At 43.0% G+C, this 124,664-nt stretch overlaps 7 protein-coding genes and 1 long non-coding RNA gene across 9 annotated transcripts; 4 read left to right on the top strand and 4 right to left on the bottom strand.

Moving 5' to 3' along the window:
* The first annotated feature begins 3,781 nt into the window (after window positions 1-3,781).
* On the top strand, window positions 3,782-31,259 carry LOC106610466 (uncharacterized). The gene is made up of 5 exons (XM_014209844.3): window positions 3,782-4,473; window positions 7,745-7,881; window positions 8,060-8,156; window positions 8,359-9,589; window positions 28,957-31,259. The coding sequence occupies exons 1-5, from the start codon at window positions 4,200-4,202 to the stop codon at window positions 31,013-31,015; spliced, it is 3,798 nt and encodes a 1,265-aa protein (XP_014065319.2). The 5' UTR covers window positions 3,782-4,199; the 3' UTR covers window positions 31,016-31,259.
* On the top strand, window positions 26,923-28,956 carry LOC106610465 (uncharacterized). Its single transcript, XM_014209843.3, has 4 exons — window positions 26,923-27,229; window positions 27,704-27,846; window positions 28,080-28,191; window positions 28,391-28,956. The coding sequence occupies exons 1-4, from the start codon at window positions 26,935-26,937 to the stop codon at window positions 28,954-28,956; spliced, it is 1,116 nt and encodes a 371-aa protein (XP_014065318.3). The 5' UTR covers window positions 26,923-26,934.
* Window positions 31,260-32,303: 1,044 nt separating the features above from the next.
* Window positions 32,304-41,327, bottom strand: LOC106610374 (uncharacterized). 2 transcript variants are annotated; one of them, XM_014209702.3, is made up of 5 exons: window positions 41,257-41,327; window positions 40,664-40,918; window positions 38,811-38,941; window positions 38,359-38,455; window positions 32,304-37,937 (listed from the first exon to the last, which is right to left on the bottom strand). In XM_014209702.3, the coding sequence occupies exons 2-5, from the start codon at window positions 40,881-40,883 to the stop codon at window positions 36,724-36,726; spliced, it is 1,662 nt and encodes a 553-aa protein (XP_014065177.2). In that variant the 5' UTR covers window positions 40,884-40,918; window positions 41,257-41,327; the 3' UTR covers window positions 32,304-36,723. The 2 variants fall into 2 exon arrangements, with proteins under 2 accessions (XP_014065177.2, XP_014065176.2); XM_014209701.3 differs by having other exon boundaries at window positions 40,664-41,316.
* A 7,345-nt stretch (window positions 41,328-48,672) lies between these two features.
* LOC145881534 (uncharacterized) lies at window positions 48,673-55,949 on the bottom strand. The gene is made up of 2 exons (XR_014393082.1): window positions 54,699-55,949; window positions 48,673-49,461 (listed from the first exon to the last, which is right to left on the bottom strand). It is a non-coding gene; the product is annotated as an uncharacterized LOC145881534 (long non-coding RNA).
* A 5,911-nt stretch (window positions 55,950-61,860) lies between these two features.
* On the bottom strand, window positions 61,861-65,712 carry LOC106610547 (uncharacterized). Its single transcript, XM_014209934.3, has 4 exons — window positions 64,703-65,712; window positions 64,323-64,456; window positions 63,858-63,954; window positions 61,861-63,617 (listed from the first exon to the last, which is right to left on the bottom strand). Exons 1-4 carry the CDS (start codon window positions 64,977-64,979, stop codon window positions 62,383-62,385), a joined length of 1,743 nt encoding a protein of 580 aa, XP_014065409.1. The 5' UTR covers window positions 64,980-65,712; the 3' UTR covers window positions 61,861-62,382.
* On the top strand, window positions 65,700-83,526 carry LOC106591649 (uncharacterized). The gene is made up of 4 exons (XM_045722984.2): window positions 65,700-66,341; window positions 79,656-79,786; window positions 80,762-80,858; window positions 81,107-83,526. Exons 1-4 carry the CDS (start codon window positions 66,059-66,061, stop codon window positions 82,315-82,317), a joined length of 1,722 nt encoding a protein of 573 aa, XP_045578940.1. The 5' UTR covers window positions 65,700-66,058; the 3' UTR covers window positions 82,318-83,526.
* Window positions 83,527-84,085: 559 nt separating this feature from the next.
* Window positions 84,086-87,266, top strand: LOC106610480 (uncharacterized). The gene is made up of 2 exons (XM_014209859.3): window positions 84,086-85,045; window positions 85,347-87,266. The coding sequence occupies exons 1-2, from the start codon at window positions 84,769-84,771 to the stop codon at window positions 86,417-86,419; spliced, it is 1,350 nt and encodes a 449-aa protein (XP_014065334.1). The 5' UTR covers window positions 84,086-84,768; the 3' UTR covers window positions 86,420-87,266.
* Window positions 87,267-101,140: 13,874 nt separating this feature from the next.
* Window positions 101,141-114,309, bottom strand: LOC106610479 (sodium/potassium-transporting ATPase subunit alpha-1). The gene is made up of 21 exons (XM_045722983.2): window positions 114,145-114,309; window positions 113,770-113,895; window positions 111,699-111,758; window positions 111,106-111,309; window positions 110,870-110,983; window positions 110,646-110,780; window positions 110,436-110,553; window positions 108,213-108,481; window positions 107,621-108,064; window positions 106,518-106,710; window positions 106,228-106,403; window positions 105,998-106,134; window positions 105,691-105,841; window positions 104,977-105,145; window positions 104,725-104,879; window positions 104,419-104,542; window positions 103,911-104,056; window positions 103,378-103,511; window positions 103,136-103,237; window positions 101,487-101,578; window positions 101,141-101,280 (listed from the first exon to the last, which is right to left on the bottom strand). The coding sequence occupies exons 1-21, from the start codon at window positions 114,154-114,156 to the stop codon at window positions 101,252-101,254; spliced, it is 3,090 nt and encodes a 1,029-aa protein (XP_045578939.2). The 5' UTR covers window positions 114,157-114,309; the 3' UTR covers window positions 101,141-101,251.
* Window positions 114,310-124,664: the final 10,355 nt, after the last annotated feature.

Here is a 124,664-nt window from a genome sequence, read left to right as displayed (position 1 = left end):
AACAAGATGTTATTTAACCATAAATGGTTCTCGAAAAACATTGTTCTTGTCAGCCAATTAGTTGATAATAGTGGGAATCTATTTACACGGAGAGAATTTATGGAAAGATACAACTTTGAGGTTTCAAGCAAGGAATATGACACTGTTATTAAAGCTATACCTAGTGGGATAAAAACTTTACTTCAGAATAATACATATTTTGGAATATCTCCGATTGTAAGCAATGTTCAGGTGAATGGCATTGGTCTACTAGATACGAAATTCAACAATCGTTTATTAAGGGATATTTTCTACAGGAAGTCTATTCCATCTGCGATATTTTGTTGGGCTTCATCGTTTGATGTAAACTTGCGCGGTGCTTGGCTCACTCCACACAAATTTATGGTGACCAATAAAGTAAAGGAGATCTCCTTTAAGATAATCCATAGATTCTATCCGTGTAATAGTTTGATTTCTAAATACATACTTGATGTTTTACCAGTGAATGCAGTTTTTGTGAACTAGAAACTGAATCTATTGAACACTTATTCTGTAATTGTTTATATAGTGAAGTGTTCTGGACTGAAGTAAAACTATATCTTGGCCTCAAATTGCATACAACCATTGAAATTTCTAAGTTTGACATATTTTTTTACTACACTGATTCCACAATTGAACGTGAGTATGTCATAAATCTCTTTATTTTATTAGGAAAATGTTTCATACACAAATCAAAATTTATGAAGAAAAAGCCCCTTTTCTTAATTTTTTTATCTGATGTGGAAAACTATTTAGAGTCTTTAAAGCGTATACAAAACAAAATGTCAAAAAAAAATGTATTCGCTATATGTCTGTATTTGATTTGATATAATGTGGAATAGTTTTATTTAATTTTTTTTCTCATTTCTTTGGAATCACTCTGGCTGTTATGTTTATGTTTTGCATGTTACTGTTAATAATAATTTTTTAAAAAAAGTTTTAAAAAGGAGGCTTTCACAGAGGGTAAGGATAGAGATGAGTCTGTGACAGTAGGAGTGAAGTTTTGGGGAAAGGTGGACCCTTGCCCCTTTGTCTGATCCATTTGTGGTTTCAGGGTGGGTGAAAACAGAGTTGGATACTGTGGAATCGGTGAGGGTGACCAGAAGTGGTCTTGTGATAATTGTTTGTGTTTATGTTGGTCAGAGGGAGAAGGCGGTCGGCATTAAACGAATGGGGGCAAGACATTTGAATTGTTTTGCTCTCAAGAAAAGGGGGCCATTGAAAGGAGTGATTACTGGGGTAGCAGTAAATGTAAAAGTTGACCAACTGAAGGGGAAGATTCCCGGTGTTTGTGATGCTCGTTGTTTGGTGCGACACAGACAGGGTGGCGATAGTGGCTAAACAGAAGCGTCATTGTCTGTTCTTTTGAGTTTTGATGTTAAGTCTTTGCCCGACAAAATGATGTTAGGATATACAAGTTATCCTGTACGAGCTTTTTACCGAATACCTTACGTTGTTACAGGTTTCAAGCTTATGGCCATGTGGCAGCAGTGTGTAGGAGGGAGGTTCCTAGGTGTGAGAAGTGTGCAGAAGGGCATGAAATAAAGGAATGTGTAGCATTGGGGAAAGTAGTGGTAGGTGTTAATTGTAGTGGTGCCCATGGGGCTGGGAATCAGAAATGTCCCGTGCGAGAGAGGCAGGTTGAGGTTTCCAGGGTTAGAGTAGTGCAGAAGTTGTCGTATGCTGAGGCAGTGAAGAAAGTAGAGGAAGATGGGTCAAGAGGGAGGGATCCTGAGAGGAGTGGTGTAGTAGTAGATCTGTACCAGTACAGAGGGAGGGATCCTGAGAGGAGTGGTGTAGTAGTAGATTGTACCAGTACAGAGGGAGGGATCCTGAGAGGAGTGGTGTAGTAGTAGATCTGTACCGGTACAGAGGGAGGGATCCTGAGAGGAGTGGTGTGAGTAGTAGATCTGTACCAGTTCAGAGGGAGGGATCCTGAGAGGAGTGGTGTAGTAGTAGATCTGTACCAGTACAGAGGGAGGGATCCTGAGAGGAGTGGTGTGAGTAGTAGATCTGTACCAGTACAGAGGGAGGGATCCTGAGAGGAGTGGTGTGAGTAGTAGATCTGTACCAGTACAGAGGGAGGGATCCTGAGAGGAGTGGTGTGAGTAGTAGATCTGTACCAGTACAGAGGGAGGGATCCTGAGAGGAGTGGTGTGAGTAGTAGATCTGTACCAGTACAGAGGGAGGGATCCTGAGAGGAGTGGTGGTAGTAGTAGATCTGTACCAGTACAGAGGGAGGGATCCTGAGAGGAGTGGTGTGAGTAGTAGATCTGTACCAGTACAGAGGGACGGATCATGAGAGGAGTGGTGTAGTAGTAGATCTGTACCGGTACAGAGGGAGGGATCCTGAGAGGAGTGGTGTGAGCAGTAGATCCGTACCAGTTCAGTGGGAGGGATCCTGAGAGGAGTGGTGTGAGTAGTAGATCTGTACCAGTACAGAGGGAGGGATCCTGAGAGGAGTGATGTGAGTAGTAGATCTGTACCAGTACAGAGGGAGGGATCCTGAGAGGAGTGGTGTGAGTAGTAGATCTGTACCAGTACAGAGGGAGGGATCCTGAGAGGAGTGGTGTAGCAGTAGATCTGTACCAGTACAGAGGGAGGGATCCTGAGAGGAGTGGTGGTGTAGTAGATCTGTACCAGTACAGAGGGATAAACCAACAAGTGATTATATGTTTCAGTAAGATTGGATATTTAGCATTTATAGCAATGGTTATCAACTGTACTGCAGGGATGGAACGTAAGTCGCAGAAAATTGAGTTTGTGGTGGCAGCTGCAGAGAAGCATTTGGGTGTGCGAGACTTGACATCAGAAGAGTTACAGTCTGTGTTAAGTGGTGATGTCCCTTTCAGGTTGTTGGCGTGAGGTAGGACTAAATAGATTTAAATAGTGGAGTAGGGTTGTTGTTTTTTATTGTTATTTTCAAGCTAAGTATAAAGGAGTTGTACTCCAGTCTAGTAAGTGGCGGTAATGCAACATATTGGATGCCAACCGCCGTTAAACCTCATCGAAGAAGAAATAAAAAACGAGCTCCGACTTTGAAAAATTGATTTGAATGGTCATTCAACTCGGAATTCCAACTCGGGCCTCTTTATAGAGCTCTGACCTGAAGATCACTGACGGCATGAATTGACGTCGTATTTTTCAGAGTTCCCATTTCACATAATCCACATACTTTATTAGTTATCAAATAACTAAGAGACGTTTCTTACAAGATTCTTCACAGATGTTACCATTGTGATAGTCTTATGTAGCTTTTGTGAATTGTAAAATTAGACAATAGGGCATTTATTTTGTGATTGTTTGCATAGCGAAATATGTTGGGCAGATATGAATATATACATTAGCGATAAAATGGGTAAACCTTTAAACATTACCTTATTTGATCTTTTATATTTTACATACATGAATTTGAATTTTTTCATTTTATTGGGAAAATGTTTCATCCATAAAAAGAAGTTCATGGGTAAAAAGAACGTTCAATATTTTTCCAATTTATTTAGAATATTATTTATCATCCTTGAAAGGTATAAATAGCAATTTGTCAAAGAACTGTTCACAGTATTTGTCAAAATGACTTGTGATATGTGTATATTGTTTGGTTTTGTACAATGTTCGTGTGATGTAATAACTATATATATAACAATGTACACAATAAATACTGTAAGTGTCTGTATCCTAATGTATAATAATATCTGAATTATAATTTTAACGTCAACAGTAAACGTGTAACATACAAAGCTATTGCTTAAAGATAGGTCTTTTTACTCCAGTAAGGAGCGACCCGATGTAGATTGTCCCACTACCCAACCCGTTGGTTTGTTTCCGGAAGTTCGACTGTTTTTATGGAAGCTTTTTGTGTTGCCTGTCTAGCTAAGTAGCATGCCAACTACCATAGCCTTACTTTCTCTCAATACATCTGGTATTTATATTTATTAGAATAGCCTCATATACAGTAAGTGCTACAGCTTATATCTCAAAATGATAAAACAATTGCAATAGGACAGTTATTGGTGGAGGCAAAAGAGGTTTAGTTACCAGTATCTTTTCTGCTAAGGTTAGCTAATTAGCTGGCTTCATATCATTTTGATAGACTGGATCGTAACACTGACCAACCTGAACAAAAGTAGGTAAACTTTACGATCTCATAACTGTAGCTAGCTACACGTAGACAGTTTGCCATGATGTCTGAAGCCATCGTAACCTTCCAGTCTCAGCTCTCCGGGGTCATGGAGACGGTCCTGAAGTCAGCCATATACGAGATCACCAGGCTGGTGGAGGATAGCTTCCTGGAAGAGGTGTTCCGGAGCCGGGAGCAGGTCGAGTCGCTGAAGAAGCGGCTGCAGTGGTCGGAGAACAGTCGCAAGGAGAGGGATAGAGAGGGAGGCCAGAGGGGGAAGTGTGCGGACTGTGGCAGAGCTGAGGTGGAGACAAGCTCTGGAACCTCACAGACAGGTGAGGAGTGAGAGACTTTTAAAGACAATATATCTACTCAACAAAAATATAAAGGCAACCTGCAACAATTTCAAAGATATTGTTGAGTTGCAGTAAATATAAGGAAATCAGTCAATTTAAATCAATTCATTAGGCACTAATCTATGGATTTCACATGACTGGGAATACAGATATGCATCTGTTGGTTACAGATACCATTAAAAATGGTGTGACCACCATTTGCCTCATGCAGTGCGATACACCTCCTTCACATAGAGTTAATCAGGCTGTTGATTGTGGCCTGTGGAATGTTGTCCCACTCCTCAGAAAATGGCTGTGTGAATTCTCTGGATATTGGCGGGAAATGGAACACAATGTCGTACAAACGCCGATCCAGAGCATCCCAAACATGCTCAATGGGTGGCATATCTGAGTATGCAGGTCATGAAAGAACTGGCACGTTTTCAGCTTTCAGTAATTGTGTACAGATCCTTGCGACATGGGGCCGAGCATTATCATGCTGAAACTTGAAGTGACGGCAGCGGATGAATGGCACAACAAAGGATCTCAGAATCTCATCACGGTATCTCTGCATTCAAATTGCCATCGATAAAATGCAATTGTGTTCGTTGTCCGTAGCTTATGCCTGCCAATACCATAACCCCACCACCACCATGGTGAACTCTGTTCACAACGTTGACATCAGCAAAACACACAACGACATGCACGCTGTCTGCCATCTGCCCAGTACAGTTGAAAGAGGATGGTTCTCCAGTGTGCATCGAAGGTGAGCATTTTCCCACTGAAGTCGGTTACGATGCCGAACTGTAGTCAGGTCAAGACCCTGGTGAGGACGACGAGCATGCAGATGAGATTCCCTGAGATGGTTTCTGACAATTTGTTCAGAAATTCTTCGGTTGTGCATACTCAGTTTCATCAGCTGTCGTCAGGGTGCCTGGTCTGTGGTTGTGAGGCCGGTTGGACGTACTGCCAAATTCTCAAAAATGATTTATGGTAGAGAAATTAACATTACATTTATCTGGCAACAGCTCTGGTGGACATTCCTGGCATGCCAATCTGTGCCATTGTGTTGTGTGACAAAACTGCAGATTGTAGTGGCCTTTCATTGTCCCCAACACAATGTGCACTTATGTAATGATCATGCTGTTTAATCAGCTTCTTGATATGCCACACCTGTCAGGTGGAAATGCTCACTATCAGAGACCGTAAACACATTTGTTAACAAAATTTGAGAGAAATGTTTTTTTTGTAAGTATGGAATGTCACCTGGTCATAGAAGGATCAGGTGTTCCTAATGTTTTGTACTTTAAGTGTATATATGAAGGAATCACTCTCTAGTGGGGCTGCTGTAATGTGTAGCATCCATAATTTGGTGATCACTGACCAGACAGTTTAATTGGTGGTGGCATCTTAATAAACATGTTTCCTTTCCTTTATCTGATGTGAGGAGACTCCATTATCCACAATGTTGTTTTCCTTTCCTTTTACTACTACTTCTTTGTGTGTTTTTCCTGAAGACTAGATTGCTGCCGTTCGCAGGTCGGCGTGCAGATTTTGATCACAAAAAAAAAGGGAAAAGAGGAAGGGGAATATCTTAAATTGCACCACCATCTAACCCTGCACCTATACACTGTCTCCAGAAACCCATCACCCCATCCCACTACTTTGGCCCTAAAAGATCCTACACCTGGCTGTCGGCCTGGGAGGATGGGGGAGGGGGGGATCCTTGGGCTATCCTCTTCTCTCTTCACTGCCTCAGCATAGGAAATATTCTGTCCCTTTCGAACGCTGGCAATCTCAACCCGTCTCTCTCACAGGGCACTTGGGATCCCAAGCTGCATGGGCGTCCCCAGAGTTGACACGCAGTGTTTCTCTATCCCTTCGTTACACTCTGTCTGACTATACCTGCACACTTCTCACATCGTGGGATCTCCCTTCTACACACCGCTGCAATGTCCAAATCCTTGACACCTAAAGCACCATAGCGTGTTCGGAACATGGGCCCTCACAGAATATCAAATATAACCTAACCTGACCTTTATCAGGTAGAAACTCTGTTTCAAAGCTCAACAAGACAGACAGGGTATTCTCAGTCTCGCCATTGCCACCGGGTCTACAACTCACCAAACGGTGGGCGTCACAAACACTAGGAGTATTCCTTTTCATCTGATCCACCTCTGCACTCAACGCCACCCTACTGATCACTCCTTTGAGTGGTGTCCTGCTCCAGAGAGCAAAGCACGACACAAGTTCAAACGTGATGCGCAGCGCCCCCTGCCTTTGGGCCGAGGATGCACAAAAACACTGAACAATTCCACTTCTCGAAACTTTCACAGATGTAACCGCTCCCAGTTTGTCCTTTACCCAACCTGACACAGCGTACGGGTCGCCCAAAAAGCAGGAATCCACTTTTTCCAAAAATTGCGCTCCTACCGGTCCAAAATCATCTCTGAATGTCTACCACACCTGTAATCGCAGGTACTTCACCCTTGTCTGACTCAACTGCAGAGCGCTACTTCACCCTGGTCTGGCTCAACTTCAGAGCGCTACTTCACCCTGGTCTGGCTCAACTTCAGAGCGCTACTTCACCCTGGTCTGACTCAACTTCAGAGCGCTACTTCACCCTGGTCTGGCTCAACTTCAGAGCGCTACTTCACCCTGGTCTGGCTCAACTTCAGAGCGCTACTTCACCCTGGTCTGACTCAACTTCAGAGCGCTACTTCACCCTGGTCTGGCTCAACTTCAGAGCGCTAACTTCACCCTGGTCTGGCTCAACTTCTGAGCGCTAACTTCACCCTGGTCTGGCTCAACTTCTGAGCGCTAACTTCACCCTGGTCTGGCTCAACTTCTGAGCGCTAACTTCACCCTGGTCTGGCTCAACTTCTGAGCGCTACTTCACCCTGGTCTGGCTCAACTTCTGAGCGCTACTTCACCCTGGTCTGGCTCAACTTCTGAGCGCTACTTCACCCTGGTCTGGCTCAACTTCTGAGTGCTACTTCACCCTGGTCTGGCTCAACTTCTGAGCGCTACTTCACCCTGGTCTGGCTCAACTTCTGAGCGCTACTTCACCCTGGTCTGGCTCAACTTCAGAGTGCTCACTACTGCTGACTGACTCATGGTTCTCAAAATAAGTACTATTACTTGGTTTCTATTCAGTAGACATTTTTACACTTACCCGTCATCGCACTCTGATCTGCTCAGTCTGTTTTTTCAATCTAGGCCCTTTCCTTTTACTTGAAATGAAATGTTCTCTTTGTTTACCTGTGGCCAGGTGTGGAGAGGGGGCGTGGCCTGAAGCAGGAGAAGGTACTAGGGGAGGAGTGGAGCAGCTGTGGGGGCGTGGCCGGGGAGACAGCCTTCAATGATCTGGAGGAGGCTGAGGCCACCAGCCCTAGGAGAATCTCTGAGGTAGGTAGAGGACTGACTAAACACCAGTGCTACGGAATGTTCGTTTATAACTATATTGTATAGAACAGATTAGAACTGATTGTCAGGAAGAATGGAGGACCATCATGTCAGCTCTGTTCAGTCACTGTCAGTTTATCCATAATTTAGTCAGAATCGACTCATTCATTTCCTCTTTCAGTCCACAGAGGTCGGAGGTCAGAAGCTGGACAGCCTGCTGAAAGAGGAGCCTCTCCACAACACCGAGTTACGGGAGAGATGGGAGTTCTGCCTGGACGGTGAGTTGAGGAGTTTACAACAAACAAAACAGACAATAGCCTACCTTTTATGATGATGAGAATGATAAGGAGAGTAGCTTCTAATATGTTGTCATTGGTATTTTAACAAGTCAACTTGAAACTTTAAGTTCAAATTGAGCGTTAGTAGAAACTGTAGTAGAGTCAACTATTGCCAATGCCTCATGTCTCCTGTGTTCTTCAGGGGCCGACGGTTCGGATGTCTCGGGGCCCAGTAAAAGTTTCAGTGAGCAAGCACTGCAGCAGTGCCAAGCTGACTGGGGACCTGTTCTAGACCAGGGGCCTAAACCTCCGGGCCCGGAGGGAGACGCAGGGGACCCCACCGACCCTCTCTACCGCCCTCGTTACAGCATGAAGGAACTTGTGGGCGGCTTTGAGAAGTCTGGTTGCGACGGTAGTGGTGGTGGCAGCCATCTTGTAGACATAGAAGGGCTGGATAGGTTTCCTGGTTCTCCGTCTCGTCTGGGGGCACTGAGCTACGGAGCTGTGGGTCACTACCAGGTGGACCTGGGAGGGTCTGAGGGGGGAGACCATCACCATCGCTCCAACATGCCTCGCCCCCATCAGAGCCGGAGGGAGCAGGTGGGGTCGCCAACGCCATCCCCCCACCCGGAGGTGGTAGACCGGAACTGCCTGTTGATCAACGAGGAGGGGTACCTACAGGACTCCAGTGTCTTGTACCCTGAACACGGTGTCCCAGAGTCGGGTAACAGAGCTGGCCACAGGGTGCTAACCTCCATCCACTCTGGAAACTCAGTCCAAAACAACAACACCACAGAGAGCCTGTATGGTGCTGCTGACGACTTTGGACACTCTTTAAACCTCAGAGATCGTTCACAAGAGCACATAAAAGGAGGAGGAGGAGGGGGGAGGTGTCACGCCTGCAATCAATGCACCAAGACCTTCCCAGACTCTGTTTCCCTCAAGGCCCACAAGCAGAAACATGAAATGGGTAGAGGGTTGAGCACAGGGTCAGGGTCTGGACCTCCATACTCGCGCACCCAGTGCGGTAAGGTCTTCACCCAGGCCTGCAACCTCAAGGTCCACCAGCGGGTCCACCAGGCAGAGGGACTCCACCTCTGCAGCCAGTGTGGCAAGGGCTTCACCTCCTTCTCTGACCTGAAGAGGCACAAGTGCAGCCAGACGACAGACAAGCCCTACTGCTGCTCCATCTGTGGGAACAAGTTCAATCGGCTCTGGAACCTCAAGCTGCATCAGCGCATTCACACACAGGAGAAACCTCACCGCTGCACTATGTGTGACAAACGCTTCACACGGGCAGACAATTTGAAGGTGCACCAGCGTATCCACACTGGGGAGAGACCGTACTGCTGCGCTGTATGTGGACTCCGCTTCAAACAATTGGACCATCTGAAGTCGCACCAGCGCAAACACAGGCCAGATCTCCTGAAATGAATTTGTTTAAAAAATATTTACAGTACCAGTCAAAAGTTTGGACACGCCTACTCATTCAAGGGTTTTATTCATTTTTACTATTTTCTACATTGTAAAATTATAGTGAAGACATCAAAACTAGGAAATAACACATATGGAATAATTTGGTAACAAACCAGCTTTACCTGGAATGCTTTTCCAGCAGTCTTGAAGGAGATCCCACATATGCTGAGCACTTGTTGACTGCTTTTCCTTCACTCTGCTGTCCAACTCATCCCAAACCGTCTCAATTGCGTTGACGTCAGGTGATTGTGGAGACCAGGTCATCTGATGCAGCACTCCATCACTCCCCTTCTTGGTCAAATAGCCCTTACACAGACTGGAGGTGTGTTGGATCATTATCCTTTTGAAAAACAAATGATAGTCCCACTAAGCGTAAACCAGATGGGATGGCGTATCGCTGCAGAATGCTGTGGTAGCCATGCTGGTTAAGTGTGTGCCTTCAATTCAAAATAAATCACATACAGTGTCACCAGCAAAGCACCATCACACCTCCTCCATGCTTTACGTGGGGACCACTCATGCGGAGATCATCAGTTCACCTACTCTGTGTCTCACAAAGACGGACAGATTTCCACCGTTCTAATGTCCATTTTTTGTGTTTCTTGGCCCAAGCAAGTCTCTTGTTCTTATTGGTGTCCTTTCGTAGTGGTTTCTTTGCAGCAATTTGACCATGAAGGCCTGATTCACACAGTCTCTTCTGAACAGTTGATGTTGAGATGAGTCTGTAACTTGAACTGTGTGAAGCATTTATTTGGGCTGCAATTTCTGAGGCTGGTAACTCTAATGAACCTATCCTTTGAAGCAGATGTAACTCTGAGTCTTTTTTTCCTGTGGTGGTCCTCATGAGAGCCAGTTTCATCATAGGGCTTGATGGTTTTTGCGACTGCACTTGAAGAAACTTTCAAAGTTCTTGAAATGTGCCGGATTGACTGACCTTCATGTCTTAACGTAATGATAAAATGTCGTTTCTCTTTGCTTATTTGAGCTGTTCTTGCCATAATATGGACTTGGTCTTTTACCAAATAGGACTATCTTCTGTATACCCCCCACCTTGTCACAACACAGCTGATTGGTTTAAATGCATTAAGAAGGAAAGAAATTCCACAAATTAACTTTTAACAAGGCACACCTGTTAATTGAAATGCATTCCAGGTGACTACACCATGAAGCTGGTTGAGAGAATCCCAATAGTGTGCAAAGCTGTCCTCATTGCAAAGGGTGGCTACGTTGAATCTCAAAGATAAACAAATCTAAAGGTATGTTAACACTTTTTTGGTTACTCCATGATTCCATATGTGTCATTTCATAGTTTTGATGTCTTCATCATTATTCTACAATGTAGAAAATAGTCAAAATAAAGAAAAACCCTTAAATGAGTATGTCGTGTCGTTGACTATCATTAAATGTGAAGACTGTATATTATCAAATCAATTCTCTGTGTAATTTCATTTTGCGATTAAACTAAACATGTAACTTTAATTAACTAGGAAGTCGGGGCACCACAGGAACATGTTGTTTATAGAGTTTCATTTTCCCGAATATAACTCTTCAGATATTTTCATATCTTATCAAAACAGTTGCTTATTAATGAATTTTGACCTCATCAGTCTCAATACTGAACGTCGCAAACCCTTGGATATCTGCACAAACCCTAGCATAGAATCATGAATAAGCGATATACAAATTTGGCTTAATTATTTATTTACTAACTAACTTAATCAATCACAAAATTACATAAACACACCCAAATAGTTCACACATTGGTTACTAGATGATACAAAGAAAAAGTCTCTAGCTGACAAAACCGATATGACGGCTTGGTAGACAAAGGAAAGGGGTGGGGACCGCTCAAGAGCGGGGAAACTCATAGAGGATAACTACACTCATAGAAATTGCTAATACTTTGAACATGAACAACCGCTCATTCAAAAACAATTGTAATTTACATATTTCCGAGTGTATGTTTTGTTCTTTAGTTTGTAGATTTCGTTGCCATTTCAACGTGGGAATGATCTCCACGTTCTCTGGTCTTGTCCTTTGGGAGAGTTGTAGTTCTTAACCATTTCAACATGTAGATTCCGCTTCATGTTTTCTGATCTAATGTACATTTTGTCAGAAGTGGTTTTATACTCTGTAGAAAAGGGGGCGTTCCATGACACTGTGTCATGGCTGTGCTCACGGGGGCGTGGCCACTGACCAGTTAAACTTTATTTCACATTTCATCTTTTCACAAATAGATTAATATGTAATCATATACGTTTCACAACATTTAGATGTAAACACCATAATTGAGAAGTGTACGCAACCAAAGACACAGTAATGTGTGTTTCCTGTCCTTCATGAGATCACCAAATGAAACACACTCGACATGACTGTCCCTTAAGTGTCCACGGACCATTCACATATTCTCAAAAATATAAATATTGTTTAATTCTCCCACTTTGGGGATAGGAGTTTTGTCATGGATATTGTATTTGTTCTCTATAGGCTCTCCCTTCATACTGAGAGTTTCTACCAGGAATTTATGAACGTTGTAAAACCTGATGTGGGAGAGGGATAGGGGGAGCCCCGATATACACCCAAAAGGGCCACGTCGTGACAGTCCCCCTCTGGTGGGTTCAATCTTGTGATTATCCTGCAAGTTGCAAACCAACATAAAAATAACGACCACGTGATGTCCTGGTTCTGGATCATCGTTGCAGTTCCCCTCTGGTGTTTGAACTTGGTAGGCTCTCTGAGAGCGGAGCAGTCCACCACAAGGATGGGCAGTGGATGTCTGGTTGGTGATCGCTGTTGCAGTCCCCCTCTGGTGGTCGACCCGGGTAGGATTTCTGCAGCTGGAGCAGGCCACCACAAGGATGGGCAGTGGATGTCCAGTTGGTGATTGCCGTTGCAGTCCCCTTCGGGTTGTCGACCCGCGTAGGATTTCTGCAAATGGAGCAGGCCGCCACAAGGATGGGCAGCGGCTGTCCAGATTGGGGTCGCCGTTCCGGACCCGTCGTCTGGTCGTCCAGGCTGGTGGATCTAGGCAGTAACTTAGGCAGATGTTAACAACGCACACACTCATGAAATGCATAATTACATTTCTTGCCAAATGAGCGGCGTTGTGGCACTAAGCGATGGTTGTGTGGGGAACTTGTTTATAACTTCATAAGTGTCAACGGAAATAAAACTAAAAGAAATTAAAGCATAACCAAAAGATATACAAAATATAGTTATCACACCAAAATCATCTAATTGAACTGTATTCTATATATGTCTAAGGTCTTGGCAAAGTGACCCTATCATGGCATTGTCTAATGTCATATCTAGGGCGTTCCTAATTTGCGATGTGGTGCTTAGGGCGCTATCCTAAGTTGATAACTACATGATAAGTCTACAGCTGGAAGGCACCAGCTTCGGGCAGTCTACCTTGGATGACCTTTGGACCTCTGTGGAGAAACTGGTGAGTACTGTAGCTGTAGAGTCAAAAGGCCTAAGAGTAAATTTTCAACTTTACTAAGGCTGGTATTTTGTTCATACCCTTAAGCGATCCGAGCATAAATCCTCATTAAATGTTCCGTTGTACGTGTGCGTTTGTGCTTACACAAGCGTACATACCAAGGGAAAGAAACCAAGTATCTGGGTAGGCTGCAACCTGTTCAGAATTAGTCTGAAGTCATCAGATCATTTCCAGGTCAATGCATGGAGGTTAGTAAGAATTGATGTCGACCTCAAGACCGGTTTAGGTGGACCTGTAGTAGTTTTACTACACGTCAATGTGTCTTACACCATTGTAGTGGTGATAGATATGAAGGAGTCCATTTCATAGCTATGTTATCCACGGAGGAGCTAACATCATGACGGAAGTACTCTCTAAGCACTGAATCAGTCGTACGCGGTGTGATCATGGTTCATGACTTCTAATAACTTTCCTCCTGAATGGAGGGTTCTATTTTTTAGTGGCATGTGTGTTAAACATCAGAAGAGTGTTCCCATGAAGGGGCCTGTCCGCTCCTCTCTGTTCTCATGGGGAAGTTTACAACTAGATTTGTTTTCTGCTCTGGCGGCCTCATACAGTGTTGCACATAGTCTCAACCCCCCCCCCCACCCCACCGGCCTGAGGCTTATCATGGGTCTGGGCTAGCATTCCCCCCTTCATGTCTCGGGACCCCCCCACCAGCGGTTGGTATTGGTGTCCAAGGCACAATGGAAATGTTCGGACCCTTTGTACGAGTTGTCAGCTTCCCCGTTGTTATGAGAATGGCTGTAACCTTTCAACCAAATCTCCTGGTGTTTGTGCTTCAAAACTCTGTGGCTGTCAAGGCCTGTCAGTCACCACAGCGTCCGCGTGTGGTAACTTCTTCAGTACCTGCGGACTGAGACGAGGATATCTGATATGTATCATCGGAAGCAGAGTACACTCTGCGAGTCGATGTTTTACTTGCTGAGACAGCCGCAGTGCTTGCAGAAGTGTCCGAAGGGCCAGAGAAGTTTATCTCAACTACAGAATTGCACAACATCAAGGAGGAGGGAAGTTGCTCATTCACAGAGACTGCTGGCTCAAAACCATGAAAAGAATGGTAAATCAGGTTTGCTGATTGAATGTGTCGAGATATCGTAATATCTCCTTGGGTCGGATTCTACACCAAGAGATTTCTAAACGTCTTTTTACCAAGGTGTGCTTTTGACAGATACCCCTCGTGGATGACTGCATTGCAAGTTGTGTTAAGGGAAGACAGTGTTGTCACTGGAGAAGGCACTGTGACTTGTGACCATACAAGGTTGGTTTTCCAATCCATCAGTGGGAGTAACCGATCCATCAAATCTGCTCCGAGTAGCAGGGGTTCAGATTCGAAGCTGGTAACATACACAGCGTGAACAAGCGATACATCCTGGAAGTCTAGTTTCAGCATGATTCTCAATGTGAGAGGTGAGGTCGTCTGAGTGAAACCTAGAAGTGTAGTATCTCATCATTCCACTTTTAACCAATGTTTAGTTGGCTTCAAAGCCATTTTGAGATCATTGAACAATGTTTGAGAGGTGAGCGATATTGTCTCACCCAAATCCATTAGCACATGACAAGTTAAGCAGTCCTCCAGGACTTTCCAGGTAAGGTCGTTTAGAGTCACGTTTGATGGACACATTCCCCACAAAGTGGAGTGGTCATTCACAATGATGTGATGTGCCATTTCTGTTCAAGGTGAAAACAGATCGACTTCTGATTTTGAGTGGGCTTTGTTTTAGCAAAGCTTTTGACCTTTTTCTTCGCAACCTTTGTATCAGAGTCTATAGACAAAGCCTGTGGGCTTGTTTCTTGATCGAGCGGGCCCTGGATAGGGTCTCGAGTGAGAGCGGGAGAAATGTTTAACTTGCTAAGGGTGTTAATTCCTGCAGACCTGGTGTCCGGCAATTCCCTGTCTAGTCCTTGTGACCTATCTTTTACCCTTTTCTAAAAGAAATTCTCGCTTTAGTTCTTCACATAGTGGCGCTTCTAGAGAACATTGGTCTACTTTTTGATCGTCCTTTAACTCTTTGTTACCCTCGTGCTTTGACACTTTGTTTGGGTTGGGTGCAGGAACGTAGCGAACAGGTCGATTGTAGTCTTTTCGATGGCGACGTACTTTACAGTTATTTCGACCATGGTGGTTATTGGATTCGTGGTAGAAACCGTTGTTGTGCGTCATCTCTCAGTGCTCCAATACCTGATAATGCACCCTCTAACTGGAGTGAGTGCTCCTGGTCAAACTTCAAAACCGAGTTGTCAGGGCTCTTAGCCTGGTGAGCTTTTGATGCTTCAAAAGCTGTGCTTCAAGCTCTCTGAGTTGTAAGATAGGCAAGCCAACGTGGGCTGTAGGGCCCAAGTAGGTAATGAACGTGGGATAAATTTTCAACAGAAACATTTGTTTGAATGGTAACAGCTCTTCCATTCCTGTTTCAGTGAGTAGGCCAAAGTAAGCTGAACGAAGCCTATGACAGTAAGCTTGTGGGTGTTCTTTCCAAGCTTGATTGACAGTGTTAGCCAGTGAGCTATCGTGTTTGTGAGTCGCAGAACCACTGAATTCTAATTTCAAAGCTGTGGCAAGTTTAGCGTAGTCGTTTAGCACGTGTTGCTGTTGTAGACAAATTAACCTCGTCACGTGTCTATTCGACGTTTGCTTCAACAGGTAAACCCTGTCAGAACCCATAGCGTTTGGGTAGCCATCCAATGCGTCAGCTAGGAACGTCTCAGTATCGTTTGGCTGTCCTGGAATGGGGTCAAAGGTGGGGAAATTCTTGATGAGTTTGTCAAGGCGTTCCGCACCAAGTGGGCAGAGAGGGTTGGCTACATGAGGGAGGCAAAGTTTGAAACCTTCTATCGTCTTCACTCCTTTGAGTACCGGGCTACGGTTGCTTGGTTGAGTAGTGACATTGTAGCGTGTGACCATTCTGGAATTCCACCAGATTGTACCTACGGGTGGTATTCTACTGCATTGCAGAGTCCACTTGAGCACTTAGAGTACTAATATTGGACACATGAGTGTCGCGCTTGCTCCTTTCGGTCTCATACTTATCTGTCTTGGTTTGCAGATAGAGGTCTTGAGTACGGAGCGAGAGATTCATTGATGAGATTTCGTCCGCTAGTCTAGAAATCACTCTTTCGATCTTCATCACCTGAGTTCTCTCATCATTCATTAGGTCAGCAACTTCAATGAGTTCTGCTAATTTGTCACCCAACTTAGTCATTGTGTTCTTTAACTGATCATCTTTGGCCTGCAGCATTTGGAGTAGAACATTGTTACTTTGAGTAACGTTCAACCAAACTGCATGCATGTTATCAATTTGCTCGCTCTTGTTAACAGATAACTCGTCAGATTTATCTAGTTTGGCGTGGACATCGTCGTATTTAGTTTTGGCTAAATCGAGTTGTTCCTGTAGAAAACATTTTTTTTCCTGTAGAAGAACATTTTGTTGAAGAGTTTGCTCGTTCGTCGTCATAAGTTTTTTAGCAATTACATTTAATTGTTCAGTTTTCAAACGCAGTTCCATAGCTAGCAGAATTTTTGCGTTTTCTGCTTTTGCCATTAGTTTCCCAGTTCTCTCCACCTGTCCCTTTTTATGTCTATCATTTCCTGCTCGTGCTTCGGCTGAGCACTGCGGTATTGGACCGATGCCAATCTTGGATGGCAAGACATCAGGGCTAAACTGGAGAGAACTTTTACAAGGCCTGCGCCCGATGGTTGATTTTGGAGAGCGCTTGTAGCGATTTCTACTGTTTTTCCACTAATGGCATAGTTTGGGTTGGTATCGCTGCTGAGGTCAGAAGTCAATCCTTTGTGAGTGTTCACTAATTAGCGGGGGAGTGGTAGCTTGCACATTATTTGAAAAAATTGAGAGAATCTGTTTCTATTTTTTTCAAAGTTTGGGTTTGGAATTCGTTGGAAGCTGCAAAAACAATTTAATCTATTTGTAGACGTTAATGAACCATCACTACTGTATCCGTAATGTGGGAGTTGAACGTGAATGAATTTGCAAAAGCACATTTTATTGATTCATTGATGCTAATGATTAATCATACCTGGATAGGCTATCTGGGAATTAAACTTTGATTAACCTGAAAGTTTTGCTTCATATAGGTTAATATGAAAAGGTTAAAATGTCTAATTTACCTGGAAGAACCTGAAAAGGTATGTTAGACAATTTAACTTATTAAATTAAATGAGGCGACGATATCCAATCAATTGAGATTGTCTGGATTATCATAAGTGTAACCAGTAGTTCAAATGTTAGTGTACATTCACCACTAGGGCCACTTATCCCTAAGGCCAAAGCCACATGGGATTCCCGCGAAGGCGGGACTTCCATCACAATTTATAAAATTACAATCGATTTCATGCACGCTTATAAAAGATACTTACTCTGTAACTTCCTGTTGAACGCGGAATGAGGAAGAACTCGGTTTTGTTTGTTTGGAAAGTTTGTTGTTTGAAAGTATTTTGGAAAGTTCTAGCTAGCTTAATCGTTTGAATCCCACGAAGCAGTTGGCATCATCAGTTGCTGGCTTGTCTCTTTCCAGTGATCCTGCCGACCAAGGACGGGTCTGAGGAGCTATTTGGCGTCACCGCTAGCCTAGCTGCTAGCTAGCAGCATATCAAGCTAGCGAGGTGCTCTTGAATGCAGCCCGCGATGCGGTTAGCCATTGTGGCTGGGACTGCGGATTGTCCCGGGTTTGTGGCTGTCTAGATCCCTGCTGTTTGTTGTTTTCAATTTTCCCCGTGACCTGCCCTGTCTGAAACTGTGAGGAGTAACAGGGTAACAGACGTTGCTAGCTACCATGACAAAGACCAAAGCCGGCAGGAATACTGTTGAAGACAGTGGTGTCTCTCAATCACACGTGAAGGATATTTTAAACGAACAAAAAGAGACCTACAAGCAGTTGTTACAACAACAAGAAAATAGTTTCAAATGTTTTGTCCAAATACTCATGGATTCTACTAATAAAAGAATGGACGACCTGACCAGAAAGGTCCAGGACCTGAAGAACAGTTTACATTTCTCCCAGGGTCAGCTCGATGGGTTGAAACAGGAGAACAGCAAAATGACAGCAATCTGTAAGTCATTGAGAGAGGACATCAGTTCTGTTTGTGAATCCATGATAGCAATGACAGATAAATCAAGGCAGAACAACATGGTTGTGGACGGAATTGCAGAATCTCCACATGAGACTTGGACAGAGTCTGAGGACAAAGTGAGGGAAATGATCTCTGAGGAATTTAAGATGGACCACAGGAAGATTGAGGTGGAGTGCACCCACAGGACTGGAAAACCCACCACCGGCCCAGGTGATAGGCCCAGGCCGATAGTGGTCAAGTTCCTGAGGTTCAAGGACAAGGTAACTGTTCTGGAAAGAGCCAAGAACTTGAGAGGAATGTACATCTTCCTCAATGAGGACTATCCTGAAGCTGTGCGCCAGAAGAGGAAAGAACTGATCCCAGCCATGAAAGCGGCAAGAGCGCGTGGGGACATTGCTTACATCCGCTATGACAGGCTCATTGTCCACCCTCCCTCCCAGAAGACTGGAAGGGATGAGAGAGCCAAGCCTATGGTTCGTAGCCTCAACCCCGCGGCGCGCGAGCGCGCACACACACACACACACACACACACACACACACACACCAATTGATTTATGGACTGCTGATTGTATATTTTTTCTCTTGCTTTGTCTGCTCTTTTCGTTATTATGTCTATCTCTGATAAGCTACCCAGGAAAGGGCTGAAAATAGCCAATATTAATATATGTAGCCTTAGAAATAAGGTTCATGAAATCAATAACTTGCAAAACATCATAACATTCATATATTAGCCATTTCTGAGACTCACTTAGATCATTCATTTGATGATACATCAGTAGCAATACAAGGCTATAACATTTATAGAAGAGACAGAAATGCTTATGGGGGAGGTGTTGCTGTATATATTCAGAGCCATATCCCTGTAATGCTTAGAGAAGATCTTATGTGTTGTGGTTGCAGGTTCACTTGGCACATCTAAAGCCTTTTCTTTTGGGCTGTTGCTATAGGCCACCAAGTGCTAACAGTCAGTATCTAAATAATATGTGTGAAATGCTTGATAGTGTATGTGATGTAAACAGATAGGTCTACTTTCTTGGGGACCTGAATATTGACTGGTTTTCATCAAGCTGTCCGCTCAAAAGGAAGCTTCTTACTGTAACCAGTGCCTGTAATCTGGTTCAGGTTTTTAATCAACCTACCAGGGTGTTTACAAACACTACAGGAACAAGATCATCCACATGTATCGATCACATTTTTACTAATGTTATAGAGCTTTGTTCTAAAGCTATATCTGTACCCATTGGATGCCGTGATCACAATACAGTGCCTTGCAAAAGTATTCATCCCCCTTGGTGTATTTTTTTCCTATTTTGTTGCATTACAACCTGCAATTTAAATAGATTTTTATTTGAATTTCATGTAATGGACATACACAAAATAGTCCAAATTGGTGAAATGAAAAAAATTACTTGATTTAAAAAAAAAAAAGAATAATTAAACGGAAAAGTGGTACGTGCATATGTATTCACCCCCTTTTGCTATGAAAGCCCTAAATAAGATCTGGTGCAATCAATTACCTTCAAAGTCACATAATTAGTTAGATTGCACACCGGTGGACTTTATTTAAGTGTCACATGCTGTCAGTATATATAGACCTGTTCTGAAAGAGTCCCAGAGTCTGCAACACCACTAAGCAAGGGGCACCACCAAGCAAGCGGCACCATGAAGACCAAGGAGCTCTCCAAACAGGTTGGGGACAAAGTTGTGGAGAACTACAGATCAGGGTTGGGTTATAAAAAAATATCAGAAACGTTGAACATCCCACAGAGCACCATTTAAATCTATTATTAAAAAATTGAAAGAATAGGGCACCACAACAAACCAGCCAAGAGGGGGCCGCCGACCAAAACTCATGGACCAGGCAAGGAGGGCATTAATCAGAGAGGCAACAAAGAGATCATAGATAACCCTGAAGGAGCTGCAAAGCTCCACAGCGGAGTTTGGAGTATCTGTCCATAGGACCACTTTAAGTTGTACACTCCACAGAGCTGAGCTTTACGGAAGAGTGGCCAGAAAAAAAGCCATTGCTTAAAAAAAAAATAAGCAAACACGTTTGGTGTTTGCCAAAAGGCATGTGGGAGACTCCCCAAACATATGGAAGGAGGTACCCTGGTCAGATGAGACTAAAATGTATCTATTTGGCCATCAAGGAGAATGTTATGTCTGGCACAAACCCAACACCTCTCATCACCCTGAGAACACTATCCCCACAGTGAAGCATGGTGGTGGCAGCATCATGCTGTGGGTATGTTTTTTATTGACAGGGACTGTAAAACTGGTCGGAATTGAAGGAATGATGGATGGCGCTAAATACAAGGAAATTCTTGAGGGAAACCTGTTTCAGTCTTCCAGATATTTGAGACTGGGACGGAAGTTCACCTTCGAGCAGGACAATGACCCTATGCATATTGCTAAAGCAACGCTCGAGTGGTTTAAGGGGGAAACATTTAAATGTCTTGGAATGGCCTAGTCAAATCCCAGACCTCAATCCAATTGAGAATCTGTGGTATGACTTAAAGGTTGCTGTACACCAGTGGAACCCATACAACTCGAAGGAGCTGAAGCAGTTTTGCCTTGAAGAATGGGCAAATATCCCATTGGCTAGATGTGCCAAGCTTATAGAGACATACCCCAAGAGACTTGCATCTGTAATTGCTGCAAAAGGTGGCTCTACAAGGTATTGACCTTGGGAGGGGTGAATAGTTATGCACGCTCTAGTTTTGTTTTTTGTGTTATTTCTTGTTCGTTTCACAATAAACAATATTTTGCATCTTCAAAGTGGTAGGCATGTTGTGTAAATCAAATGATACAAACCCCCCAAAAATATTTTAATTCCAGGTTGTAAGGCAACAAAATAGGAAAAATGCCAAGGGGGTGAATACTTTTTCAATCCACTGTATAGTGGCTATATCCAGAAAAGCCAGGAAAGGAATGTTCCCACAGCTGGGCCTAAAATAGTGTATAAGAGATCATATAAAATATTTTGCTGTGACTCTTATGTGGATGATGTTAAAAATATTTGTCGGTCTGATGTGATTAATGAGGAGCATCCAGACGCTTTTATGAAATTGCTTCTTCCAATTATTGATAAACATGCACCTGTTAAGACTGTATTGATGAGGAATTGAAAAACTGTATGGTTGAAAGAGATGGGGCAAAAGGAGTGGCTAATAAGCCTGGCTACACATCTGACAGGCTTGCTTACTGCAAATTGAGAAATTATGTGACTAAACTCAACAAAAACAAAAATGTATTTAATTATGAAGCCAAGATCAATGATAAAAAGAATGATGGAAAAAAAACTTTGGAGTACTTTAAATGAAATTATGGGCAGAAAGACATTCAACTCCATCTTTCATCGAATCAGATGGTTTATTCATCACAAAACCATTTGATGTTGCCAATTATTTTTATGATTATTTCATTGGTAAAGTGGGCAAACGTAGGCAGGAAATGCCTACAACAAACAGTGAGCAATTGTATTCATGCATAAAAAAGAAGTGTGGTGTACCGCAGGGCAGCTCTCTAGGCCCTCTACTCTTTTCTATTTTTTCCAATGACCTGCCACTGGCATTAAACAAAGCATGTTTGTCCATGTATGTTGATGATTCAACCATATATGCATCAGCAACCACAGCTAATGAAGTCACTGAAACCCTTAACAAAGAGTTGCAGTCTGTTTTGGAATGGGTGGCCAGTAATAAACTGGTCCTGATCATCTCTAAAACTAAAAGCATTGTATTTGGTATAAATCATTCCTTAAGTGTGTGGTGGCTAATTTCTGCATTAACAAATGAGGAGAAACAAACTTCACACACCAGTCAGAGTTATACTTAAATTTTTAATAATAAGAGCTTTGCATTAGCAATGACTTTCAACGATTCGCCATTTCTAATGAACCGTTGAAAGTGACAACACAAAAGTACAAATATCTTTTATAGCCAAGATACACCCCTCTCAACCTACATGACGAACAACAGATCTTAGGAACAGTTCACAAAGAAAGACTTTATAATGAGAAAGGAGTATCCCTTAGCCAGATAGCATTCGCTGTAAATTATCGTTCAGTTTGGTCCCTAAGACGAGGTTCTAATCTCGTTCCTGGTACTTCATAGCACAAAAACATTACCTCGTTATCTGGAATGCTCTTTTAGGTTTTATCACCCAAAGACATCGTAAATCTCCTCTGTCAGTGCTATCTCATAGAGGCCCATCCTCAGTAGAACACACACACAATAGTTAACAGAATACTCTATTCTGTCGAATAAAACAAGCATTATAACAATCTTGCAATTTTCCACGACAAGTGCTAGACCTCAGCTGAATCTGGTAATGAATGTTGTGGCTTTTGAACAAGTTGAGAAGACTAAATTACTTGGTGTTATCTTAGATTGTAAACTGTCATGGTTAAAACATATAGATTCAATGGTTGTAAAGATGGGGAGAGGTCTAGCCGTAATAAAGAGATGCTCTGCTTTTTTGACACCAAACTCCAAAAAGCAAGTTCTGCAGGCTCTAGTTTTGTCTAATCTTGATTATTAGACGACTCATCCTGAATTCAGTTCTGCTGCTCTAATGATCGCTCCAGAAGAAACGTTAGTGGGCGTGTCTCTTGGACAGAGTGATGTGTATGGGTAGTCAGACTAAAGCCAACCAACCAAACTAGAATAAGTATATTTTCTGTTCATCAAGTATCATGCTTGCTTTCTCCCCCAATTACTCACCATATTATAACCATACATTTTCTTACTGTACGTAATACTTTATGTTAACTGAATGGAAAACCTTACCTGAATTGGCATAATTGTGTTTCATGGTTGGTATTTTTGTACAATAAGTATTATACTCCCCATGTTTTCAGTTAATATATAAATCATTAGTTCCATTTGTAAATAAATAGGTTTTTAACCATTTCTGTAGCTTACCTCTATATGTTTTACCTTAGATGAAGTGAAGTAATAATTCGCTTTCCCACACTTATGTAGAATTTGGCTCAAACAAAGGGTTTCATTTGTACCAGAACGCCAAGGTAACCTGTATAAATGACTATTGCCCCGTAGCACTCACATCTGTAGCCATGAAATGCTTTGAAAGGCTGGTCATGGCTCACATCAACACTATCGTCCCAGACACCCTGGACTACTCCAATTTGCATACCGCCCCAACAGATCCACAGATGACGCAATCTCAATTGCACTTCACACTACCCTCTCCCACCTGGACAAGAGGGACAACTATGTTAGAATGCTGTTCATTGACTCCAGTTCAGTGTTCAACACCATAGTGCCCTCCAAGGTCATCACTAAACTAAGGACCCTGGGACTGAACATCTCCCTCTGCAACTGGATCCTGGATTTCCTGACGGGACACCCCCAGGTGCCCAGGTAGGCAACATCTACCACACTGACCCTCAACACGGGGACCCCTCGGGGGGGGGGGGGGGGGGGCGTCAGACACCTTCGTCTAGGTGACTGTCTGCCACGGCTTGGTATAGAGATCCTGGATGGTAAAAAGCTTTGCCCCAGTTATGTACTGGGCCGTATGCACTATCCTCTGTAATGCCTTGCGGTCGGAGACGGAGCAGTTGCCATATCAGGCGGTGATGCAACCAGTCACAGGATGGTCTCGATGCTGCAGCTGTAGAACTTTTTGAGGATCTGAAGACCCATGCCAAATCTTTTCAGACTCCTGAGGGGGAATAGGCGTTGTCGTGCCCCGTCGATGAGAATGGGGGCGTGCTCGGTCCTCCTTTTTCTGTAGTCCACAATCATCTCCTTTGTCTTGATCATGTTGAGGGAGAGCTTGTTGTCCTGTGTGACGACCCTCCCACTCTGTAGTTGGGAGGGTCGTCAGCGACATGGGAAACACCTGGGCCCGGTGTCCCAGGATAAATGCCCCTCTTCTCTATTCATTGGAGAGACTCTCTCCATGCAGACACCTTTATAGATTTTGTTGTGGTATTTTTGTGGCCTTTTGGTTGTTTGCTTTGGCACCTTTCAACACCCTGCATTATGACATTTATGCATGCAAAACACTCACTTACACTACTGATTACACACACCATTGTTAATTGTACTTAGTTTACTTTAATAAATATATATTTTGGTATTCCTTGTCTCCATGTTGTCTCCCTTTTGTTACGAACTTTGAGCCGGTTCGTGACATCCTGGCACCACACTGCCAGGTCTCGAACCTCCTCCCTATAGGCTGTCTCATTTTTGTCAGTGATCAGGCCTACCTCTGTTGTGTCGTCGGCAAACTTAGTGATGGTGTTGGAGTCATGTCTTAACCCATAATAGGTTTACTCCAATATCGGCATTGTTTTTAAAATGGAATGTAGGCAAACGAATGAAAACCAACACGTAATCCACAAGTAAAATGTACACGGTTTCACAGAAATGCTCAGATGAAGGTAAATGTTTGAAGTTTGAAATTGGCAGATTTATGGCTGATTTAAGATAAACAATTAAACCATGTTACTTGGTCTTCAAGCTACAGAAGATGGCAAAACATTTATTAATAATAACAATTGATTGGGCTTACATAGCACTTTTCTAGACACCCAAAGCGCTTAACAGTTTAAGGGGGAACACATCATCCTAACCTTATTGTATTGTCCCATCCACCTCCCATCCACAAAATTAACTATTTTACATGAGTATTTGTTTATTTTTTTTACAGATATTTTGTTTAATATACATTATTCATACACTTGACATACATATTACTGATAGGAATACAGTTTGATTAACACAGTACACCTACAATGCTACTCATCATGACGTGCTCTGGTAAGTGCTGTTGGATCTTTAGCGACCACAGAGTTAGGCCACCCGTTTAAAGTCCCACCTTCAATTTTATTGAGTAACATTCTGTTAGTACAGTATTTAAAAAAATATGAGCTGGCGCACACCCAGAATAATAGTTTGTGTGGAGGTGCTGACTAATGGTGAATAAACTATCAAAATAAAGTTGCACACTCCCTGTAATCTCCCAGCAATTTAATGGGTATTTACCAACGTTTCGGCATCACTGTGCCTTCCTCAGGGTGAGGCATCACAGTGATACCGTAACGTTGGTAACACCCATTAAATTGCTGGGAGATTACACATGGAGTGTGCAACTTTCTTTATTTCGATAGTACAGTATTAAAATGAAATTCATGTAAAAGTGTATGGTATAAATGATAATGATCTGTCTTTGAATTTTCTGCCATTTCAGCAGCATTTTTCTCTTTGGCTTTTGTTTGTCTGTCTTTCCCCTGGTGCCATTCAGACGTCTTTGTGCCCACATCTTGAAATGGAACACCATTGAATGGGAGACTTCTACACTCCCAATTGAGGGTTTTTTTCCTGCCAAAGGTTGTGCATCTGTTTGTTCGGGTTTGAGTAGGTTGGCCTTCTGACTTTGTGTCTGTTGTAGCTATATTATTATTTTGAATATAATGGACAGGATTGATCAGAACATGGCTTCAGTTTTCACTAGTTATCACAGCCACAAATTCCAAATGATTATTTTTTGTTGTTGGGGGGGTTCGACTGGTGTTCTATTATTTCATTTTTTTAAATTGTATTCACAGGAATGTCCCTGTATTGATGTGTAATATTATTATTATTGCAATAAAAAATTAAAATAAGTAAGATGGCGGAAGTGGATGCTGAGTTCGAATCAAGCAGCACATCAATCAAAGTTGGTGAATATGAATGTTCCGAAATCGACGGGTGAAAGATAACAGTAGTGTCAAACTGAAACAAAAAGGAAATGGTCTAAAATTGGAGTGGAGGACACGTGTATGAATGATATTGAATCACTTCTAGTAAGGATGTATATGTGGGAGACCCGTTTGAGGTGTAACAAATTGTGAAGTAGGCCTATGAGTGACCAAGAGTGGTCTTATTATGATTAACTGTAATTATGAAGAACAGAGGAAGATTGCAGTGGGCCTCAAATGAATCCGGACAACACACATTTTGTGCTTTAAACTTCGGGTGACGACAGATGTTCAGGTTGAATACCTGAAGAGAATTCCTGGTGTGGTTGGTGCCCGGCGTCTGACCCGCTGGGTGAGTGGAGAAAAAGAAGAAAGTCTGTCAGTACTGTTGTTTTTTGATAAAGAACACCTACCTATGCATGTGAAGCTTGGTTATGTAAGAGCTTTCATCCCCAAACCACTGCAGTCTAAGAATGGTAAAGGATTTGGCCAATGTTTCAACGTGTGTAGGATGGTGTTGCACTTGTGGTGGGGATCATGATCTCGAGTGCCCTGTATACAGGGTGAAGGAGACTGAGGTTGCAAAAGTTATCAATCTCCTATGCGGAGGCAATTCATATAATTGAGAACAATTGATGCTAGTGGAGATATGATAGTGGAAGCACCACAGCCTGTAGTAAATGTGTGCTGCCAGTCAAAAGATGCTGTGTGTGGGAAAAAATGTGTTTTTTTGTGGCGTTCATTGCCACAGTTATAAACTGTGCTGCTCAAGTCTCAAAGAGGTCTAAGAAACTGGACATTATTGTGGCTGCTGCCGGAACGTTTTTCGGACTTAAGGATTTTACATCTTTATTATAATTTTTCATGTTTGGTAGTTTGTTACACTTTTTGGGAATCCTGTTTCCATCTCGCACAGTAGGTGGCGGGATGCAGATTCAATTGTGCGATCGCCAATATACCATAGAAGAAGATATTTTATATGCGTGTGTGTGGGTTGAAGATGGCCGCCGCTAACATGGCGAAAGAAGGTTTTCAAACCCAGTTCGCCTCTGTTATGGAGAAGGTGCTGAAGACGGCAGTCATGGAGACAACGCAACTTTTCGAAACAACTATTGAGGAGCTGCGATCTGAAATATCTAGAATAAAAGAAGAGAACGAGGACCTCAAATCGAGAATTCGATCTCCTGAAAAGGCGAAGATATCGACGGGTGAAAGTGAAAGACGAACCGCAGAGCCTGGACCGAGTCAAAGAACAACCTCACATATCGGCAAACGTGACATTGGTGTCCAATGTGGTGAGTAGAAAACGGGTTATTTGTTCCCTCCAAACAGTTTGTTTTGAGTTTAAAATGAGTAAATATTGTAGAAATTCAGGTAGGTCCCTCCCGTTTCGTTTGCTCCCTTTCAAGAAACGTTTTGCAACAGAATTGGTGGAATGAATACACCTTTGGACAAGCTAGCTAAGCTACGTTCAAGTGATCACACATCCTGATAGCTAGCTATATAGCTGAGCATATGAAGGCTCAAAGTTGAGAATATTTAACAAAACTGCTTCATGTACCTATGTTTAATAGACTACAATATTAAACAGAACATGTTTGAGAGGTGTAGCCTATATTATGCATTCGTAAATTACTGATAACCTTAATAATGCTAGTCACTTTGCAACACAGGATGTTGTCATGTCATCAGCTGGTTTGTAATCTTCACCTCTACATTTCTAGATTTCCTTATCTCCTAACCACTCTCTCCTAATCTGGTATTTCCAGTTCTGACAGTGCAAGCGTTGCCTCGGTCTGTGGAACAGCACCTGTGTGAGGAGGACCAGTGGACAGAGCTGCACCGTGGGGCCTACGACAAGGAGGACAACCCACAGATGGCCTTTGTACTGATCAAACAGGAGGTGGACTGGGTAAGACGGGGCTCCTAGCCTGAGTGCCAGATCTGTAGGTGCTGTCTTGCCAATTAATCTACCTCTAAACTCAACCTGTTATTGACGACCCCAGTGAAAAGAAAAACCTTAACACTGCTCTCCCTAGAATCAATTGTGTATTAAAGCGTACATATTTACCTCACAGCCTTCGTCAGAGTTTTTGTTGACCTTATTGTGGTTGACTTTCCCATTCACCCCCCCCCCCCCCCCAGGAGGCAGACTATTCTGATGACTACTCCCCCGGGTACATACTGCTGAAGCAGGAGGGGGGAGAGCCCCCAACTCTGGTCCGTAGACAACCTCTCAGAGAGTTACCAGGCAGAGGTAGGAACTAGGGAGACCTGCTTCTGAATCACACATCTTATTACAATGTATTAAACAGTATTGGGATGAGAACCAGGCTCTAATAATATCTATAATAATCTCTCCACTGTTATTCTCTCTGTCTTTTGTTCTTTCTGTCTCTCCCTTTCAACTTTCCCCTCTACCTTTCTCCTTCCTGTCAATCTCCCTCCCTCTGTAGCCCTGGTCCCACCTGGAGCCGCAAGGGCCCTGGTCAACCGTTACAGCCAGGAAAGGACTCCCACCACCCAGTCTACCTCAGCAGAGGCCCCCCTCCAGGGAGATCAAGACACCCAGGAGGTCCCCCAGGCTCTCAGCCCATCCCAGCCCAGGACCAGAGAGGTTAACAGTGGCAGTGCAGGCCAGGACCAGGCCCCTGGAGCAGAACAGCAGTCACTGGTAATACCAGCAGCAGAGTCTCCAACATCACACCTGACAGCATCTCCTCAATCAGCAGCCACTATCCATTCTACATCTGCTGTAATGGCCCAGTCCACGGTAACTACTCTGTCAAAAGAAACTGTCCAAACGACCACAGCGGTCCAGTCGACTGTCGCGGTGAAGTCTGACAGCAGCAGCGTCAGAGGGCCCGCCACCTGTCCTCTCCGGGTTACCCAGAACCCCTCTTCAGGATACACAGCCCAGCCCCGTTCCACCCCGATCTCCTCGACCATCATCAGCACAGTCTCACACAGACGTTCTACCTGTAGCTCGTCCAATAGCAGTGCCCTCAACACAACCAGCTAGGCCTACAGCTGTACCTGATGGACCACCGGCCGCACCACCAACACAACCGCAATCGCCTACAGTTTTGGCGCAGTCGGGTGTTGCCACGGCAACTCCGCCAACGCCGGTCCAGTCCACTCTGTTGCTGACTTTGTCTGAAGAACTTGCTGGCCCCCCTGAGAAGCAGGCGTTGTTGGTCACTGAGCATGTGCAACCCTCCCCCACTGTGCCACCTGCTGTCCCAGAGAGGACGTCTGATGAAGCCCCTGTACAGCTGTCAGCCCCTGCTGTAACCACACCCTCTGGCCCCTGTCAGATGTTTAAGACACCGTTTTTAGCTCAGTTGTCAGTAGTACCCCTAGGACGCTCTCCACCGAGGGTGGAGGAAAAAGGGTGGGAGGAAGATGAGGGGGAGAGGCTTTCCCCCCTCCCTGCCACATCTACGGAAGCTGTGATGACCAGGTCTGTTGCTACGGAGACGACCCCTGTCGGTGAGAAAAAGGAGGAGATTGTTGTCCAGGTAGGTGGTGGCAGAAAGTCGAGTCGACGCGAATCAATCCTCTCTGGTCTCCGCCTCCGCTTAAGGCCCCGCCCCCAGGACAGTACTCCATCTCCAGTGGTTGCTAAGAAACCCAGAGGAGAGAGAACCGCCCCTCTAGACCATGACTACTCAAAGGTGATGTGGAACAGAGGAGAAAAGTCCAGGGAATCTCACGTTGACCAGGATGTAGTAGAGGACACCGCTAACGGTGAGACGGCTGACGACAAGTCTAGTGGACAAGGAAGTAGTAACCACATCATCAGTGAGGAAGAGGGAGGAGCTAACACTGATGTGACCTCTCTGACCAGACAGTCACCTATTGGTGGAGGTGTTGGAGGTGTGTCCAAATCCAAGAAGAGAAGCATGACCTGGGTGCAGGCTCAGAGAGGTTTGGCCCTAGCCCAGGCTAAGAGGAGTAGGTCGAAGGTCACTAAGACCTCACAGCGAGGTCAGAGGTCAGAGCTTAGAGGTCTGGTCACACAGACACCGTTTCTGCCTTCCACCCCACAGCGCCACCGGTCGTACAGCCCCAGCCCTCATGCTGCGTCTACCTCAAGCCTCAGCCCACGCCGCACCAGCCCGCGTTGCACCAGCCCTCACGGTTCCCCCAGCCCACACCAGGCTACGGGGGCGAATGTGAACCCTTCTCCTACCACCCCTCCTCACCCACAGCCTCACCAGTTCAAGGTAATTTCCGCCACCCCTCGTCGCGGCAGACCTCGTTCGGCGGCCGCGGCGGTTTTGAATTTGAAACGTTCTCCCTCCACCCCTCAACCTATCCCCTTCATTGTCACCGTCAGCCCTCACTCCGGATTCAAAAAGTCCCCCCCATGCACGCTGACGTTCCAGCAGGCGCAGCGGTATCGCAAGTCACAACCGATGTGGTCGCCGCCAGGACCGTTCCAGCTCCAACAGTCTCCCAAGTCTCCACGGAAACGTTTTACCAAGAACCAGTGTGCAGACTGCGGTCGCGTCCTGAGCAGCGCCGCTGCTTTAGAGAGCCACGCATCCCTGCACACGGGGAAGCGCCCGTTCGCCTGCTCCACCTGTGGCAAGGACTTCCCCAACCTCAAAGGCCTCAACCGCCACGCCCGCGTCCATGGTGAACAGCGTGGCCACCAGTGTCCGAAGTGCGACAAGACCTTTGTCTACCGCTTTGGCCTGACTAAGCATGAGCAGATGGTCCACAGCGGCGTGCGCCCGTTCATCTGCCCAATCTGTGACAAACGCTTCGTCATCCGGCGCGACATGGAAACGCATCTCCGCGTTCACACTGGAGAGAAACCGTTTGCCTGCTCCCTCTGTGTGAAGCGGTTCAAGAGGCGTGTGGAGCTGAATGTTCACCTGAGGTGGCACAACGGGGAGAAGAGACACTGGTGCTCGTACTGCGGGAAGGGCTTTCTGGATTACAATAATCTGAAGAGGCACAAATTTGTCCACACTGGGGAGAAACCTTACACCTGCTCTGAGTGTGGCAAGCACTTCAAACAGACTGGCCATCTGAAGAAACACCTGAAGACAATACACAAAGACAGATAGAGAGGACAGGGGATGAGTCTGAAATGACAACCTATTCCCTATATAGTGCACTACTTTGGACTAGAAATATAGCACTATATAGGGAATAGGGTGTCAGATGGTGATGAGGGAATAGTTCTCTCTGTTTGCTGTGAATTCGCTTTTGTTTGGAAGAATCATGCAGCGAGAGAATGTAGCAAAATGTAAAAAAATATTTTTTTTGAATTGAGTTGATTAATTTAATTAAAACTAATTCTGGTTGTCATTTGTTTTTTATTTTATTTATTAGTAAAGTTAGATGCCTAAAACCAAGTTTAAATGTAGGTGTACTGTGTTCACGTCACACATCATGCTTTTTTATGTTCTGCGGGTTTGAAGTCGTTGCTTTAAAATGTGTTTATTCCATTTTATTTGTAAGTAAAAATCTGGTCTGGCATAGGAAGTTTCACTTGAACAACCGTCGAAGTCGTAATTGTACTTGTGGAGGAGGTTGTTACATTTCACCACTGACCCTATACATTTTCCTCCAAAACATGACGAATCAATTTGACAATTACAAACTTATCAATGCGCATAATGTCGCTAGTTTTATCATATAGTCAATGTTAAGCAAACTAGCTAATTCTATTATTAGTAAAGTTAGCTAGCAATCAAGCTAGCTAAAATCTTATTGGTTGAAGAATTGGTCAGACTTGAATATGGGGCATTCATGTGCTTGTGGGAAGTCGTAAATCTGCCATGATCGTGTTTAAGTGCTTTTGAAATGTTTGGTAGGTTGGCATGATCATTATGACAGACAATTCCTAGACAGTCTAATCTAAGGCAGGGTTTCCCAAACTGTTCCCTCTCAGCCTTAAAAGTGTCCTGCTTGCATCGCCTCATTAGCTAACTGTTGAGGTGGCGCGATCGGCTAAGGCGCTTGAGGGCGGTCACGTGTGTTTGGGAGGCAGAAGTCCCAAGTTCAAGACCGGTATGGGCCGAATCAGGAGGATGTGGTGCTCGCTTAGCAATAAGCATGATGTCCTTTACACTATGGCAAAAACCAAAACGTGGGCGAGTTTGGGAAATCCTGATATAAAAGCCATACATACTTATTCAAAACATGGTCAGGTTTCCAACAGTTTATATTTTCAATGTCCTTATTAATAAACAATTGATCACAAAAAAATAGTTCTCAATGTCAAATAAAAATGAGACCAAGGGATCCCAAATCTTTTCACGCAGGGGGCCCCCCCCCTTCCAGCATTGCGGAACGCGTACCACATGTTAGGTTCTAATTCTTTGAGTTAATGACTCCACGGACACTAGGAAAGCTTAACCATGTTTAATTCTTCCCAAAGGGTCCATAGAGCTGCATTCAGACAAACAACATTTCACACAAGCACTGATATTTAACCCTTTCTCCTAGGCTGAGTCTTCTCAACTCAAGGCTGTCTTTAGTGATTGATATCAGATGGTGTCTCTTCTCCCAGAGGATCCCTTCCATAGGATCCCTGATGGCTAACAATAACATATCCTGACATAATGTAAACGTTATACATTACCCTCTCTCCCTCAGTGACATGGTTAGGTTCTAAGATCTCCACCCGTCTCCCCTACACATACCAAAGACATCTGGCTCCTACAGATAACCATTAACTTCTGATGTAAAAACCAGTCCCACACTGTTAGATACTATCCTTCTGAGTATAACAATGTTCCAAGTTTAACCCAGAATCTAACACGTCTATTTCTATTGGCACTAGCACTGTTCATGACACTATGTTCACACCGCTCTTGTTGGTGGAGAGAATGTTGCCGTTTTAAAGCTAATTTTCTTGCAATTCTATACATTTGGCCATGTCTAATGTGTATTCATGTGTTATTTGACTGACAAACTTGTCAAGATCTTTGTGCTAAATAACCTATACTGAAAAAAAATGTAAATACATGTAGAGTTGATCTCGTGTTTCTTGAGCTGAAATAAAAGATCCCAGAAATGTTCCATTCACACAAAAAGCTTACTTCTCTCAAATGTTGTATACAAATTAGTTTACATCCCTGTTAGTGAGCATTTCTCTTTAGCCAAGATAATCCATCCACCTGGCAGGTGTTGCATATCAAGAAGCTGATTAAACGGCATGATCATTACACAGGTGCACCTTGAGCTGGGGACAATAAAATGACTCTAAAATGTGCAGTTTTGTCACAATGCTACATATGTCTCCGATTTTGAGGGAGCGTGTAATTGGCATGCTGACTGCAGGAATGTCCACCAGAGCTGTTGCCAGATAATTGACTGTTAATTTCTCTACCATAAGCCACCTCCAACATCATTTTCAAGAGTTTGGCAGTACATCCAACTAGCTTCACAACCGCAAGTGTAACCATGCCAGCCCAAGACCTCAACATCCGGCTTCTTCACCTGCGGGATTGTCTGAGACCAGCCACCCAGACAGCTGTTGAAACTGAGGAGTATTTATGTCTGTAATAAAGCTCTTTTGTGGGGAGAAGCTCATTCTGTTTGGCTGGGCCTGGCTCCCAGTGGGTGGGCCTCTTCCCTCCCAGGCCAACCCATGGCTGCTCCCCTGCCCAGTCATGTGAAGTCCATAGATTAGGGCTTAATGAATTTATTTCAATTGACTGATTTCCTTATATGAACTGTAACTCAGTAAAATTGTTGCATGTTGTTTATATTTTTGTAAGGTATAAATGGAAAAACATGTTAGTTGACATGGGCTAGTTGATCTGGACATTTCTGACAAGTTATAAATAGCTCTCTGAGGTATGTAATGACTGACATGACAAGAGGAACTGATGATGCACTACCCAATTTCCAAATTGCACCTTGTGCATTCTACTGTTTCAACTTTCAGAGCTGGACTGAGTATATACAGTGCCTTTGGAAAGGATTCACACCCCTTGATTTTTCCAAATTTGTTACGTTACAGCCTTGATTAAGTAAATACAAATCCACAGCAATCTACACAGAATACCCCATAATGACAAACCGAAAATACGTTTTTTGAAATTTGTGCAAATGTATAAAATAATTGTATTCAGACAATTTGCTATGAGACTCGAAATTGAGCTCAGATGCATCCTGTTTCCATTGATCATCCTTGAGATGTTTATACAACTTGATTGGAGTCCACCTGTGGTAAATTCAATTGATTGGACATGATTTGGAAAAGGCACACACCTGTCTATATAAGGTCCGACAGTTGACAGTGCATGTCAGAGCAAAAACCAAGCCATGGAGGTCGAAGGAATTGTCCGTAGAGCTCCGAGACAGGATTGTGTCGAGACTCAGATCTGGGAAAGGGTACCAAAACATTTCTGCAGCATTGAAGGTCCACATGAGCACAGTGGCATACATCATTCTTCCTAGAGCTGGCCGCCCGGCCAAACTGAGCAATCGGGTGAGAAGGGCCTTGGTCAGGGAGATGACCAAGAACCCGATGGTCACTCTGACAGAGCTCCAGAGTTCCTCTGTGGAGATGGGAGAACATTCCAGAAGGGAAGCCATCTTTGCAGCACTCCACCAATAGGCCTTTATGGTAGTGGCCATACAGAAGCCATTCCTCAGTAAAAGGCACGACAGCCCGCTTGAAATTTGCCAAAAGGCACCTAAAGACTCTCAGAGTCAATATTATCCAATGAAACCAAGATTGAACTCTGGCCTGAATGCCAGATCACTGTAGCTGTACACAGCCAATCTGTAAATAGCACACCCAACTACCTCATCCCCATATTATTTATCCTCTTGCTCTTTTGCACCCCAGTATCTCTACTTGCACATCATCATCTGCACATCTATCACTCCAGTGTTAATGCTAAATTGTAATAATTTCACCAATATGGCCTATTTATTGCCTTATTGCCCTACTCTTCTAAATTTGCACACGCTGTATACAGATTTTTGTATTGTGTTGTTGACTGTACGTCTGTTTATGTGTAACTTTGTGTTGTTGTTTTTGTCGCACTGCTTTGTTTTATCTTGGCCAGGTCGCAGTTGTAAATGACAACTTCTTCTCAACTGGCCTGCCTGGTTAAATAAAGGTGAAATAAAAAAAATAAAAAGCCAAGCTTCACATCTAGAAAAACCTGCCACCATCCATACGGTGAAGCATTGTGGTGGAAGCATCATGCTGTGGGGATGTTTTTCAGGATCGAGGGAAATATGAACGGAGCAAAGTACATAGCAATCCTTAATGTAAACCTGCTCCCGAGCGCTCAGGACCTCAGACTGGGATGAAGTTTCACCTTCCAACAGGACAACGACCCGAAGCACACAGCCAAGACAAGACTTGAACCTGATCAAACATCTCTGGAGAGACCTGAAAATAGCTGTGCAGCAACACTCCCCATCATTATGGGGTATTGTGTGTAGATTGATAAGGAAAAAAAACAATAATCAATTTTATAAGGCTGTAAGTAACAAAATGTGGAAAAAGTCAATAGGTCTGAATACTTTCCGAAGGCACTTTATGTATGTATGTATGTATGTATGTATGTATGTACATACACACACTACCAGTCAAAAGTTTTAGAACACCTACACATCAAGGGTTTTTCTTTATTTTTACTCTTTTTCTACATTGTGGAATAATAGTGAAGACATAATTAGGAAATAACACATATGGAATCATGTAGTGACCAAAAAAAGTGTTAAACAAATCAAATAATATTTGAGATTTTTCAAATAGCCAGCCTTTGCCTTGATTACAGCTTTGCATATTCTTGGCATTCTCTGAACCAGTGTCACCTGGCTTGCTTTTCCAACAGTCTTGGTGTTCCCACATATGCTGAGCACTTGTTGGCTTCTTTTCCTTCACTCTGCGGTCCAACTCATCCCAAATCATCTCAATTGGGTTCAGGTCGCGTGTTTGTGGAGGCCAGGTCATCTGATGCAACACTCCATTACTCTCCTTATTGGTCAAATAGCCCTTACACAGCCTGGAGGTGTGTTGGGTCATTGTCCTGTTGAAAAACAAATGATAGTCCCACTAAGCGCAAACCAGATGGGATGGCATATCACTGCAGAATGCGGTGGTAGCCATGCTGGTTAAATGTGCCTTGAATACAAAATAAATCACATAGTGTCACCAGCAAAGCACCACCACACCATCACACCACTTCCTCCATGCTTCACGGTGGGACCCACACATGCGGTTGGAACCAAAAACCTCAAATTTGGACTCATCAGACTAAAAGACAGATTTCCACCGGTCTAATGTCCAATCCATCTAATGTCATCGACCATGACGGCCTGATTCACGCAGTCTCCTCTGAACAGTTGATGTTGAGATGGGTCTGTTACTTGATTTATTTGGGCTGCAATGTCTGAGGCAGGTAACTCTTATGAACTTATTCTCTGCAGCAGAGGAAACTCTGGGTCTTCCTTTTCTGTGGCGCTCCTCATGAGATTCAGTTTCATCATAGCGATTGATAGTTTTGCAACTGCACTTGAAGAAACTTTCAAAATATATATTGAAAAAATAAATCATTATACTTTTATATGTTTAATACTTTGTTGGTTACAAAATGATTCCATATGTGTTATTTCATAGTTTTGATGTCTTCACTATTATTCTACAATGTAGAAAATTGTAAAAATAAAGAAAAATCCTTGAATGAATAGGTGTGTCAAAACTTTTGAATGGTAGTATATATATTATATATTAAAAAAATAATAATTGGGGGACCCCATGCCTCACAATATGAAAACCACTGTTCTAGACCACCGCTCAGGCCAGGAAATCCGGCCTGTGTTTGTGCTGGTGTAACTTTAGATGGGCCAGTCGTTTGAAGCAGAGTCCACACACAGCACAGCAGTACGGTCTCTCCCCAGTGTGTGTGCGCTGGTGTACCTTCAAAATGTCCACCCGCGTGAAGCTCTTGTCACACATATTGCAGCGGTGTGGTTTCTCCTGCGTGTGAATGCGCTGATGCAGCTTGAGGTTCCAGAGCCGGCTAAATTTGTTCCCACAGACGGAGCAGCAGTAGGGCTTGTCTGTCGTCTGGCTGCACTTGTGCCTCTTCAGGTCGGAGAAGGAGGTGAAGCCCTTGGAGCAGTGGCTGCAAAGGTGGAGTCCCTCTGCCTGGTGGACCCGCTGGTGGACCTTAAGGTTACAGGCCTGGGTGAAGGTCTTACCGCACTGGGTGCAGGAATACGGAGGACCAGACCCTGAACTCAACCCTCTCCCCGTTTTGTGTGTCTGCTTGTGGGCCTTGAGGGAACCAGAGTCTGGGAAGCTCATGGTACATTGATTGCAGGCATGACGGCTCCCCGCTCCTCCTGTTACCTGCTCTTGTGAACGATCTCTGAGGTTTAAAGAGTGTCCAAAGTCATCAGCGGCATCATACAGGCTCTCTGTGTTGTTGTGGTCTGAGCTTCCAGAGTGGATGGAGGTTAGCCCCCTGTGGCCAGCTCTGTTACCCGACTCTGCGACACCGTGTTCAGGGTACAAGACACTGGAGTCCTGCAGGTACCCCTCCTCGTTGATCAACAGGCAGTTCAGGTCTCCCACCTCCGGGTGGGGGGATGGCGTTGGCGACCCCACCTGATTCCTCCGGCTCCGATGGGGGCCAGGCATGTGGGAGCGATGGTGATGGTCTCCCCCCTCAGACCCCCCCAGGTTCACCTGGTAGTGACCCACAGCTCCGTAGCTCAGCGCCCCCAGACGAGACGGAGAACCAGGAAGCCTATCCAGCCCTTCCATGTCTAGAAGATGGCCTCCACTACTAGGACTGCCATAACCAGACTTCTCAAAGTCACCCCCTAGTTCCTCCATGCTGTAGTGGGGACGGTAGAGAGGGTCGATGGGTTTCCCTTGGTCTCTCTCGGGGCCTGGTGGTTCAGGCCTCTGGTCTAGACTGGATCCCCAGTCATCCTGGCACTGCTGTAGCTCCTGCTGAATAAAACTCTTACTGGGCCCAGAGACATCTGAACCATCAGCCTCTGAAGAACACAGGGTACATGAGGCATTAGAAGCATTAATATTTAAGACAGGGGTGTTAAACTCATTCCATAGAGGGCCTAGTGTCTGCTGGTTTTTGATTTTCAATTAAGACCTAGACAACCAGATGAGGGGAGTTCCTTACTAAATAGTGGCCTTAATTCATCAATCAAGTACAAGGAAGGAGCGAAACCCACAGACACTCTGTGGAATGAGTTTGACACGTGATTTAAGGCATTGGCAATAGTAGACACAGTAGTAGAGTAACAGTAATGTTAAATGTGTACTTACAGTTTCAAGTTGACATGTGTAATAATGAATACATTTGAAATGACACAGCATACTATAACTTACTCTTGTTATCATTCTCATCATCATAAAGGTTGGCTATTGTCTGTTATGTTGGTGGTAAACTCAACTCACCGTCCAGGCAGAAATCCCATCTCTCCCGTAGCTCAGTGTTGTGGAGAGCCTCCTCTTTCAGCAGGCTGTCCAGCTTCTGACCTGCGACCTCTGTGGACTGCCAGACGAAATGAATGAGTTGATTCTAACTAAATGATGGATAAACTGACAGTGACTGAATAGAGCTGACATGATGGTTCTCTATTCAGAACTCTCCTCTGGAACACCCAGACATCTCACAACTTTGCTGCAGCCCAGAACTGGAAGAGTTCAAATATGAGGAGAGGTTTGAAGAAGGCTGCCCAATTCTTCCTCACAGACTGATCTGTTCTAATATATCCTTTAAAATAACATTTCTAACTGAACTTTCTGTAACACTCCACCCTTCACAGGTGTTTAGTCCCCTAGATACAAGAGGTTCTCCTAGGGCTGGTGGCCTTTGCCTCCATGTGTTTAGTCAGTCCCCTACCTACCTCAGAGGTTCTCCTGGTGGCCTCTGCCTCCTCCAGATCATGGAAGGTTGTTTCCCTGGCCACGCCCCCACAGCTGCTCCACTCCTCCCCTGGTACCTTCTCCTGCTTCAGGCCACGCCCCCTCTCCACACCTGGCCACAGGTAAACAAAGAGAACATTTCATTTGGAGTAAAAGGAATGTAACATTGTGGATAATGGAGTCTCCTCACATCAGATGAAGGAAAGGAAACATCTTACTAAGATGCCACCACCACCCATGACTTTGACTATTTTCTTAAAGCAATACTGTCTGATCAGTGATCACCAAAGTATGAAAGGTACACAATACAGCAGCCTGCCACTCATATATATATATATATATATATATATATATATATATATAAAACCAGTCAAAAGTTTGTGGAATTTATTTTCTTCTTAATGCGTTTGAGCCTATCAGTTGTGTTGTGACAAGGTGGGGGAGGTATACAAAAGACAGCCCTTTTTGGTGAAAGACCAAGTCCATATTATGGCAAGAACAGCTCAAATAAGCAAAGAGAAATGACAGTCAATTATTACTTTAAGACATGAAGGTCAGTCAATCCAGGAAATTTCAAGAACTTTTCATGTTTCTTCAAGTGCAGTCGCAAAACCCAGAGTTACCTCTGCTGCAGAGGACAAGTTCAATAGAGTTACCAGCCTCAGAAATTGCAGCCCAAATAAATGCTTCACAGAGTTCACGTAACAGACACATCTCAACATCAACTGTTCAGAGGAGACTGCGTGTCGAATTGCTGCAAAGAAACCACTACTAAAAGGACACCAATAAGAAGAGACTTGCTTGGGCCAAGACACACAAGCAATGGACATTAGACTGGTGGAAATCTCTCCTTTGGTCTTATGAGTCCAAATTTGAGACTTGTGGTTACAACTGCCATGTCTTCATGAGATGCAGAGTAGGTGAACGGATGATCTCCACATTTGTGGTTCCGACCGGGAAGCATCCAGGAGGTGTAATGGTGCTTTGCTGGTGACACTATGTGATTTATTTAGAATTCAAGGCACACTTAACCAGCGTGGCTAACACAGTGTTCTGCAGCGATATGCCATCCCATCTGGTTTGCGCTTAGTGGGTCTATCATTTGTTTTTCAACAGGACAATGACCCAACACACCTCCAGGGCTATTTGACCAAGGAGGAGAGTAATGCATCAGATGACCTGGCCTCCACAACACAACACAACACAAACACCTGATGTCAACCCAATTGAGATGGTTTGGGATGAGTTGGACCAGAGAGTGAAGGAAATGCAGCCGACAAGTGCTCAGCATTCGTGGAAACTCCTTCAAGATTGTTGGAAAAGCATTCCAGGTGAAGCTGGTTGAGAGAATGCCAAGCGTGTGCAAATGTAACAGTGTAGGTTCCGTCCCTCTCTTCGCCCCAACCCGGGCTCGAACCAGGGACCCTTGCACACATCAACAACTGACACCCCACGAAGCATCGTTACCCATCGCGCCACAAAAGCCGTGGCCCTTGCAACGCAAGGGGAAACCCTACTTCAAGTCTCAGAGCAAGTGACGTCACTGATTGAAACGCTATTAGCGCGCACCACCGCTAACTAAATAGCCATTTCACATCGGTTACACAAAGCTGTTAAAAGCGGCTAGTTTGAAGAATCTAAAATGTAAAATATATTTTGATTTGTTTAACACTTTTTGGCTTACTACATGATTCCATGTGTTATTTCATAGTTTTGATGTCTTCACTATTATTCTACAATGTAGAAAATAATAAAAATAAAGAAAAACCCTTGAATGAGTAGGTGTGTCCAAACTTTTGACTGGTACTGTGTCGTTAGATGTCTCTCTTCTCACCTGTCTGTGAAGTTCCTAAGCTTATTTCTTCATCTTCCTTGCCAGTTCTCCCACAGTCCCAACACTTCCCCCTCTGGCCTCCCTCTCTGTTCCTCTCCGACCACTGCAGCCGCGTCTTCAGTGACTCGACCTGTTCCCGGCTCCGGGACACCTCCTCCAGGAAACTATCCTCCACCAGCCTGGTGATCTCGTACATAGCTGACTTAAGGACCGTCTCCATGACTCCGGAGAGCTGAGACTGGAAAGTTATGATGGCTGCGGACATCATGGCAAAGTGTCTATGAGCAGCTAGCTACAGTTATGAGATCGTAACTTTTAGCTACTTTTGTTCAGGTTGGTCAGTGTTACGATTCCGTATATCAAAAGGAAAAATCGCTAAAATTAGTAGCAGATACAGGTAACTAAACCACTTTTGTCTGTGTTAGCATGCTAGCAAACGTTACTGTTGGATGTTGTGGTCTCTACCTAATGCAATTTTTTATAATTTCGAGATATAAGATGTAGCATTTGCTGTATATGAGGCTATTCGAATAAATACAAATACCAGTGGTATTGAGAGAAAGCAAGGCTATGGTATTTGGCTCGGCACTTACTTTGCTAGCCAGTTAACACAATAAGCATCCACCCCCAAAGAATGTACTTCCGGAAACAAACCAACGGGTCGGGTAGTGGGACATTCTACATCGGAACGTTACCTTATTCGAGTTAAAAAAGACGACCTTTATTTATTGTGTATAAATTGACAGGAAATGTACACGGGAAGCAATTTCTCAGCCATCACTCAATGCGTCACACAAAGCACTGTGCGCCGAGTCCATAAAAGAAGAAGTCATATCACCAACATAGGCCAATTCTGATCAATCCTGTAATTAAAAAAAATAATATATTAATCGATTGTAGATTCATATGAAAGTGTGGGTTGAAGAGAACCGCTGCCAACAAAAAAGTAATATCAGCAGCTAAATGCATGAATTTGGTGCACTTTAAGATGAACACTGAGAGATTGAATATTTTTCAGGTAACTAACTTGCATCTTCCCACCTGCAACAGCAGACATTGCCAGTATTCAAGTACAGTTACTACTGTGGGTCTCTCTACTCTGGAACAGTCTCCTTTGGAACAGTCTCCTCTGGAACAGTCTCCACTCTGGAACACTCTCTACTCTGGAACACATGCAGTACCAGTCAAAAGTTTACACACACCTACTCATTCAAGGGTTTTTCTTTATTTTGACTATTTTCTACATTGTAGAATAATAGTGAAGACATCAAAACTATGAAATAACACATGTGGAATCATTTAGTAACCCAAAAAGTGTTAAACAAATCAAAATATATTTTATATTTGAGATTATTCAATGTAGCCACCCTTTGCCTTGATGACAGTTTGCACACTGTTGGCATTCTCACAACCAACTATATGAAGTTGTCACCTGGAATGCATTTGAATTAACAGGTGTGCCTTCTTAAAAGTTAATTTGTGGAATTTCTTTCCTTCTTAATGCGTTTGAGACAATCAGTTGTGTTGTGACAAAGTAGGTGGGGTATACAGACGATAGTCCTATTTGGTAAAAGACATTTACATTTTAGTCATTTAGCAGACGCTCTTATCCAGAGCAACTTACAGTAGTGAATACATACATTTTCATTTCATGCATATTTTGTTTTTTTTTGTACTGGCCCCCCGTGGGAATCGAACCCACAACCCTGGCGTTGCACACACCATGCTGGCGTTGCAAACACCATGCTCTACCAACTGAGCCACAGGGAAGGCCAACTCCATATTATGGCAAGAACAGCTCAAATAAGCAAAGAGAAACGACAGTCCAGCAATACTTTAAGACATGAAGGTCAGTCAATCTGGAAAATGTCAAGAACTTTGAAAGTTTCTTCAGGTGCAGTCGCAAAACCATCAAGCGCTATGATGAAACTGGCTCTCATTAGGACCGCCACAGAAAAGGAAGACCCAGAGTTACCTCTGCTGCAGAGGACAAGTTCATTAGAGTTACCAGCCTCAGAAATTGCAGCCCAAATAAATGCTTCACGGAGTTCAAGTAACAGACACATCTCAACATCAACTGTTCAGAGGAGACCGTGTGAATCAGGCCTTCATGGTCGAATTGCTGCAAAGAAACCACTACGAAAGGACACCAACAATAATAAGAAACTTGCTTGGGCCAAGAAACAAGAGCAATGGACATTAGACTGGTGGAAATCTGTCCTTTGGTCTGATGAGTCCAAATGTGAGATTTTTGGTTCCAACCGCCGTCTGTCTTTGTGAGACGCAGAGTAGGTGAACAGATTAACTCTGCATGTGTGATTCCCACGGTGACGCATCGAGGAGGAGGTGTGATGGTGTGGGGGTGCTTTGCTGGTAACACTGTCAATGATTTATTTAGAATTCAAGGCACGCTTAACCAGCATGGCTACCACCGATATGCCATCCCATCTGGTTTGCTCTTAGTGCGACTATCATTTGTTTTTCAACAGGACAGTGACCCAACACACCTCCAGGCTTTGTAAGGGCTATGTGTCCAAGATGGTGAGTGATGGAGTGCTGCATCAGAAGACCTGGCCTCCACAATCATCAGAAAATAGTAAAAACTAAGAAAAGCCCCTGAATGAGAAGGTGTGTTCAAACTTTTGACCGGTACTGTACATCTATAGTGTATTGCCAAAAACCACTCAACAACTTCAACCATGGACTCTGACATGTGCAATAAGCCAAACTGATTAAAGAATCCCACAGTACTCAATCACCCTCTCTCTCTCACACACTATCTCTCTCTGTCTCTGTCTCTCTCTCTCACACACACACACACACACACACACACACACACACACACACACACACACACACACACACACACACACACAAATTAGAATGCACAGAACAGCTTTAAGTGATACAGTCTACTGTGCTCACCACTCCTCTGCCTCTCTCCATCACTTTCTCTGTGTCATCTGTTGGTATCTCTTGTCTGCCCTCTTCTGTTGCTGTCTCTTAGTATTCTATGTTATTATCGCTTAGTATTCTATGTTGCTGTCGCTTAGTATTCTATCTTGCTGTCTCTTAATATTCTATGTTACTGTCTCTTAGTATTCTATGTTGCTGTCTCTTAGTATTCTATGTTGCTGTCTCTTAGTATTCTATGTTGCTGTCTATTAGTATTCTATGTTATTATCGCTTAGTATTCTATGTTGCTGTCTCTTAATATTCTATGTTGCTGTCTCTTAGTATTCTATGTTGCTGTCTCTTAGTATTCTATGCTGCTGTCGCTTAGTATTCTATGCTGCTGTCTCTTAGTATTCTATGTTGCTGTCTCTTAGTATTCTATGTTGCTGTCTCTTAGTATTCTATGTTGCTGTCTCTTAGTATTCTATGTTGCTGTCTATTAGTATTCTATGTTATTATCGCTTAGTATTCTATGTTGCTGTCTCTTAATATTCTATGTTGCTGTCTCTTAGTATTCTATGTTGCTGTCTCTTAGTATTCTATGCTGCTGTCGCTTAGTATTCTATGCTGCTGTCTCTTAGTATTCTATGTTGCTGTCTCTTAGTATTCTATGTTGCTGTCTCTTAGTATTCTATGTTGCTGTCTCTTAGTATTCTATGTTGCTGTCTCTTAGTATTCTATGTTGCTGTCGCTTAGTATTCTATGTTGCTGTCTCTTAGTATTCTATGTTGCTGTCTCTTAGTATTCTATGTTGCTGTCTCTTAGTATTCTATGTTGCTGTCTCTTAGTATTCTATGTTACTGTCTCTTAGTAATCTATGTTACTGTCTCTTAGTATTCTATGTTATTATCACTTAGTATTCTATGTTGCTGTCTCTTAGAATTCTATGTTGCTGTCTTTTAGTATTCTATGTTGCTGTCTCTTAGTATTCTATGTTACTGTCTCTTAGTATTCTATGTTATTATCGCTTAGTATTCTATGTTGCTGTCTCTTAGTATTCTATGTTGCTGTCTCTTAGTATTCTATGTTGCTGTCGCTTAGTATTCTATGCTGCTGTCGCTTAGTATTCTATGCTGCTGTCTCTTAGTATTCTATGTTGCTGTCTCTTAGTATTCTATGTTGCTGTCTCTTAGTATTCTATGTTGCTGTCTCTTAGTATTCTATGTTGCTGTCGCTTAGTATTCTATGTTGCTGTCTCTTAGTATTCTATGTTGCTGTCTCTTAGTATTCTATGTTGCTATCTCTTAGTATTCTATGTTATTATCGCTTAGTATTCTATGTTGCTGTCTCTTAGAATTCTATGTTGCTGTCTCTTAGTATTCTATGTTGCTGTCTCTTAGTATTCTATGTTACTGTCTCTTAGTATTCTATGTTATTATCGCTTAGTATTCTATGTTGCTGTCTCTTAGTATTCTATCTTGCTGTCTCTTAGTATTCTATGTTGCTGTCTCTTAGTATTCTATGTTGCTGACGCTTAGTATTCTATGCTGCTGTCGCTTAGTATTCTATGCTGCTGTCTCTTAGTATTCTATGCTGCTGTCTCTTAGTATTCTATGCTGCTGTCTCTTAGTATTCTATGTTGCTGTCTCTTAGTATTCTATGTTGCTGTCTCTTAGTATTCTATGTTGCTGTCTCTTAGTATTCTATGTTGCTGTCTCTTAGTATTTTATGTTACTGTCTCTTAGTATTCTATGTTACTGTCTCTTAGTATTCTATGTTACTGTCTCTTAGTATTCTCAAATCAAATTTTATTTGCCATGTGCGCCGAATACAACAGGTGTAGACCTTACAGTGATATGCTTACTTACAGGCTCTAACCAACAGTGCAAAAAAGGTATTAGGTGAACAATAGGTAAGTAAAGAAATAAAAACAACAGTTAAAAGACAGTGAAAAATAGCAGTAGCGAGGCTATATACAGTAGCGAGGCTAAACAGTAGCGAGGCTATAACAGTAGCGAGGCTATATACAGGCACCTGTTAGTCGGGCTGATTGAGGTAGTATGTACATGTAGATATGGTTAAAGTGACTATGCATATATGATAAACAGAGAGTAGCAGTAGCATAGAAGAGGGGTTGGTGGGTGGTGTGGACACCAAGGAACTTGAAGCTCTCAACCTGCTCCACTACAGCCCCGTCGATGAGAATGGGGGCGTGCTCGGTCCTCCTTTTCCTGTAGTACACAATCATCTCCTTACCCTTGGTTACGTTGAGGGATAGGTTGTTATTCTGGCACCACCTGGCCAGGTCTCTGACCTCCTCCCTATAGGCTGTCTCATCGTTGTCGGTGATCAGGCTGTTGTGTTGTCTGCAAACTTAATGATGGTGTTGGAGTCGTGCCTGGCCATGCAGTCGTGGGTGAACAGGTAGTACAGGAGGGTACTGAGCACGCACCCCTGGGGGGCTCCAGTGTTGAGGATCAGCGTGGCAGATGTGTTGCTACCTACCCTCACCACCTGGGGCGGCCCGTCAGGAAGTCCAGGATCCAGTTGCAGAGGGAGGTGTTTAGTCCCAGGATCCTTAGCTTAGTGATGAGCTTTGAGGGTACTATAGTGTTGAACGCTGAGCTGTAGTCAATGAATAGCATTCTCACATAGGTGTTCTTTTTGTCCAGGTGGGAAAGGGCAGTGTGGAGTGCAATAGAGATTGCATCATCTGTAGATCTGTTTGGGCGGTATGCAAGTTGGAACGTGTCTAGGGTTTCTGGGATAATGGTGTTAATGTGAGCCATTACCAGCCTTTCAAAGCACTTCATGGCTACGGACGTGAGTGCTACGGGTCTGTAGTCATTTAGGCAGGTTGCCTTCATGTTCTTGGGCACAGGGACAATGGTGGTCTGCTTGAAACATGTTGGTATTACAGACTAAATCAGGGACACGTTGAAAATGTCAGTGAAGACACCTGCCAGTTCGTCAGCACATGCCCAGAGCACATGTCCTGGTAATCCGTCTGGCCCCGCAGCCTTGTGAATGTTGACCTGTTTAAAGGTCTTACTCATGTCGGCTACGGAGAGCGTGATCACACAGTTGTCCGGAACAGCTGATGCTCTCATGCATGCCTCGGTGTTGCTTGCCTCGAAGCGAGCATAGAAGTGATTTAACTTGTCTGGTAGGCTCGTGTCACTGGGCAGCTCGCGGCTGTGCTTCCCTTTGTAGTCTGTAATAGTTTGCAAGCCCTGCCACATAAGACGAGCGTCGGAGCCGGTGTAGTACGATTCAATCTTAGCCCTGTATTGACGCTTTGCCTGTTAGATGGTTTCTTCGGAGGGCATAGCAGGATTTCTTATAAGCTTCCGGGTTAGAGTCCTGCACCTTGAAAGCGGCAGCTCTACCCTTTAGCTCAGTGAGAATGTTGCCTGTAATCCATGGCTTCTGGTTGGGGTATGTACATACAGTCAATGTGGGGACAACGTCCTCGATGCACTGATTGATAAAGCCAGTGACTGATGTGGTGTACTACTCAATGCCATCGGAAGAATCCCGAGAACATGTTCCAGTCTGTGATAGCAAAATAGGCCTGTAGTTTAGCATCTGCTTCATCTGGCCACTTTTTTATAGACCGAGTCACTGGTGCTTCCTGCTTTCATTTTTGCTTGTAAGCAGGAATCAGGATGATAGAATTGTGGTCGGATTTACCAAATGGAGGGCGAGGGAGAGCTTTGTACGCGTCTCTGTGTGTGGAGTACAGCTAATCTAGAATTTTTTTCCCCTCTGGTTACACATTTAACATGTTGATAGAAATGAGGTAGAACTGATTTAAGTTTCCCTGCATTAAAGTCTCCGGCCACTAGGAGCGCCGCCTCTGGGTGAGTGGTTTCCTGTTTGCTTATTTCCTTATACAGCTGACTGAGTGGGGTCTTAGTGCCAGCATCCATCTGTGGTGGTAAATAAACAGCCACGAAAAGTATAGCTGAGAACTCTCTAGGCAGATAGTGTGGTCTGCAATTTATGACAAGATACTCTACTTCAGGCGAGCAAAATCTAGAATTCTATGTTACTGTCTCTTAGTATTCTATGTTGCTGTCTCTTGTCAACCATTTCTCATCCTGTCATGGTTGTTAAAAGTGTAAAAGTAAATAATTGTTTTTATAGTAATTTCACAGGCCTTTTCACCTCACCAGCAAATTCTTTGTTAACAATGTTTTACTTTTTCGCTGGCTATATTTAACCTGTTATACTTTGTGTAATTAAATAAAACTGATTAGAATCTATAGTGCATCTTGAAGTGATGCAGTCTATTGTGTGCTCATCCTACTTCTGTTCTCTCTCCATCTGCCCTCTTCTGTCACTTCCTGTGTCTTGTCTGTTGCTGTCTGTGTGTGGTCAGTTGCTGTCTCAGGTTCTTATTTGTTACGGTCTCCTTTGCCTATCCTCTTCTGTTATGGCCTGTTCTGTTCTTCTGGTGTCTCTTTCCATCCAATCCTATTCTTCTGTTGCTGTCTCTGTGTATTGTCTGGTGTGTCTCTTTAGTTTTGCAATCCAAAACGGTCAAGGAGATACTGGGATAACTTAACTTGTTTTGGGCATGTTTCCAGGTCACCTAAATCATCCTCTTTGGTATGGTTTGATGTGGGTGTATTGTGTGTATGTTCACAAGTGGGAAGAGTTAGCCAAATTATTTTGCAAATTAGCTTCAGCCGGTTGGTGTGCGACCTGACTTTGACATTGGATATCCTATCTCCGGGGCTAGTTAGGGACCATCAATAAATTACACAATTTAAATGAGACTATAAATTAATTAAATGCATTCAATATTTGTATATGAATTTCAACAATTTATAGTTGATTCTAGGTTTTTAAGCTATTGGAATTTAAATTTAAATTTTAACATCTATTTTAACATATTGAACTATGTAATTTACCAATTGTCCTTAACTTAACTACCACGGGCATTACAATTGGGTTGCATGCAGCTGCACTCTGAATTGATGATAACTTGTGTGCTGCCAACTGTGGGCAGGATTGAAACAAACCCAAGCTTCATTTACTTTGTGATACAATCATGACTACAAGTCTCACAAAACTCTGTTTTGGACGAGACTGACTTTATGACCAAGTTCAGGTAAAGTTTTTATTTAAAACATTTAAGGGGTGTGGGGGGTCGAGGTGAGGAGGAGGATTATTTAAGATACTGTTTGAAGAGGGAGGGTTTCAGATGTTTTTGGAAGATGGGCAGGGACTCTGTTGTCCTAGCTTCAGAGGGAAGATGGTATTACCATTGGGGTGCCAGGAAAGAGTCGAGCATGGACTGGGCTGAGCGGGAGCTGCCCTCCCCGTAGGGGTGGGAGGGCCAAGAGACCTGAGGTGGCAGAACAAAGTGCTCGGGTTGGGATGTAGGGTTTGAGCATAGCCTAAATGTAGGGAGGGGCCGTTCCTCTTGCTGTAGGTAAGCACCATGGTGTTGTAGTGGATGCAAGCTTCGACTGGAAGCCATTGGAGTGTGCAGAGGAGCGAGGTGACGTGAGAACTTTGGAAGGTTGAAAACCAGGTGAGCTGCTGTGTTCTGGATAAGTTGCAGGGGTTTGATGGCACAAGCGGGAAGTCTAGCCAACAGCGAGTTGCAGTAGTGCAGACGGGAGATGACAAGTGCCTGGATTAGGACCTGCGCCGCTTCCTGTGTGAGGTAGGGTCGTACTCTACGGATGTTGTAGAGCAGGAACCTGCAGGAGTGGGTCACTGCTTTGATGTTGGCAGAGAACTACAGGATGTTGTCCAGGGTCACGCCAAGGTTCTTTGGGACACTTTGGAGTTGTCAACCGGGAGGAAGAGCAGTTCCATCTTGTAGAGCTTGAGGTGGTGGGCTGACATCCAAGTTGAGATATCTGCCAGGCACGCAGTGTCGCCACCTGGGTGTCAGAAGGGGGGGAAAGGAGAAAAGTAGTAGAGTGTCATTCGTAGAGCAAGTTCAAGTTTGTTTATTTGTCACATACATGGAATACTAAGTGCAATGAAATGCTGACTTGCAGGTTAACCCCTTGTCAAAGCAACAACAATAGAACAAGTATGTAGCTAATTGAATAAAAATAGTAATACTAATATATATATATATATATATATATATATATTTTTTTTTTACAAATAGTTACATATGGAATGTATGGAAATAAGACATGAGCCAAACATGTTTGCTGGTAGAATGGAAAAGGTTATAAGACTATGATTCATTTAATTTTGTCAGTTCTACCACCTCAACACTGCTAATTTTAAACAGGGTGAATTATAATGTTCAGTAAAGTTCAGCTTCTGTCCACATGGGGGCACTGTGTCACTGTCAGAAGATATGTATTTTTTTTTTTTTTTTATGAAACTATTTTTTTATATATATATATATATATTTTTTTTATTTTTATTTTTTTAACAGTAACATGCAAAACATAAACATAACATCCAGAGGGATTCCAAAGAAGTGAGAAAAAAAAGAAAAAAACTATTCAACATTATATCAAATCAAATACAGCCTTATAGCGAATACATTTTTTTGACATTTTGTTTTGTATACGTTTTAAAGACTCTAAATAGTTTTCCAAACCAGATAAAAGAATTTAAAAAAGGGTATTTTTCTTCATAAATTTTGATTTGTGTATGAAATATTTTCCTAATAAAATAAAGAGATTTATGACATACTCATGTTCAATTGTGGAATCAGTGTAGTAAAATAAAATGTCAAACGTAGAAATTTTAATGGTTGTATGCAATTTGAGGCCAAGATGTATTTTTACATCAGTCCAGAACACTTCACTATATAAACAATTACAGAATAAGTGTTCAATAGATTCAGTTTCTAGTTCACAAAAACTGCATTCACTGGTAACATCAAGTATATATTTAGAAATCAAGCTATTACACGGATAGAATCTATGGATTATCTTAAAGGAGATCTCCTTTACTTTATTGGTCACCATAAATTTGTGTGGAGTGAGCCAAGCACGGCGCCAGTTTACATCAAACGATGAAGCCCAACAAAATATCGCAGAGGGAATAGACTTCCTGTAGAAAATATCCCTTAATAAACGATTGTTGAATTTCTTATCTAGTAGACCAATGCCATTCACCTGAATATCGCTTACAATCGGAGATATTTCCAAATATGCATTATTCTGAAGTAAAGTTTTTATCCCACTAGGTATAGCTTTAATAACAGTGTCATATTCCTTGCTTGAAACCTCAAAGTTGTATCTTTCCATAAATTCTCTCCGTGTAAATAGACTCCCACTAATATTAACTAATTGGCTGACAAGGACAATGTTTTTCGAGAACCATTTATGGTTAAATAACATCTTGTTTCTTTATAATATCGACCCATTGTTCCATATAAAACATTTATGAGGTGAAAAGTGGTCTTTATACAACAAAGCCCAGCACATTAAGATCATTCATAGCCTTAAGATTTTTGGTGATCTTTTCACCAAGGTAGGTTACAGTATCTTTTTCAGAGATGTTACAATCTGCTGGATTGACAGCTCCTTTCAAAACAAACATCTCACATTTGTAAAGATTTTATACCAAACCTGAGATTTTAGAGAACTGCTTCACGATATCCAATGCTAATCTAGCTTGAGACACATTTTTCAAAAAAAGTGAGGTGTCATCCACCAGTTGGGATATCTTGATCTCTCTGGCCTGGAATGTAATGCCTTCAAATTGACTTTTATGAACTAATGAGCATAACATTTGAGATACTAACAAAAATAAAAAAGGTGAAATTGGACAACCTTGTCGTATTCCTTTGTAAATGTTAACCCTCGAGGATGTTCCATGACAGAGTTTGAGAAAGCTATTGCCACCATTATACAGAGTTCTAATAGCATCAACAAAAAACGACAACATTTCAAATGCTTAAGACAATCAAAGATAAAATTGTGACTTACTGTATCAAATGCTTTCTGAAAATCCCAAAATAGGATAACAGGGAAGTCATCTAATAGATCACAATACTCAACCAAGTCTAACACCAGCCTCAGATTATTAGATATATGGCGCCCTTTCATAAACCCTGATTGACATTCATCAATCAGATCATTTAAGCAAGACTTTAACCTTTTTGCAAAGATTAAGGCTATAATTTTGTAGTCATTATTTAGGAGTGTGATTGGACGCCAATTATCAATACTTAGGACATCCTTGTGTGGTTTAGGTATAAGAGAGGCAGGTAGTTCTCCCTTCTTTATAGCCTCCTTAAATGTTTCAAGTAAAAAAGGTGCTATTTCTTCAAAGAAGGTTTAGTAAAATTCAGATGTTAATCCATCACAACCTGGAGATTTGTTCTTTTTTAACTGAGCAACCCCGTACTGGATGTCCATAATGATCTTGGCAACAAGACTGATTGAGTTCTTCACTAACCGAATTAACATTCTCTATAGAATCAAGGAGATCCTTAGAGTCACTCAAAATTTTTATTTATTTATTTTATTTCACCTTTATTTAACCAGGTAGGCAAGTTGAGAACAAGTTCTCATTTACAATTGCGACCTGGCCAAGATAAAGCAAAGCAGTTCGACAACATACAAAAACACTGAGTTACACATGGAGTAAAACAACATACAATCAATGATGCAGTAGAAGAAAAGAAAAAAAAGACTATATACAATGTGAGCAAATGATGTGAGATAATGGAGGTAAAGGCAAAAAAATGCCATGGTGGCAAAGTAAATAAAGTATAGCAAGAAAAACACTGGAATGGTAGATTTGTAGTTTGAAGAAAGTTCAAAGATAAAATATAAATAATATGGTGCAAAGGAGCAAAATAAATAAAATAAATAAATACAGTAGGGGAAGCGGTAGTAGTTTGGGCTAAATTATAGATGGGCTATGTACAGGTGCAGTGATCTGTGAGCTGCTCTGACAGCTGGTGCTTAAAGCTAGTGAGGGAGATAAGTGTTTCCAGTTTCAGAGATTTTTGTAGTTCGTTCCAGTCATTGGCAGCAGAGAACTGGAAGGAGAGACGACCAAAGGAGGAGTTGGCTTTAGGGGTGACCAGAGAGATATACCTGCTGGAGCGCGTGCTACAGGTGGGTGCTGCTATGGTGACCAGTGAGTGGAGATAAGGGGGGACTTTACCTAGCAGGGTCTTGTAGATGACCTGGAGCCAATGTGTTTGGCGACGATTATGAAGCGAAGGCCAGCCAACGAGAGCGTACAGGTCGCAGTGGTGGGTAGTATATGGGGCTTTGGTGACAAAACGGATGGCACTGTGATAGACTGCATCCAGCTTGTTGAGTAGGGTATTGGAAGCTATTTTGTAAATGACATCGCCGAAGTCGAGGATTGGTAGGATGGTCAGTTTTACGAGGGTATGTTTGGCAGCATGAGTGAAGGATGCTTTGTTGCGAAATAGGAAGCCAATTCGAGATTTCACTTTGGATTGGAGATGATTGATGTGAGTCTGGAAGGAGAGTTTACAGTCTAACCAGACACCTAGGTATTTGTAGTTGTCCACAAATTCTAAGTTAGAACCGTCCAGAGAAGTGATGCTGGACAGGCGGGCAGGTGCAGGCAGCGATCGGTTGAAGAGCATGCATTTAGTTTTACTTGTGTTTAGGAGCAGTTGGAGACCACGGAAGGAGAGTTGAATGGCATTGAAGCTCGTCTGGAGGGTTGTTAACACAGTGTCCAAAGAAGGGCCAGAAGTGTACATAATGGTGTCGTCTGCGTAAATTGTTATCTAAGGAGTAAAGATTCTCATAAAACTTAGTGGTAAAGTCTGATAACAACTCTCTATCCTCAGTGGTAACCCCATTAAGTTTCCGAAGTGTGTTGAGTTCCCCTCTCCTCTTCTCCAAATTAAAAAAGTATCTACTGTTCTTTTCACCTTTTTCAAGCCATTGTTTTCTAGATCTTATGAAAGCTCCTCTAGCCTTTTCCTCATACAATGTATCTAGTTGATTCTGTAAATCATTCAATTTAGCTTTCTCATTAAGATCAAGATGCTCAATCTTTGTGATATCGGCAATTGTTTTAGAGAGTTCAGCTACCTCACATCTCCATCTTAAGGCAAGCCGTTTTCCATAAGTAATACAGGCTGAGCGGATTTTAAATTTCAGCAGTTCCCAATATTTCCCATATTCTGCATTAGATGTAGCTAAACTCCAGTAAACAGAAATAAAATTCTTAATCACATTTTTTAAATCATCATGCAATAACAATGAGTTATTTAATTTCCAGTAACCACCAGAGTATTTCTTACCATCATTACTGCACATTCTTACAGTCAACCATATGACTTTATGATCCGTCAGGACTGCAGGCAGTATTTTTACCTCTACAGTGTTGGGCTCAAGACTAGAGGTTATCACCCACAAATAAATTCTTGATTGTAGTGAACGATCTCTATTACTCCATGTCTACTGTATCTCTCCAGGGTTTTTTTACTCTCCATATGTCAATTAAGTCCAGGCTTTGGCAGAAATTCACCAACTTGTTCACACCAATGTTAGGCCTATGAGGCAATCTATCAGTCTCATTAGAATAAACCATATTAAAATCTCCACCAACTATAATCTGACTGGATGGATATTTTCTCAGAAGGCTTTTAAGAATTTCTTCAATTTCCTCTAGAAGTAAGTTATTTGGAGGACTAGAACAGTATCCATATACATTACACAACACAAATAATCTGTCCATGTGGTTGATGACCGCTACTAGCCAATGTCCATTGGAGTCCATTTAAGTAAACAAAAATTTCCCTTTGAAATTTTGTGCTAAAATTGCAACCCCAGCTAAATGATTAGTCCCGTGGGCCAAAAAAATGTCACTGCCCCACTGATTTTTAGAATAATTATAGTCCTCTTTGCATGAATGTGTTTCTTGAACGAATACAAGATCTGCGTTGCAGTCCTTACAAAAAAAAAGCTTTTCTCTTCAACAGGTTTCCTATCCCATCCCCCTGGCATTGATTGACATAAACTTCAAGTCCATATCTATAGAATAGAAAGAAAAATCCTATGCAATCTCAACTTTACCCTCTCTATAAAAAGTTGCTTCATATATGTATTAACAGAAGTCTTAACTTGTAAAACAGTAACACCATGTTTCAAAAGTAGAACGTTCAGTTTGCAGTGAGGAAGGAACTACCTTGTAAACCTACCGACAGAACAAATCACCCCGGTCGTATTTCTTTTCCGTTGACGAAAAAGGCTCTGATTCCCCTGTAGTCTCCACCCTTTCCTTGATTTCGGGCCTGTTGTACAAGAGGCCATAATTTTGCCTTTGCTGCCTTGTCTGCTGCAGTTAAGTCCTCCCCGAATCTAAGTTTTCTCTCTTTCAGAAAGGCGCTTTCCTTTGCTTTCTTCCAAACTGCATCTCTCGCTGTGCGAAAAGCAAACTGGATGATGATCGAGCAGCTGACGATGGCATCTTGTTTCTTCCCAATACGATGAGCAACATCCACAGCCATATACATATATCAATCGGGGAAGTCCGGTGCCACACGGTTACAGATGTCTCTTACTAAGCGCTTCACATTCTCATCCTGGTCCTCGGGGACATCGTAAAGCCGTAGCCCCCACCTTCTCCGGTATCGCTCTGCTTCCGATAAGCGCTCTTGCATGTCTACGATGGTCTTCTCCTGAGCAGTGCATTTCTCAGATGTAGCAGTGTTTGCAAGTTTAAGCTCCTCGATACTCTTGTATGCGTGATTCAGAGAGGTCTCGAGGTCAACAATTTTTTATGTGTTTTCGCATATAATTTTCTCCAGGTCATCGGCTCTTTCGTTTATCTTTGCAGAGACAGCATCGATTATGTTGACCTGTAGTTTGCGCAAAGACAATTCTGTGTCTTTTTGGGTGCAGGACTATTGACTGCATTTTCAGAATCAACGGAATGTCCAGAATCCATTTCTTCTCCTGAGGAGTCAGGTGGCGGTTTTTCTCAACGTATGAGTGCTCAGCTAGCAACTGCCTTCTCCTCACTTTGCTCTTTTGCACATTTTTTCCTTCCATTTCTCAAAGTTTTGAATCAAATTATCGGTCAACTAAGCGTTGTTCTCTATTGTGTTTACTATAAGCCAAGTTCCGTTACATTTAAGTAAGTTTGAGAGGGATAAAAGTTAAGGTTACTCGGAGCAAGCTGAAATCTCGTCTGCACTCGCCGCCATCTTCCAGACGTCCCTGTCAGAAGATATGTGCTTCAGTCAGAAAAACTTTCTCTCTTCTCGGTCTCAGCTAGCTAGCCAGCCAGTAGCTACTGAACTAGCCAGCCAAGCTAGCTACAGAAATGAAACCCATCAAATACACTAGCTGGAAATATACACTTTTCCTAATATCGTGACTTTTATCAACATCCTTAGCTTGCCCATCCACTTAATATATTGTTAAATAACTCTGACCGACACCCACTAGCTTAAGGATGCTGAGTGCTTAACCATAGCTTATTAGCAGTAGCCAACCCTAAAATCAGATTTATGCTTGATCTGAAAATATGATCTGGACATCTGTGGAGGCCAAATCAAGTTCCTTAAAGGCTTTGCATGGTTAATCAGATGTCTGCAGTGGCTGTACAGCATTTACTGCGATATAACCTCTTATGACCTCTGTAGAAGTCAGGGCACACATACGTCTTGCGCTTGGCAAAGCAGAGCTGCTGTGAAGGAAGTTGTCAAGGAAGTGAGTTTGTGTTCAAACAGGACCTCACTCCCCCACCTACAGTCAACCAATCATGTCAATGCAGAGCTATATGGAGCCCTCCACATTGTAAAAGCCAATTTATCCCTGATCCGAGCTTCATGTGATCGGAGTTTCCATATGGCGGGTGTGACGCAATTTGCGGAGCCTCCAGAGGCATGCAGAGGCCCAAGTGAGCTCCATTCCACATCACGCCTCCTAACATTTTTAACAATGTGGAGGGCTCTGTATAGCTACGCATTGACAACAGCCCTGACTTCTGCAGAGGCCGGATCGTAGTAAATACTGTGTGGCCAACGCAGATGCTGAATTGACCATGCTGCTAGGTTTATGCTGACGGAGACTAGCTAGTTAGCTACCACCAACCCTGCAAAAACCATAAAACTAGGAAACTCTGTCATTTCTGACTTGCTAACTGGTTAAATGCGGCACGTGTATAACCATTTCGAAAATGTCAGAGTTTCCTTGTTCCGACTAGCAAGTGGCATAATGCCCCGTTCACATCGTGACGTATTTCATTACGCCGTATGCCTACTTTCATTACGCCATACGCCTTCTTCTCCCTACTGAACTAACAAATGTAGTGTTTGTAATGCAAGATGGGGGAGAGCCTGTTTCTCGTCAGAGATTGCATTTATTTTGATAGACTGCAAAATATCACCATTCGAGACAGGATAAATATATTGTTTCAGGTGATAATAAAACATGTTTCGATTACTTAGTTTTTTCCCAACATGTTTCTCTAACATTATTACAAATCAAGCTAGCTCGCACGGCAGAGCAGCTCGCTAGCTAGCTGAACGCTAGGCTAGGTTGAAGATACTATTGTAGCTAGCGACCTCCACTTAAAAAAACTTTATTACCATCACAATAAAATTAAACAGGAGGCAACAGTCATTTAATATAATTGTTTTAAACAGGGTGAATTATGTTTCAGTAAAGTTCAGCATCTGTCCACAGGGGGGCACCGTGTCACTGTCAGAAGATAAGTGCTTCAGTCAGAAAAACGTTCTCTCTTCTCGGTCTCAGCTAGCTCTTACAGAAGAAGTTCTGAATATCCATATTTTCTCTGTGCTTGCTGCAGATTCTGCCTGAGTGATGACATTGACATCTAACTGGTGCTTTAGGGGTGGGGTCAAGGGATGTGAGCGGTCCGCTGCGTTGTGAAATCTATACCAATCACAGCAGGCACTGTGTCACTCCAGGGGCTTTCTTGCAGCGCCTGCACCGTTTCTGCCTTCCACCCCACTGCGCCACTGGTCGTACAGCCCCAGCCTTCACGCTGCTTCCACTTCAAGCCGCAGCCCATGCCACTGCAGCCGATGCCGCACCAGCCCTCGCCAGGCTATGGGGGTAAACATGAACCCTTCTCCTGCCACCCCTCCTCACCCACAGCCTCACCCGTTCAAGGTCACTTCCACCACCCCTTGTCCTGGGAGACTATCGCCCTGTAGCACTCACTTCCGTCATCATGAAGTGCTTTGAGAGACTAGTCAAGGACCATATCACCTCCACCCTACCTGACACCCTAAACCCACTCCTATTTGCTTACCGCCCCAATAGGTCCACAGACGACGCAATCGCAATCACACTGCACACTGCCCTAACCCATCTGGACAAGAGGAATACCTATGTAAGAATGCTGTTCATCGACTACAGCTCAGCATTTAACACCATAGTACCCTCCAAACTCGTCATTAACTTCGAGATCCTGGGTCTCGACCCCGCCCTGTGCAACTGGGTCCTGGACTTCCTGACGGGCCGCCCCCAGGTGGTGAGGGTAGGTAACAACATCTCCACCTCGCTGATCCTCAACACTGGGGCCCCACAAGGGTGCGTTCTCAGCCCTCTCCTGTACTCCCTGTTCACCCATGACTGTAGGTTGCAGACGACACTACAGTGGTAGGCTTGATTACCAACAACGACGAGACGACCTACAGGGAGGAGGTGAGGGCCCTCGGAGTGTGGTGTCAGGAATATAACCTCACATTCAATGTCAACAAAACAAAGAAAATGATCGTGGACTTCAGGAATCAGCAGAGGGAGCATCCCCCTATCCACATCGACGGGAGAGTAGTGGAGAAGGTGGAAAGTTTTAAGTTCCTCGCCGTACACATCATGGACAAACTGAAATGGTCCACCCACACAGACAGCGTGGAGAAGAAGGCACAGCAGCGCCTCTTCAACCTCAGGAGGCTGAAGAAATTTGGCTTGTCACCAAAAACAATCACAAACTTTTACAGATGCACAATCGAGAGCATCCTGTCAGGCTGCCTCACCGCCTGGTACGGCAACTCCTCCGCCCACAACCGTAAGGCTCTCCAGAGGGTAGTGAGGTCTGCACAACGCATCACCGGGGGCAAACTACCTGCCCTCCAGGACACCTGCACCACCCGATGTCACAGGAAGGCCAAAAAGATCATCAAGGACAACAACCACCCGAGCCACTGCCTGTTCACCCCGCTATCATCCAGAAGGCGAGGTCAGTACAGATGCATCAAAGCGGGGACCAAGAGACTGAAAAACAGCTTCTATCCCAAGGCCAACAGACTGTTAAACAGCCATCACTAACATTAAGTGGCTGCTGCCTGTCATTTTAAATGGATTTTTATTGGGATTTCATGTAATGGACATACACAAAATAGACCAAACTGGTGAAGTGAAATGAAAAATATTATATGTTTAAAAGAAAATGGACAAAAAATAGAACGGAAAAGTGGTGCGTGCATATGTATTCACCCCCTTTGCTATGAAGCTCCTAAATAAGATCTGGTGCAACCAATTACCTTCAGAAGTCACATAATTAGTTAAATAAAGTCCACCTGTGTGCAATCTAAGTGTCACATGATCTCAGTATATATACACCTGTTCCGAATGGCCCCAGAGTCTGCAACACCCTTAAGCAAGGGGTACCATGAAGACCAAGGAGCTCTCCAAACAGGTCAGGGACAAAGTTGTGGAGAAGTACAGATCAGGGTTGAGTTATAAACAAATATCCAAACCTTTGAAAAACCTACAGAGCACCATTAAATCCATTGTTAAAAAATGAAAAGAATATGGCACCACAACAAACCTGCCAAGAGAGGGCCGCCCACCAAAACTCACGGATCAGGCTAGTAGGGCATTAATATTACGAATTTTGTATTTTCAATTTCGCGCTTTGCAATTTCACCGGATGTTGTCGAGGTGGGGAGCTAGTGGCACACCTAGCCCAAAGAGGTTTTAATCAGAAAGGCAACAAAGAGACCAAAGATAACCCTGAAGGAGCTGCAAAGCTCCACAGCGGAGATTGTAGTATCTGTCCATAGGACCACTTTAACCCATACATTACACAGTTGGGCTTTACAGAAGAGTGGCCATAAAAAGGTAATTGCTTAAAGAAAAAAATAAGCAAACATGTTTGGTGTTCGCCAAAACGCATGTGGGAGCTTTTTGGCCATCAAGGAAAACGCTATGTCTAGCGCAAATCCAACACCTCTCATCACCCCGAGAACACCATCCCCACAGTGAAGCATGGTGGTGGCAGCATCATGATTTGGGGATGTCATTCAACAGTAGGGACTGAGAAACTGGTCAGAATTGAAGGAATGATGGATGGAGCTAAATACAGGGAATTTTGTTAGGGGAAACCTGTTTCAGTCTTCCAGAGATTTGAGACTGGGACGGAGGTTCACCTTCCAGCAGTACAATGACCCAAAGCATACTGCTAAAGCAACACTCGAGTGGTTTAAGGGGAAACATTTAAATGTCTTGGAATAGCCTAGTCAAAGTTCAGACCTCAATCCAATTGAGAATCTGTGGTATGACTTAAAGATTGCTGTACACCAGCGGAGCCCATCCATCTTGAAGGAGCTGGAGCAGTTTTGCCTTGAAGAATGGGGAAAAATCCCAGTGGCTAGATGTGCCAAGCTTACAGAGACATACCCCAAGAGACTTGCAGCTGTAATTGCTGCAAAACATGGCTCTACAAAGTATTGACTTTGGGGGGGTGAATACTTATGCATGCTCAAGTTCTGTTTTTTTGTCTTATATCTTGTTTGTTTCACAATAAAAAATATTTTGCATCTTCAAAGTGGTAGGCATGTTGTGTAAGTCAAATGATACAAACCCCCCCAAAATCTATTTTAATTCCAGGTTGTAAGGCAACAACATATGAAAAATACCAATAGGGGTGAATACTTTCGCAAGCCACTGTAAGTCACTTTGGATAAGCGCATCTGCTAAATTACTAAAATGTAAGCTTTTGTTGTGTAAACATTTGTGGTGCTTTTGTTGTTTGGAATAATTATGCTTCGAGAGAATGACATAGCAAAGTGCACAAAAGAAAAGAACAATTTTGAATTCATAATCAAATTTTATTTGTCACATGCTTCATAAACAACAGGTGTGGACTAACAGTGAAATGCTTACTTACGAGCCCTTCCCAACAATGCAGAGAAAGAAAATACAGAAATAATAGAAAAGTAAAACATAATAATAAAAGTAATTCACGACTGTGTTGGTGTGTTTGGACCATGATAGATTTTTTTATTTAACCTTTATTTAACTATGCAAGTGAGTTAAGAACATATTCTTATTTACAATGACAGCCTACCGGGGAACAGTGGGTTAACTGCCTTGTTCACGGGCAGAACTACAGATTTTTACCTTGTCAGCTCAGGGATTCGATCCAGCAACCTTTCGGTTACTGGCCCAATGCTCTAACCACTAGGCTACCTGCCACCAATAGATCCTTAGTGATGTGGACACCGAGGAACTTGAAGCTCTCGACCCACTACAGTCCTGTCAATGTGAATGGGTGCGTGCTCGGCCCTCCGTTTCCTGTAGTCCACAATCAGCTCCTTTGTCTTGCCCACATTGAGGGAGAGGTTTTTGTCCTGGCACCACACTGCCAGGTCTCTGATCTCCTCCCTAAAGGCTGTCTCATTGTCGTCGGTGATCAGGCTTACCACCATCGTGTTGTCGACAAACTAAATGATGATGTTGGAGTCGTGCATGGCCAGGCATTGTGGGTGAACAGAGAGTATAGGAGGGGACTAAGCACGCATCCCTGAGGGGCCCCCGTGTTGATGGTTAGTGTGGCGGGTGTGTTGTTGCCTACCCTCACTACCTGGGGGCGTCCCGTCACGAAGTCCAGGATGTAGTTGCAGAGGGAGGTCTTCAGTCCATGGTTCAGTCCCAGGGTCCTTAGCTTAGTGATGAGCTTGGAGGGCACTATGGTGTGGAACGCTGAGCTGTAGCCAATGAAAAGCATTATGTACTGTTGCTGTTCCTTTTGTCCAAGTGGAAAATGCAGTGGAGTGCACTAGAGATTGTGTCATCTGTGGATCTGTTGGGGCTGTATGCAAATTGGAGTGGGTACAGGTTGTCTGGGATGATGGTGTTGATGTGAGCCATGAACAGGCTTTCAAAGCATTTTTAGCTACAGATGTGAGTACTACAGGATGATAGTCATTTAGACAGGTTACCTTGGCATTCTTGAGCACAGGGAATTTGAATTGAGACTTGAATAATTGTATTTAAAACATATTCTGGTTATTTGTCGTAATTTGTTTTCAACTCTATTTATTAGGAAAGTTAGAAGCCTAAAAACAAGTTTAAATATAGGTGTACTGTGTTCATGTCTAGTTGATTTAAAATGTGTTTTATTTGTATGTAAAAATCTGGGCTGGACTGGAAAGTTTCACTTGAACAACCCTCTAAGTTGTAATATCAAGTGGGAAACCACTTATACCTTTTCAACCAAAACATGACAACAAATCCAATTTTGACAATTACAAACATATCAATTTGGATAATGTAGCTAGTTTTACCATACTGTCAATGTTAAGCAAACTAGATAACTTTATTATGAGCAACGTTAGCTAGCAAACAAGCTAGCAAAAATCTTATTGTTTAAAGAATTGGTCTGAATTCAAATGCACTTGAACACAATCATGTCAGACTTACGACTTCCCACGAGCACATGAATGCCCCATCATTCAAATGTTTCATAGGTTACGCATGATCATTATGACAGACAATTTATAGACGGTCCATAATGTAAGACGTTAATTCTTATTCAACGCATGGTTAGATTTCCAACAGTTCATATTTTCAATGTCCTTATTAATAAACAATTTCTCAAAAAATTGTTTTCTAGAACACTGCTCAGGCCAGGAGATCCAGCCTGTGTTTGCGCTGGTGCCACTTCAGATGGTTCAGTTGTTTGAAGCTGAGTCCACACACAGCGCAGCAGTACGGTCTCTCCCCAGTGTGGGTGCGCTGGTGCACCTTCAAATTGTCCGCCCGAGCAAAGCTCTTGTCACACATAGTGCAGCAGTGGGGTTTCTCCTGCGTGTGAATGCGCCGGTGCAGCTTGAGGTTCCAGAGTCGACTGAATTTGTTCCCACAGATGGAGCAGCAGTAGGGCTTGTCTGTCATCTGGCTGCACTTGTGCCTCTTCAGGTCAGAGAAGGAGGTGAAGCCCTTGGAGCAGTGGCTGCAGAGGTGGAGTCCCTCTGCCTGGTGGACCCGCTGGTGGACCTTGAGGTTGCAGGCCTGGGTGAAGGTCTTACCACACTGGGTGCAGGAGTACGGAGGCCCAGATCCTGACTCTGAGACTCTACCCATTTTGTGTGTCTGCTTGTGGGCCTCAAGGGAGCCAGAGTCTGAGAATGTCATGGTGCATTGATTGCAGGCGTGACGCTTCGCCCCTCCTCCCATTACTCCTCCTTCTGTTACCTGCCCTTGTGAACAATCTCTGAGGTTTAGAGAGTGTCCAAAGCTGTCAGGGGCACAATACAGGCTCTCTGTGTTGTTGTTGTGGGCTGAGCTTCCAGAGTGGATGGAGGTTAGCCCCCTGTGGCCGGCTCTGCTACCTGACTCTGGGACACCGTGTTCAGGGTACAAGACACTAGAGTCCTGCAGGTACCCCTCCTCGTTGATCAACAGGCAGTTCCGGACACCCACCTCTGGGTGGGGGGATGGCGTTGGCGACCCCACTTGCTCCCTCCGGCTCCGATGGGGGCCAGGCATGTGGGAGCGATGGTGATGGTCTCCCCCTTCAGACCCCCCCAGGTCCACCTGGTAGTGACCCACAGCTCCGTAGCTCAGCCCCCCCAGATGAGACGGAGAACCAGGAAGCCTATCCAGCCCTTCCACGTCTAGACGATGGCCTCTTCCACCACCAGCAACGCCGTAACCAGACTTCTCAAAGCCACCCCTCAGTTCCTCCATGCTGTAACGGGGTTGGAAGAGAGGTTGGCTGGGGTCCGCTGGGTTTTCCTCTGGGCCTGGTGGTTCAGGCCCCTGGTCTAGACCGGATCCCCAGTCAGCCTGGCACTGCTGCAGCTCCTGCTCACTGAAACTCTTACTGGGCCCCGAGACGTCTGAACCATCGGCCCCTGAAAACACAGGGGACATGAGGCATTAGAAGCATTAATATTTAAGACATTAGAACTAGTAGAAACGGTAGTAGAGTAACTGTAATGTTAAATCTGTACTTACAGCTTCAAGTTGACTTTACATGTGTAATAATGAATACATTTGGAATGACAAAGCATATTATAAGTTACTCTTCTTATCATTCTCTTAAACCTAAAGGTAGGCAATTGTCTATGTTATGTTTGTTGTAAACAACTCACCATCCAGGCAGATGCCCCATCTCTCCCGTAGCTCAGTGTTGTGGAGAGGCTCCTCTTTCAGCAGGCTGTCCAGCTTCTGACCTGCGACCTCTGTGGACTGCCAGACGAAATGAATGAGTTGATTCTGACTAAATGATGGATAAACTGACAGTGACTGAATAGAGCTGACATGATGGTTCTCTATTCAGAATTCTCTTCTGGGACCCCCAGACATCTCACAACTTTGTCGTAGCCCTGAACTAGCATACTTGATTCAAGTAGTGAAGGGCTTGATGATTCGTTGACAATTTGAATCAAGTGTTTAAGTTCTGGAACAGTTCAAATATGAGGAGAGGTTGGACAAAGGCTGCCCTATTATTCATGACAGACTATCTGTTCTAATATGTTTTCTGAAATATATTTCTACCTGAATGTCCTGTAACACTGCACCCTCCACCCTTCACAAGTGTTTAGTCCCCAAGATACCTCAGAGATTCTCCTAAGGCTGGTGGCCTCTGCCTCCAGATCATGGAAGGCTGTTTCCCCGGCCACGCCCCCACAGCTGCTCCACTCCTCCCCTGGTACCTTCTCCTGCTTCAGACAATGCCCCCTCTCCACACCTTGCCACAGGTAAACAAAGAGAACATTTTATTTACGTAAAAGGAAAGGCGAAAGCAACATTGTGGATGCTGTGAAGTCTTTTTTGCATCAGTGCAGATGAAGGAAAGGAGGCCTCTTATTGAGATACCACTAACTCCTTTCTTAAACCAATACTGCCTCGTCACCAAAGTATGAAAGGTACAGATTACATCAGTCACACTTCAGAGTGATTCCTCCATATTGTCTTTAGATGTGTCTCTCCTCACCTGTCTGTGAGTTTCCAGAGCTTCCACCTTCCTCATCAGCTCTCCCACAGTCTGCACACTTCCCCCTCTGGCCTCCCTCTCTGTCCCTCTCCCTTCCTCTGTTCTCCGACCGCTGTAGCCTCTTCTTCAGCGACTCGACCTGCTCACGGCTCCGGGACACCTCCTCCAGGAAGCCGTCCTCCACCAGCCTGGTGATCTCATATATGGCTGACTTTAGGACCGTCTCCATGACTCCCGAGAGCTGGGTCTGGAAGGTGAGGACGAGGTTCTCCGACATACTGCTCGTGTGTGTCTTTTTCACAGATCAATTCACAGTGGGATCTGCACCAAGCATCTGTGCATGTGGGAGCAAGTCAGGTGTGTGTGATCCTAAAGTGAATCTCTTCAGAGAGCCCTATTATTCAGAATAAGTGGGTAGAAATATGCCATGTCCATCACTGACACATCGCGTATCTGTTTCTCTGTCCAACAAGAGTGACAGATCCTCCCAGCTCGCTAACAACCAAGTGGCGAAGACAGTCCAGCGTAAAAGAGTGCAACAAAGGTTCAACAAGACGGTCAAATTGCAAGGTTCACAATGTAACAGTTGTCTGGGGTCGTATCCAGCTTGCTAAAGAAAATAGCTAGATAGCTAACATGCTACTACTAGCCGTGTTGCTAGTCAATAATGGGATATTTTGCACCATATTATTGATGCAAATCGTTATTACCAAAAGGCTGAAATCACTTGCTGAGCATGGGGGTTGGTCGTTTTTTTCCAGATAATATACGGTCTGGTGGGCGGGATGAATCGCTTCCGTGTCGATTTCCTGTAAATAATTTCCACGATAAATAGCCTACTAATCATCCGAATATCCGAATTTTATAATAATAGCAATATTATATTTTGAACATTATTTACAGTAAACGTAAGAACAAACAAAGTTTTTCTTAAAATAAATGTTGTCTTCTCTCTCCAGTAAGGAGCGTTCCAATGTAGATTGTCCCACTACCCGATTCGTAGGTTTGTTTCCGGAAGTGCTGTTGTTTTGTGGATGCTTTTTGTGTTGACTCTGTAGCTAGTTAGCTAACTACCATAACCTTGTTCTCTCAATACCTCTGGCATTTATATCCATTCGAATAGCTTCATATACAGTAAATGCTACAACTTAAATCTCGAAATGATAAAACATGTTATTAGGACCGTCATGGAGAGAGACAACTTCCAACAGTAACTAGCTTTGCTAGCCTGCTAACGTAAGCTAGATAGATTCCTAGCCTTTTGCTAGACTGGATCGTAACACTGACTCACCTGAACAAAAGTAGCTAAACGTTACCAACTGTTAACTGTAGCTAGCTACTCATAGACCGTTTTCCATGATGTCTGAAGCCATCGTAACCTTCCAGTCTCAGCTCTCCGGAGTCATGGAGACGGTATTCAAGGCTGCCATGTACGAGATCACCAGGCTGGTGGAGGATAGCTTCCTCAAGGAGGTGTCCCGGAGCCGGGAGCAGGTCGAGTCACTGAAGAAGCGGCTGCAGTGGTCGGAGAACAGACGCAGGGATAGGGACAGAGAGGTAGGCCGTACGGGGAAGTGTGCGGACTGTGGGAGAGCTGACGAAGAAGCCGAGGAGAGAAGCTCTGGAACCTCACAGACAGGTGAAGAGAGAGAGAGAAATCTGAAGACAGTATAAAGTGCTTTCAGAAAATATTTTTCTCACCCATCTACACACAATACTCCATCATGACAAAGTGAAAACATGTTTTAAAAATATGGTTACAAATACAGAAATATTCCATTTACATACGTAGTCACCCTTGAGTCAATGCTTTGTAGAAGCACCTTTAGCAGCGATTACAGCTGTGAGTCTTTGTGGGTATGTTTCTAAGAGCTTTCCACACCTGGATTGTGCAACATTTGCCCGTTATTATTTTTAAAAGTTCTTCAAGCTCTGTCAAATTGGTTGTTGATCATTGCTAGACAACAATTTTCAGGTGTTGCCATAGATTTTCAAGTATATTTAAGTAAAAACTGGGACATTCACTGTCTTGGTAAACAACTCCATTGTTGATTTGGCCTTGTGTTTTAGGTTATTGTCCTAATAAAAAGTGAATTCATCTTCCATTGTCTGGTGGAAACCAGACTGAACCACGTTTTCCTCTAGGATTATGCCTGTGCTTGGCTCCGTTTAGTTTTCATCCTGAAAAACTCCCCAGTCCTGAACAATTACAAGTATACCTATAGCATGATGCCACTATCCTTGAAAATATGGAGAGTGGTACTCAGTAATGTGTTGGATTTGCCCAAAACATAACCCTTTGTATTCAGGACAAAAAGTGAATTGCTTTGCCATTTTTTTTGGAAGTATTACTTTAGTGCCTTGTTGCAAACAGGATGCATGTTTTGGAATATTTTTGTTCTGTACAGTGCCTTGTTGCAAACAGGATGCATGTTGTGGAATATTTTTTATTCTGTACAGGTTTGCTTCCTTTTCACTGTGTCAATGAGGTTAGTATTGTGGAGTAACTCCAATGTTCTTGGTCCATCCTCAGTTTTCTCTTATCACAGCCATTAAACTCTGTAACTGTTTTAAAGTCACCATTGGCCTCATGGTGAATTCCCTGAGCGGTTTCCTTCCTCTCAGGCAACTGAGTTAGGAAGGATGCCTGTATCTTTGGGTGTGTTGTGGAAATTACCACTAAGGACCCCAAAGTCAAGCTTAAATTAATTTATGTTTATTCACGCCAGCGGAGAGATTACAGATAAACAGCACTTTGTGTGGAAGTTAGTCAGAAGCTCTGATGAGGTATTTCCCCCTCAGCATATTTATACTATCACTACTTGTTACACAAAGATAGCCAAGTACATTGTTTCTCAGCAAAGTGTTTTCTCCCAGAGACCGGCTGCTCAGGAAGAAAACACCTGGCAACCACAGAGTCTGGGTATTCAGACAATAATTCCACTCCCGCTGAGCTGACCTTGTGAGAGTGTTAGCAGTTGATGTTATTCTTCAGTAACACTAACTCCAAACTCCAAAGCAAATCGGGGGAGAAAAATTGATTTATTTGAGAAGGACAAATCATAGATGTTATGCTGGGAGGTAGATGTTCAGTCTCCCCTGTCCTCAGCTTTTCTCCACAGAACAAAGAAACAGGATGCCACTTATAACCCCCCACCCTAGCCTGGGGTTGACCAATCAGAAGTCCTTGCAGTACAACTGGGCCAATGGCCAAATAACAAGTATCCTGTTCCACTCAATGTACAGACCAATGAAAACATGGCACACGTAGCTCTGAGTTCAGGACTGACATTCAACAGATTCTAAACAGCTGTTGAACTGAAAACCAACTATTTCCGTTGACAATTCCCTATTGACAATTAAGTCTAGTCCTCTCGTCCTCTCATCCCCTGCAATGTGTATTTATCTTCAAAATATTCTTATAAGAGCAAACCTCAAATACCCTGTCTGTCTATGGCGGGCGCATTTCTAAGTATGCAGCAGGTAAAACATGTATGATAAGTGTGAGAGACTGTAAGCAGAAAGAGACAGTAAAATTCCACTACAGGTGTATTGTTACACCATCCAAAGTTTAATTAATTACTTCACCATGCTGAAAGGGATATTCAATGTCTGCTTTGTTTATTTTCCCCATCTATCAATAGGTGCTTTTCTTTGCGAGGCATTGGAAAACCTCCCTGGTCTTTGTGGTTGAATCTGTTTGAAATTCACTGTTCGACTGAGGGACCAAACAGATTATTTTATGTGTTGGGTACAGAGAGGAGGTAGTCATTAAAAAAAGACTGTTAACACTGTTATTGCACACACAGTGAGTCCATGCATCTTATTATGTGACTTGTTAAGCACATTTTTACTCCAGAACTTATTTAGGCTTGCCATAACAAAGGGGTTGAATGCTTATTGACTCAAGACATTTCAGCTTTTCATTTTGTATTAATTTGTAAACATTTAGAAAAACAATTTCATTTTGACATGATGGGTTATTGACAAAAAAAATCTAGTTTTAATCCATTTTAAATGTAGGCTGCAACACAACAAAATGTGGAAAAAGTCAAGGGGTGTGAATACTTTCTGAAGGCACTGTATACAGTAATATATTGGTTATTGAACTACAGTAAGTTTAAATGGATTTACACCCGATAACAGATTTACGGAAATGGAAATACATAATCGGTCGCTGATGTGTACTACACAGAAATGCATAATTATGGATATGAATGTCATTCTCTTCATGGTGATGTATCCTGAATAGGTACACAAAGGTAGAAATATGCAATATCATCCATTGCATGTACACTACCTTTCAAAAGTTTGGGGTCATTTAGAAATGTCCTTGTTTTTGAAAGAAAAGCAAGTTTTTAGTCCATTATCAAATTGATCAAAAATACAGTGTAGACATCGTTAATGTTGTAAATGACTATTGTAGCTGGAAACGGCAGATTTTTAATGGAATATCTACATAGGCGTACAGAGGCCCATAATCAGCAACCATCACTCCTGTGTTCCAATGGCACGTTGTGTTAGCAAATCCAACTTTATCATTTTAAAAGGCTAATTGATCATTAGAAACCCCTTTTGCAATTATGTTATCAGAGCTGAAAACTGTTGTCCTGATTTAAAGAAGCAATAAAACTAGCCTTCTTTAGACTAGTTAAGTATCTGGAGCGTCAGCATTTGTGGGTCCAATTACAGGCTCAAAATGGCCAGAAACAAAGCACTTTCTTCTGAAACTCATCAGTCTATTCTTGTTCTGAGAAATGAAGGCTATTCCATGCGAGAGAAATGGCCAAGAAACTTAAGATCTCGTACAACGCTGTGTACTACTCCCTTCACAGAACAGCGCAAACTGTCTCTAACCAGAATAGAAAGAGGAGTGGAAGGCCCTGATGCACAACTGAGCAAGAGGACAAGTACATTAGAGTGTCTAGTTTGAGAAACGGATGCCTCACAAGTCCTCAACTGGTAGCTTCATTAAATGGTACCCGCAAAACACCAGTCTCAACGTCGACAGTGAAGAGGTGACTGGGATGCTGGCGTTCTAGGCAGAATTCCTCTGTCCAGTGTCTGTGTTCTTTTGCTCATTTTAATATTTTTATTTTTATTGGCCAGTCTGAGATATGGCTTTTTCTTTGCAACTCTGCCTAGAATGCCAGCATCCCGGAGTCGCCTCTTCACTGTTGATGTTGAGACTGGTGTTTTGCTGGTACTATTTAATGAAGCTGCCAGTTGAGGACTTGTGAGCCTTCATTTCTCAGAACAAGAATAGACTGATGAGTTTCAGAAGAATGTTATTTGTTTCTGGCCATTTTGAGACTCTAATCGAACCCACAAATGCTGATGCTCCAGATACTCAACTAGTCCAAAGAAGGCCAGTTTTATTGCTTCTTTAACTGGAACAACATTTTTCAGCTCTGCTAACAGAATTGCAAAAAGGTTTTCTAATGATCAATTAGCCTTTTAAAATGATAAACTTGGATTAGGTAATACAACGTGACATTGGAACACAAGAGTGATGGTTGCTGATAATGGGACTCTGTACGCCTGTATTCCATAAAAAATCAGCCGTTTCCAGCTACAGTAGTCATTTACAACATTACCAATGTCCATACTGTATTTCTGATCAATTTGATGTTATTTTAATGGACCAAAAACTATATTTTCTTTAAAAAACAAGGACTTTTCAAAGTGACCCCAAACTTTTGAAAGGTAGTATATTATTCTAATGAGCTCCGCCCCCAAACAAAACCAAATTTGATTGGTCCGGAATGGCACAAATCTGAACCAATCATAGACGTCTATGTTTCACAGGTTTTGACATCATTACAGCACAGTAGAGTACAGTACAGAGAGAGTTCAGTACAGTAATGTATCATATTTTTTATTTAACTAGGCAAGTCAGTTAAGAAAAAAAATCGTATTTACTATTTATTTTTTATTTATTTATTTCACCTTTATTTATCCAGGTAGGCAAGTTGAGAACAAGTTCTCATTTACAATTGCGACCTGGCCAAGATAAAGCAAAGCAGTTCGACACATACAACAACGCAGAGTTACACATGGAGTCAATAATACAGTAGAAAAATAAGTCCATATACAATTTGAGCAAATGAGGTGAGATAAGGGAGGTAAAGGCCATGGTGGCAAAGTAAATACAATATGGCAAGTTAAACACTGGAATGGTAGATTTGTAGTGAAAGAAAGTGCAAAGTATAAATATAAATAATGGGGTGCAAAGTAGCAAAATAAATAAATAAATACATACAGTAGGGGAAGAGGTAGTTGTTTGGGCTAAATAATAGATGGGCTATGTACAGGTGCAGTGATCTGTGAGCTGCTCTGACAGCTGGTGCTTAAAGCTAGTGAGGGAGATAAGTGTTTCCAGTTTCAGAGATTTTTGTAGTTCGTTCCAGTCATTGGCAGCGGAGAACTGGAAGGAGAGACGGCCAAAGGAGGAATTGGCTTTGGGGGTGACCAGAGAGATATATCTGCTGGAGCGCGTGCTACAGGTGGGTGCTGCTATGGTGACCAGTGAGCTGAGATAAGGGGGGACTTTACCCAGCAGGGTCTTGTAGATGACTTGGAGCCAGTGGGTTTGGCGACGAGTATGAAGCCAGGGCCAGTCAACGAGAGCGTACAGGTCGCAGTGGTGGGTAGTATATGGGGCTTTGGTGACAAAACGGATGGCATTGTGATAGATGGCATCCAGATTATTGAGTAGGGTATTGGAGGCTATTTTGTAAATGACATCGCCGAAGTCGAGGATCGGTAGGATGGTCAGTTTTACGAGGGTATGTTTAGAAGCATGAGTGAAGGATGCTTTGTTGCAAAATAGGAAGCCAATTCTAGATTTAACTTTAGATTGGAGATGGTTGATGTGAGTCTGGAAGGAGAGCTTAGTGTCTAACCAGACACCTAGGTATTTGTAGTTGTCCACATATTCTAAGTAAGAACCGTCCAGAGTAGTGATGCTGGACGGGCGGGCAGGTGCGGGCAGCAATCGGTTGAAGAGCATGCATTTAGTTTTACTTGTATTTAAAAGCAGTTGGAGGCTACGGAAGGAGAGTTGTATGGCATTAAAGCTTGTCTGGAGGGTTGTTAACAGTGTCCAAAGAAGGGCCAGAAGTATACAGAATAGTGTCGTCTGAATAGAGGTGGATCAGACACTCACCAGCAGCAAGTGTGACACCATTGATGTATACAGAGAAAAGAGTTGGCCCAAGAATTGAACCCTGTGGCACCCCCATAGAGACTGCCAGAGGTCCGGACAACAGGCCCTCCGATTTGACACGTTGAACTCTATCAGAGAAGTAGTTGGTGAACCAGGCGAGGCAATCATTTGAGAAACCGAGGCTATTGAGTCTGCCGATGTGGTGATTGACAGAGTCGAAAGCCTTGGCCAGGTCAATGAATACAGCAGCACAGTATTGTTTCTTATCGATGGCGGTTACGATATTGTTTAGGACCTTGAGCGTGGCTGAGGTGCACCCATGACCAGCTCTGAAACAAGATTGCATAGCGGAGAAGGTGCGGTGGGATTCGAAATGGTCGGTAATTTGTTTGTTGACTTGACTTTCGAAGACCTTAGAAAGGCAGGGTAGGATAGATATAGGTCTGTAGCAGTTTGGGTCAAGAGTGTCCCCTCCTTTGAAGAGGGGGATGACAGCAGCTGCTTTCCAATCTTTTGGAATCTCAGATGACACGAAAGAGAGGTTGAACAGGCTAGTAATAGGGGTTGCAACAATTTCGGCAGATCATTTTAGAAAGAAAGGGTCCATAATGTCTTGCCCGGCTGATTTGTAGGGGTCCAGATTTTGCAGCTCTTTCAGAACATCAGCTGACTGGATTTGGGAGAAGGAGAAATGGGGAATACTTGGGCGAGAAGCTGTGGGGGGTGCAGTGCTATTGACCGCGGTAGGGGTAGCGAGGTGGAAAGCATGGCCAGCCGTAGATAAATGCTTATTGAAATTCTCAATTATAGTGGATTTATCGGAGGTGACAGTTTCCTATCCTCAGTGCAGTGGGCAGCTGGGAGGAGGTGTTCTTATTCTCCATGGACTTAACAGTGTCCCAGAACTTTTTAGAGTTTGTGTTACAGGAAGCAAATTTCTGCTTGAAAAAGCTAGCCTTGGCTTTTCTAACTGCCTGTGTATATTGGTTTCTAACTTCCCTGAAAAGTTGCATATCATGGGGGCTGTTCGATGCTAATGCAGAATGCCACAGGATGTTTTTGTGTTGGTTAAGGGCAGTCAGGTCTGGAGAGAACCAAGGGCTATATCTGTTCCTGGTTCTAAATTTCTTGAATGGGGCGTGCTTATTTAAGATGGTGAGGAAGGCATTTTTAAAAAATAGCCAGGCATCCTCTACTGACGGGAAGAGGTCAATATCCTTCCAGGATACCTGGGCCAGGTCGATTAGAAAGGCTTGCTCGCTGAAATGTTTCAGGGAGCGTTTGACAGTGAGTGGAGGTCGTTTGACCGCTGACCCATTACGGATGTAGGCAATGAGGCAGTGATCGCTGAGATCTTGGTTGAAAACAGCAGAGGTGTATTTAGAGGGCAAGTTGGTTAGGATGATATCAAATCAAATCAAATTGATTTATATAGCCCTTCTTACATTAGCTGATATCTCAAAGTGCTGTACAGAAACCCAGCCTAAAACCCCAAACAGCAAGCAATGCAGGTGTAGAAGCACGGTGGCTAGGAAAAACTCCCTAGAAATGCCAAAACCTAGGAAGAAACCTAGAGAGGAACCAGGCTATGAGGGGTGGCCAGTCCTCTTCTGGCTGTGCCGGGTGAAGATTATAACAGCACATGGCCTAGATGTTCAAATGTTCATAAATGACCAGCATGGTCAAATAATAATAATAATCATAGTTGTATCTATGAGGGTGCCCGTGTTTACGGCTTTGGGGTGGTACCTGGTAGGTTCATTGATAATTTGTGTGAGATTGAAAGCATCAAGCTTAGATTGTAGGATGGCTGGGGTGTTAAGCATGTTCCAGTTTAGGTCACCTAGCAGCACAAGCTCTGAAGATAGATGGGGGGCAATCAGTTCACATATAGTGTCCAGAGCACAGCTGGGGGAAGAGGGTGGTCTATAGCAGGCGGCAACGGTGAGAGACTTGTTTTTAGAGAGATGGATTTTTAAAAGTAGAAGTTCAAATTGTTTGGGTATAGACCTCGATAGTAGGAAAGAACTCTGCAGGCTATCTCTGCAGTAGATTGCAACACCGCCCCCTTTGGCCATTCTATCTTGGCGGAAAATGTTGTAGTTTGGGATGAAGATTTCAGAGTTTTTGGTGGACTTCCTAAGCCAGGATTCAGACATGGCTAGGACATCCGGGTTGGCAGAGTGTGCTAAAGCAGTGAATAAAACAAACTTAGGGAGAAGGCTTCTAATATTAACATGCTTGAAACCAAGGCTATTACGGTTACAGAAGTCATCAAAAGAGAGCGCCTGGGGAATAGGAGTGGAGCTAGGCACTGCAGGGCCTGGATTCACCTCTACATCACCAGAGAAACAGAGGAGGAGCAGGATAAGGGTACGGCTAAAAGCTATGAGAATTGGTCGTCTATGACGTCCAGAATAGAGAGTAAAAGGAGCAGGTTTCTGGGGACGATAAAATAGCTTCAAGGTATAATGTACAGACAAAGGTATGGTAGGATGTGAATACAGTGGAGGTAAACCTAGGCATTGAGTGATGATGAGAGAGATATTGTCTCTAGAAACATAATTGAAACCAGAAGATGTCATAGCATGGGTAGGTGGTGGAACTGAAAGGTTGGATAAGGTATAATGAGCAGGGCTAGAGGCTCTACAGTGAAATAAGCCAATAAACACTAACCAGAACAGCAATGGACAAGGCATATTGACATTAAGGAGAAGCATGCTTAGCTGAGTGATCATAAGTGTCCCGTGGGATTCAGACAGCTAGCCAGATCATAGGTAGCAAGCTGGCATAAGATGGAGGGAGGTCTGTATTAGCCACCTCGTGCGTTTCCTTCTGTAGATTAGTGGGGTTTCGTGTGATGGCCTACCAGAAGGAAAAAGGTCTTATGCGGGGACAGTGGCTGGGATTAAAAATAAAAATATAGGACAAAACAAATGTCACGACAAGAGAGACACCATAACACTACATAGAGAGACCTAAGACAACAACATAGCATGGCAGCAACACATGAAAACAGCATGGTTGCAACACATGATAACAACATGGTAGCAGCACAAAACATGGTACAAACGTTATTGGGCACAGACAACAGCACAAAATGCAAGAAGGTAGAGACAATAATACATCACGTGAAGCAGCCACAACTGTCAGTAAGAGTGTCCATGATTGAGTCTTTGAATGAACATATTGAGATAAAACGGTCAGTTTCAGTGTTTTTTTGCAGCTCGTTCCAGTCGTTAGCTGCAGCGAACTGAAAAGAGGAGCGACCCATGGATGTGTGTGCTTTGGGGACCTTTAACAGAGTGTTACTGGCAGAACGGGTGTTGTATGTGGAGGATGAGGGCTGCAGTAGGTATCTCAGACAGGGGGGAGTGAGGCCTAAGAGGGTTTTATAAATAAGCATCAACCAGTGGGTCTTGCGACAGGTATACAGAGATGACCAGTTTACAGAGGAGTATAGAGTGCAGTGATGTGTCCTATAAGGAGCATTGGTGGCAAATCTGATGGCCGAATTGTAAAGAACATCTAGCCACCCGAGAGAACCCTTACCTGCCGATCTATAAATTATGTCTCCGTAATCTGCCATGGTTAGGGTGGTCATCTGAATCAGGGTTAGTTTGGTAGCTGTGATGAAAGAGGAGCGGTTATGATAGAGGAATCCAAGTCTAGATTTAACCTTTGCCTGCAGGTTTGATATGTGCTGAGAGAAGGACAGTGTACTGTCTAGCCATATTCACAAGTACTTGTATGAGGTGACTACCTCAAGCTCTAAACCCTCAGAGGTAGTAATAACACCTGTGGGAAGAGGGGCATTCTTCTTGCCAAACCACATGGCCTTTGTTTTGGAGGTGTTCAGAACAAGGTTAAGGGTAGAGAAAGCTTGTTGGACACTAAGAAAGCTTTGTTGTAGAGCATTTAACACAAAATCCAGGGAGGGGCCAGCTGAGTATAAGACTATCATCTGCATATAAATGGATGAGAGAGCTTCCTACTGCTTGAGCTATGTTGTTGATGTATATTGAGAAGAGTGTGGGGCCTTGGGGTACTCCCTTGGTGACAGGCAGTGGCTGAGACCGCAGATGCTCTGACTTTATACACTGCACTTTTTGAGAGAGGTAGTTAGCGCACCAGGACAAAGACCCCTCCGAGACACCAATACTCCATAGCCAGCCCAAAGGAATGGAATGGTCTACCGTATTAAAACCTTTGGCCAAGTCAATAAAAATAGCAGCACAACATTGCTTAGAATCAAGGGCACTGGTGACATCATTTACAACCTTTAAGGTTGCAGTGACACATCCATAACCTGAGCATATAGAATACTATAGACATCAAGGAAGCCAGTCAGTTGATTATTGACAAGTTTTTCCCAAAGTACACACTGTGGCTGCCATCCAAGCAATGGGAACCTACCCAGAGAGGAGAGTGAGGTTAAAAAGGTCAGAGATGTTCTTGGCGATGATAGGGGCATCTACCTTAAAGAAGAAAGGGTCTAAACCATCTGAACCAGATTCAGTTTTTCTGGGGTCAAGTTTAAGGAGATCCTTTAGCACCGTGGTCAGCCTGCAGGGAGAAACTTTGTAGAGGGGCAGGGGAAAAAGAGGGAGGAGCATCAGGGATAGTCACATTAGAAGGGGTGGGAGATGAGGAAATGTTGGATGGGCAAGGAGGCATGGCAGAGTCAAATAGGAATCCTGACTTAATGAAGTGGTGATTAAAGAGCTCAGCCATGTGCTTCTTGTCAGTAACAACCACATCATCAACATTAAGGGACATGGGCAGCTGTGAGGAGGGGGGTTTATTCTCCAGGTCTTTAATTTGGCAGAATTTATTGGGGTTAGACCCACAGAGAGAGAACTGCTCCTTAAAGTAACTAACTTTGGCCTTCCTGATAGCCCGAGTGCACTTATTTCTAATGTGCCTGAACGAGAGCCAGTCAGCCTGAGTGTGCTGAGCGATTTACCAAATGGAATTCTTGAGGTGGAGTAATTCTGCCAGATCACGGTCGGACCAGGGGCTGAACCTGTTTTTAATTCTCATATTCTTTATGGGCACGTATTTGTTAACGGTACCACTGGAAAAGATCAAAAAAGAAGGTCCAAATGTCTTCGACAGAGGTGATCAAGCTGATTCTACCCCAAATTACAGAGGCCAGATCATGAAGGAAGGCTTGCTCATTAAAGTTTTTTAGCAAGCGTCTATGACAAGTCAGGACAGGTCGTTTCACTGAGCAGCCATTACGAACACAGGCTGTAAAACAGTGATCACTAAGGTCATTACAGAAAAAAAACAGACTGATACCTATCAGGATTATTTGTAAGGATAACATCAAGGAGAGTATTTTATCTGGGTGTTTGGAGTCATACCTTGTGGGATTGGTAATAATCAGAGAAATATTTAGGGAGTCACATTGCTTTAGGACTTGGTCAGGTGGTTTAAGCATGTCCCAGTTTAGGACACCTAGCAGGACAAATTCAGACTTAGTGTAAGGGGCAAGGAGAGAGCTTAGGGCATTTAGGGTACAGGCCGGTGCTGATGGAGGACGATAACACCCAGCAACAGTCAACAAAGTGTTATTTGAATGTTTAATGCTTAAAATCAGCAAATCAAATTGTTTGGGGACAGACTTGGAGACAACTGAGCACTGAAGGTGATCCTTGGTAAAGATTGCCACTCCCCCACCTTTGGAAGATCTGTCTTGCTGAAAAAGGTTATAACCAGAAAGGTTAACATCAGTGTTCAAAACATTCTTTCTTAACCACGTCTCAGTAATGACCAACACATCTGGATTGGAGCTGTGAACCCACACTTTCAATTGATCAATTTTAGGTAATAAGCTTCTAGTGTTAACGTGCAGAAAACCCAGGCTTTTACGAGAGCAGAAATCAATGAAGCAGATATCAGAATTGGGGCTAGCAACAGTAGATGGGTCAGGATGTACTGTACATGCACATTTCCAGATATAATCAGCAATAATACAATCAGGGCACGGTAGAGGACAGGGAGAGCTCTTCAGTGTTGATTTCATAACATTTGAATGTGCATTAGATGGCAACAAGATCATATTGTACAGCAGTTTCATCAGGTAACATGAATACAAAGCTGGCGAGAGGTGGTTAGAATAGTACAGTAAATTTAGTACAGTAAGTTAGAATAGGATGGGAGGCCAAGAGTCCGTGTAACCAATAGAGAGTCAGAGTTCCGAGTGTGGGAACAAACAGACTGTCCCACGGTTGGGTAAACAAGCAAGTTCATAGTCAACAAAGCACGCAGGAGTCATGAGGCAAATAGCACAAAGCACAGGTGATAAATATAACAACTTGGGGCTAGCTATTGTAAGTTCAGAGTCACTCGCCTCAACAGTGCATGTGCGCTGGATCGCCAGGTGGAATCCAAGCAGCAGTGCAGCAGGCAACGGGAGTAGGTGTCACATCCACTTGGGAGAAGCTTTTTCAGGAGGCAGATTCCTTGTAGAAAATCCCAGCTAGCTAGCTGACGTAGCTAGCAAGTCTCTCTCCGTCTTTTCCATGTGGAAAAGGAGGTTGTTAGCTAGCTATTGTTACTTTTTGTTGTTGTACAGTATAGTACATTATACTACTCTAGTCTGCTCTACTGTAGTGAAATGTACTGTACTGATCTATGCTCTATACTGTACTGTCCAAACTTGTGAAACATAAATGTCTATGATTGGTTGTAGATTTGGTCATTAGAATAATAGCCACCAATCATGGACGTCTATGTTTGGGCCAAATCAAGGCTGTAGATGTTGAAATCATGGCCGGACCAACCCCCAAAACGACGTCTGTGGACGTTAAAATCAAGGCCAGGACGGACTGATCATATTTCAACTGCTTTTCAAAATCCATGGACGTCCGGTGTCGGTCGGTGTTCAGTGGGTGAGAATGTTGGTTACAGTAGGTAAATCGAAAGAGAGGGGGCTCATGGGTAGGTGTCAGTAAGAGCCGGGAGAGGTAACAGAAACTGGAGAGAGAAGATGCAGCGACTGAGAGGGAGCGGTTGTCCAGACTGTTTACACACTCTTGCTTTGACCACCAGACGACAGAAAGAAAGAAAACCGTTATGAGCTGAACATAACAGTATGTCAGTGGAAGAGAGGACAGTAGCATGAGATCCTATGAGCTGAACATAACAGTATGCCAGTAGAAGGGAGGACAGACTATGATTTCCCAATGTAGCCAATTCAGTTGGAGTATCAGTAATTCTGATACTGATTTGGTAACAGAATAACGTGTTTTAATCACTTAATAATTCATAAACAAATTGATATCAGTAAAAACACTAACTAATTGGTCGGTATACCATTACTTGTAACTTCTGTGAACTTTCATTATCCTCCCTCATGAGGGACAGAAATGAGAAAACATCTTAAACATATGTGGGTTTTTGGTTACGGAATTACAAGGCAAAGTTTCTTAAACTTACAGAAGGCAAATCATTTCTCCAAAACGAAATATGTGTTTATTACTTGACAGGGGTCTTTACTTCAACATTATTGTGTTTTGATGTATGGATACTTTTACATGGAAATGGCCATATGGAGGAATCACTCTGAAGATGGGCTGCTGTATTGTGTACCTTTCATACTTTGGTGATCACTGATCAGACAGTATTGGTTTAAGAAAATAGTCAAAGTCATGGGTGGTGGTGGCATCTTAATAAGATGTTTCCTTTCCTTCATCTGATGTGAGGAGACTCCATTATCCACAATGTTACTTTCCTTTTACTCCAAATGAAATGTTCTCTTTGTTTACCTGTGGCCAGGTGTGGAGAGGGGGCGTGGCCTGAAGCAGGAGAAGGTACCAGGGGAGGAGTGGAGCAGCTGTGGGGGCGTGGCCGGGGAGACAGCCTTCAATGATCTGGAGGAGGCTGAGGCCACCAGGAGAACCTCTGAGGTAGGTAGAGGACTGACTAAACACATGGAGGCTGAGGCCACCAGCCCAAGGAGAACCTCTGAGGTAGGTAGAGGACTGAGTAAACTCATGGAGGCTGAGGCCACCAGCCCTAGGAGAACCTCTGAGGTAGGTAGAGGACTGAGTAAACTCATGGAGGCTGAGGCCACCAGCCCAAGGAGAACCTCTGAGGTAGGTAGAGGACTGAGTAAACTCATGGAGGCTGAGGCCACCACCCCTAGGAGAATCTCTGAGGTAGGTAGAGGACTGAGTAAACTCATGGAGGCTGAGGCCACCACCCCTAGGAGAATCTCTGAGGTAGGTAGGGGACTGACTAAACACATGGAGGCTGAGGCCACCACCCCTAGGAGAACCTCTGAGGTAGGTAGAGGACTGAGTAAACTCATGGAGGCTGAGGCCACCACCCCTAGGAGAATCTCTGAGGTAGGTAGAGGACTGAGTAAACTCATGGAGGCTGAGGCCACCACCCCTAGGAGAATCTCTGAGGTAGGTAGAGGACTGAGTAAACTCATGGAGGCTGAGGCCACCACCCCTAGGAGAATCTCTGAGGTAGGTAGGGGACTGAGTAAACTCATGGAGGCTGAGGCCACCACCCCTAGGAGAACCTCTTGTATCTAGGGGACTAAACACCTTGGAAGAGTGGAGGGTGCAGTGTTACAAAATGCTCAGAAATATATTTTCAAGAACATATTAGAATTGTGAGGAAGAATTGGGCAGCCTTTTTCAAACCTCTCCTCATATTTGAACTGTTACAGAATTAAAACACCTGATTCAACTTGTCAACGAATCATCAAGCCCTTCACTACTTGAATCAGGTATGCTAGTTCAGGGCTACGACAAAGTTGTGAGATGTCTGGGGGTCCCAGAAGAGAATTCTGAATAGAAAACCATCATGTCAGCTCTATTCAGTCACGGTCAGTTTATCCATCATTTAGTCAGAATAATTTGCTCTTCCAGTCCACAGAGGTCGCAGGTCAGAAGCTGGACAGCCTGCTGAAAGAGGAGGCTCTCCACAACACTGAGCTACAGGAGAGATGGGAGTTCTGCCTGGACGGTGAGTCAGGAGTTTACAACAAACATAACACAGACAATTGCCTACCTTTTATGATGATGAGAATGATAACAAGAGTAACTTTTATAGTATGCTGTGTCATTTCAAATGTATTCATTATTATACATGGAAAGTCAACTTGAAACTGTAAGTAGACATTTAACATTACAGTTACTCTACTACCATTTCTACTATTGCTAATGTCTTAAATATTAATGCTTCTGATGCCTCATGTCCCCTGTGTTCTTCAGAGGCCGATGGTTCAGACGTCTCGGGGCCCAGTAAGAGTTTTATTCAGCCGGATCTACAGCGGTGCCAGGATGACTGGGGGTCCGGTCTAGACCAGGGGCCTGAACCACTGGGCCCCGAGGGAGAGCCAGAGGACCCCACCGACCCTCTCTACCGCCCTCGTTACAGCATGGAGGACCTTGGGGGCGCCTTTGAGAAGTCTGGTTACAGCGGTGATGGTGGTAGCGACCATCTTCTAGACATGGAAGGGCTGGATAGGCTTCCTGGTTCTCCGTCTCGTCTGGGGGCGCTGAGCTACGGAGCTGCGGGTCACTACCAGGTGAACCTGGGGGGGTCTGAGGGGGGAGACCATCACCATCGCTCCAACATGCCTCGCCCCCATCAGAGCCAGAGGGAGCAGGTGGGGTCGCCAACGCCATCCCCCCACCCGGAGGTGGGAGACCGGAACTGCCTGTTGATTAACGAGGAGGGGTACCTACAGGACTCCAGTGTCTTGTACCCAGAACACGGTGTCCCAGAGTCAGGTAGCAGAGCTGGCCACAGGGGACTAACCTCCATCCACTCTGGAAGCTCAGCCCACAACAACAACACAGAGAGCCTGTATGATGCCGCTGACGACTTTGGACACTCTCTAAACCTACGAGATCGTTCACAAGAGCAGGTAACAGGAGGAGCGGGGAGGCGTCATGCCTGCAATCAATGTACCATGACCTTCCCAGACTTTGGTTCCCTCAAGGCCCACAAGCAGACACACAAAATTGTTAGAGAGTCAGGATCTGGGCCTCCATACTCCTGCACCCAGTGCGGTAAGACCTTCACCCAGGCCTGCAACCTCAAGGTCCACCAGCGGGTCCACCAGGCAGAGGGACTCCACCTCTGCAGCCACTGCGGCAAGGGCTTCACCTCCTTCTCTGACCTGAAGAGGCACAAGTGCAGCCAGACGACAGACAAGCCCTACTGCTGCTCTATCTGTGGGAACAAATTCAGCCGGCTCTGGAACCTCAAGCTGCATCAGCGCATTCACACACAGGAGAAACCCCACCGCTGCACTATGTGTGACAAGAGCTTCACACGAGCAGACATTTTGAAAGTGCACCTGCGCATCCACACTGGGGAGAGACCTTACTGCTGCGCTGTGTGTGGACTCCGCTTCAAACGACTGGACCATCTGAAGTTGCACCAGCGCAAACACAGGCCAGATCTCCTGAACTGAAGAGAAAAAAAATGTTACGTTTTTGTTCTTTAGCATATGCTTTTATCCAAAGCGACTTACTTTTAGTGCATTCATCTTAGGATAGGTTGGTTTGTTATTATTTTATTTGACATTGAGAAAATTTTTTTTTTGATCAATTGTTTATTAATAAGGACATTGAAAATATGAGTTGTTGGAAATCTAACCATGTGTTGAATAAGAATGTATGCCTTAAATGATAGATTGTCTGTCATAATGACCATACCAACCTACCAAACATTAGAATAATACTGCTTTCATGACAAGTCTGCAGTGGTGTAAAGTACTTAAGGAAAAATACTTTAAAGTACTACTTAAGTCGTTTTTTGGTTTATCTGTACTTTACTATTTATGTTTTTTACAAGTTTTACTTTTACTTCACTACATTCTTAAAGAAAAGAACTCCAAACATTTTCCCTGACACCCAAAAGTACTTGTTACATTTTGACAGGAAAATGGTCCAATTCATGCACTTATCAAGAGAACATCCCTGGTCATCCTTACTGCCTCTGATCTGACAGACTCACTAAACACAAATGCTTTGTTTGTAAATTAATGGCAGAGTGTTGTAGTGTGCCCCTGGCTGTCAGTAAATATTTTAAAAAATCACTAAAAATGTTGCTGTCTGGTTTGCAAAATATAAGGAATTTTAAATGATTAATACTTTTACTTTTGATACTTAATTCCATTTTAGCAATTCCATTTACTTTTAATACTTAAGTATATTTAAAACGAAATACTTTTAGACTTTTACTTAAGTAGTATTTTACTGGGTGTCTTTCAGTTTTACTTGAGTCATTTTCTATTAAGGTATTTTTACTTTTGCTACAGTATGACTTTTGAGTACTTTTTCCACCACTGCAAGTCGGAAACTGGGAACCTCAGAGTTAAAATGAAGTTATTTGCATAGAGTTTCCTATTGGTTGATGTTGATACTTTCCAAGTGGGAAACTTGGGTATCATCTTCCTACAACGAGTTCCAAGTTGTACATTTCTGAGTTTCTTAGTTCTGACATGTCATGAATGCAGCATGTCTCATATTTTCTGTTCACCAAGCTAGCTTTCTACCCCAGTCACTAACCATACTGTAACCATGCATTTTCTTCCTGTACATAATACTTTGTTAACCGAATGAATTGAACCTGAATTGCCGTAATTGTCTTTTATGTACATTAAATATTTTGCTCCCCATGTAGTCGGTGAATATATCATTCCTTAAAGACATGCTTCTGACCTTTGGCGACTACTAAGTCTTTTTTTAAACCTCCCGCTTTGGGCTGGATGTGTCAATCTGTAGTTCATACATGCATAATCTATGATCGGAATTACTGTCTACCCTCAATTAACCACGAAATCCCTAGTTTGAAAGTGACTGTTTTTCTGGAAGCTGTGCTGGGCCATTTTCTCGAACATTCTCCACACATGCATTAGCCACATAGTAATTTGAGTTTAGCCAATGAGCTTCAGTCTCCCTGCCATTTCAGTGACAGCTAGCAAGATGCACGCACAGCAAAGCGAGAGATCAATGACATGGTGACATATCTGCACATATGTGATGTAGTACGCAATTATCAGACCCACTTTTCGCTCATGAGGGCTACTTTCAGAACTAATTGCTAAAGTGTGCAAAAGTACCAGATAATCCCTTTAATTCCATTGGTAAATATGTTTTTAACTATTTATATAGCTTACAACTATATTTTCATCATAGATAGACGAAGTAAAGTAATTATCGAAGTAATTCTCTACCCCACACATATGTATAATTTGGCGCAAACGAAAGGTTTCACTTGTTCTATTAACGCGTTTCTTAAAACTTTTCCTTACCATGCGCACGTTGATCACGCAGGACCACCGTACAGCAGAAGGGTGACGTGCGATTGATTTCCGGAATCCATCGTCGATTAGCATGTTTTTTTCGATTTCTTCAAAGATCTGGAGACAACTACCCCATGCTCATGAAGTGATGTCAGCCTTTTGGTAATAACGTTTTTAATCAATAGTACTGTATGTTGCAAAATATCCCATTATTGACTTGTAACAAGGCTAGTACCAGTATCATGTTAGCTAGCTAGACTTTTCTTTTTTTTTGCAAGCCTGATACGACCCCATTTTTGGCTGATACCTTGTTTGTTACCTAGTCGAATTTTGCGATGTGACCGTTTTATTGAACCTATGTTGCACTCTTCTGCGCTGGACGGTCTTTGCCACTTTAGTTGCTAGCTAGCTGGAGGAGCTGTCACTCTTATTGGTTAGAGAAACAGATACGTGATAGACATGGCATATTTCTACCCACTTATTATGAATAATAGGGCTCTCTGAAGAGATTCACTTCAGGATCACACACACACAGTCCTGACTTGCTCCCACAAGCACAGATGTTTGGGACAGATCCCACTGTGAATTGATCTGTGAAAAAGACACACAAGCAGTATGTCGGAGAACCTAGTCCTCACATTCCAGACCCAGCTCTCAGGAGTCATGGAGACAGTCCTAAAGTCAGCCATGTACGAGATCACCAGACTGGTGGAGGATGGCTTCCTGGAGGAGGTAAGACGTGGTCAACAGGAAGTGGAGTCTCTGCGGACCTTGCTGCAGCGGGCAGAGAGTCAGCTGAAGGATGTCAGTCAGAGGGCCAGGTGTGGAGACTGTGGCAGGACAGATGTCTACAACGAGGAAACAGACGACAGACCTCCAGGAATACAGGACAGTAAGTGGGGGCTTCCTTTGAGTCACAAAATACTTTTCGGTATAACCAAGGGTTAAATGGTGAATGTTTAGGTATTGCAACTGTTTCCAAAATGGGTTGCTTCTCCCTATGACAGTTTATAAATAGATATGCTCATCTACCACTGTTCTTTCCCAGCCTAAGGTTGGTTCCCACAACCACAATATAACCAATTAGCCTATACCGTTTGAGACATACTTTGAGTTCAGGGGGTGTATGTTATGTTGTTGTCTCATTAGTTGTGTAGCAAAACGTTTTTCACCTGTCTCACCTGTCTCCCCAGGTGTGCTTCTGCTGAGCGGGTGTGACCTGAAGCTGGAGGAGGAGCCAGAGGTCAGGTGGAGAAGCTGTGGACAGGAAACAGTGGAGTCATCACAGGTAGCAGCTAAACCAACTCCTCCCACTCCTCCAGCTCCCAGTCCTTCGCTGGTAGGCAGTGTTAAGGAGGAGGAAGGGGAGGAGGACATAGAGCCGTGGAGAATCAAGGTGGCCATACAGCCGTCTGCAGCTCACACCTACACAGAGGAGCAGCGGGACTCACACTCACTCGTTCAGAGTACAGGAGACTCTATTGGGTTTCCCTCTGCGGACCCAGAGGCCCAACAGGTCACCCAGACACCCAGACTAGCAGGGCCATCTCAGAACCAGAGCAGAGGACCCAGCAATGATGGTGACAGAACGAGGAGTACAGCCTCACCGGTGTGGATAGGCCGTAGAATATTAGACACGGATACTGACGTTCACAGACAAGCTCAGTCGAACCTACGACTGGTAAGAGAGCCTCTGTCGTCCTCTGAATCGGCAGAGACGAAGCAGCTAGCTAGAGATTTTGCTCCCCAAACCAATCCCAGCACAGCGGGGGCCTCTGTCTCCTCCTCCTCATCAGGCTGTCATGTCTTCAGCTCTCTAAACTACAGGATTCCTTCCAAATATAAGCCCAGTGCTCAAACCCTGCCGCGCATGAGAGTATACAGGGATGCTGCCAAGCGGGGCGGCTACCCGATGTACAACAGGGGGACCGCCCAGGGAGGGCTCACCTCCTCCCAAACCCCAACCCAACAACAAGGGAACTACCAGCATCATCACCCTGGGAGGCTGGCCCTCCGCTGCCCAGTGTGTGGTAAAGTCTTCCCCCATCCCAGTAGCCTTAAGGCCCACCAGCAGACCCACACGGGGGAGAGGCCGTTCATCTGCGCCCTGTGTGGCCGGAGCTTCACTAAGTTAAGCAACCTGAAGGCCCACCGGCGCGTTCACACTGGGGAGAGACCTTACAGCTGCTCGGACTGCGGCAAACGCTTCACACAGAAGTGCAACCTTAAGAGGCACCAGAGGATTCACATGGAGAACGATATATGATGTGGGTGTGTGTGTGTGGGGCGGAGTGTATGGGTGGGGAGGTGTGGGGAGGAGTGGGTGTGTGGAGGAGTGAATGGGTGGGGAGGAGTGGGTGTGTGGGTGTGCCAGGGGTGTTGGTTGTTAATTTGACCCATGTTATTGCATAAATAGTATATAGTTTGTTATTCCTTTATATCAATACTGTTGATATGAAGTTAGACATGATGTAGGATAGATGAGCTGTGTTTTCCCCCATATTGTTGTCTACAGTTTTTATAATAATGTATAGTCATTTACATTTCTATAAGTGAATTGAAGTTTCTCTAGACCTAGTTCTCAGATGAATGTTCTACCATAGATGGCTAGTGTGGTAGCTAATAAGCACTCGTCTTTTAAAATCTGAGCACTATGACAATGCTCTATCCATGTTCTTGTGAGTGTCCCAAATCAAATGTAGGCCTATACAACATGTAATCGAATATGTATACCCTATAAAATGTAACATAAAACATTTTACCTTGGTCAATGAACAATGGCTGCTGAGTGAATAAGGTCAATATTGCTTGTGAATGGAGATTGTTTTTGTATGCTGTTTGGGCGCGGCACAGTAGATTGAACTAAGTGGATAAAAAAAAAATACATCTTTATGAACAAAGATTTATATGAGAACATAAAGCATGGTTGTATTGTGAAATCAAAATCATAGCTGTGCACTGTTTGCATTGGAAGTATAACATACAAGGGATGGATACAATAGTTTTATTTTATAAGTAAATGGGGTGACTGAAGAAATAGTTTTTGACTAAACTAGATATAGGCCTAGGATTTGTTTGTGGTTTTTAAATCCAAATTAAAGCAGTCAAGCGTGTCATTTTGTGTCTGATTTCTGTCATTTATTTGATTCAGTACTGTGTCGGGTACATATTCTTCCCTGGTATAGTGGTATACTGGTATTCTACTTTTCTGGTCATAAGTAGGGGATAGGGTGCTATTTCACTGACCAGGGCCCATAGGGCCATAGGGCTCAAAAGTAGTCCACTATATAGGTGATAGGGCACCATTTTGGTGCCCTATCAAACAAAAAAACAACAACATAAACAGGCATTTAAAAAGACTACTACCTCTGGTCCTGCAAACAGACGTCTCCTGGACAATGCTGATCGTGTGGTTTGTGTCCACAGTATTACGTTAAAGGTAGGCTCTTTCATTACTGCTGGTAAATATAACATTGATACGTTTTTAGTTGTGATGAGAAATGTACAGTGTAATGTATATCTCTTGGAAAAATAATGTACGTGTTCCAGAGCTTAGATGTTGCTGACGCTTGACAGATCTTAAAACGCCTGGAAAGGTATATGAAGTATCAGCTAACCACATCATACGGTATGTTACAGCAATTTGTCAGTCGATGACGTGGCACGCAACCATTGGTTGTTGCCTCGCCTTAGCTGTGGAACGGGACCTAAGATTTCTACTTGACTGTATATATAGATATCCTATGAAATTACTAGATGGGCTCTGTCATAATACTGAAAAGTTCCATACTGGGGCCAAATGGCAGCCATCTTGGTCAGGGAGAAATCCAAAACCAGTCGAATTGAAATTAATTGCAGTAGAGGCATACAGTAGGTGATGCATTTCCTGCTTTTACTTCAGCAAGAAAATAAAAGTAAGGCATATCAGAAGTTGTGTAATGGAGTTATAGTCAATCTAAAATATTGCAATATAATTATAAATACATTTAATACAGGTTTAATACCAATTTTCTGAATAAATAGCCTCCCAAATATATGTAAACAGACCATAAATGTATCAGATTTAGTTTTCTTGGAAAGCTGTGAGTGCTATTATATGATACAATATCAGTACTTATTGCATTTACAACTTTTCTAAGCCCTATCATCAACTGATTTCAGCCAGCGTATTGCTGTGGATTGACTGCGTTGTTTGAATGGAATGTTGGCATTTTGGCAGTTAATTTGAAAAATGTATGAAATCATTCCTCTAAAACTGGCTGGCTAGCTGTCCTGTAGGTTTTCACTCCAACCCTAATGTAGTACATGTGATTCTATTAATTAGCTAGCTGGTTGATATACTTAATCAGTGTAGTTACAACTGGGGTTGTAACGACACTGGAAAAATGCCAAGGCGGGTGAATACTTTCGCAAGGCACTGTACTTGTCCTCTTGCTCAGTTGTGCACCGGGGCCTCCCACTCCTCTTTCTATTCTGGTTAGAGACAGTTTGCGCTGTTCTGTGAAGGGAGTAGTACACAGCGTTGTACGAGATCTTCAGTATCTTGCCAATTTCTCGAATGGAATAGCGTTCATTTCTCAGAACAAGAATAGACTGACGAGTTTCAGAAGAAAGTTCTTTGTTTCTGGCCATTTTGAGCCTGTAATCGAACCCACAAATGCTGACGCTCCAGATACTCAACTAGTCTAAAGAAGGCCAGTTTTATTGCTTCTTTAATCAGGACAACAGTTTTCAGCTGTGCTAACATAACTGCAAAAGGGTTTTCTAATGATCATTTAGCATTTTAAAATGATAAACTTGGATTAGCTAACACAGCGTGCCATTGGAACACAGGAGTGATGGTTGCTGATAATGGGCCTTTATACGCCTATGTAGATATTCCATAAAAAATCATCCGTTTCCAGCTACAATAGTAATTAACAATGTCTACACTGTATTTCTGATCAATTTGATGTTATTTTAATGGACAAAAAAAACAAGGACATTTCTAAGTGACCCCAAACCTTTGAACAGTAGTGTATGTAAAAAAATCGAATTATAGCATATAATGAAGATTTATCATATCCATCTTTCACCCCTTCCCTCCCACTTTCTCTCTCTCTGTATCTCTGTCTGTTGCTCTCTCTCTCTCTTTCCATCGCTTACATTTTTAATTGCTTTATTGGCATGACATAATGTTCATATTGCCAAAGCATATGTTGGAAATGGAATGATTCATTGACTATATTAACATCAATGACAATCATTAGCAAAAAGAACCAATGGTGGGGGATGGGGCTGTATTTGAAATGGAAATCAGTAAGAAAATAAACATACGTACAATGGACAATAGCGTTAACAATAAGAACACAATGGCATAGAAGACAAGCGCAGGTTGGTTGGTTGATCTCATGGCAGGCAGCAATGTGGTGCCCTGCCAACCCACAGTTCTTTGCATTCCCCCCAACAGGATGGGAAGCTTCTTGTCATCTGAGGTCTTGAAAGACTTCAATTTTGATTTCAAATTGATTTAATAACATATGTCTTCCCTCGAATACACTCTCTCTTACCTGTTCATCTTCGCTGTTAACGACCACCAGGTCTGCTCCTCTGTTCAGACAGTCCTGTCTGGTATAATCCCAGGTGTTCACCTCAGTAGAGATGTAGTAACAGCTGCAGCCAAACTTCTGCCATCCTTCCGTACAGGTTTTCGCTGTTAACTGAACTTTAACACATTGCATTGCAATACAACCAATCAATTTCAGAACCCATACATCTAGTTATCTTTATTATGTTGGAAATATTATTATTTAGGCCGAGGCTACGAATACGGGGTTTTCGCCCGCTCCTGTCCTACCGCTCTGAAAGCTTTTTTCTCAAATCTTAATGAGCCAAATCACGTTCTGCTCACATGATGTTGTACACACATGTTCAATGTTTTTCACTTTACTCACCCTCTTATGAACCATCAACCAATTTGATCATATGATGATGTAGCCTCTCTCTGACTCATATTTCTGATCAGTTGAGATTTGAACAAACTTTCCCTAAATATATGACGTTCTGAAAATATATACGAAGGCTACAACCTTCTGTCTGTTGTAATGGATATTGCCACAGCTAGCACAAGCAAGACGCAGTCTTCCGATTGCACTGGGGCAAAACAAGTAGCGTTTTGTGTGAGACGTAATCATTATAGTTATGCTGACATATAGCCAGCAGTCTGCCTTCTGTTAAACCAATGCTTGCAATGATGATGATGAAAAAATATCATTAAAATCGCTATTGACTGCCTGTCTGTTTCTAGCATGTTTGATATGCTGTGTAAACTACACATAGCTTGCCTAAATAGCTGCATATTATTCCCCCCCCTGAAAAAATGAAATTGCTAGACAAACTGTTTGTGTCATAATTATGTTTGCAATGGCCTACTGTTCCAACAGACAAAGACCTACGTTTGTTGAAACTGTTATGCATACAAGCGGCCGTGGAGTCACCGAGCAGCAAATGAACACAGGTAGGCTGGTGGATGCCGCATGCGCAGAAATCTCCGTATTTTTTTTGCAACAGTAAATTGGCTTCCAGAAAATCCAGAACTGCAGCCACACCATATTATTTATTGGTGTTTGTTACATAGGGAAATATGAAATATTTTTTGTTGAAAAAACAAACAGATCTGTTGTTGAGAATATTAGCAGCATATCCAGAGACCAAAAAGGTGAACAGAAAAACACAGTTATTTACAAGGTGAAATCACAATGAATTTAATCAATATTCTACAAAGAAAATAAATATAAACTCATTGACCAGAAAGCAAATTCTTAAGATTGGCAAGTTATAGACAGACAAAGCCAATGTGAACGTGATCTAAAAACAGATGAAGCAATGGTTGCTTTCTAAACCATTTCATACTTGTTACCCATAAATAAATGAGAAGCATAATTGTACGTGTCACACTTACAGGAGACTGACAAGCCAATGATCTCAGCCAGTAGGAGAACACACAGCAGCCCCAGAGACACTGCAGCAACAAGGAAGGGTCTCTTCCATGAGCTATCAGAACCTGACCAGAGAAGGACTTTCTATTAACTACAGTAATGTGAACTGTCTGAATATAACATAAGGGATAAAAGGATGGAATGTGTGTGTGTGTGTGTGTGTGTGTGTGTGTGTGTGTGTGTGTGTGTGTGTGTGTGTGTGTGTGTGTGTGTGTGTGTGTGTGTGTGTGTGTGTGTGTGTGTGTGTGTGTGTGTGTGCGTGCGCGCCCCCCTTACCTGAGTAACCAGGTTGTGGTGTGCTTCTTGGGGTCACTTCATTCCCAGTCTGGTAGTCAGTAGACATATCTGGAGTTTCACACATGGACTCTTCAAAGACATAGTTATGGTTGTCAACTCCAAACGGTTCCCAGAAAACATCTTCATTGGTATAAACAAGGTCCCCAGACATCTCCATGGTTACCACTGTCTCTGTAAGCCGTTTGTGACGATGGACAAGGGAACTATCATACCAGGAAGATCCATAGAGGGAAAATGGAAAACAAAGGCTAGCTGTTGACATATTCATATCGTACGTAACAGCCGCAAGCAAATTCAGGGCGTTTCCAGAACTCCTTTAACAAACAGATTCTTGTTGGATTGGACAGTCAATGAAGACGTCAAATGGATACATGGTCGTGGAAACAGATCAGACACGGAATTAAACATATTACACGTTTATCACAAGACTATAAAATATTCGTTATTACAAGTTGCATCGACTCACATGTGGAAAAGCATGAAAGGCTGTATACAAACTCCTAAATTCAGGAGCTTACTTAAAGGGATTCTTCACCCAAATGACTAAACTACACATTGGTTTCCTTACCCTGTAAGCAGTCTATGACAAGGTATGACGGCAATCTATGCTTTGGTTTCCAATTGCTAACCAGTTGCTGACGTTTTTGCATTTGTGGCACAAATCCCATTCAAGTCATGGTCAAACATTAGCATTTGGAAACAGTACCAGGGATAATGATCCAAAGCATGGATGGCTGTCATACCTTGTCCATAGACTGCTTACAGGGTAAGGAAACCAATATGTTATTTTGCAATTTGAGTGAACTATCCCTTTAATGCACCTAGTTGCAGGTTTTTATTTAGGTTAGGTACACAATGGATAGATTCAGTGGATAGATATCACACATCACTCAGTTAGTTTAGTTGAACACAGCAAACAGTGAACCAGGCCCACAGGCAAATACAATATAACTACAGAAAGTAAAGCTCAATGGTCAAATATTAGCCTTCGCCTTCAAATGCACAGACAGATTATAATACATCTAAACAATTCAATAACCGCTTGTGCATTCTACTTTGTTGGCCTCCAAGCTGTCACACCAAGGAAACAAACAACAATAGTCTTTACTTTACTCTTAGTTTATCAAAATGCTTATCAACAATTCACTAAAAACGCAACCGTTCCAGTTGGCAGCTTGGAGTCCAGCAGCAGCCTCTTCCTGATCCGGCTTGTGTCCAGAGCACACTATCATACCACGATCAGACTCTTCTTTAATAGAAAGGTGGAACAAGTCTGCTTAGTCACTTCGTTAACCTGAAAGTAACCAGACAAAGGGAATCTATCCAGGAGCATATTCAATGCAATAGCAACACAGGGCTATCTTCACCCTGTTACACTCCCCCTTTCCTTTCAGCTTCCTGCAGATTTGTTTACTCTGTACATCAACATGTTCAGGAGCTCCAGGACTACAAACATGGGTCATTATAATGTCCATACAATAGATTTTACACTTCACGCTTGCTCCAAGTGGATATTGAGAGTTGGGTCGGCTTAACCAGTGAGGATGAAATGGCGACAGACACCACCGGGGCTCTCGTCTCTCTTAATGAATCTGATTGGTCGAGGAGTTTTTTAGTGACAGCTGGTTGAACCACTGAAAAGATCTTGGATCATCTTTTGGGACCCATATAGGAGATCAACAACCAAATATAAGCATTTGATATTGTGTTCATACTGTATGTAACTCGACAACAAAGACTGACTGTCAAAGATAATAAAGTAACTTGATTGGTGATACAGTAAACTCCTGATCCAGTGTACTGTATGTAATGATGGTTCGGTACAGTTGAGAAGCACTAAATCGAAGCATGCAAATATCTGTAGCAAGTAAGAAGAATATACTTGAGTGACATCACTGCCAATCTTTTCAACTTGAACTGTTAGAGCCTTATTTCTGCACAAACCTCCTTCAAAATAGTCGACAGGTCTACCATCTCTTCTGACTGTTACTACGGTGGGGGTCCAAAAATACTGACAGCCTTGATAAAGATGTGCAATATATTGTATGTATGCTCAAAATAATTCAACCTCGGGCTGATGCGCGTCGCTGGAGACCTCGGGCTGATGCGCGTCGCTGGAGAGCTCCGGACTGGAGGGCTACTCTGGAGAGCTCCGGACTGCAGGGCGACTCTGGGGTCTCTGGACTGGACGGCGACTCTGGGGTCTCCGGACTGGAGGGCGACTCTGGGGTCTCCGGACTGGAGGGCGACTCTGGGGTCTCCGGACTGGAGGGCGACTCTGGGGTCTCCGGACTGGAGGGCGACTCTGGGGTCTCCGGACTGGAGGGCGACTCTGGGGTCTCCGGACTGGAGGGCGACTCTGGGGTCTCCGGACTGGAGGGCGACTCTGGAAGCGCCGGTTCTGGACTGTGGGCCGTCTCTGCTGGCTCCGGACTGTGGGCCGTCTCTGCTGGCTCCGGACTGTGGGCCGTCTCTAGACGGGGTACTGTCGCCGGAAGCTCTGGACGGGGCACTGTCGCCGGAAGCTCTGGACGGGGAACTGTTGCCGGAAGCTCTGGACGGGGAACTGTCGCCGGAAGCTCTGGACGGGGCACTGTCGCCGGAAGCTCTGGACGGGGACTGCGCACTGAAGGCCTGATGCGTGGGGCTGGCTTTGGAGGCGCCAGACTAGGGACACGCACCACAGGGCTAGTGCGAGGTGCAGGAGCAGGACGAACTGGACTGGGCTGACGCACTGGAGGCCTGGTGCGTGGGGCTGGTACTGGTGGTACCAGACTGGAGACACGCACCCCAAGGCTAGTGCGAGGAGCGGGAACAGGACGTACTGGACTGGGCTGACGCACTGGAGGCCTGGTGCGTGGTGCTGGCTTTGGAGGCGCCAGACTGGAAACACGCACCTCAAGGCTAGTGCGAGGAGCGGGAACTGGATACACTGGGTCATGAGTAGGCACCGGCGGTCTGGAGCGCACCGCCTGCACAACCCGTCCTGGCTGGATGGTAACAGTAGCCCTGCACGAGCGGAGTGCTGGCACAGGGCGAACTGGGCTGTGCAGAGGCCTGATGGCTGCCGTGCGTAGAGCAGGCGTAGGGTAGCCTGGGCCTAGGAGGCGCACTGGTGGCCAGATGTGCTGTGCAGGCATACTCCTACCCGGCTGGATGCCCACTCTAGCACGGCACTTGCGAGGGGCTGGGATCGCTCGCACCGGACTGTGCGTGTGCACGGGCGAGCTCGTGCGCACTTCCGCATACACCGGTGCTCTCATGATCCCTTGCTCCCCATAATAAGCACGGGGAGTTGGCATAGGTCTATTACCTGACCTAGCCACTCTCCCCGTGTGCCCCCCCCAAAACATTTATTGGGGCTGCCTCTCACACTTGCCAATTGGCGCGTATAACGCCTCGTAATGGCACCTTTCCGCCTTGGCTGCCTCCAGCTCCTCCTTAGGGCGCTGGTACTCCCCAGCCTGGTGCCATGGTCCTGCCCCGTCCAGGATCTCCTCCAATGTCCATGACTCCTTATAATCCACCTGCTGCTCCTTCCTCCGCTGCTTGGTCCGTTTGTGGTGGGTAGTTCTGTCACGGCTGTCGTAAGGAGTGGACCAAAATGCAGCGGGAATGTGTATGCTCATTTTCTTTAATACGAAAAAAACGAAACAATGATGACAACCAGTCCTGTGAGGCACACAGCTACACACGGAACAACTACCCACAAATCCCATAGAAAAAACACCCCTCTTAAATAGTACCTTCAATTAGAAGCAATGAAGTGCAGCTGCATCCAATTGAAGGTCAACCCAATTAACTAAACATAGAAATAGACATACTAGACTAAACATAGAAATATACTAACATAGATCATTACCCAACAAACCCCGAAACACTCTAAACAAACACCCCCTGCCACGCCCTGACCAAACTACAATAACAAACAACCCCTTCTACTGGTCAGGACGTGACACATATTGTTTTTATTTACTTTTTTGCTCTTTTGCACACCAGTATTTCTACTTGCACATCATCATCTGCACATCTATCACTCCAGTGTTAATTTGCTAAATTGTAATTACTTCGCTACTATGTCCTATTTATTGCCTTACCTCCTTACTTCATTTGCACACACTGTATATATACTTTTCTATTGTGTTATTAACTGTATGTTTGTTTATTCCATGTGTAACTCTGTGTTGTTGTATGTTGTCGAACTGCTTTGCTTTATCTTGGCCAGGTCACAGTTGTAAATGAGAACTTGTTCTCAACTGGCCTACCTGGTAATGTTTCTTTTTCTCAAAAAGGTAATGGTAAAGATGATTGACACCCCTAAAGATTCTAATCAATAAAGTAGTCCAAAGTATTTTTGACTACTTTATAGTATTTTGTACCATATTGTTAGCATGCAATGACTACATCAGGGATGTGACTCTACGAACTTGTTGGATGCATTTTCAGTTCGTTTAGGTTGTGTTTTAGACTATTTTGTGCCCAATAGAAATGAATGGTAAATAACGTATTGTGTCATTTTGGAGTCACTTTTATTGCAAATAAGAATAAAATATGTTTCTAAATACTTCTACATTCATGTGGGTGCTACCATGATTACGGATAATCCGGATAATGAACTAATGATGAGTGATAATGTTACAGAGGGTCAAAGGTCATACCCTCACCGTGTAGACATCTCAGGTCTCATTGCTCTCCTTTAATCCATATTAAACATGTCTCTTTTTAATCCTTTTAAATGTGTAGCTTTTAGTAATAAAGCCTTGTGTGAAATAATATGGTAGGTTGATACAGTTGATGTTGCAGAAGATGTCCTTTTACGGCTCTCTCTTTTCCTGCTTTAAGAAGATGGACAAGGCTACAAGGTTGCACTGCTGGTTACAACCAAGCTGTCATGTGCAGTTACCACACAAGGACAGAGAAAGTGTAGAATAATTCAATGCATACATATCAGTAAATCACAATACATAATGGTGCTACTGTGAATCACAATATAATACAGCAATACGGTTTAATTCATATATTCTTGATAAGTTTTGGTTCCGTTTTTCTCTGCTCCATTTTATTTACTGAACAAATAAGGAACCCAGAAAAACGGAACCAACATTTGGCGAGCTAGCCAGGAGGGAGTGAGTGCAATGCTACTGGACGGTACCTGAACCCCCTTCTCTGATTGGCTTTTTAGGAAAACGCTATGTCTGGCGCAAACCCAACACCTCTCATCACCCAGAGAACACCATCCCCATGTTTTTCATCGGCAGGAACTGGGAAACTGGTCAGAATTTGAAGGAATGATGGATGGTGCTAAATACAGGGAAATTCTTGAGGGAAACCTGTTTCAGTCTTCAAGAGATTTGAGACTGGGATGGAGGTTCACCTTCCAGCAGGACAATGACCCTAAGCATACTGCTAAAGCAACACTTGAGTGGTTTAAGAGGAAACATTTAAATGTCTTGGAATGGCCTAGTCAAAGCCCAGACCTCAATCCAATTGAGTTAATGTGGTATGACTTAAAGATTACTGTACGCCAGCCTATTAGCAAGCACTAGCTAGAGTGTTACTATTAATTAGTAGCAACCTCAGGTAATCATATTTAGCTGGCTAGTTAGATCACGTGGTCAGGCCAGCTAGCGTTGACCGAATGACATGGGCCAAGGCTATTAACCAAAATTGACAAAAAGGTTTGCCAAATGTAGGCCTAAATACCAATGTAGCCAAGATACACAAGTGATAGCCTCTGATGGCCGTTAATTTCTTGTCATCCGACACAATGACACTGCTCAACTCAGTTCAGCCATAGACTGATGTAGCGATCAACAGTTACAACCGATACGTGGCATAAAATAAACAATATACAGACACATCACATCAAATCAAAGTGTCACGTCCTGACCAGTAAAAGGGGTTGTTTGTTATTGTAGTTTGGTCAGGGCGTGGCAGGGGGTGTTTGTTTTGTGTGTTTTGGGGTTTTTGGTGTATGTTCTATATTTTCTATTTCTATGTATTGTTCTGGTTTTTCTATTTCTATGTTGGGGTTTTGGAACGATCTCAAATTAGAGGCAGCTGGTTGTCGTTGCTTCTAATTGGAGGCCATATTTAAGTAGGTTTATTTTCTCTTGTGTTTGTGGGTGGTTGTTTCCTGTTTAGTCTGAGCACCTGATGGGACTGTTTTGTCGTTTGTTTTGTGTAAGTGTTTTGTTTTTCCTTCAATAAAAGAAGATGATTAATATACCCGCTGCGTTTTGGTCCACATACAACGACACTTGTTACACAAAGTTTATTTGTCACGTGCGCCGAATACAACAGGTGTAGACCTTACAGTGAAATGCTTACTTACACGCTCTAACCAAGAGTGCAAAAAAGGTATTAGGTGAACAATAGGTAAGTAAAGAAATAAAAACAACCGTAAACAGAAAGTGAAAAATAACAGTAGCGATACTATATAGAATAGCGAGGCTATAACAGTAGCGAGGCTATAACAGTAGCGAGGCTACATACAGACACCGGTTAGTCGGGCTGATTGAGGTAGTATGTACATGTAGATATGGTTAAAGTGACTATGCATATATGATGAACAGAGAGTAGCAGTAGTGTTTAAGAGGGGTTGGCATGTAGTAGGTGGTGGGACACAATGCGGATAGCCCGGTCAGCCAATGTGCGGTTGCACTGGTTGGTCGGGCCAATTGAGGTAGTAAGTACATGAATGTATAGTTAAAGTGACTATGCATATATGAAAAACAGAGAGTAGCAGCAGCGTAAAAAGAGGGTTTTGGGGGGGGGGGCACACAATGCAAGTAGACCAGGTAGCCATTTGATTACCTGTTCAGGAGTCTTATGGCTTGGGGGTAAAAACTGTTGAGAAGCCTTTTGTCCTAGACTTGGCACTCCGGTACCGCTTGCCATGCGGTAGTAGAGAGAACAGTCTATGATTAGGGTTGCTGCGGTCTTTGACAATTTTTAGGGCCTTCCTCTGACACCGCCTGGTGTAGAGGTCCTGGATGGCAGGCAGCTTAACCCCAGTGATATACTGGGCCATACGTACTACCCTCTGTAGTGCCTTGCGGTCGGAGGCCGAGCAATTGCCGTACCAGGCAGTGATGCAACCGGTCAGGATGCTCTCGATGTTGCAGCTGTAGAACTTTTTGAGGACCTGAGGATCCATGCCAAATCTTTTTGGAAAAAACGTTTCGAACCATTTCCCTGTTTGACCGCTAGGTTTAATGGGTTATTATGACACCTCCATTTGTAGGGCTATATATCTGAGCGATAAGAAAGATCAGGAAACATTATTATTATTGTTTATATATATTGTATTTTTGGTACTAAACAGTCTCCATATATTCTGTAGCTTAGGCCGAGGCCAGGATTCAGCACTGCTGAATGGACAGCGCCTCTGGGCAGTTTAACTCTGTTGTGCTACACGGACAGCACCTCTGTTTAGACTATAATTCTTCCAGTTTGTGGACAGGCCAGGAGACGATATGTGGGCACAGATTGTACAAAACTCTCTCTCAAACCCTTTCTCTGACCTTGGGAGATAGAGGCACACACTTTGAGACTCTCCAGCCCCATCAGAGGTTACCCCAGGTTATAAACTGTCTGTTCACACCTCCACCCCTGACCACTCTGTTTGGTTACTAGGGGCGGTTGCTAGGAGGGTGGACGCCTGATGGCACCTTCTGAGAGGGCAAGCAAGTTGACAAACCTCCTGGCTGCACCAACAGAGAGGGCGTCACCGGTGGACCTCTCCCTCGTGAACCTTGCTCAACCTTACTGTGGACTTTGCCGAGTCAGGGATCTTCTGCTAGAACTTATGCCCAGTGTGTATAACTATGTAACTACATTTCTATATCCACCTTCGATGTTTGTCTTTTTGTCAAGTCCTGGTGTAGTATATCATGTTGCATAGTCCATTTATCCAGTCCTGTGTGCTTCAGCCAGGCAGTACAGCCTTGGTCCATTGTTTGCTAAGGCCTTAAGATGGCCGCCGTGTTTGTGTTAAGCAACCCAAGATGGCTGCCCCCATGGCCGTACTGTTGTTTACATGCTAGCTTAGCATCGGTAGCTTAGCATGCTACTTCTAGATACTATTGTTTACACTACTGTGCTGTATGTTATGCTATCCTTACTAACCAATGCTATTAGCTGTACTGTGTACAGTAACCCATAGCCTTTGACATATTAGCCTAGTATTCTAACAGCTGATGCCTATGCTAGTCTGCCTGGTTCCTATTGTGTGTTAGGTTAGCCTAGCCCCCTGTACATAGTGTGTTTACAACCTGTGCTATGCTTAGCCTGTTAGGCCTTTGCTAATTACTTAGTGCTACATGTTTACGCCATTACCTTCCATTTTCTACATTCCTGCTATTTGCTACCATAGCACTGTGTTGCTATAGCCTTACTGCTATATAACACATTGTAATACCCTATCCTGTCCTACTCTCTGTATTGAGCCTTTTGAACTATTTTGACTCATCACATATGCTGCTGTTACTGTTTATGATCTATCCTGTTGCCTAGTCACTTTATCCCTACCTATATGTACATATCTACCTCAATTACCTCATATCCCCCAACTCATTGTGTATTTATTCTGGTAGTATTGTTTTTCTATTATTTCTCTATTTTTCTCTCTGCATTGTTTGGAAGGTCCCCTAAGTAAGCATTTCACTGTTAGTCTACACCTGTTGTTTACAAAGCATGTGACAAATAAAATTAGATTTTTTTATTTGATTTGTGTATTTCTCTCTCTGTTCTTGAAACAACTATCACTTAGACTTTCACTAGTCCACTTCCTGGCTGATGTGTGTGTGTGTCTTTAGTGTAGTAATAAACGTGTGAACTGTGTATCTGTCTCTATTGATCCAGTAGCCCTACACATATGGTACTGGAACTAACCCTGTATATAGTATGCTTACTTACTTCTTTCTTCTTTTAATATCGTGTGTGTTTTTGTTCTACCTTGTTATTTGTAGTATTACATTGTTATTGATTACTGCATTGCTGGGGTTAGAGCTTGAAAGAAAGGCATTTTAATGTACTTGTGCATGTGACATTAAAAACGTGAAACTACTGGTCATTTCCGTCCTCTAACCGGGACGCTGGGACAGTTGCACCTACAATCTAAACCAGCACCTTTATCAGAGACCACCACATGGTGACACTCTTTTTCACCGTTTGTTTCACACACACTGACTACGTTTTACAAGTTCGTATAGGCTAATTAACAGTTATTCTCATGTTTAGGTAGCCTAAAGGAAATCAGTGACATTTTGAAGAAAGACAAGCTTAGGAAAAAAAGATTAAGCATTTAGGAGTAATGATGAACCCAGACACTTCCACCGTGTCTTCGGATAGGCCTACATCAAACAAAATACAGAATGATTTGATTGAAACGTTTTCTAATGTAAGGACAGATGAATGGACTTCATTTACAAGTAAAGGTAGGCCTAAACACATTTCCCAGGTATAGGCTACTGTTGACATTGTGACCTGTTGTTTTTGCTGCTCATTTCAGATCGATCCATGTTGGATCTGGAATGAGATCTCCAAAGTTTTTTAGGGTGATCGGGTATTGGATGTGTGATGCTGCTCTTTCATGCTTGATGATACCCCGTAATAAGACTATGCAATCTGACTCCATAAAGATGAATAGTAAAGTGCAACCGAGACTCTTAAAGAGCTACAGGAATGAACTATCAAGAAAGGTCTGAGAATTGTCTATCAAAGGCAAATGAGTTTAATATCATTGTAAAAATGAACGATTACATTATAAGGCAATACTGCAGCAGAGTGACATTGAGTGATCCTGGGACAGCCTCTTTGTCTCAATAGTATGTCTCTTGGTACACCCAACCTGAAAGAAGAGACAATTCCCGAGAGAAGAAACAAATTAGTTCGATTTCATCTTGCCACACTGCAAATCTCCATGAGACAAATTATATAATCCCGCACTCCCAATCCTACATGTCATTGTCATGTTATTGTACAATAATTGACAGTGACGACCAATTGTCGGCGTTAACTTAAAAACTTGTTGTCGGCTAGTCCCTGAGCACTTACCTCCTGGGCTCCGTCGCATTATGTATTTTCTAACCTCATCATAGATGAAGATGAGCAGGGTGTAGGGAAATGCACATACCCACCAGAAAGGCCTGAGGAAAAAGACAACGAAATAGAAAATAAAAGGATTTGATGTAAAAGTGAATGAAAGACAAGTGGAAAGAGGGAAGGAGAATAAAAAAGGAATAAATTGAGCGTAAATCTGGGAACTGCATTTTCTCTCTTGATTGGGCAGTAAACCCCATTACACTGGAGCTGCATTTTCTCTCTTGATTGGGCAGTAAACCCCATTACACTGGAGCTGCATTTTCTCTCTTGGTTGGGCAGTAAACCCCATTGGGGTGGCAGGTAGCCTAGTGGTTAGAGCGTTGGATCAGTAACCGAAAGGTTGCTAAATCAAATCCCTGAGATGATAAGGTAAATATCTGTCATTCTGCCCCTGAACAACCCACTGTTCCTAGGCTGTCATTGTAAATAAGAATTTGTTCTTAACTGACTTGCCTAGTAAAATAAACACTGGAGCTGTGTTTTCTCTCTTGGTTGGGTAGTAAACCCCATTACACTGGAGCTGTGTTTTCTCTCTTGGTTGGGCAGTAAACCCCATTACACTGGAGCGGCGTTTTCTCTCTTGGTTGGGTAGTAAACCCCACTAAACTGGAGCTGTGTTTTCACTCTTGGTTGGGTAGTAAACCCCATTACACTGGAGCTGCATTTTCTCTCTTGGTTGGGTAGTAAACCCCATTACACTGGAGCTGCGTTTTCTCTCTTGGTTGGGCAGTAAACCCCATTACACTGGAGTTGTGTTTTCTCTATTGGTTGGGTAGTAAACCTCATTACACTGGAGCTGCGTTTTCTCTCTTGGTTGGGTGGTAAACCCCATTACACTGGAGCTGTGTTTTCTCTCTTGGTTGGGTAGTAAACACCATTACACTGGAGCTGTGTTTTCTCTCTTGGTTGGGCAGTAAACCCCATTACACTGGAGCTGTGTTTTCTCTCTTGGTTGGGCAGTAAACCCCATTACACTGGAGCTGTGTTTTCTCTCTTGGTTGGGCAGTAAACCCCACTAAACTGGAGCTGTGTTTTCTCTATTGGTTGGGCAGTAAACCCCTATTACACTGGAGCTGTGCTTTCTCTCTTGGTTGGGCAGCAAAGCCCATTACACTGGAGCTCCGTTTTCTCTCTTGGTTCGGCAGTAAACCCCATTACACTGGAGCTGTGTTTTCTCTATTGGTTGGGTAGTAAACATCTTTAAACTGGAGCTGTGTTTTCTCCCTTGGTTGGGTAGTAAACCCCATTACACTGGAGCTGTGCTTTCTCTCTTGGTTGGGTAGTAAAACCCCATTACACTGGAGCTGTGTTTTCTCTCTTGGTTGGGCAGTAAACCCCATTACACTGGAGCTGTGTTTTCTCTCTTGGTTGGGCAGTAAACCCCATTACACTGGAGCTGTGTTTTCTCTCTTGGTTGGGCAGCAAACCCCATCACACTTCAGCTAGCTAGTGAGCCCTAACTGATCCTGTGAGACCGCAGTAGTTTCCGCCCTTTATAATATCCACCCATTTTACCACTCATCTTTTAAAAAAGAGGGTGACCTTTGTTCCAAGTTGGTATACAGAAGAGCATAAGATAATCTGAAGGGTCTATTGCTCACTTGAGTGGGTACATTCTGATGGCAATGTCCATTCCAGGACAGTAGGACAGGAAGAGAGCCAGGGCGGATTCCGAACAAAGTCCGAAGATGAGAACACGGTTCCTGAGGTGGGAGGAAAAATACATTTTAATGGATTTAAAACCAACAGGGTGGATATTGATTTTTGAAGTGAGTCGCAGGGCTGTATGAACGTGTGTGTGTGTCTTAGGACCCAGACCACGGAGATCGATGTGTGTACTTACTTCATTAGTCCCTGCTGAAAGAAGGAGTTCTTCCTGGTCTTACAGACGATCAAAACGGCCCACTGTGCAATCACGACAGCGGCAAAGTATGCTGTGTGGCAGGTGAACTCAATAATCTTTCTGCTCTCATATGTCTGAAGGATAAGGGGAGAGAGAGAGAGATGGGGAGAAAGAGAGAGGGGGGAGAGAGAGCAAGAGGGAGAGAGAGAGAGACCGAGCAAGAGAGAGGGGAAGAGATGTGGGTAGATAGGGAAACAGAGGGGAGAAGGGGGAACATGTTAATTACAATGTTACTAAATGTGTGGTGAGAATGTGAGCCAGCGACAGCAGTGGCATCCACAAGTGCACAGATGGAGGAATAGTAGCCAGCTGTCTGCGAAGCCCAAAGCACGGAGAGGACGTTGGGGGTTGTGAGGTGCAGTGCCGAGGCTACAGACCTGTCTCTCTGGCAGTGACTATTCGTCCACTGACTATCCGAAATGCAACCTGTGCAACAACCCTGATCCAAGGCAGAGCAGCGTTTGTGTACTCACCCACTGCTGGCCGTAGCTGTCCTCCAAGTCGTTGATATACTGGTTTTCCCAGTCCAAACGGATTCCTAGCAGATCCATGGGATAGAACCCGTTCTCAGCCATGATTACAAAGTATGTGAAGAAGCCGGCTGCGGCCAGCATCACTCCTGTGAAGAGGAAAAAGGAGGAGAGCATTTGATAACACTTTACTTGGATAGTCTGTAGAGCATCCACAGATGGACTATCTACAGACTAACATCAGTTACATTTCAACTAACTATCTACTAACCCTAGTCCTAACCATAACTTTACCTTACTCTAACCATGGCAAGCAGTTGCTAATCAACTGATAGTCTGTTGATAGTATGATGTTTTGTTGATAATACAGATGGACTATCCTAATAAAGTGTGACCAAGTATTTTGTCAGTGAAGAGACATTGATCAGATTGTAAATGTGCTATGAAACAGACTGGTCAACATACAACTCAAAAAGACCTGCTTTGAGGGAAGGCAAAACAGAAGCCTTACCAAATTGACCATAGGCCACACTAATGAGTCTCTCGTTCACCAGTCGGTCTGTTTTGGGGTTCCGTGGCTGTCTCTTCATGATGTCGTTCTCAGCTTGTTCATAGGCCAGGGAGATAGCGGGGATCTTGAAGGTAACGATGGGAAAAAATCACCCGAATTAGAAACATATCGTTGGTCACTTCGATGTTTGTGAAAATATCTTCTGAACAACCTCTGAAATGATCACGAACATTGTTTGTGGTGATGCACCAGAACACATGATCAGATTGTTCACTAAGGAGGAATATCCCCATCTGAAAGACCCACCATGTCAGTTCCCAGGTCGATGCAGAGGATGGTGACGGTCCCTAGGGCCAGTGGAATGTTGGCGAGGAGCAAGAAGAGGAAGGGGGTCATCTCTGGAATTTTACTTGACAAGGTGTAGGTGATGGACTTCTTCAAGTTGTCAAAGATCAGACGGCCTGGGGGGAAAATAGAGGATGGAAGGGATAGTCAGAGTGATGACAGAAGGATGGAAAGACACAGCAGATTGATAATCATCGGCAGAGCTCCTCATACCCTCTTCAACACCAGTCACGATGGAGGCAAAGTTGTCATCCAGGAGGATCATGTCTGCAGCCTGCTTGGAGACGTCAGATCCAGCGATACCCATAGCAACACCGATGTCAGCCTTCCTCAGTGCAGGGGAATCGTTCACACCATCACCTGTCACAGCCACAATGGCCCCCTGTGGATAAGTAAGAGAGGTGTTTAGTAGGATCGGACCCTTTTTTTCCAATTTTCGCCTAAAATGACATACCCCAATCTAACTGCCTGTAGCTCAGGACCGGAAGCAAGGATATGCATATTCTTGATACCATTTGAAAGGAAACACTTTGAAGTTTGTGGAAATGTGAAATGAATGCAGGAGAAAACAACACATTAGATCTGGTAAAAGATAATACAAAGAAAAAAACATGCGTTCTTTTGTATTTTTTTTGTTCCATCATCTTTTAAATGGAAGAGAAAGGCCATAATGTATTATTCCAGCACAGGTGCAATTTAGATTTTGGCGCCTAGATGGCAGCAGTGTATGTGTAACATTTTAGACTGATCCAATGAACCATTGCATTTCTGTTAAAAATGTTGTATACGACTGCCCAAATGTACCTAATAATGGTTTATTAATAACTTTCAAGTTCATAACTGTGCACTCTCCTTACTGATCTTAGCAACGAAGGATGCAATGATCCTGACTGACTCATAATCATGGATTCATTAACTAAATAGTACCTGACGCTGGCAACCCTCCACAATAATCAGCTTCTGCTGAGGAGAAGTTCTGGCAAACACAATCTCAGTGTGATACTTCAGGATGTCATCCAACTCTTCGGCGGTCATGTCCTTCAGCTCTCCACCGTGGACAACGCAGGCCTTGGCATCTCTGCATGGCACAAAGACGAAAAGTTAAAATATATGCTAAATATAACTGGATTGTATTTTTCACAAAATGGCAAAATATAGGTTTCTGTCACTCCTCTTTATGTGTAAACAGTGTGATGACATACACTGAAATGTTCCCGAACAAACTTCAACATACCTTGGGTTGACCTCAGAAACTGGGATTTTCAGACGAGCAGCAATTTCCTCAACAGTCTCGTTTCCCTCAGAGATGATGCCCACACCCTTGGCAATGGCCTTCGCAGTGATGGGATGATCCCCAGTGACCATGATAACCTAAGGGTAGGACGGGAAGTTGAGTGGCCTGTTCACAGTGGCTGCTATGTGTGATGGCCGAAGAGTCTTGAGTTTACTATGATATTGCCATACCTTGATTCCAGCACACCTGCACTTGCTCACAGCGTCAGGCACAGCAGCACGGGGAGGGTCAATCATGGACATGAGGCCAACGAAGCACAGATTCTCAGTGGGAAAGTTCACATCTTCACAGTCAAAGTCAAAGCCTTCTGGAAACTGGTCATCAGGGAGCTGGAAATGGCAGAAACCTGGAAAGGACGCAGAGGCAGAAACAACTTAGAACAAATTGTGCATGTTCAAGACTGTACATTAGCTCCCAAACCTTTGAATGAATATGTTTCCATATTGGTGTGCCCTCTTACCCAGCACTCTCTCTCCCAGTCCTCCTAGCGCTTCGTAGGCTTTCTGAAATGATTCCTTTATCTCGTCATCCAGAGGATGTTCTTTGCCTTGGAGCAAGATGGTGGAGCAGCTGTCCAGTATCCTCTCAGGGGCTCCCTTCATCACCAGCAGATGATTGGACTCACCGGCCGTGTTGTCCTCATGAATGGAGAGCTAGTGGAAGATGAGATGACACCATGAAGAGGGTTGACTTTATTTTAAATAAATCAGCAGGTTACCAGTGAGCCTGGTAAAGTAAAGTTACGGCTACTTATTGGATGTAGATACCCAGTGGCAGTTACAAGCTGACTGGATGTAGATACCCAGTGGCAGTTACATGCTGACTGGATGTAGATACCCAGTGGCAGTTACACGCTGACTGGATGTAGATACCCAGTGGCAGTTACACACTGACTGGATGTAGATACCCAGTGGCAGTTACACGCTGACTGGATGTAGATACCCAGTGGCAGTTACAAGCTGACTGGATGTAGATACCCAGTGGCAGTTACAAGCTGACTGGATGTAGATACCCAGTAGCAGTTACAAGCTGACTGGTTACAAGCTGACTGGATGTAGATACCCAGTAGCAGTTACAAGCTGACTGGATGTAGATACCCAGTGGCAGTTACACGCTGACTGGATGTAGATACCCAGTGGCAGTTACAAGCTGACTGGATGTAGATACCCAGTGGCAGTTACAAGCTGACTTGATGTAGATACCCAGTAGCAGTTACAAGCTGACTGGATGTAGATACCCAGTAGCAGTTACAAGCTGATTGAGAAAAGCCATCCATGATTTTAAGTCCATCACACCATCATTTAGATTTCAGTTTAACCCGTTGTCAACCCACGGATTTTACTTGTTCAGTTTTTCAGTTTTGAATATTATTATGTTTTTTTTTATCCTCTTATGTTGATTGTGTAGTAAATATTTCAGTTTTTACTTCCATGTTTTTTTTTCCATTGCTTTTTTCCTTTGAAGCACATTGTGTTGCATTTCATGTCTGAAATGTACTGTGTAAATAAAGCTTGATTTGATTTGATTGACCAGATACTATGTATAAAGAGCCCACGTGGTTACCTGGTATTTGTTGGTGGAGTTGAAGGGGATCTCAACGACTTTGCTGTACTTTTCTCTCATGTCTTTGACAGACCCACAGCACAGCTCGATACACTTTAGCAGGGCAGTCTCTGAGGCATCACCACTCACATCTCTCTTGAGGATAGGTACGTTGTTCTGTTCTGCCAGGAAGACGGCTCGGTTGCACAGGCCAGCGACTCTAGCCAGGGCAGCCCAGGTGGCAGAGCTTTTGTCGAAAGAGGTACCACTCTGGTTCTCTGTGGTGTCAGCGTCATGGATCTGGTTGTCGAACCACATGTGAGCCACAGTCATTCTGTTCTGGGTCAGGGTGCCAGTCTTGTCGGAGCAGATTGTGGAGGTGGACCCCAGGGTCTCCACAGCTTCCAGATTCTTCACCAGGCAGTTCTTCTTGGCCATACGCTTGGCAGTCAGAGTTAGACACACCTTAGATGGAAATCCACAGCAGAGGGTTAAAACATTGAAAATTAGACAAAATATGTTTTGTTGGTATAACAAAAAAACATATTTTGTAAAATGTTTTATATTTTTTTTATAAAGTTTTTGTTAAACATGACTTTTCATCTGCACTCACAGTTACAGTAGCCAGAAGACCCTCTGGCACATTAGCGACGATGATTCCAATGAGGAAGATGATGGATGGCAGCCAACCATAGCCCAGAATGACGGAGAGGATTAAGAAAGTCACACCGAAGAAGACGGACACACCGGTGATGATTTCGATGAAGTGGTCAATTTCAATTCCGAGAGGCGTCTGCCCACTTTCCAGACTCATAGCCAAGGCGGCGATACGACCCATGATAGTGTGGTCACCAGTGTTGATGACGATACCTCTGGCAGTTCCTGGAAGGGTCAAAAATTGAGAATATGGTTTAGAACAGGGTTCTCCAACTAGCGGCCCGTGCGCCGAATTTGGACGCGGGTGGTTTTATTTTGCCTCCCCATGATTTCTGAGCAGAAAAAAAATATATGTAACAAAATTGTTAAAATAATATAAAAAAATACATTATAATAATATATATATATATTTCTTTGGGGGGGGGGGGCATTTTCATTGTTGGATTTAAAACTAAAATTTAAACCCCAGGAAATCAGCTCCAGGTGATTTTAATTTGGGAAATATGTTCACAAGTATTCCCACACATAAAAGAGAGACACGTGATCATATACAAATGTAAGCAAGGTTTGAAATTACGATGTTTTAGTCAAATATGATATCTGTTTGGTCTTCTTGCGGCCAATTATGTTCCGGCCCCCTGACCATCTGCTGAAGAAAAAAAATGGATGATTCCTTGTTTAGAATCACAAAGAGGCAATTCAGACAATTCAACACTTTTCCTATGCCTCCCTTTCCTACCCACTTCTCAGTAGTTGGTATTCAGACTTACTTTATGGAGGTGCTTAACAAGGTTTCCTTGCGAGCACTGAATACATGTAATTAAACCTCAGAAAACACACCAACTTGGTGGCCTACCAATTCAATCAGGGAGTTTTTGTTTAATTAGTTTTTCTGTTAATTTATCTAAAGTAATCTCTTTAAATACTGTGTACCTTAAATTTAAATTTGATCGCAACAAGACTTGATTGTAGAGAATGTGTTGAGAATATAGAACGATAGAGACAAATATGCGTTTTCAAGGCTGTTTAAGAACCCATGGGTACATTTTAAAACACTGATTTTACACTTTATTTATGTTTAGGGAATAATCATGAATCCTACTTCATGGAAAAATAAAGCCTTTATGCACAAATAAAGGTGTTTTGATTCATTTTGAAAGTTGCTACATTCAGTTAATCAATGGTAACGTTGAAAGTAGTCTAGCCAATAATAGTTTTATAATTATAATATGGAGAATAGTATAAAATAGTATGATATCATAAACATACCCTAATTGCCCACACTGATCATGGAACTGTGCACAGTGTTGCGCTGTGCGTCTTGATCAGTGTATAGGTTTGAGCACCATAATGATTTAACAAGCCTATATGCCCCCGATTTATTTTTACTACAATTTGTATTTGGCCTTCATGAAATAGTATACACTATTAGTTGACCCTCAGCCACAGACACAAAGACGTGACAGCGTTTACAGATGAACAAGAGAAAGGTAGGCTAAATCAAACGATGTGATGGAATGATACGAATGTAGAGAAGGGAACGAACACTAAATATATGTGGTTATTGTGTAAAGTCACCAAACGATAGTGGCTAATAAAGAAACAAGAAACGTTGGAGCATATGTTTAAAACATTCTAAAGGGCACAAAGGTTAAATTTGGCGCAACTCTTTACCTTGTCATCCCATTTGGCGTGTGTCTCCAAATTTAATCCCTGCAAGTTATAAGGCCATACAATAAAAAATCTGCATAACGGCACATATTTCATACTTCACTGTGGGGATTACTCATTTACCTAGCTCTTATCAATTAGCTCTTATCAATTTATAAATTACAGTGCATGGAGAATGCTGTTACTGCTATCGGGGGAAAATAAAGTAGATGCTTTTCCACATATAACCGACATGTTTGCTCGACCTTATTAATGGTGATGGAATTATTTGGGTATTAAATCAAGGTCAGACACACCTCCGACACACCTCCATTTCTGGCGTTTCCCCCATGCTTAAGTTCAATGGCAGAATACAAACAGAATAGAAACAAATAAACACTGTATAAAAAATGAATAAAGTTCAATATACGCACTTTTAACTCCGGTTTGAATCCCCTCCTAAAATAACAAATTTATACAAGTAATTTGAACTATTCAATAATTGCAGATAGTTACAGAAGGTATTTACCTTCAACACAGTTGGTGGAGAAGAAGGCGATGTTCCTGGTTTCCAGGGGGTTGTCATTGCTAAAATCGGGACTACGAGTTTGGGGCTCAGATTCACCAGTGAGGGAGGAGTTGTCCACCTGAGTGGGGAAAGACAATTGTGTCAATACAACAACGAATGAATTACATTTACGCGTGTGACACATGACTTAATGTATTTTTAAGAATCCACCTTGCAGCCGCTGGCAGAGATGATACGCAAATCAGCTGGTATCCTATCTCCTCCTTTCACCTCCACTATATCGCCAACCACCACTTCTTCAGTGTTGATGTTCTTCTTCTCACCGTCACGGACAACCAGGGCTTGCTACAAGGAAGATGACACGATTAACATCCGTACACGTAACTATATGATAGAGTTCTTCTCAGAGGTGTTTGAAAAGGCAGAAGTCTAACCTGCGGGACCAGGTTTTTGAAGGAGTCCATGATCTTTGAGCTCTTGGCCTCTTGGTAGTAGGAGAAACAACCGGTGATAATGACGACAACAGCGAGCACAAGACCCAGGTACAACTGTTAAGAAGAGGCAGAATGATTATGAGTATATTGCATTATCATTAAGTAGGAAAAGCCTTTCAGGCACTGGAGGCTTCGTCTCAAATTATCTCTGAATTCTATGATTGTATGACTCTCACATTAGCATTGGTCGGCTCTTCCTCTGAGGTGACCTGGATAATGTGGGCTATGAAGCAGAGCACAGCTCCGATCCACAGCAGCATGCAGAACCCGCCAAAGAGCTGCTTGCAGAACTTCACCCACTCAGGGGTAGTGCGGGGAGGAGTCAAGGTGTTTGGGCCATCGCGAAGAAGAAGCTCCTTAGCCCGAACCGAAGATAGACCCTAGGTGGGGGAAGAAGGAGAGAGGGAGAATGTAAAGTGAAGGGGAAGGAGGAGGGAGGGAAGGAGGAAAGAGCAAGGCACAAAGTAAGCAAAGGGATGTCACACAATCTGAAAATATATATTTTACTCCAAACTGTGTAAACTTTAGGAAGATATAGATATGTTTCATATGTTACGATTCGGTGTTATCGTGACATATGTCATTGTGACTTAGAAGGCAGAGGAAGTTCTACCAACGCTACGACCTTGTGTCGTAACCTCCAAGACTTCAATGCTCTTCCAAATTACAGTCAGCTTTCATCCTTAGGAGCTACTGATCCAACTGGTTGTCAATGTTACAAACGGAGGCACACATGAACACACATGAACACACATAGATATTCACTCACCCTGGCTAAGTCTGTGCAGTATTTCCTGTTAAGTTCATCCAAGGTCAACTTGTGGTCATCCTAAATCAGAGAGAGAGAGAGAGAGAGAGAGAGAGAGAGAGAGAGAGAGAGAGAGAGAGAGAGAGAGCTTGTTGAACTAGGTTGTTCTTTAATCTTTCCACATTGGCAGAATTAAACAGAACATATAGTGATGAAACACATTTCTCCAATAGTTTGAACTGATTCTATGTTTGACAAGGTCATGCAGCATAGATTTGAATCTAAACCATAGAAGAGTCATTTGTTTCTGTATGAAGGATGGAATCGCTCTGATTCATGACTGATCCATTACGGAATTTTACCTTCTGCCCTGAAAAAGTACTGCACAGTGCACATATCCGTTTTCCTATTTCGCTACATGTAAGAAAGCAGTTGCCAGCGATAGGCTACTGTTTCTCTCAAGTTTAAACATAGGCTATTGGGGTTTTAGAACTGCCCCCAAGACTCACTGCAGAGTAATAGTAAGTAAATGAAAATGCAAATGAGTGCCCAAATGCAAATCTAGAAACCAAAGAGCTTTATACAGGCTTGATAGGTTGTGTGCTGCACCTTTTCCGGCCCACAGAGATTAATAGGCTTACACTGTAAAGGGGTTGCCGTGAATTTTACAGCAGCTAGTGGTAAATTACTGTATTTCATATTGCCTACTGTAATATGAATAAAGTATCAGAGCAAGTACTGTGTAATGACAGTAAAATATCATAGAATTGACTCTATTATACTGTTAAAAAAATATACATATATATTTTATTGTCACACACTGGCCAGGTTCAGTGAAATGTGTTGTTTTACAGTTATATATACAGTTAAAGTTGGAAATGTGATAAAAAAAAAGTGAACACTACTGACTGTAATTGGAATGAATGAAGAGGGGGGGTTTGTATTTCACAGTGTTTTACATGACATGGGATTCGTACAAGCAGGTTAGCTGTTAGGTAGTGCTTACACATTACAGCATATCAATTCATATTTTGTGTTTCATATCATTTGCACTTCTAGAGGCCTTAACAAAGGCTTCCAAACTGTCAGTGACTACAGGGCAAAACAGACCAAAATGACATCGCAAAATGCTCAACCATTAAAGGTTTAAGACTTACTGCCAATTAAATGTGTTCCCTATACATTTGAAATTGTTGGGCACTACTACCACACACACCAGTTAAATTGGTACAACATTCTCGCTAATGGGTGCAACAAATACAGCCTCTTACAAGGCAAGCCTCAAAATATGGTAATGAGCCAGAAACAATAATACCATGCACCCACTAGTGGTCAAAAGGTTTTAGGAGCTCCAAAAAAAATGTTATCGTACTGAATTCTGTGGGATGGAATTACAGTACCATTTGAAATGCAGCAATTCTTTCCCCACCCAAATTACCGTATAACATTACTGCATTACTATATTATTTACTATAGTTTTTTGGTTTCATTATCTTTGACACAGAAGGGGAGGTTTTCTCCTTCAGGAAACCTACTGAAAAAATACTAAAAGAAAGCATTGTACTTGTAGGATTGAAGTCTGAACGGATAATTTCTCACTTATGGGTGGCACACAATGCAATATGGGGGAATGGAATTGGCAGGGTATATGCAAATAAAATACTGTTGTAGTTAATAAAGTTAAATAAGTGTAGTGTTTTTGCGGACTGTTGTGTTTTTGTGAACATTACTGTAGTATTTTCTACAGTGTTTAAAAAAAAACTATAATACTGTCATATTTACTACAACATTCTACAGTAAGTACTACACATGATCGAGGGATGCTACAGTGTATAGTATAGTATTCTACAGTTCACTGTAGAATTCTATAGTTAGAGCTGTAGTATTCTATAGTCAACTGTTGTCTTTTTTCATGTGGGAAAAAAACGTTATTTTTTTGTTACAGTGCAACTTTGTCTTTTCTTATAGAAAACAGTCATTTTTAAAGCTATGTCATTGTATATATTTTAAAGAAATTGCATATGGATTCATGTGCACTGTCCATCTCATCTAAATTAGATGAATAAATGAATAAATAATCAGTTTTCCTCACCAGGTCAACTTCCTTTTTCAGGTCATCCATATCCGTCTTTTCCTTCGCTTTCTTCACCTGCTTTTCACTCTTCTTCTTTCCATCGTCCTCGGAGGTCGCTGCCAGTTTATAATCATCTTTCCCCTTCTGTATGTCAAAATACACATTAATTATGAGAAGCTGTAAACTATCAATGTGCCTCTTTGCTAATCAGGTATAGAAATTCCATTTAGAAATGTATAAAATCCCCTTAAGAAGCAGCCATTAACATAAAATATAGAGCTAAATATTTTTTGCAAGTATGAACTGTAAAATAAAATAATTTTAGTTAAGATGAAAACAAAACAAAATAAGTCAATTAAAATCCTGATAATCAAAAGTCCAATGCAGACTTACTACAAGCCCCATCCTTGCACCGCTGTCTCAATCCCAGTGGTTTTGTGAAGATCATTTATTTCCTCCTTATCCTGAGAAACTCCACCTGTTGCACGTCTACACCTGTCTCTCTCCCTCTTTCTCCACGTCTCGAGGCAACCAAGAGCTCCCTGGGTAGCTAACTGAGGTTTGAATATTTATATGGTTTACCTGGCCAAGGGGAGGTGCACAGGAGGAATGAATCTGATGTGTGGAGAAGGGACTGAGGATGGGAGGGGTTGGGGAGAAAGAGTTGGATCTGTGCCAATCTTCACCTGTACAGCTAGGTCATTTTGACCATGAGCCCCCATAAAGATGCATCCCTGTCGGAAGTTGATGGTACTCACAATAAACAAATGGGTTCAAAATAACACAACCAGTGACCCAACCATTTGCCACTATAGTACCTACAATACCATGTGTAGGTAGTTGGAGGTTGACAGTACTCACAATAAACAAATGGGTTTAAAATAACACAACCAGTAATCCAACTATGGGTCATTATAGCACCTAACACATGTAGATATTTGAGTAGCAATCCGAACAGTCTACAAAATGTTGTTAATTCTAATGTGTTTGTGCCTCTAGGGCAATTCAGAAAGCTGATTGAGGACCTGAATACTGATGAATGTGGTTGTTTTGTATGACCGTGTTTTTCTTTCTGCTTGCATTTTGTGTATATATTTTGATTTCTGTCATTTTTTGACTCATCTGTAAAAGAAACCTTGGCCTCAGTTTGACTCCGTGATAAAATAAAGGTGAAATAAAATAAAGAAATAAAGGTATTCGTAAGTTTACTGAACTCTCACTAAAAACAAAGATGTTAACAATAACCCAACCAGTAAAGGATGAGGACAATGAATGAACGGAGAACAGTATTTGTGAGAGCAGTATTTGTCACTTACTGGTTGAATAGAACCAAAACCTTCTCCTTTGAAGCTGAATACAGAGTGACGTCATGAAAAGCTGATGAAGGGAAAATCTGCGGTTGCTACTTCCATTTTCATATGTACCTATTGATTCTTGAAGTGCGTACCCTTGAAACACGCAAGAAGAGAGGTTGTGTTTTGGGAGACAGGGTGGAAGGCCGTGGGTGGCTGTTTAGTAAACCTCTGTCTGTTTGTGGTTGTGGGACCATGTCTATGTTCCCTTAGTGAGGTGATCCACTGTTGCATGAATTAATAAATAAGGACCAATAACAGATCAGATCCATGTTTATTGGAACACATTGTTTTTGTCCTTTTCATAGAACCGGGAATATAGACAAAAGGTCATATTGATTTTTATTTAGTCAGGATCCCCATTAGCCGACGCCAATGGCTACAGCTAGTCTTACTGGGGCTTGACACATAACAAACATACCTTACAGTTAACCTGCCCTGGGATAACGATAGTTTGAACTATGCTTTTTGGAAAGTAACTATTTCTGTTGGAATAAATAGTTAATTTGGAGGTAACTATAACTGTATGAATACAGATCCGTAAAAAGTACTACTTATGAAAACTATTTGAATACTTGTAACGGGAAGAACCATCAACCTATTTTGAACACATCCATGTTGGTCTGCCTGTGCCAGGTGTATGATTGTTCATTAAGGGCGTGGCCTTGTGTATAAAAGCCTTCCTGTTTGTGTCATTCAGGGGATCCCCTTACGATGTGCTGGTCAGCGTGCCTTGGGAGGACGGTGATGGTGGTTTTAATGAAGTTAGTATGAGAAATAGGAATGACTGTGAATGTAGTGTTTTTTAGGCGTTGGTGCCCATATTCCATCTTGACCTGCTCTTCTTCTCCCTGGGCACGCTCTATATGTGTTACAACACATTGTTATTGTCTGTGTATGTGAATGAAACTTGAATAAACCTTGTGATATTTGTTTGTGCGAAATCTGATATTGCCATCTGTTGAAGTATGTCTTGTAGGACAGTTGTACAGAGCTTCTGGAACGGATGTATAGGAATGATGTAGTCCTGTGGAGATGTCTGTCTTGTGATGCTGAAAATGAAAATAAATTGTTGCATCCTAATACTGTTGTCGGATTCCAATGTTCCAGTCCTTGGTGTAAATAATCTGATGTTTAGATTAGTCCTGAGGATGTCACCTCGCGTATTGTAAAGTTGGTTTAGTACTGCTACTGAAATGATATGTGTGTAAATCCTTCACGTTACGTACAGATCTCAGGAAGTGACTACTTTTCTGAAACTATTGGATTGGCTGGTTTCAACTAACGGCAGGGCTGTATCTGGAACTGCATGTTGACGATGGAAATAGAATGAATAGAGCACACACAACCTCCTATACTATTCCAATCTGACAGTCAGATTGGAGCTATACAATACATTTCTACGTGAACATTCGGTATATTTCCATTCTCCTGAATGTCCATTGCCTCGGGTGTACATAATTAAATCAAATTATATTTAACCAATGATATTTTGTACAGATAAGTATTAATAAGTTGAATGCTCAATGACCCTGAAAAAGTGACCCTGAAAAAGTTGAAAGCTGCAATTAATTTCATTATACCTGGAAAGACAGTGTAATTCAAAGCCATTTGCAAACAGCAAGTTGGATGCTTAGCAAAAACGACTTTGAACCTCTGTCCATCTGAGGGTAAGTGTTTCAAACATGCACTATACCATCTAGCTTACTCAGAATATAAACTAACATGATTTTCCATCTACCATGGATGTAGTTGATTCCAGAAAGCAGTTTCGGGATATTTAGTTACTGTTAGCATTCTCAGTTACACTTAATATTAAATGGTTATTGTGCCTGTGTAATAAAAATTGTTTTGGCGCAACATTTCATTAGCATGTTACATTATACTTTGATACTTGCATTTTAAATGCATAGCAATGAGCTGAGTTTTTGTAAGTACTGTACACAAGGACTAGTGACTGTTCCTTATTCCACTTATGCAATTCTAAAGTCATTTCCAAAGTCCTATAACAATTTTCCTATTGTAATACTCAGTTACTACACATGTATAATAACTTTATGCCGTGTTACTGTTAATTGTCTCACTCATGAAAATATGTTAGTCAACTTGAAGCTGCAAAAGTGGTCTAATCTTACGTTGAGGTGATTCCATGTCCGTCATGTATTTACAGTGCATTTGGAAAGTATTCAGACCCCTTGACTTTTCCACAGTTTGTTACCTTACAACTTTATTCTAAAATGTAAAAAAAAAAGTATCTACACACAATACTCCATAATGAAACAGTTAGAAGAGGTTTAGAACATTTAGCAAATTTATATATATATAAAATAAATCTTATTTACATAAGTATTCAGACCCTTTGCTATGAGACTCAACATTGAGCTCCGGTGCATCCTGTTTCCATTGATCATCCTTGAGATGTTTCTACAACTTGATTGGAGTCCACTTGTGGTAAATTCAATTGATTGGACATGATTTGTAAAGGCACACACCTGTCTATATAAGGTCCCACAGTTGACAGTGCATGTCAGAGCAAAAACCAAGCTATGAGGTTGAAGGAACTCCCCGTAGAGGTCTGAGACATGATTGTGTCGAGGCACAGATCTGGGGAAGGGTACCAAAACATTTCTGCAGCATTGAAGATCTTCAAGAACACGGTGGCCTCCATCATTCTTAAATGGAAGGAGTTTGGAACGACCAAGACTCTACCTAGAGCTGGCTGCTGGCCAAACTGAGGAATCGGGGGAGAAGGGCCTTGGTCAGGGAGGTGACTAAGGACCCGATGGTCACACTGACAGTTCCTCTGTGGAGAAGGGAGAAACTTCCAGAAGAACAACAGTCTTTGCAGCACTCCACCAATCAGGCCTTTATGGTATATTGGCCAGACGGAAGCCACTCCTCAGTAAAAGGCACTTGCCAGTCCGCTTGGAGTTTTCCAAAAGGCACCTAAAGATTCTCAGACCATGAGAAACAAGATTGCCTGGTCTGATTAAACCAAGATTGAACTCTTTGGCCTGATGCCAAGCTTCACGTCTGGAGGAAACCTGGCACCATCCCCAAAGTGAAGCATGGTGGTGGCAGCATCATGTTGTGGGGATGTTTTTCAGTGGCAGACTGGGAGAATAGTCAGGATCGAGGGGAAAGATGAACGGAGCAAAGTACAGGGAGATCCTTGATGAAAACCTTCTCCGGATCTCCGACTGGGGCGAAGGTTCACCTTTCAACAGGACAACGACCCTAAGCACACAGCCAAGACAACACAGGAATGGCTTTGGGACAAGTCTCTGAATGTCCTTGAGTGGCGCAGCCAGAGCCCGGACTTGAACCCGATCGAACATCTCTGGAGAGACCTGAAAATAGCTGTGCAGCGATGCTCCCCATCCAACCTGACAGAGCTTGAGAGGATCTACAGAGAAGAATAGGAGAAATTCCCCAATACAGGTGTGCCCAGCTTGTAGCGTCATATGCAAAAATACTTGAGGCTGTAATAGCTGACAAAGGTGCTTCAACAAAGTACTGAGTAAAGGGTTTTCTAAAAAACATCTCAATTGTCAGTGAAAACCACATTTGTTTGAACAAGTCTGCCATATCAGCAGGCTTGAATTAAAAAGGCAGTAAATGAGGTTGAATTAACTATTTCGCTGCCAGACAAGGCTCCGCTGATAGCCAGGTGCAGCGGTGGTAAGGTGTTGGGACTCTGCTGTTGGGACAGCTTTATGTAGGCCCTAACAGTTTGTGGGCACCATTTGCCAATGTTATTGTGCAATTAATGCATTTTTTTGTGTTGTGTAGTGGCTTTGATGGCATGCATCAAAAAAAGTTTGCCCCACCAAGATTTACATGTTAAAATCGCCACAGTAGCCAACGCCAATAACAAAAAATGTATTACAGAGAAAAATACTTTACAGTCAACCAGCCCTGGGATAAAGCTAGTTTGAACTATGCTTTGTGGAAAGTATCTATTTTTCTGTGGGAAGAAATGGTTATTTTGGAAGTGACTGCAACTATTTGAATACAGATCCCCAGAAAGTACTACTTATGAAAACTATTTGAATACGTGTAACGGGGGAGAACCATCAACCTATTTTGAACACATCCATGTTGGTCTGCCTGTGCCAGGTGTATGATTGTTCATTAAGGGCGTGGCCTTGTGTATAAAAGCCTTCCTGTTTGTGTCATTCAGGGGATCCCCTTACGATGTGCTGGTCAGCGTGCCTTGGGAGGATGGGAGCGGTGATGGTGGTTTTAATGAAGTTAGTATGAGAAATAGGAATGATTGTGAATGGACTGTTTTTAGGCGTTGGCGTCCATATTCCACCTAACTCTCCTCCCTGGGCACGCTCTCTGTGTGTGTTACAGCAGATCATCATTGTCTGAGTATGTGAATGAAACCTAGTGCTATTTGTCTGTGACAAATCTGATATTGCCATCTGTTGAAGGCTGTCTTGTAGGACAGTTGTACGGAGTTCCATGTAGGCCTATGGAGATGTCTGTCTTGTAATACTGAAAATTAAAATAAATTATTGTTGCATCCTGATATTGTCTGACTCCCATGCTCCAGTCCTTGATGTAAAGAACCTGTTATGTTTAGATTAGTTCTGAGGACCTCACCTCACATATTAATAGTCCTGAGGACCTCACCTCATGTATTAAAAAGTTGTATGGCTATAGGAATTATACACTGATTGCACAAAACACTAGGAAAAACCTGCTCTTTCCATAACAGACTGACCAGGTGAATCCAGGTGAAGGGTATGATCCCGTATTGATCAGTGTAGATGAAAGGGAGGAGACAGGTTAGAGAAGGATTTTTAAGCCTGGAGACAATTGAGACATGGATTGTGTGTTCCATTCAGAGGGTGAATGGGTAAGACAAAAGATTGAAGTGCCTTTGAACAGGGTATGGTAGTAGGTGCCAGGCACACTGGTTTGAGTGTGTCAAGAACTGCAATGCTGCTGGGTTTTTCATGCTCAACAGTTTCCTGTGTGTATCAAGAATGGTCCACCCCCCAAAGGACATCCAGCAAACTTGACACAACTGTGGGAAGCGTTGGAGTCAACATGGGCCAGCATTCCTTTGGAATGCCTTTGCCACCTTGTAGAGTTCATGCCCTGATGAATTGAGGCTGTTTTGAGGGGAAAAGTGGGTGCAACTCAATATTAGGAAGGTGTTCATAACATTTTGTACACTCGGTGTATATTTGTGTAAATCCCTCACGTTACATACAGATTTCAAAGTGATTACTTTTTAACTTTTCAATACAGATCTTAGAAAGCAACTACTTGAAAATATATTTCATTGGCTGCCTTCAACTAATGGCAGGGCTGTATCTGGAACGCTATGTTGAAGATCACACACAACCTCCTATACTATTCCAATCTATCTGACAGTCATATTGGATCTACACAATATATTTCTATCTCAACATTCTGTATGTCCATTCTCCTGAATGTCCTTTGCCCCAAGTGTACATAATTAAGTTAAATGATATTTAACCAATGATATTTTGTACAGATAAGTATTAATAAGTTGAATGGTCAACTACTGTATGACCCTGTCAACATGCCACTGAAAAAAGTTAAAAGCTGCAATTAATTTTATGATGCCTGAAAATACTGCAGAGTAATTCAAAGCTGTAATGGAAGGAGATAAGGTTGCAACTTGTAGGCACTGAGGCCCAGCGTGATGACTCAATACATTTTTTGGATGGCCTGGACTATCACAGGGGTCAAACACAGCTGATCTGTGGCTTTCTCCGAGGAAGGACGTTCCTACAGTACCCTGGGAGCACTGACATCGTTGGAAGTGTGAAGACTGATAAACATTTATTGACTAACTTAATATTACTGTGTGAATGAAATTATATGTTTTATTGTACTCTAAATGCTATGGATTATTATTACTAGGTACTTTTTTTTTCAGACGGCGGATAGTTCAAAGTGAAACATGGTTGCGCTCCTATCGTTTAAATTAAATAGATTAGATTAGAATCTGGGTGTTCCTGTCTTGTTTTTACTAGCAAAGTTCACCTTCAATTTGTTTCTAAGGACAAAGAAATCGTTTAGACTTTGAACTTGTTAGCAAGCTCCTGTATACAATATGAAAAAATAATTGAAGACACATTGTCTTTTGAGTATGTGAATGAAACATAACTTCCTAAACCCCCCCCCCCATTTTATATATATATCTTTATTCCTTCTATATTTTTGCCAAGATTTTTTTTTTATGTTCATCTTATATTGTAAGTGTGTAATTGTCCTCTGTAGTGGTTATTAGGAACAGAAATATGAAAAGATTTACTGAACAGGTCGTGAAAAAATCCTGACAACTTATTTAACTGTTCCTGATATTCACTTACTAGAAACAATTTGAATATCATGCTCACAAAAATGGGGGAAGTAGCGCGGGAGGGAGTATGTCCATGTGGAGAATAGCGTGGGAGAGGGTGTGTCCATGAGAGAGTAGCGCGGGAGGGGGGGTGTCCATGGGGGAGAATAGCGCGGGGAGGGTGTGTCCATGGGAAGAATAGCGCGGGAGGGGGTGTGTCCATGGGAGAGTAGCGCGGGAGGCGGTGTGTCAATGGGAGAGTAGTGCGGGAGGGGGGTGTGTCCATGGGGAGAGTATCCCTATATCTATACCTATACCGCAACAAAGCATCCTTCACTCATGCTGCCAAACACACCCTCGTAAAACTGACCATCCTACTGATCCTCGACTTCGGTGATGTCATCTATAAAATAGCCTCCAGCACTCTACTCAACAAACTGGATGCAGTCTATCACAGTGCCATTAGTTTTGTCACCAAAGCCCCATATACTACCCACCACTGTGACCTGTACGCTCTCGTTGGTTGGCCCTCGCTTTATACTCGTCGCCAAACCCACTGGCTACAGGTTATCTACAAGTCTCTGCTAGGTAAAACCCCGCCATATCTCAGCTCACTGGTCACCATAGCAGCACGGGCTCCAGCAGGTATATTTCACTGGTCACCCCCAAAGCCAATTTCTCCTTTGGTCGTCTTTCCTTCCAGTTCTCTGCTGCCAATGACTGGAACGAACTGCAAAAATCTCTGAAGCTGGAGACTCATATATCCCTCACTAGCTTTAAGCACCAGCTGTCAGAGCAGCTCACAGATCACTGCGCCTGTACATAGCCCATCTGTAAACAGCCCATCTATCTATCTCATCCCCCATACTGTATTTATTTATTTATCTTGCTCCTTTGCACCCCAGTATCTCTACTTGCACATTCATCTTTTGCACATCTACCATTCCAGTGTTTAATTGCTGTATTGTAATTACTTCACCACTATTGCCTATTTATTGCCTTAACTTACCTCATTTGCGCTCACTGTATATAGACTTTTTGTTTTCTTTTGTTCTACTGTATTATTGACTGTATGTTTTGTTTATTCCATGTGTAACTCTGTGTTGTTGCATGTGTCAAATTGCTATGCTTTATCTTGGCCAGGTCGCAGTTGCAAATGAGAACTTGTTCTCAACTAGCCTACCTGGTTAAATAAAGGTGAAATAAATAAATAAAAATACATTTTCTTTCACCTTTCACCGCAGATGCGGAAGTGCAACATCGGCGGATGTGTTGGATTGAGACGCATCAAATACGAAAAAATCTGTTCACTCGAGCTTAAACTGACACATTTTTTGAGGATTAAAAAAAGTATGATAACTAGATTTCAGCGGGGGTGCGGACATCAATTCCAGTTAATACAGTGGCTTGTACAGCCTCAGAGATACGGACCAAGAACTGATGTCCACTAGAGAGGACACAAATGTATTGCTGAGTTTCAGGAGAATAAACCTTGTGAAATTTCTTTTAGTTCCCATATTGAAGTTTATCTTTTAGGACAGTTGTACAGAGCTTATAGAGCTGATGCATAGGAATGATGTAGGCCTATGGAGATTCTGTGTCTGCCTTGTGATACTGAAAATTACAATTGTTGTTGCATCCTGATACTGTTGTCTGATTCCCACGCTCCAGTCCTTGATGTAAAGAACCTGATATGTTTAGAATAGCCCTGAGGACCTCACATCACGTACTAAACAGGTGGTGTAGTTTGGCTACAGGAATTATATGTATATTTATGTGTAAATCCCTCATGTTACACACAGATCTCAGGACGTGACTACCTTTCTGAAACTATTGGCTGCCTTCCACTAATGGCAGGACCGTATCTACATGTTGAATATAGAAATAGAATGAATAGAGCACACACAATCTCCTATACTATTCCAATCTATCTGACAGTCATATTGGAGCTCCAAAATACATTTCTATGTAAACATTCTGTGTATGTCCATTCTCCTGAATGTCCTTTGCCCAAGGTGTACATAATGAAGTTAAAAAAAATGTACCAATGATATTTTGTACAGATAAGTATTAATAAGTTGAATGCTCAACTACTGTATGACCCTGTCAACAGGCCACTGAAAAAGTTGAAAGCTGCAATTAATTGTATGATACCTGGAAACACTGCAGAGTAATTCAAAGCCATTTGCAAACATTGCAAACAGCAAGTTGGATGCTTGGCAAAAATAACTTTGAACCTCCTTCCATCTGAGGGTAAGTGTTCTTGTTTCAAACACTATACCCTCTTTAAAGGGATAGTTTACTCAGAAAAAAATAACATGATTTTCCACATACCTTGGCTGTAGTTGATTCAAGAAAGCAGTTTTGGGATATTTAGTTACTGTTAGCATTCTCAGTAACACTTCACATTAAGCTGTTCTTATGCCTGTGTAATGAAATCATAATTACTTTTGGAGCAACATTTTATTAGCATGTTACATAATACTTTGATACTTGCATTTTAAATGCATAGCAATGAGCTGAGTTTTTGTAAGTACTGTACACAAGGAATAGTGACCGTTCCTTATTTCACTAATGTAATAACTCAATGCAAGTCCTACGTAACAACAACGTTAATATTGTAATACTCAGTTACTGCACACATATAATACCTTCATACTGTGTTACTGTATTTAACTTATGTCTAACTCATTAGGAAAATATCCATTAGTATTGTTGAAGCTGCAACAGTGGTCTTCGCTTCTGTTGAGGTGATTCCATGTCCCTCGTATTTAAATATACTATATTACTATATTATATCATAGAGCCCTCCAAACCATGTGCTTATGTTCATACATTTAGTCATTCAACAAAAATCTTCAAATTCATAGTTTTTTCCGCCACATTTTTATTTGTTTTGTTATTTTTATTCATTATTCATTTAAAATGATATGTTTATAAAACATGTACCCACAGGCTGTCCCTCAAAAGGAAAACATGGAAGTTTAGAGAATGACAGAATAGATGGACTGATAGAAAGGGTAAGGTTTAGAGAATGACAGAATAGATGGACTGATAGAAAGGGTAAGGTTTAGAGAATGACAGAATAGATGGACTGATAGAAAGGGTAAGGTTTAGAGAATGACAGAATAGATGGACTGATAGAAAGGGTAAGGTTTAGAGAATGACAGAATAGATGGACTGATAGAAAGGGTAAGGGTTAGAGAATGACAGAATAGATGGACTGATAGAAA

Source organism: Salmo salar, chromosome 08, assembly GCF_965601325.2.
Source record: "Salmo salar chromosome 08, fSalSal1, whole genome shotgun sequence".
In the NCBI taxonomy this organism is placed as follows: domain Eukaryota; kingdom Metazoa; phylum Chordata; class Actinopteri; order Salmoniformes; family Salmonidae; genus Salmo; species Salmo salar.
The sequence above is the reverse complement of the archived record's forward strand: the minus strand, read 5'-3'. Positions and strand labels throughout refer to the sequence as shown.

What these genes read in the sequence shown, in the direction of transcription:
- LOC106610480 (XM_014209859.3), top strand. Translation starts at nt 84,769, where the DNA reads ATGTCGGAGAACCTAGTCCTCACATTCCAGACCCAGCTCTCAGGAGTC. An exon ending in ACCTCCAGGAATACAGGACA is followed by an intron (nt 85,046 to 85,346) that starts GTAAGTGGGGGC and finishes CTGTCTCCCCAG; the next exon opens with GTGTGCTTCTGCTGAGCGGG.
- LOC106610466 (XM_014209844.3), top strand. Translation starts at nt 4,200, where the DNA reads ATGATGTCTGAAGCCATCGTAACCTTCCAGTCTCAGCTCTCCGGGGTC. An exon ending in CTCTGGAACCTCACAGACAG is followed by an intron (nt 4,474 to 7,744) that starts GTGAGGAGTGAG and finishes ACCTGTGGCCAG; the next exon opens with GTGTGGAGAGGGGGCGTGGC. An exon ending in AGGCCAGATCTCCTGAAATG is followed by an intron (nt 9,590 to 28,956) that starts AATTTGTTTAAA and finishes ACAACCAGCTAG; the next exon opens with GCCTACAGCTGTACCTGATG.
- LOC106610465 (XM_014209843.3), top strand. Translation starts at nt 26,935, where the DNA reads ATGGCCGCCGCTAACATGGCGAAAGAAGGTTTTCAAACCCAGTTCGCC. An exon ending in TCAAACAGGAGGTGGACTGG is followed by an intron (nt 27,847 to 28,079) that starts GTAAGACGGGGC and finishes CCCCCCCCCCAG; the next exon opens with GAGGCAGACTATTCTGATGA. An exon ending in CAGAGAGTTACCAGGCAGAG is followed by an intron (nt 28,192 to 28,390) that starts GTAGGAACTAGG and finishes CTCCCTCTGTAG; the next exon opens with CCCTGGTCCCACCTGGAGCC.
- LOC106610547 (XM_014209934.3), bottom strand. Translation starts at nt 64,979, where the DNA reads ATGTCGGAGAACCTCGTCCTCACCTTCCAGACCCAGCTCTCGGGAGTC. An exon ending in GCCTTAGGAGAATCTCTGAG is followed by an intron (nt 63,955 to 64,322) that starts GTATCTTGGGGA and finishes TTCGTCTGGCAG; the next exon opens with TCCACAGAGGTCGCAGGTCA. An exon ending in ATGGGGCATCTGCCTGGATG is followed by an intron (nt 63,618 to 63,857) that starts GTGAGTTGTTTA and finishes CTGTGTTTTCAG; the next exon opens with GGGCCGATGGTTCAGACGTC.
- LOC106610374 (XM_014209701.3), bottom strand. Translation starts at nt 40,931, where the DNA reads ATGATGTCCGCAGCCATCATAACTTTCCAGTCTCAGCTCTCCGGAGTC. An exon ending in CCACCAGGAGAACCTCTGAG is followed by an intron (nt 38,456 to 38,810) that starts GTAGGTAGGGGA and finishes TTCGTCTGGCAG; the next exon opens with TCCACAGAGGTCGCAGGTCA. An exon ending in ATGGGATTTCTGCCTGGACG is followed by an intron (nt 37,938 to 38,358) that starts GTGAGTTGAGTT and finishes TGTGTTCTTCAG; the next exon opens with AGGCTGATGGTTCAGATGTC.
- LOC106591649 (XM_045722984.2), top strand. Translation starts at nt 66,059, where the DNA reads ATGATGTCTGAAGCCATCGTAACCTTCCAGTCTCAGCTCTCCGGAGTC. An exon ending in CTCTGGAACCTCACAGACAG is followed by an intron (nt 66,342 to 79,655) that starts GTGAAGAGAGAG and finishes ACCTGTGGCCAG; the next exon opens with GTGTGGAGAGGGGGCGTGGC. An exon ending in CCACCAGGAGAACCTCTGAG is followed by an intron (nt 79,787 to 80,761) that starts GTAGGTAGAGGA and finishes TTGCTCTTCCAG; the next exon opens with TCCACAGAGGTCGCAGGTCA.
- LOC106610479 (XM_045722983.2), bottom strand. An exon ending in AAGAGCCGACCAATGCTAAT is followed by an intron (nt 110,984 to 111,105) that starts GTGAGAGTCATA and finishes TCTTCTTAACAG; the next exon opens with TTGTACCTGGGTCTTGTGCT. An exon ending in TCGACCTGGGAACTGACATG is followed by an intron (nt 104,543 to 104,724) that starts GTGGGTCTTTCA and finishes GTTACCTTCAAG; the next exon opens with ATCCCCGCTATCTCCCTGGC.